This window comes from Nycticebus coucang, chromosome 3 (genome assembly GCF_027406575.1).
Source record: "Nycticebus coucang isolate mNycCou1 chromosome 3, mNycCou1.pri, whole genome shotgun sequence".
Taxonomy (NCBI): domain Eukaryota; kingdom Metazoa; phylum Chordata; class Mammalia; order Primates; family Lorisidae; genus Nycticebus; species Nycticebus coucang.
Window position 1 is genome coordinate 71368588 of NC_069782.1, and position 141553 is coordinate 71510140.

Here is a 141553-nt window from a genome sequence, read left to right on the forward strand (position 1 = left end):
AGTAAGAATCCATTCCTGCTCCTTGGTGGGATGAGGACTCAAAACAGAAATGAAATTCAGCTTTTGGAAAATGAAGTTTTGTTCCTTGCACATCTGAGTTTATGACATGAAGTGCTCATCTGCTACATTTAAAACAGACAAAAATGGGGGTGTTAGCTGAATTAGGGGAACATGTCCCAGGCATTTGTATCCTAACTTACTTAGTTAAGAGCAACAGGCTCAGGTCTGTAATCCTAGGACTCTGGGAGGTCGAGCCAGGTGGATTGCCTGAGTTCAGAAGTTTAGCAGCCTGAGCAAGACCCCCATCTCTACCAAAAACAGAAAAACTAGCCAGGTGTAGTGGTTGGTACCTGTAGTCTTAGAGATTCAGGAGGCTGAGGCAAGAGGATTGCTTGAGCTCAAGAGTTTGAGATTCCTGTGAGCTATGATGATGACACCATAGCACTTAACCCAGTGTACAGAGACTGTCTCAGAAAAAAAAAAAAAGCAACAGCTTCCCAATATTCTGGATTCAAATCCCAGCTTCACCCCTTCCTGGCTGTGTGATCTTGGCAAGATCTTGCCTGTCTGTGCCTCAGTTTCTTTCTCTGTAAAATGGGTACAATGCTGTAGATGAGTTGCATTCATTGGTGAGACCCATGTTCTATGGTGTCTATGTGTAGTCTACATGCTGAATATGAGTTGTTTTCCATTATGGGAACGCAAGAAGAGCACCACATGTCCAAGGCTGTGTGTGCTTTCCCTTTTTTAATGTCTGCTGTTAATAAAATATTTTTACAGAGACCAAAAAGTCAGAATAGTGCAAAACATCTCAACACCATGCATTCATGACCACTTCTCGTTTGTTTTAAACATTTGTTCCAAGTCACATATTTACAGAGAAATGAGGGCATCTGTGCAGATGCTGGACCAACGGGGTGTAATTAAAAAACAAAACAAAAAAACAAACAACGTTTTGATTTCACATTTGCAATCACATGCTAAGAGAAGGTGCGTGGAGGGGGTGGCCTCTGAGATTGCTTGGCCAGTTTGGGGAGCTGGGGACAGGAGTGGGGTTCAAGGGCCCTGGCTATGTGGCCCTTGAGAGGTGCATGAGAGACCCTCTGCTTGTGACCTGTGTCTCCAGAGAGCCAGTATGGCTGGGCGGGGCCTGGGGGATCTTACTTGACACCGTCTACTTGATTTCTCTCTAAAACAATAAAGGCAAAGAGAAAAGCAACATGTGTCAGCAAAGACAACTTTGGTCCTTAACGATTCTTAGGAAAGGGTGCTCAGGGAGCAGATGGGGGCCGTGATTTGGGACTGAGTCCCACCACCCCCAGGGCAGCAGAGTTCTGGGAAGCTCCAGGCTGTCCCCACTCTGTCCCGCCCATCAGTGTCCCCACCTGCAAAATGGACAGCACAGGGGGTAATGGTGGGGGACAGAAAGGCTCTGAGATCCCAGCCGAGAGAGGTCCCAAGGATTTCTAGTTGGGTGTTAAGTTTTTTGCATCTCTGATGGGAAGGGGGATGTGGCGAGATTTCAGGCTCTGGGGTCTGAGAGGGGAATTGGGGATGTAGATGGGCACCTCCTCATTTTATGTAAATCCTTCATGGACAGACAAGTGAGAGTGAGAACAGCTCCCTCTTCCTTCCCAACTCTTTTGTGCTGTTCTCCCTTGTCTCTGCATCTCTCCCCCTCAAAAATCTCCGTTTTACTGGGGCATGTTCTCACCTGTCTATGTGTTTTTACTCTGTCTCTATTCCTCAGCAGTGGGGTTTGGCTCCATCCAAGGTATCCCTTGATGTCACACCCCACATCTGCCCTGTCACAGGCCTATGTGCCCTTAAGCTTTCCCTGATCTGTTGAAATCTGGCGTCAGCCCCTTGCATGAAGAAGATCCAAGACCCCACCAGGGCTCAGAACCCCAGATGCCCTAGATGAGGTGGCAAAAGTTCAGAAGTGTCATCCAAGGCTAGACTCTGTATCCACTTGCTGGGTGGCTCTGGGCAAAGCCTTGCTCCTCTCTGGGCCCTGTGGTGCCAATAAAGGTACTTTCTGGTTTCAAAATTATTCCAACCCCCTGGATTCCTCTTTGTCCCTTCTCTCTGCATTTTGTGTCCTGCAGCTTAGCCTCAATCTAGCTCAAACACTTTGTACGTACCCAGGTCTGTGTGGAGTGAAAGGTTTGCATGGACAGACACAGACAGACACACATGTGGATATGTAGTCACACACTGACCCTGCCTCCAACACATAAGTCAACTAGGCCCATCCTCCCTGCCATTCTCCTGTGCCCAGACGGTGCTGGGTAAAGTTGGAGCCCCTGAGAGGCCTCCTAGTCTGGGAGAAAGAGAGTTGGACGCTGACACCCCCAGTCCCATGGCATCAGGGCTAGGCCAGAGGGGCAAAAGCTGGGGAAGGTCCTGAGGAGGAAGAGGGGGGAAGGTTTTCTGGAAGAAATGATTTTTATAATGGATTTTGAAGAATGAATAGTTCTCTTGGGAAAGAAAAGAGGGAGGATATGTCAAAAACAGTTCTAGCCTGGGAGTGAGAAAAATTAATTCCGCAGATATTCTCTGAAGCTCCTTCCACATGCCTAGGCCAGTGTTGGATAATCCTACAAACACACACATGTGACCAGAAAAACTCCTAAGGAATCATTTTGGAAATAGCTCTCTCAGGCAGCTCGGCTCCTTCTTTTCCTTCCAGCCATCGAAAAAATTTTCAGAGCTCACCCCAGGTCATAGATTACCTTCCCTTTGGCATTACTGGTATTCTCAACCCTGAGTCATCCATTCACCCTACCCACACCCCCAGACCTGGCATGGTCTGCATTTCAAATCTATCCCTCAGTCCGTGTCCCTCACTCTATGCTCCCACAGGGCCCCTGGCTAGAATCCTTCAATCCTGTATGAGAACTTGCATCATAACCTTTAGTTTAGAACCTGTTACCCACACCTGCCTAAATTTAGGGGACACACAGGGCCTTCAAACAAATTAGAAAGTGGCTCCACTACTGCCAGACCTTTGCCATTCACCTGTGGGGAAACCGTCATCGTAAACATACAACACCCAATGTCTAAGATTTGCATCTCTAAGGGCTCCTTAGTTATGCCAAACCCTTGGGCAGTGCACAACTGGATAACTCTACTCAGCTGAGCAGGGGCTCATCTAAGAGCCAAGGGTTTGTCTTTTCTTTTTAATATATAGCCTCCAACATCTTTCCAAGAATCAATTTCAGTACCCAAAAGCACCCCCCACCCACCTCTTCACTGGTTTCATTCTTCATAAGGCAGCTTTTGAAACCTGAAATCCAATCTCTCTCCAACTTTAAAACTCTCCCAGAGCTCCCCAATCGTCTTAGAATAAAAGTGAAAGTCTTCAGGGCAGCATACAAGTCCCTGTGTGGTCTGATACTTCTGCAGATCTCTCCAGCCACGACTCCCCACTGTCCCTGGTGGTTCCATCTCATTGTTCAACTTGGAAAGCCTTCCCATCTGATGTGATGCCTGTCCCTCCAGGAGCCCAGTTACTCATCTCCCCCCATTTTCATTTTGTCCTAGCTCAGCACAATCCTGTACGTCCCAATCTGACAGAAGAAACCATGTCACATATGCATGCGTGCAATGTGGAAAAATCAGATCCTGGGGCAAAGATAGGCCCTGCTGAACTTTCAATCAGATCCTGGGGCAAAGATAGGCCCTGGAAGGCCCGCCTTCATAAGCTAACTCTCTTGCTAAGTTACCCTGGAGCTCCACTTGGGGTAATCCTGTGGCCTGGGCATTTGAATGAATGAGATTTTGGAGACTAAGCTCCAAGCATGTTTATGTATTCTCTCTCTCTGACACACACATACTCTAGAATTTCTGGTCTCCTATTCTGTTCTTTCCTGCCTGGAGAATTCCGGGAAAGAAAGAAGGAATGGGGGAACCTGGGACTAGGGGATCCCAAATCCTTGGGCTTTTCTGGTGGGAGGTCAAGAGTTCTCAGGGCATCTCCCATGGGGCTCCAGAAGAGGCTGAGGGCAGGGGTTCTGCTTGCTAACAAGAAAAGGAGGGTGTAATAGGGGCTTTGGCCCAGGACCCCCACCCCTTGGGGAAGGACCACTGAGGTGGGGGTTAGCAGCAACAGGGAGCTGTGTCAGGTCATCTGATCTCAGCCCACCCTTCCATGGGGCACCCAGGCCTAAGGGGTTGGGGAGAGGATATGGCACTAGGAACCTTGGCCAAGTCTCAAGCAGCTCTTTGGGCCTCAGTTTCACCATCTGTCAAACGGGTGTGTTGAACTCTAAGATATGAGGGCTGGGTATGTTGGGGGAGAGGGGAAGGCAACCCTCCAAAGGGAAATAGGGGCTGCCTTGGTGCCCAGAGCAGTCCCCTCGGCCTTCAGGGTTTGGGCGCCCGAGGGCGCATGTGCTTTTGAAATCCCATCTTCCCTCTTCCCCCCATTTATTTTTTGCACAAACATCAAAGAGGACTCCGGTAATCCGGGGCCCTCCAACCAGCATCCTGGTCCGTCCAGCTCCCAAACCACCTAAGAGGGAGCTCCAGGAAGCCCTACCCCTTGCCTAAGGCCTGCCCTTCAAGGAGCTAAGAGTTACATACTTAGCAACTGGTCTTGGGCCCGGGGATTGGAACCCATCTTATGGCTTTTCCAGGGGTCAGGAGGCGCGGCCTTCCAGTACCAGAGCCCCAGGAAGTGGTCTCCTCCAGAGGGATGGGGTTTCCCCCAACCCCGCCCGAAGCGCCCACTAGACAATGGGGGCGTGGCCTCAAATAGGGGATGTGGCTTCTTCCTCCCTCGCGCCCCCGGGGATGTCCTCCGGAAGGGGCGGAATGTCAACCAAGCACATTTCGCCAGATAGGCAACCTAAATTAAGAGCGCAGGCGCAGCCCGCCCCCTGCGCAGAGCCCGGAGTGTCCCCCCTGGGGAGGTCTGGCCCAGGCACAAGCCCCGCCCCACCCGCGCTCCGCGCAGGTTCAGTGCCTCCCGCCTGCGAGCGCCGCGCTAAGGCGCAGGCGCCGCACCGCCCTCCTCAGCAGAGCGCGTGTCAGACTTGAGCTTGACGAACTCCTTGGCCACCTCGTCGTTGCTTCGCTGCGAGAGGATGCGCAGCACCGTGAGACCCGTGTCGTCCATGTGGATGCGGCGGCCGAGCGGCAACCAGCAGGCGACACTCCCGCGCTGGACCAGCTCGCGCAGCTGCAGCACGGCCAACCCCACCGTGCGGTCCTCACGCGCGAAGCAGTAGTCCTTGACGCACACCTGCAGCTCATAGCACTCGGGGCCCGCGTCAGCGCTCAACGTGCTGCGGAAGGGTGGGGCGGGACGTAAAGTACAGGTCACTCCCCCGACCAAACGCCACTCCCAAAGTGGCTCCACGCGGGGCCACGTTCACACCAGGTTCCCAGGTGCCCAACATCTGCCAGGTTAGGCTAGCCCCGCCCCTGACCCTGGTGACACGCCCTACAACCCTGTGATGAGCCACGCCCACACCTGGGTAATGTTCCTGTCAAGTCTTTGAATTCTCCCCACCCACCCAGACTTACACCTGCCTCTGCCCCTCCCCCCAAGTGATCCTTCCCTCGGATCCCCGACCCTGTCTCCTGCCTGACCAAGCCCCCCACCCAGATACCCCCGTGCTTATGTCCTCTGCCTGCCTCAGGCATCTGACCCAGAAGCCTCGTTACCAGGTTCCCCCTAAGTTCTCCCCCTGACCTAAGTTCTTCCCCAGCTCACCTTCCCCTAAGTTCTTCCCCAGCTCACTCCTCTAACCCCTAGACCTTTGCCTTCAGACATGACTCCACCCTAGTGCCTTATCACTAGTGACACTGGTTCCTGCATGCCCCTCACCCACTCGGGGGTGACACTGTGCTACCCCTAAGCACTCTCAGATGGACCTCTGCCTCTGGCTGTGCAAGAGCCCCTCCCTAAGGTCAGGCCCACACTGGTGCCTCGAATCCTCCTTCTAGGTTGCACTTCTATCCCTGAAGTACTCTGTTACACTCTGAGGGTGAAATCTGTCCCTCCCCCTCCCCAATTAGCCCATGCTTTTCCTCAGAAGCATTCCCTAAGGTGGCCTATCATTCCACAACCCTCTAACCAGGAGCCCTGTCCTGATGTGACCTCTCCCTGTCCAGGGTCTTGACCTGTAGAAGCTCCAACCTCCCCCTAGAGGATGCCAGGTCTTACTAAGCCCAGTCCTGACTCCAAGAGCCCACACTGGATGTGATGCCATCTCCATCCCATGTGGCGCCCACTCCCATGTCCTGAGCGATACTCAATTCCTATTTCCCAGAGCCAACTCCCCCAGGTGACCTGCTCCAACAGTCCTGACAAGACTCACTGCTGACTCCAGGAGTCCCCATCTCCAAGTGACCTCAGTCCTTCCCCCCCCCCATGTTCTCCAGACCCTCAGTGACAAGCCTCATAACAACCCCCACATCCCTTACCTGGACCAGTCTCCAGACCCAGAAATAGCACTACCCACTATGCCCTTTCTGCCCAGATTTCTCCCCTTCACAAGCATTCATCACTATGTTACCCCCCCCATCTGCACTCACCCCATGCCTCTTATCACACTCACTTTCTCTCCTATGACCTGCTTGCCCCAGATGACCTTCATCATGGTGTTGTCCCCTTACTCCTGCACACTAAGGTGCTTCCTTTTCCAGCTTTCCCCACCTCTCCCATTCCTGCACCCAGGTACCATTAGCTCATCAGACATCCCTCCTGCCTAGTTGGCCCTGAGGTTCACCTGGCAGATGCCCCTCCCTTCCCCCAGGCTCCTCAAAAGCATCCCAGACTCACAACTGGAAGCTCTCGTTGTACTTGGGAGCCCAGCTGTTGTTCTTGGATTTGGTTGCAAACTTGCGTTTCTTGTCACTAAGGTGGGGCCCAATAATGTTGACCTCGATGAATGGCCGGAAGATGCCAGAAGTCTGCCACTTGAGGTCATTGGCAGCCACCACTGTTGGGGGGAAGTAAAAAGTAAAAATTCCCTAGTGGTCTGTCTATCTGAAATAAAAACTACATTTCCTAGCATGCCCCGTTGGCTAACTATGGCCATATGACCAAGTTCTGGCCAATGAAATGTGAGAAAAAGTACATGCATAAAACTCTGTTGTGCATTGGAAAATGGAAAGTGAGGCCTTAACTTTCTCCTTCCCCTAGCTTCAGGCTGCAGTGTTAGTGGGGGCTGAGCACTTTGTGACTCTATAGAAGAGGAAAAACACATTAGGGATGAAAATGCAAGAAAAGATGTCAGGGGCATCTCTATAGAGTCCTATAACATTCTTTGCACTCCTGGATCTAGCCATGCCTGAAGACGGTTATCTCTGGACTTCTCAGTTTTAAGAACCATTAGACAAAAAAAAATTTTTTTCTTGTTTAAAACAGTTTTTTTTTTTTTTTCCTTTTGGTTGCAGTTTGGCCGGGGCCAGATTTGAATCCACCACCTTTGGTATATGGGGCCGGCACCCAACTCACGGAGCCACAGACACTGCCTGTTTAAAACAGTTTTGAGTTTGGTTTCTGTCTTGGCTAAGGCGTACTCCCTCCCATCTCGGACCACTCACCTTTCACTGTGACCTTGTGTTCCCCAGTTCCCGGATGAGTGAAGAGCTCAACGTGGACGGAGACTTCACCCACAGGATCTTCCACACCTGAGCCTGGGCAAGGCAGGGGAGAATGTTTGGTGTGAGCTCCATTCTTTCCTACCCACTAGGAAGACCTTGACTACCTCCCATGTGCTGGCGGCACCAGGTCATCGGCCTTGATAGGAATGCACTGAGGGTGACCAAGATGGTAGGTCCTCTTGGGAAGCCAGGAATCCTGGGCTCTGGCCCTTAACTGCCTTGCTGTGTGATGTCAGGTAGATCTTTTAACCTCCTTGAGTCCAATGCAGTTGTTTTCCTTTTTCTCCTTCCACTAATCACTATGTTGTCAAAATTCAGTCTTCATGTTATACTACCACTTGGCAGCATCTGACACCCTGGCCTCCCATTCCTTTTTTTCCTCTTTTTTTTTTTTTTTGTAGAGACAGAGTCTCACTTTATTGCCCTCGGTAGAGTGCCGGGGCATCACACAGCTCACAGCAACCTCCAATTCCTGGGCTTAGGCAATTCTCTTGCCTCAGCTTCCCAAGTAGCTGGGATGACAGGCGCCTGCCACAATGCCCAGATACTTTTTACTTGCAGTTTGGCTGGGACCGGGTTTGAACCCACCACCCTTGGTATATGGGGCTGGCACCCTATCCACTGAGCCACAGGTGCCGCCCCCTTTTTTCCTCTTGAGTGCAACAATGCCATACATTCCTGATTCTCATCCTTCAGACTAGCCACTTGTACATACATTCCTGATTCTCATCCTGCAGACTAGCCACTTGTACATACATTCCTGATTCTCATCCTGCAGACTAGCCACTTGTACTCCACCTTCAAAATACATCCAGAATTGGACTCAACGTCTTTTACCTCTATCCAGGTCCTGCCTCCATCACTGTATGTCTGAACTATTGCAGTAGCCTTCTCACTGGTCCCCCTGCTGCCACCCTCCCAGCTACTTTCAACATACCAGCCAGGAAAAAAATCCTATTAAGTAAGATCCTGTCCCTCCTGTGCTCAAAACTTTCTTCCATATCTCCCACTCACTCTGAAATAATCAAGTCTTTTTTTGTGATCCGCAATGTTCCTCCTTATTACCTCTCAGTTCCCCCTACTCTGCCCTTGTTATCTTTGATCCAGTCCCATAGGCCATCTCACTGCATCATCAGACCTGGAATTCTCATCTCCACTGAAGTGACAGCTTGTAGGGAAATCTTTTATTTTCTCTGCCAATATTCCCCTTCTGGTACAGCGTCTATTTTTTTGTTGAAAAATACTCCCACACTCACTCAGAGCTTGTGGCTCAAGTAGGGTAGGCTCCATCCCATACCTCAGAAATGATTAAATGAACCATAGCTGTCCAATCAGAGCATTCCCTGTTTCCCAGAGCATTCCCACAGCTGCAGTGATTGGATTAGGAATGGCTATGTGACCCAGGCTGGCCCAACAGGAGTTTGGCTTGGTACTTTGGCTATGACTGTTAGGAAAGAGTCTCCCTCTGCCCAATGAGGGGAGAATAGGTCCTACAGCAGAGACTAATGACCAATGGTATTGATGGAAACTCTAGATCCAGCTACTCCCAATGCCAATAAACCCTTAATATTTCAGTTCTGGAGCCAACAAATTCCCTTTTCTGCTTGAGTCATGGTGAGGTGCTCTTCTGTTCTGGGTCACCATAAGTGTTGTGAATGTTTAGTTTTGATGAGGATTGTTGAAGAGGCAACATAAAAGCTTCTGTCCTAATTTCCCATCTGTGACTATGAAGGGCATTCTGCTGGGCCTGTGGACCTGTAACCGCCAACACCCCTCCAAGTCCCTTCCATCCTCCCAGGCAGCTCCCACTCCTGGATCACCCCATGCACAGGAAGAACAAGGGAAAAGTTGGAGGTGGGGGTGGGTGAGAGACTGGGTCAGTCAAAGGTTGATCCGGGTTACCTTGCACTGGACAGGAAGTGACTGAGGGCTGGGGAGCAGAGGGGGGAGAGATCCCATCACCCCAAGACTGGGACATAAGCCCCTGGTCTTCACTGCCCACCCCAGGCCAAATTCCTGGTCATTTCAGGCTCCCATTTCCCCACCACCAGTCACATGCTCAGCCTCACCACCCCCCTCAGGCTGATGCTTTAGAGCAAGCTCAATCCGGGCCAGACTGGGGTGCCAGGGGGTGTCGGACAGTGGTGGGTTGGGTGAGGGGTCAGACCAAGGCCAAAGCTAGTAAGAAGCGGGGAGGAGGGCAGTGCTGGGCGCCCCCATCCTGTGGTTTGCTGGCTCCATGGGGAAGGGTCTTTCCTGGGCCAATGTTTGATTCCCTTAACCCCACTCCCCACTCCCCAAGTCCTAGGCCCAACTGCAGGGGAAGGTTCCTTGGGCAAGTGGTTCAATCTCCTTCAGCACTCAGTCTTCTCATCTATGGAGTGATGGATGCCTCATGGGGCAGTTGAAGAAGTCTTTCTGAGATTCCCCAAGAAATGCTTGGCACGGGAGTCTGGCTCAGAGTTAGAGCCTGATAAATGCTTCCCTTCCCTCCCCTTCTCTTCCCTTCCCTTCCTTTTCCCTCCCTCCCTTCCTTCCCTTTTTTTTTCCTTCTGTGATGGTGTCTTATTGTATTGCCCAAGCTGGAGTACAGTGGTGTGATCATAGATCACTGCAACCTTCAACTTCTGGGCTTGAGTGATCCTCCCACCTCAGCCTCCTGAAAATTTGGGACTATAGATGTGCCAACAAGCCCAGCTAGTTTACTTTTATTTTTTTAGAGATAGGGTCTTGCTATGTTGCCCAAGCTGAACTTGATAAATGTTAATTTTTTTCTACTCTGGGAAATGTGACATCCAGTACAATTATAACAACAATAACAACAGCTAACAATTGCTGTGAGTTCATTATGTGCCAGGATTTGAGCTAAAATTTTAGGACTAAGAGAGTCCTTAAAAATAATCCTATGAAGTAGGGTCCTTGACTGTTCACACTTTACAGATGAGAAAATTGAGGCTCAGGAAGGCAGATTCTTGCCTGAGGCGCCCAGCAACAGAGTGGCTGACCTGTGCCCAGCTCTTAACCTCGCAGATGCTTGTCCCGCAGACCCAGGATCTCGCTTAAAAGATGCATCATGGGAGAAACGGTTTCTAGGATTCTGACTGGAATGGCTTCCCTTTCCCCATGTGGAACCAGCAAGCCGTCCTTCTCCCTCCCCGCAGGTCAGGCCTGGGTGGGGCCCCGCAGGCCAGGGAGGCGGAGGGACAGGCCTTTTACTAGCCGGCCAGGAGGGGCGCAGGCACTGGGCACCAGGCGCGCGGGCGAGGGGCGGGGGCAGAGGCACGTACCCTTCTCAGGATAAATGTCTTCACTAAGGGTAAACCTAGTCCCTTTTCCACCATGGACTAATCACGGGGCAGGGTGAGGAGGGAGAGAGGGAGAAAGCGCGGGGAGGGCAGAAAGACAAGTGAGTGAGAGGAGAGGATGGAGGAGTATGCGTGGCAGGGAAGGCGCGGAAGAGGGGACAGCGAGTGAGAGGGAGGAAAAACAAAGAGAGAGAGAAACGTCAGCTGCAGACAGACGGGCAGACAGACAGCCTCCTGCTCCGGTGACACCAGAGACAATAAAAGCAGCAAGGACTAGGAAGGAAGCTGAACACCGAAAACAGAAATCCAGGGAGGGCTTTGAGCTGACCAGGTTGGGGGGACCGCTAGAAGCCACAGGGCTTTGGTCCCCTAACCCTGGTCAAGGAATCGATAGCAACTTTCCCTCTCACTCCTGAGGTCAGTTGCCAACCTCCTTTCCCTTGTCTGCACCTTTAGGACCAATTTTGAAAAAGGGGGGGGGGTCTCCAGGGGGTCCTGCCCTCGATCCCGCCCCAGCTGCTATGTGTGAGCTCAGAGGACAGGAGACATAAGCAAGAGACAGAAAGAAAAAGACAGAGAATTTGAGAAGTGGGAACTCCCTTTCTGTCCACTTCTCCCACCCCTCAGTGGAGACCCTCCCCGCCCTTGGGGATGTCAATCATTCCTGGGCAGGACGTCGCGGGTTCCTTTTCAGGGCACTTCCACCACTCTCTGGGCCCATAATGTCAGAGGTCCCGCCCATTCTCAGCTGTCGATCACTCAGCTCAAAAAGGTCCCACCCCCAGAGCTATCAACCATTCCCTGGACCCAGGGCTGTCAAGGTCCCGCCCCAGCAGCTGCGGGAAATCATAGATTCCCCGGAAATCTATGGTTGGCCCTGGAAATCATAGATTCTTCCAGGAGATGACAATCGCCTTGTAGCCCTACGACGCCGTCGGTCCCACCCCTAGGAGTAGTCAAGCATTCCCTGAGGCCCTTCCCTCATAAGCTGCTGATCACTCATTAGTACCCTGACTTCTTGGCGCTCCCGTGCTCCGGTAGGTATCAATTTTGCCCCGCCCATGACGTCACAAACAGGGTGAGCCAATGGAGGCTGCGCAGACCGGGGAGGGGGTGGTGGAGTCTGTGGCGCCTTACCCTGGGCAGACTGCGTCTGCACAAAGGTTTTGATGAGCAGGTCAGTGGCCTGTGTGTAGAGGGACAGGGCGTAGCGCAAAGATTGCAGGTCTGGGCTCTTCTCCAGGAAGGTCTTCTTGAGGCCCACGCCGCCTGCATGGAAGTATTGCTGTAGGGAATGGAGTACAGACAGGTGAGGCTGGAAGAACTCACTACTTGCCCATAGAGTTTGACAGCTCCTAAGCCTCCTCTCCAACTCTGCTGGCCCCCACTCAAGCAGGATCTTGCTACTTCTGCACCTCCACCTCTGCCCCAAACCCGTCAGTGGTTCCCAAACACCTTGGGAATAACATCCATGCCTCACCTCCCCCCAGACCCACAAACGTCTTCCCAAATATCTTCCTAGATCTTTCCTGCCTCAGGGCCTTTGTACTTACTGTGTCCCCTAGTGGGAACACCCCCCCTGCACCTTGCTTCTGTTTGTTTTGCCTAGCGAACTCCTGTGCATTCCTCAGAAGCCACTTCCCACATGCCCTCTTCTAGAAAGCCCTTGCTCCTCCCTCCCTAGGTTCTCCTGGACCCCATCTTTCCCTACACTGCAGGGCTGAACCCCAAAAGCTGAGGATGTCTGTATTCAGCTGTCTCCACTGGCTTGGGACTCCTCAAGGACCTAGCATCACCCAGCTAGCTGTGGTACAGAGGAATCAGAGTATTTATAAACTGATTAATGTGGGTTGGAGGTAAGCCTAAATCTACACCAGCCACGCCCTCTACCTGCCCCTTTTGGAATAGGCAGGGGTAGGGCCTCTCACCTTGATGGTGTCCAGGGCCAGCTCAACAACTGCACACTGCTTCGGTGTCAAACTCTTGGCTTCTTCTCGTACCATGTGGTCCTGGATGGATGTGGAGAGGGGCCAGCTGGGCAGAGCAGGCCCCACCTTGGGATCTGCGTATCTATGGGTCTCATCCTTGTTCAACTTCTAGGAGTGGACTGAGGGTCTAGCCTTTTCATCATCCAAGGACCCAGCATGTGATTGGCACACAGCAGGCACTCAATAAATATTTGTTGAATAAATGACTTGCACTCTTGATCAAGCTGTACCTGAAGCTGAACCATGGGCATCTTTCCAACACATTGGAGTAAATAAATTATGTTTAAGCTAGTGAGTAGGATTTCTATCTCTTGAGCTTGCAATGTATGTCATCCTGGGATCTGCCCACCATCCCTAGGGAGCCCCCCCTCATAATCTGTTCCTCCCGCCCCACCCCTCACCTTGAGTTTGGACAGCTGCCCCAGCTCCTTGGCTGCATTGAAGATCATCTGGGTTCCCTGCAGGTAACAACAGACACAACTGGGTGAGGGCAGGGGTCCTCCAGCTCACTTCCCAAGCACCCAGCTGACACCCCAGCCCTGGACATAATCCTGGTTCTTGTCCAAAGGCTCTGAGCAAGGCAATTGGTCGTGTCCTGTGGATGGAGGTCTGGAGTCCCCCAGGAAGTGCTGAGGAGAACATGAAGACCTTCTCCCTGGAAATCCCATTCTCATTGGGTTATTACTCACCCTCTTGTCCCCACCACCAAAACCCCAGACTTGTGAGACAAAGAAGAGGAACAGGCAGGATCAGGCTGTGAGGAGCAGTGAGCGAGGGGGCCCCAGGCAGTGTTTGTGGGTTTGGGTAGAGCTCTCTAGCCCCCAGTTAGGAAGCCTTGAGCCAGGAACTGGCTCTGGTGAACCCCCTCCCCCACCCCAAGTGTCCATTCCTTCTGTGAGGAAGTTTTCCTTGTAATACCAGGGGTGGGGGTGAGTCTAACCATCTAAAGAAAAAAATCCTTCCCTCCCCAAACATATGCCTCCATATCTCCCCACCTCCCCCCACCAAACAAGATATTGTCAAGATGGTGATATGGTTAAAGCTCTGACAGCCAGTAGGCCTGAGTTCAAATCCTAGCCCTGCTGTGTAGACCTGGGCAAATCACTTAACCTCTCTGAACCTGTTTTCCTATTTAGATGCAGGAAATTACATCCACTTTGTGGCTTAGTTGGGACTAAACATGTCTTTGCTCAGCATTTAGTGTAATCACCAATAATAAGGGAGACAGGGGCCCAGTTTAGATGGCACTTGTCTGGACTTCTACATCATTGTACTGGGTGACCTCAGGCACGTCCCTGACCTCTAGACCTAGTTTCTTCCTCTGGCTAATGGGGGTACCCATACTAGCATGGGGGATGAGGTGGAGATGAGTATTTATGAAGTAGTGAGTCTTGCATTACAGAATCCTGAGGTGATCTGGGGGTCCTGGGTGGGGATAGGTGGGAGGAACCCCTTTCCTGCTGAGATATTTGGAATTATGATAGCAGTCCTACTAGTATTATTATCATCCTGGCTGATGCTGTTGTGAGGCACAGTTACTCAGGCACCCAGTTATCTGGACCTCAGTTTCCCCTGCTGCACCCACCTGTAGTCCAGTGGGGATCAGGGACCCTCCTGGGCACTCTCTGCCCCACCCACCAACCCCACCTTCCAACCCCCACAAGCAAGCCAGACAGACAAAGGAAGAAGAGACCAACACAGGTTCACAGTACGCCCCCCGACGGCATGGACCACAGACGTGGAAGGGGGCACAGGGGTGGGGTGGGAGCCAGACAGACAGTGAGAGGCCGGTCTTACGTCTGAGTGGCTTGGCAATTTCACCCTGCCCTGTGGAGAGAATCAGGTGGAGGTCAGAGTTCTGGTGGTTCCTGGGAAGATACTTAGTGGGAATTCCCTGCCCCCTCAAAGCACAGTCCCACTTTCCAGCTCATGACTCCCTCCCAGATCCTGGGTCTAATTGTGGGTCCCCTCCCCAGTTAGTACTTTTCCTTGTCCCCCAGTGGGGGGCTTGGGGCCAGATTCCTTGCCTGCCAAAACATTTAGGGGTTCCCGGGAGGCTGGAACCAGCCCCATCCCACAGTCAGCCTGCCCCAGGATAGGGCCCTGGGGGAGGCAGGAACAAGAGAGGAGGCTCAGAGTGCCTCCTTCCCTTGGCCCCAAAGACCTTATCCTGGCAGGCCTGACTCCACCAAAAACATACTAACATATACTGCAAGTTCACTCAACATGGAGAAATTCACACACTAAAATACACATGTGCATTTCTACACACTTGCACACATGTGCACAATCGCACACATAAACCAACACATCCTTGCCCCCACATGGATGCACATACATGTGTTTGGTACATCAAATGTGCTTCCCCCAAAGAGCTGGCTGAGTGAGTAGGTATGCCCTGTGATCCACATTCACAAAGCTGGGATCCAATTGATACACATACAGGCACATCTCTGCACAGTATTACAGCAAGACACTGCTGTGTGTTGCTGCAGCTCCCATCTCTTTAATGACAAATACCCATTAGGACAAAAAATCTACCTCAAAAACCCAAGACACACCCCAGTCCAGGAAAGTGATCTAGCATCTGAGCTGTTTAAGAAGCTACAGGATTTCAGCTGAACTCAGGGATATGATGAATTGGATGTGGGTATTGCTATGAGAGGATGGGAGCTGTTTGTGCACACACTTTAATTCAAACATGCACACATACTCCATGTCCTGTCCCTGAACAATCACCTCGTCTCTGACTTCTGGTTTTCAGGGACTTTGTTAGGACATCTACCTCCTACCCATGACCCCCAGCTGACCTTCCTGCCCATGCACACAGACACACATATGTACACACATGCCCAGACACCAGAGCTTTGGACCTCAGTGAGACGAGGCTCTCATTACCTTTTCTAATCCCTTGCCATGTTTTCTCAAGAGGTTGCCCTGCAGAGACAACGTCACAGGGTGATCAACCTGATAAACCGTGCAGGGTGGAAACCCAGGATACTCACAGGTATACTCATGGGGTTGGGGGGATCTACACTGCATAGGGGGCTGGTGACTGGGTTCCATGGGGATTGTGTGTATGTATGCTTTAACTACTGAGTCTTAAATGGTGTGAGAGAGAGATAGGAAAGGAGAGAGGGGGAGAGAAATATAGAGAGCTAGAAAGAAAAGAGAAAAGTCACTGCCAAAATATAATCCATTCACATTTACTGTACATATGATGCTTTAGATTCTTGGGTTAACAGAACACAAATGGGCTAGACAGATTTGAATTTGAATCCTGACTCTGGCATATATTTACTACATAACCTTGAGCAAGCAACTCCTTCTCTCTGAATCTCAGCTTTTCCTCATGTGAAAAATGGAAACAATAATATCCACTTCACTTAAAGAGTTGTCATGAGGGTGAGCTGAAATAGCAGCTATGAGAAGTTATGGCATACAGAAAGCACTATTAAATTCAAATTATTTCCCTGCCTTCCAGAGCCTATGGTTGAGTATGCTGCTACCAGGTGGTTGCTGCCAAAGACACAGGCTGCAGCCCCTGAGGAGTAAGATCAACTTGTCAACTCTTCACAAAATGAGATTTGTAACGACCTTGTCTTGCCAGATAGGGGGAATCTAAAATGGTTTTGTCTCTGCTCTAGTACATGTACTACCAGCACCACCAAAAACATTAACTCTGATTTAGCAATCACTGCCTCTGAGCCAGTCACTAAGATGAGCACTTTAATGTACCACCCCATTTACTTCTTACAACAATCCTCAAAAAAATTGCTGCAGTGAACCCTATTTTTCAGAGGAAACAGAGATTTGAAGGTGAAGTGACTTCTAAAGGTCACAGAGAGAGAGAGGCTGGGCTAGGAATTGAGCCCAAGTCTGCCTGGTACCCAAAGCCATGACACTGTCTCCCACTTGAGCATTTGGGTGTGTTGCTGTGTGTTATGTCAGGAGTGGAGTAGGCAGGGTGGTCAGGACAGAGGAACAGCACCTGGAGCTTGGAATTTTGGGCAAGTTAGAGTGGGGTCCTATGTTGAGCAGCAGAGAAGGGGCCCGCAGGTGTGGACCTGCATTCTGGAAGGCCCCTAACAATTCAGAACCCAAAGGGGAGGTCAGAGAGGTAGAATCTTTTTCTAGCTACAGGGAGAGACCCAGATATCTGGCAGAGTCTGAGCACGGGTGCAAGGGTGGATGCCAATTAAAGGGCGGGGGCAGAATTGAGGGGAGGTGGTGGGTTTGGGAGTAGATAGGGGACTCCTCTAGATTTCCGACGGGTATGGGCTGGTGGGTGTGGCCTCCCTCCCTCCCAGCCCCGTCCCCTCCCCATGCCCCGCCCAAGACAGACACAGGCACATCTAGGCGGGAAGGTAGGATGATGGGTGAGGGCTGGTGGGACAGGAGGGGGCGCGGGGTTGGGGAGAGGGTGCAGCCACGCGGTGGGCCGAGTCCAGACACAGAGCGGACGGACAGACAGACGGACAGACGGGTCTCTACTTACGATCATCTGTCAGCCGTGACGAGGGTGGGGTGGTAGGGGAGGGGGGAATAAGTTACCATGAGTCTCCAGGGAAGGCCAGGGAAGGGACTGAGACAGCAGGTACCAAGGAGAAGACCCCTGCCCTAGCCCAGCCCAATGCAGGGGGAAGGCTGGAAAGTCCGAGCCTCCCTCACCATCTTCGCCTCTCTGCTGCCCCTGCCCACCCTCCCCAAGTCTCCCAGGTGCACCTAGGCACGTCCTTCTGCTCTCCATTCTGTGCCCACAGCCTGTGTGCTGTGCTGTCCTCAGGCTCCTGACCCTTCCTGAAGGGACCCACGCTCACTCACAGATGTCTGCGTTCCCTCTTCCCCACTGAGCAGCCTGATCCTGGGGATTGTGGTCTCTGATCTATTCCCAGAAGGGTCCCAGATACACAGGTCTGGTCTGGAGATGATCGTTGACTTCTGTTTGACCCCTTTGAACTTTGATGCTTTCCACCACCTCTGGCTGAGCTCCAGGAGCCCTTTGGTCTATTGGGGTCTGATTTTTGAAGTCCATAGTGTCTTTCCTTCTTGTCTCCCGATTGGCCCCTAAAGCCCTTTCATGAATCCACTAACCCCTATGACTTATCCTCAAGCAGACCTGTTTTCTGGATGGCCTCTAACCTTTGAATGATCCCTTGACCTATGTGTGACCTCTCTGTCCCTTAGACTTCTCTGAACTATTTGATATTTTAGACCTTGGAACAACCCCAGCTGATCCTTGAATGTCCTCTTTGAGCCTTTGATGATCCTTGACCTATGTGTGACCTTCTCTGATCTCTGAATGGCCCCACTATCCTCTGGTGGTTTCTATGACCTTGGATGGCCCTTGCACCTGGACAACCTGTCTGAGCCCCAGTGCCTTTGTTCTCACTCCACCTAGCCTCTAGGCACCAAGCTCTCTGGGCTCCCACTGGGGAGTTGGTGCCAGTTATCCCTCTGGTCCCCTTCGGGCCTCACCGTCTGGTCAGTGAGGGGTGGCAGGACGATGGTCTTCTCCATGGTGTTCATAACCAGCTTCCACAGCTCCTTGAGCACTCGCTTCAGCACCGTCTTCTCACAGATTTTGGCAAAGAGAGTCAGGCTAGAGGCAAGGGGCAGGTCTGAGAGAGGGCCCAGCTAGCCCCAACCTGCACAGTCCTTTCCCTCAACAGGTGGGCAAAGTGGGAAGGCATTTCCTGGACACGCAAGAGGGCACACTGCTTGCTCAGTAATTCCTGGATGATCTGATGGAGTTATGATATATGATACACATGGAGAAGAGCCAGTGGTGGCTGGACAGGTCAGCAGAGGCCCTATTGGAAGGGCCTCAACATCTGGAAGGAAGGCTTGGGCCTCATGATGAGGATGGGGACAGTTTGAAAGAACAGTGTGGAGGATGAACTGGAATAGGAAGCCAGGAGATCAGGGACTATGAGGAGGCTAAGACCACATGCCCAGGAGGAAGAGGAGGGGAATGGTCAGAGGAGGGCAGACTTGAGAGGAAAGACAGCAAAGTATTTGTGATTGGATGTAAAGAAAGTATTCCACCATGATCCATCCACCAAATTATCCTTTCTCCAACTTTCTTTAATTCTCTCCCCATCTCTTTTTCTATCTATCCATCCACCCATCCATCCGTTCATTTATCTATCCTCCCATGCATCCTTCAGTCCACTCATCCTTCCATCTACCTTTCATTCCATCCATCCCCCACCCATCCACCCACCCCTTCATCCACCATCCATCCAAGCATTAAAACATTTATTCATTCATCCAAATAGTTCCCTATATATCCATCTACCTACCCACTCACCCAGCAATCCATCTATCTCAGTGGTTCTCAACCTTCCTAATGCTGCGACCATTTAATACAGTTCCTCATGTTGTGGTGCTCCCAACTGTAGGAACTGTATTACTTTGCTACTGTTATGAATCGTAATGTAAATATCTGATATGCAGGATGTATTTAGGTAACCCCTGTGAAAGGGTCGTTCGATCCCCAAAGTGGTCATGACCCACAGGTTGAGAACTGCTGATCTATCTACCTCTCATTCTAATTATCCATCCATTAAAATACTTAACTTATCATCCAAATATTTACCCAATTATCTATATAGCTATCCATCTTCCATTCAGACTTCTAAGCATTTATCTTTTAATCCATGTATCCACTCACCTGCCCATCCCTCATCCACTTACCTATCTATCCAACTGCCATTCATTCATCCACACAAATATTTACCCACAAATCCTTTCAAATATTTACACACGCATATTTCCATCCTTTCACATTGCCACCTACTTATTGGTTGAAACTATTCAACCACCACCTAGCAAATATGCCCTGAATACCCTCTCCAGGCCAGCCTTTGGATCTCTTTGGCCCCACCCCTAGCCACTCCCAGTCCGCCTGGCCCAGCTCACTTGCTGTCCAGCAGGTCCATGATGGGCTGCAACACATTGTCAGCATCCTGGGCCACGCTGCTGCAGGCACTGGCTGGCACATTTCCTGTGCCCTTAACTTGGCTAAGGATGTCACCCATCTGTTTGACACACTCTTCGATGTGTGGCTGGAAGCTGGGAGCACAGAGGAGAGGGGCTCAGACAAGACTCTCCTTGTCTCCCAGAGGATGGGGCCACAAATGCTGATTAGTGGACCTTGAGCTTTTATCACCAGAATCAGACAGCAATGGTACATAATTGAGCAAGGGTGAGGAATAATAACAGCACTGGGCTAAGACATTTATCTGGGCTAAGACTTATCCTCACAGTTCTGCTCTGGTACTATTATCATCATCATCCCCACTTTTCAGATGAATAGATTAAGCCTCAGAGAGGTTAAAGGACTCACCTAAGGTCACACACACACTAGTTAGCAGTGAAGCCAGGATTTGCCCTCAGCTTTGTTTAACCTGGGGCCTGAGTCTTTACCTCTACATATGCTGGGTCTTCAGATGCACCAGGGATCTGGGGGCTATTCCCTCCCTGCTGCCCCCAGCCCTAGAGATGCCCCCCACCTGGTAGCAAACACTCGGCTGAGCTCGTCCAAGACGTTATTGAGTTTCACCTGAAGTTCCTTCAAGATGTCACTGGCCTCAGCATCCAGCTAAGGGAGGGGAAGGGACATCAGGCTGGATTAATTAAGTATCCGCGTGTACTAGGTATTTTTTTATCTGACCCAGGGAAAGGGATCCCAAAGGGCTAGAGAGGAAACTGAGGCACTAACAGTTAAGCCTCGAGCTTGGGTTTGGAGGAGTGGCTGAGTTGGAATTTGTCCTCAGGCCTGTTGGTATTTGAGTGCTAGGGTCTTTAGGGACACAGGATTGGGGTGACGCTGCCCCTTCTCCAGCCCCATCTGGGCACTGCCTCACCTCCTTCCCTCCCATGGCCTCGAACATCTTTTCTAGCTGAACTCGCAGTTGTTGAGTGTTGTTCATGAGGATGCAAGGCTGGGGGTGAAAAGAAAGGGGGAGTCAGGCCTCAGGATCCTTCCCTGGAACTTCCCCTACCCACCGCCAGGGACCTCAAGATAGTTTCAGGGTCCAGGGTCCCACAGGGCCACCAGAGAATGGAAGACGGCAAATTTGGGCTCAGATTCCTGGAAGTGTTGTGTATGGGGGGTATCTCTGGGGATCAAGGTGGGGGAAGGGGGAGAAAGTCCCAAATGATTTCCCACATGGGCCTGGTGGGTCCAGGAGAGGAACTGGAAACTCTGGAAGTATCAGGAAGGGTAGTCTTTGTCATAGTTCCACATTCTCCTACATGGCCCAAAGCTTTGCACACTCACATACACCCTGAAAATTTCATTTGCAACAATCAATGACCCAGTGGAGGTGTATGACCTCACTCCCAGATGTATACACACAATGAGATCCTCTCATAGACACATAAACTTAGACATACACAGTCAGACATATGGACACACGCATATATACAAACACTATACCCACTCAACACAGCTAGACAAAACATGGTGTGAAACACACATCCAGAAGTGCATAACTGGATACACACACACGGTATACAAGTCAACACAACTAGATAGACAATGCACAAACACATACACTCAGATCCCATATACTCAGACACATACAGTTGGACACACGCACTCAAACAAGCACATCTAAACACACACACCACACAATACTATACTATCAACACAGTCAGACCAAGCACGGTTGGACACATAGGTGTCAGAGCCCTGGGAATGCTGAGTGGGGCTGGGGGTGGGAGGTGGGGTTGAACAGCACATGGGCCCCTGCAGGTCACCACTTTCTCCTTCTCCTTGGAGCAGTAGGAGGCGAAGTCCTTGGAGATGATGTCTGCATACTGGAGGAGCACATTACTGATGGTCTGGGGAAGACACAGAGGGTGGGTGAGAGGAGGTTACTGGGGCCAGGAGGGGCACTGGTCACCAGGTCCCATCCAGAGCTGCTAGTGAGATCAGGGATGAACCTGAAACCTATTAGTACCTAGGATAGATCAATGGGCTGTGAAAATTCTACATGCAGAATAACCATCAAGACATGGGACAGACACCACCAGATAAAAATTATGTAGAATCAGCTCATTCTCAGCACAACCAACCATATATTAATCCAGTTTCAACCACAAGTATGACTTGGTCTCAAATCAAATCCCAATGCCTACTTATAATTCCAAGGTCTACATGGCCTAATATCAATACAATTAGATTTCAACCCCAGTACCAAACTCACACTGAGGCCCATTTAAATTCTATACAAATCCTAGCATTCACTCCAATTTTAATCCAAAATCAAAACCTAACCCTAATAGTAACTTTAGACCCAACCCCAACCTCAGCCTCAAACTCCAACCTCAACTCTAGCCAAATGGCATTGTCAAACTCACTTACGACCTCAACCCTGATCTCAATCTCAATGTTAACTTCAATCCCAGCCAAAATCTCAACCCCAACCCCAACCCAAACTTCAATCTAAGCTCCAACCTCAACCAACCAACCTCAATATCACCAAATGACATTGCTAACTTCACTAATGACCTCAATCACCAATCTCCTTAACCCCAACTCAACTCCAACTTCAGTGACATCACCAACCCAGCTCTGATGTCAACTCTAACTCCAACCTCAAACCAATTCACATCAAAGCCCAATATAAACACTAACCCAAACCCAACTCTAACTGCAACGACATCACCAATACCAACTCTGACTTCAAACCCAATCTCAGCCTTATCCCAACCTAACATATCTCCAACAGTGACCTCAACTACCCAACCCTAATTCCATCCCCAGCCCTGACCCCAGCTCCCAGCCCAACACTACCCACACTCCTGCACCTTGGCAAAGCGCCTCATGTAGTGCCCCACGATCTGGGGGTCAGGGCACTCAAGTTTCTTGATGATTTCAAAGCTTTGGTTGAGTTGGGAGAAGACGTCCACCACAGAACAGGAGAACAGGGCATGCTCTGAGGTCTGCTGGAACTGTAGTGGGAAGGAGGCCAGGAGACAGGAGAAGGTCAACCCTGGAGAAGCCCTGGAGCCCACCCCTCCCATTCACCACAGGGAGAGCCAGAGACCAACTGCCCTTGGGGGGAGGAGCTAAACAGAAGGTGAAGTTGACTTACAGCCAACCTCTAGAGGCCATGAGGTAGGTGAAAGGGTTGGGCTTGATGAACTCACACTCCATGGTTGTTGAATGAACAAAAGACTTTAAAAACCGAGAGCAAGACAAAGATGGCGGACATCTAGTAGAGACTGGCTTCATCTCAAAGGCATATTTTGCCCCCAGATTGGATCCCAGATGACCCCAGAGGGAGTGAGGTCACTATGGCAAGACTGGGGATGTGGCTGTGGGTCAGCCTTCTCACCCCATCCTTTTTGTCTCGCTCCAGGGCACCATGCAGGAAATCCCGGGACACTTCTTCATTCTCATCCAACCATTGGATGACAAATGGTTCAAACCACCTAGAATGAGAAGCCAGGGTGATTCTCTGCTGCCTTGTATCCCCCTCAGCCATTGTGCTGCCTGGTTCTAATTCACTCCTGGCTGGTGCTGGGATAGGCCTCATTATACCTCAAACTCACCCTGTGACCTTGAGTGGTTCACCTACCCACCAGGCCTCAGTTTACTTCATCTGTGAAATGGATTGCGTGGCCACTGACTAAGTAGGGCCCAGACTCGCTAGAATCCTGGTTCAGATTAATGGTCCATGGGCAAATGGGTTTACTCTTTGAGCTCTTGTTACTTATACAATAGAAGACTATCTATTCCACAGTGCTGCTGGGAGCAGTTAATTATATAGCTCATAGTAGGCCCTCAGTAATTGATGAACACCATACCATTCTCCAACACATAGCCTGGGAGTTAGACATCCCTACTTCAAATCCCAGCTCCATAACTTAACCAATGTTGTCTAGGTCAGGCCATTTGGCATCTTTAACTCTCCGTTTCCTTTTGTTGTTGCTAGCTTTTGTTTTTTATTTTTTATTATTTTTTTTTTGTAGAGACAGAGTCTCACTCTATGGCCCTGGGTAGAGTGCCGTGGCATCACACAGCTCACAGCAACCTCCAACTCCTGGGCTTAAGTGATTCTTTTTTTATTTTTAAAAGAGTGTCTCACTATGTCACCCAGACTAGAGAGCAGTGGCATCATCATACCTTACTGCAACCTCAAATTCCTGGGCTTAAGCTATCCTCCTGTCTCAGCCTCCCAAGTAGCTGGGACTATACGCATCCACCACCATACCAGGCTAATTTTTGTAACTTTTTTCATCATTCACATACATTTATTGTAGAACAAAGCACATAATAATTTTTGTACTTTTTATAGAGATGGAGACTCACTATGTTGCCCAGGCTGGTCTCAAACTCCTGGCCTCAAGCAATCCTCTCACTTTGGCCTTCTTAAGTGCTAGGATTAAAGGCTTGAGACACTGCACCTAGCCAACTCTCCATTTTCTCTCCCACAAAATGGGAATTATAATGATCTCACCTCATCTCACAGAACTGTCAAAAGGATTAAATGAGAAAAAGCCCATGGGAGAGCTCTGCATGGTTCCTGTTGCTGTTTATGAATTTTGGGGGCTCTGGGTCCACAGTTCAATGGCTAAGAATTGAGAACACTGGACTTGAGCACCACCTGTGACCCTGATGCCCAGGTAACCCCGAGTAGGTCAGCCCTCCTCTCTGGATTTCTTCCTAGCTTTCAGCGCTACAGTCCTCAATCAGGATTGGGCTTGTGCCTGGGGACTTACGCCGGGTACTCAGGCACACGGTCCTTGAAGGCAGGAAGTTCTGCCACATACTCATTGTAGAGCCATTTGACTTTGAAGTGGAGGTTCATGTAGTCAGCACTCTTGCATAGGCGATGCTTGTCATGCTCTAGTAGGGAGAGAGGGAGTGGGTCAGCAAAGAGTCAGGAGTTGAATTTGTTCAAAGATGGCCTGCTCTGGCCATCACTGGTGTCTGAATTAGGCATGAGGGTCCAGGACACTTGCAGCCTTGAAGGGGGACACTGAGGCACTGCTACCTGCTACAGCCAGGCTGGGGGACACAGATGGGGGTAGGGGACTCACCCTCCATGGCATACTTCATGTCTTGGGCAAACAGATTCCACATTACTTCAGCACTGATTTTACCCACATTCAGCTCCTGGGGAAACCTGGCAAAGGTCATGGAAGTATGAAACTTTTGCGGATGGAATCCAGATGGCAAAGGCTACTGTGTCCCTCCCTGTCCCAGAGGGAAATGTAGGGCAGGCAGAAGGATCTGTGTTCAAGTTCTCTCATAGCGACTGACTTGCTGAGTAATTCTGCCCTAAGATCTTGTTTCTCTCTGAGCTCCCAATCACCCAACCACCCATCCTTCCCTCTATTCATTCATTCACCCACTCATCAACTATCTGCTCATTCATTCACTCAACTATCACCTGTCAATCATCCATCCATCCATTCATCCACCATTCATCAACTTATCCACGTATTCATTTACTCATCCATCTGTTTCTTTATCCACACACTCATCCCTCCACTAATCTATCCATGCATCCACCTGTCCATCCATCCATCCATCCATCCTCATCCACTTGTTTATCCATCCATTCATTTACCATGGATCTACCATCTACCATCCCCCTTTAACCCATCTAATCCCTGATCTTAATTCCATATCTAAGTAATCAGGAGATGGCAGTACTGCAAAGTTAGAGACCTTGCTAGTGCTCATGTCCAGAAGGAATAAAACACAATAGCTCATTAAGTTAAATGCAAATGAAATTCTACAGACACATAAATCCACAAACAAAAACTGCACACCTTCACACACAATTACATAACATACAATATTATATATTGAGCAACATTGTATATTGAAGTTCACTCAACAATTAGACACATATACACAAATCAATTGACCACGACTGTATACAAAATGACATCCACACATGTAAGATATAATGCAATTTAAATGTACAACAGAAGAGTAGCCCAGAGTAAATTCTTGAACACTATCTATTGTTATTTATGAACCTATACTCACACACATACAAAATTATATACACGTGCACACAATGTTATTCACACAAATCAACATGTACATGTCCGATGACACCAGTGATTGTGCGCATGCACACAATTTTGTTTATGTTTGCAAATTATACTTATATCTGAATTTTACAGGCACAATTGGACCCCAAATTTCTCCCACATACATATTTTATGTATAGATGTGATCACTTTTACACACAAAACACAAAATTGTATACACACACACACGCATACACATGATGACCCCCAGATAATTAACCAAACAGACACACAACTCACTGGTTGAGGCAGGGAGTGTAGGAATTCTTGTCTTCCTCAATGATCGACACTATAAGTGTAATAAGCTTGGACCAGAAGTCAAGATTCTTAATGCTGGGGCCCTGTTCTTCTGGGGGAACTTCCCCCTTTTTGGCCTGTAAAGGGAAGTGACCCTTTTGGTTATAAAGGGTCCAGAGGTTGGTGGTGACTTAGTTCATTAGTGAGAGGCAGGAAGTTGATGAGAAATGGGCCCCATTTAAAATGCATATGGTTCAGGTAGGAAGTCTGTACAGAAATTAACTGAACTCATATGAACTGGCCCAAACAGAGCTCATTTCAACAAACCTTGACAAAATGTAAGACTTTTAGTCTTAGTTCATAAGACTAAGTGGAAATAAATGGAACTAAATTTCCTTGAACAAACCCAACTCCACTAAGGCAAATAAAATGAAAATGAATGCAAATCAGACTTGCTTGGCTTAACAGAAGTCAGTTCTCCTCAGAGTTAATTCAGTGGAACTGAACTTGGGCCAATTACACTGAATGGAGTGAAATTAAACTTGATTGAATCAAACTCAAATGGACTCAATTGGATTCAACCTAATCAACTTGTCCAAGATTTACATCAATCCAAGTCAAAATAATGGAAATAAATTGATTTGAATTCAGCCCAAGCCAATTCAGGACAACTCAATTTAATCTAACTCAGTGCAAGTCAACCCAACCTGACTCTACCTATCTAAAACAAGCCTAAGATACTCAGGTCAATTTATCCTAATTTTAGTTAATCCATGGAAATTAGTGCATTCAATGAAAATCAGCCAAATTTAACCTCAGTTGAAATCAGCGGCACCTAATCCAACAATCCAGGTCATCCTAACTCAAGCTAATTTAACCCCATCAAGAACAACTGGACTGAATAGAACTGAATGAATTTGTACTCGGTTAAACTCAACTTAATGCAGCTCAGTTCTGCTCACTAACTATTCAAGAACAATTTTAAGTTAAGTTAACCAAATAGAAATAAATTAAACAAATTCTAGTTGAACTAAACTCAACCTAATTTGATACAGTTCGCCTAAACCCAATTCAGATAAGAGTGACTAATTTCAAGTCAAGTCAATTGAATGTAAAGGAACAGGATAAAATATTAATAAAATTGAACGGATCCAGGCTTAGGAGAAGCTGTGGTAGGGATGCACTCAAGCTCTCAAGTCATCTCGAGATCCCCCTATCTCTGTACAAATCACCCTTGGTTGTAAATTTCTAATTTTTACATCTTTTTCTCGTAATGGACTAATAAGCTCCTTGAAACTTTATCCACAAACCCTGGACACTATATGTGTAGAGAAGCACTTGTTGGAGGATCTGAAATTGAAGTGAAGTGACCCAAGAAATTTAATTCAACTCAACATTTACTGAACAGTGATTCTAGGCCAGGCACACTGTTTTATGCCAGCCTCAACTAAGCAACCGAATGTACTGTGCGTCTACTCTGTTTTATCTAAAACTTGTGTCTCATTGATTTTCTTCCCAGTCCCAAGATGAGGATTTATGACTCCAGTTTACAGAAGAAGTTACTGAGATGCAGAACAGCTAAAATCCCCCAGGAAGGGGCAGAGCTGGGCCCATGTTTGGTTGATGTCCCCTGTTCTATTTTGCCCTATCTTGGCTCCTCACCGGGTCTGTCTGGTACTCCCGGCTATAGAGTTCATGACAGTTGTTGAAAATGTACTCATAAGTAGAGTTGAGGCAGGCTTTCACACAATCCTTTACCACTTGGCTGGCTCGGGGAGGACTCTGGAGTTCTTGTACCTACAGAGAGGAGAACAGGCATGGTGAACACAGCTGGGAGAGGAGGTACTCAGGAAGTGGCTACAAGTCATTGTGTGGTTAAGAAAAAGTAGTATGAAGGCAGGATGTTACTGAGAAAGGATGCTACTTTCCAGGAAAAATGTTACTTATTCTATGAACTGGGAGTCTTAGGGAATCCTTAGAGGGAGATAATGAAACAGAGTCCTTTTCTACCTTCATCCGAAAGAAGGTGATGCTGGTGAGAAGGTCCACAGTGGATTTGAGGTCCTGGAGCCTCTCCGGGCTGCTGGCTGGGAAGTTATTCTGTTGGGAGCAGAAAGAGAGGTGGGTTTATGGAAGAAGGCTCGGGAGGGATGGGAGACAGTATTTTAGAGGGGATACAAAGTCTCTCAAGTTTCAAGAGGTGGGCTTGAGGGTGGTAATTCAAGCATCTTGATGCAACTGGGGTTCTGCTTGGATGCACCAAGCATGTTTAGGTAGGTACTGCTCATATATGTGTATATGGTTCAGAGGAACACATCCTATGTGTTAAGATGGGTCCTCCCATGTACACACCTTCTGGGAACTGTCCCCTCCAGGCACACACAAGTGCACAGGGGGCAGCAAATCCTCATGTATGCATTTCCTACCCGGTACATGGAGAGGTCAATCCTCAGGGAATTATGCAACTGGTCCAGGAGTTTCACAAAGCGCTCTTTCTGAGGAGGCAGGGCAGGAGAGAGAATGAATGAGGGCGGGACATGTTGCTCACGTAAAGTAGCTAATGTTGGTGGCTGCCATACTTGACCGAGTGCCCATTATACTCTAAGCACACCCCATCCACCATCGCACTGAACCCTCATAACATTTGTTTTCATTCTACAGAGGGGTAAACTGAGGCTTAGAGAGGGGAATGACTGGTATAAATTGGGTCCAGACTAGGGACCCAGGAGTCACACTAGGTCTGACTAGCACAGGATTGGGCTCTCCCTAATCTTCCAGTCCCAGCCCCTAGGACTGACCCCGAAGTTGGAGGCAGCGAAGCGGTCGGAGGCAGACACGTTGGTGGAGGCGGTGGTGTGCGCATAGTAGGCATTGATGTTGGCAAGCAGAGTGCTCATGACGGCAGGCACCCCAGGGCACATGTACTTGGAGGAGAGGCAGGCAAAGTGGCTGGCAAGAGGGAGCGGGAGGCATTGGGCCTGGGGTCTAGCCAGGACAGGCTGAGTTCCCTACTCTAATGCCTCCCTTGCCCCACCCCGCAAGCCATTCTTATGCCTGATTCTGCATCTCTTGTCTGTGTCTGCCTTTCCATCCATCTGAGCTGCCTTATCTCAGATTCTAACTGTGGCTCTTTGGTCCCTGTCACTCCAGCTGTCAACACTGGCACTTTTTTGATCTCCAGGGGAATCATGTAACCCCACCACACTCACTTCCTCTCTGGCTCCTTCTCCTCCTAAGAACCCCTTCCACTCCGGATCTGCCAGTGTCCATTTGCTGACCTCCCCGCCTCCTGTGTTTTGCACCTTGCCCTATGTCTGCCCCAGCCTGTGGCCTCACGTCATGGCTTGGTAGATGGACTCAACACCGTAGCGCATGGCAAACTCATCCACAATCTCCTGAGCTGTCTCATCGTAGTAAACCTTCCATGCATCATCACCCTTGGCATCTGGGATCTTCACGACCCCATTGTTCTGCACATCCGTTACAAAGTGGAACAAATTCTGCCACCAAAGGGGAGAACATGTGGTCATTTATCCATCCATTCAACCATCTCTCCTTTTTATCTACTCTTCAGAGGTCCCAAGGTCTGAGACCTTACATTATTCATCTGTCTGTTTTTTCATTAATTTGTTCATCTTCTCTTCATCCATCCATCCACTTACCCACTGACCCATCCAACCGCCCAAAATTTCACCCATCCACTCATCCATCCTTTCAGTAATTCAACCACACATGCATATATGCATATGGCTGTCTACCCACTACTCTATACACCCATCCATCTGTATGTATGTCTATCCATTTATCCACTTATCCATCCATTCACACACTCACCCAGCTATTCATCTTTCTACCATCTATTCCCTCATTGAACATCTGTCCCCATCCAACTACTCAAAATTTCATCCCTACACTCATCCATCCTTTTAATAATTCAACCACACATCCATCCATCGATCGCATCGATCTACTCACAACTTAATATGCCCAAGAATTCATCTATCCACACATTCAACCACCTATCTACCAATCTGTTTATCAACCCATCGGTTTATCCAAGTATACTAAAATTTACCCATCCACTCATCTATGCTTCTAATCATTGAAGAATACAGACATCCATCATTCATCTGTTTATGCATCTACTTACCAACTTATCTACCAATCCATGCAATTACCCATCTCTCCATCTATCCTTTTATCTACTCTTCACTCATTTGTCCATTCACACATTCTTTCATTTATCAGCATTCATTGAACACACTAAATCCTGGGGATAAAGTTCTCTTCAGGAACCCCTAGGGAGCTGGAAGAGACAGACCCAGATGCAAACAGCCCAGACATGACTGTTTAAGGCTAGGACAGAAAGAAAAACCTGGAGATGAGTAGCTGGTGATTGGAGGGAGTGTGGATTGGGCCTCACCTCATGCAGACAGGTGTACTGAACGTGGTAGGGGGCCACCTTTTCCTCGCCTTTGATCTCTACACTAATGTGTAGCCGGATGGCACCTGACACAGCAGATTTGTCAGTTCGCTTATCTGCAGGGCAGAAAGAGAGGGCAACTTCAGAACTTCCCACTGTAGCCCTGGGCTATTTTAATGTATGTATAAATTTTTAACTCTCTTAGATTCCCTGAAATTAAGGCCTGGGTGTCTCTTTTTAGATTGGCTTCCTGGGCTTGTGTCTCCACTGTTAGACTAGAATTCCTGAGGCCTTGCTTATCCCTTCAAACTAGGAACCCAGCCCTTGCTTCTTCACTCGGATTAGGTTTCTGTCTCCCTCCTTACACTAGTAGCTCTTCCTGCTGCCTCCCCATCATATCACACTCTCCAGAGTCTACTAATCTTAGGGGCTGTGCCTTCCTCCTCAGACTAGGACCCCTGGGATTCCTGCATTCCCAATCACAATGTGATATCTAGAGTCCCCCAACCTGGGCTCTGCTCACCCTTCTCAGACTGGATTCTTCCTAGCTCCTCAGATTGGGCTCACAACCCTCCACCCCCATCAGATTGTGCTCTCCAGATTCTACTCATTACATAGTGTTCTTGGATCTGTAGCAGCCCTCTCATGTTAGTATTCCCAAACAACACTTCATTCCTTAGACTAGATTCTCAAAGGTTAATCTTCTTTCTTAGATTGAGTTCCACAGTCTGTGCCTCTCTCCTCAGACTAGGTCTTGCTTCCTGCCTCCCTCTTGGGTCTGAGGTATGGAGATTCTGATCCCCTCACCCCCTCATAAACAGATTTAAGTGCTTCCTGGGTGCTTCCGGCCCCCATCGATTTGCGGTCAGAGACCCTGCCTCTCCCATCAGATTAGGCTCCTTGACCAAACTCCTGAAAATATGTTTCTCTCCTCTGGATGGGCTCCCTGCTCTGGCTGGATCATTGGTCCCCCACCCCTCACCAGCAGGCTCAGCCCCCCAGGACGCCCTCATCTCACCCAGGTTATACCACACGTCCATCTCGCCACTGAGCGTCCGCACCTCGATGATCGTCTGGCCCAGGAAGTCATCAGATTCCCTCTTGAACCTCTGTTTCACACGGGATTTGATGTCATCATCCTCATCCCAGACACGCACCTTGATGCGGTCAGAGGAGTTGTGACATTCACTGTGGGCGGAGGGGAGGAGGAATCAGGGACAGGGGTAGGGAGGCCTGCGTAGGGCCAGTCTTGAGAGACCCTCATGGGACTGGGGAGCTAGCCAGACACTTACAAGTGGAAATTCTCCTCCCACACGGGGTTGAGGTTCCCATAGATGGTTTTTGTTCGTTTCTTGGTCTTCCCAACCTGGACTGTGACGTAAGGGTCACTGGATCCTGTCTTGTCCTTTGCCTGCAAGCCCTGGGCACAAACCACTGAAAGACACAAACAGGACAAACACAAACGTGCATTCAAGGAATGAGGCATGCCAAGAACAGTCATGACCACATGCTTCAGGCTGCTTACTAATGGGGACACCTGTGATGTGGCCTAAGAACAATGAACCACTGGGCACACCAGGCTCGCAGAGAGTTAATATGGAGGGAGCCAATAAACATTGAGAAGGCGCCCCTGCTCCTTAGCTCATGGGGAGGTAGCTAGGGGAACTGAGCCCCACGTGCCCACGATGTCACCAGCTCATTAGCGCCACCTGCAGGGACCCTTCCCTCCCTGACTCCTCATGAACTTCCTGGGGTTACTTCCCATATAGCCTATGTACCCTGAAATCTTCATTCTCTATCTGCTTATGGGGAAATCTAAATAAGATTGGGCGTGAATAAGCACTCCAGGGCCCTAGCACCTGTGTGGGACCACTCTGAACTGCATGTTCAACCTTGTCCCAGGCACCCACGTCATTGCCTGCTTGTTGGTGCCCCCTGTTCTCCCTTTGCCTAACTTCTCAACCCCTAGCTAGGGCTTTCTGGGGTCACCTCTCAGATAAACAATGTGCCCTCAACTTCTCTTCTTGGGGCTTCCTTCTGGAGGGCACCAAACAAGGAGCACCCAGATGGACTGTCAAGTGCAAGCTTTTGGAGAAGTACGTGCCCGCCTCCATGAGCATGAACACAGACACGGGATAGACACAAGCACGCTCAAGTTCACTCAGTAAAGAGGAGAGACAGAGCCACGAGACCCAGCACAGGGGGATGAGAAGGACTGGGCCTCCTCACCCGTGATGCTGATCTTGGCCGACCACTTGGACGTGCCGTCCAGCACACTCTGCTTCACTGCCTTCATCTGCTGCGTGTGCGCGGTCTTGGAGACAGCGAAGATCTCTTGGATGAGTTCAAAGATCTCGGGCTTGTTGCGCTCCCGGATCTTCATGCGGTCCTTGAGCACCATGATGATATTCTGTGTGCGGTCCTCAGCCCCGTGCTTGGAGCTCTTCTCCGCAGCACCTGCGAATGCCCGGCGGCCGTCACTGTCCCAAGGGCACCCTGCCCTGTGTGTCCTCTCCAGAGCGAGAGCCCTGCCCTCCACTCGACAGCGTCCTGGGCTGTGGCACTATAAGCCGCGGGGGCTCAGGGGAGTCCCCGCCAGAAGCTAGGTTCCTACCTGCTTTCTGAATCCCCACACCCATACCTTTCACCCTCCACTCCCCGCTCCTTCTCAGAGCCTCGCTCCTACCTTGAGCCCTGCCCCCTTGAGTCTTCACCTCTTTCTGGGCCCTACCCCGTTTGAGTCCTAGCCGCTCTCTGATCTGGCTCCTCGACAGTCCTCCAATCTGAGTCCCCACCTCCTTCCAAACTGCTTCCACAGTATCCTTCCGGTGTGAGGATCTTCCCTCTCTGAGACCCACTCCCTCTTCTGAGCTAACCCATTGTTCTCCTGGGGAACCACCTCTTCTCATTAAGCTCTCCCTTTGCACAGTCTTGATAGTCCCTGAGATTCGCCCTACCCTTCTCCCCTCGAACCTCTAACCCTTCCCCACGGGGTCCTGCCTCACTGGCTCTGCTTCCACCCTCCAGCAGTACCCCGGCCCCTCGGGATGCCCCATTTCAGTCCTTTGCTCCCCACCCGGTCCCCGTGACGTCCCACCCGTAGCCCCGCCCCCTCCAGTCTGGAGGGTCTCCAAGACATCCGCGCCCTTGGTCTGACCCACCCCCGCCCTTTCCCCACCTCTTGGTTCCCTGCTCATCAGCCCTTCCTTTCAGTCCAGTCCGCCTCCCCTGAGATGCCCCTCCCGCTTCGGTCTGGGCCAGTGTAGAGGCTCCCAGGGTCCCTACTCTAACCCCTCTTCCCGCACTCAGGCCCCGCGCTCACGCTGCAAGCAGTCGGCATTGAGCAGGTCCTGGCATTTCTCGTGGCACTTGACGCCGCACTCGGTGCAGCGCATGCCTTGCCGCGCGATGCCCCACAATAGCCCCTCGCACTCATAGCAGTAGGTGGGCGTGGTGGCCGTCCACACTTCGAAGTTGTGTGGCGTCGTGCACGAAATGGGGTAGATTAAGGCTTGCAGGGTCTTTTTGTAAACGTGGTTTTTCTGAAGAGGAGAGAGTAGACATGGGGCGCAGCAGTGGCCCTAACCTGAAAGGGGCCGCTGTCTTTGTCCTGCCCCGCTCGGTCCCAGCGCTGGTCACAGTAAACTCCCACCCCCTCCCAGACTCCCAAGCTGTCAGAATCCCCTATGGGTTATGCCAATGTCTGCCACGAGACCCTTCTCTTCCTGGGAATCCTCGGGGGCTTGGGGGCTTGGATATCAGCGGAGCTCCCACACCAATCCCTCCCACCCCATGAGAAGGAGGCTTCCCACACACCAGCTCCTCGTTGTTCAAAGTGCTGGAGGCCAAGGCTGAGGTGATGCCTGCTTTCCTGGACTGGACCAAGGACTGGAGAGGGAAGGTCACAGAGGTGGGAGTCACCAGGGTTGACACGCAAGGGATCATCGCCAGGGGAAGAATTCACAGCCACAGGTGGGAAAGGCCAGCCATGGATTCCGGCCACCAGCCACAGATTGGAGCAAATTGGAAATAGGTCATGATGGCAGCCGGTGCAAACTCAGCAAAGAAATTAGGAAATTACAGAGGTTCTGTTTTAGGAGGGACCCTGGCGGTGAACAGCCCCACATCCCGGACTCACACCGCCCCCAGACAGGACTTGGGAGCCATGCTTGGCCATGGTCACCAATCACAGAGCTAAACCATCAGCCTCACCATGAACCAAGGTAGCTCAGAGGTGAGGAGTCATATGTTCTTCTCTCTACCCATAAATGGTGGTATGTGGCAATGTTCCCTGGGAACCCATAAATTAGGGGCTGGTTTGGAAAATCCCAGTGAGGGAATTGGGAGAGAACAACCAAGGGGTCAAGGTCTCCATCACTCACCATAGCCTGAAGTGTCCATGCAGCACGTGGAGTAGAAATCAGACTACATTAGACCCAAGGAATGCCTAGTCAGCCCCCAGCCCCAGGTCCACCATGAGCAGTTGCACAGGTGGCACACTGCTTACAGCAGGCCTGCTCTGCTGTGGGAGTGAAGGGTGAAGTACTTACCAGGTCGCTCACGAGTGGGATAGGCTTCCTCTTGCGGATGTCTGGCATGCTGTCAATGATGATGAGACCACCCCCTGGGCTGCAAGACACACAGAGATTTCGAGGGTCCAGGCCACCCAGTTCCTCACACAGGCGTTATCAGAGGCCTGGGCAGGACACTCGACCTCCCCAGGTGTTAAGAGTGGAATTGTGTTGTGCAAATAGATATGTTGAAGCCCTAACCTCTTCTATGTCAGAAGATGACCTTATTTGGAAATAGGGTCATTGCAGATGTGATTAGTTAAGATGAGGTTGTATTGGTGTCCTTGTAAGAAGACACACATTCAGGGAAAACAACCATGTGATGATGGAGGCAGAGATTGGAATGAAGCAGAATTTCAAGCAAACACCAGAAGCTAGAAGATGCAAGGAAGGCTTCTCTCTTACATATTTCAGGGGGAAGGTGGCCCTGCTGACACTTTGGAATTTATGGCTTCCAGAATTGAGAGAGAATACATTTAGGTAGTTTTAAGCCACCCTTTCGTGGTACTTTGTTGCAGCATCCCCAAGGAAATGAAGGCACCCAGCCTCAACTTCCTCATCTAGAAAATGGGAAGATGATTGCCCACTTTGAATGAAAATTTGAATTAAGGCAAATCTAAATACTATACTTATGGCTCGGTGCCCTTAGCTCAGTGGTTAGGGCACCAGCCACATACACCAGGGCTGGTGGGTTTGAACCTGGCCCCGGCTCTGCTAAACACCAATGCAACTACAACAAAAAAATAGCCAGGTGTTGTGGTGGTGCCTGTAGTCCCAGCTACTGGAGAGGCTGAGGCAACAGAATCGCTTAAGCCCAAAAGTTGGAGGTTGCTGTAAACTGTGATGCCACGGCACTCTACCGAGGGGAACATAGTAAAACTCTGTCTCAAAAAAAAAAAAAAAAGATAAAATAAAAATAAATAAATAAATACTATACTAAAATAGGAGCAAAACCTTTCTTTATGATCAAAATTGGGAATATATGTACATGTTTAGAATCTGTTTAGGAAAGAGTGATTTCAAAGCTGATGGAAAAGAGAACTGGCAATTGTGTTTGTGTTGTTGTCTCTTGGTGGTTTTGCCTCAGCTGGTGAATTGTAAATGGCCACTGTAGCGGATGCTGTAGTGACCTGTCCCAATCCCCTTTATTGAGAGGTACAGCTGTCCCACAGAGGTTTCAAATGTTGCTCTTCTCCAAAAGGTTCTCATTGGCCACTGAGAGAGGTGCCTGGTAGCCAAAGACCCCGGACAAGCCCTGAATGCTACTCATGTTGTAGAGCTTTCTGCAGGGTCATGTTAAATGACCTTAGAGATCCTGAATGACATCTTTCCTCAGCTGCTTCCCCTGGTCTGATGCTGCCTGCCTTACAGGTTTCTCCTGAGGGCAGTTCCTTCATAAATCATGAGCACAAGAATCCCCATTTCAGGCCCTGCATGCAGGGATCTCCAACCAGGGCATCTGCTCATATATTTGGGATTCCCAGCTGCTCTCTCCCTTCCTGTTTGCAAAGGATGTACAAAGGAAAGAGGTCACTATCTTGCTGCTATTTTAAAACATGGGCATGATTTTAAAATATCTTGTGCATGCACTAACCTCATCATCCAACACCCCTGAGAAGTCAGTAACTTAGGAGGTTTGATATGACAACATGCTTCACTGAAGACTAAACAATCATCATTAATTAAAGAGTCAGCAACTGTAGCAGTAATCTGAGTCATTTAAAAATAGAATCAGAGCAAAAATTTCGCTCCAAGGTTCCATGTATAGTGCAGGAAATAATTTCTACTTTATCTTACATAGATTTATTTCTATGGAGAAATGGTCATGACTTATGTAAGTGGCTTGAGCAAGCACAAACCTCTCTGGAGTCAATTTCTCCATCTGTAACATAGGGATAGAAGCTCCCTCTCCACCCTGCCTGGGTTTGCTGTGAGAATGCAATGTCTCTGTGTCAATTCAAAGATGATTATCTTTGGCATCTGTCTGTGGTTGTGTGTCTTTTTTTTTTTTTTTTTGCAGTGTTTGGCCGGGGCTGGGTTTGAACCCACCACCTCCGGCATATAAGGCCGGCATCCTACTCCTTTGAGCCACAGGCACCGCCCTGGTTATCTGTCTTATGAGAGTGGCCATGTTATTTTTTCTGTGATCAATCTGTCCCTTGTCTAAATAGAACCCCTCCTGGCCCTCAGTAGGCTGAGGCTTAGGTATAAACCCAGTCTTGGGCTCTGGGTTCAAAACTTCTTCCCACAGCTCAGTTTTATTACTTACCCGCCTTTGAACCACAGGGATTTGGACATCTCCCCTTCTCCCCGGGCCTGCAGGACAGACAGATAGACATGGTCAGTGTGGTCCCTTCCTCTCTTCCTAAGGAAGGCATCATACCCACTTCTGACTCCCTTTAGGCTGGGAGTCAGGAGGCCTGGATCCTTGTCCTGGCTGTGTATCCTTAGGGAGCTTCCTGGCCTTAGTTTGTCCATTTGTAAAATGGGCTGGAGGAGAGAGGAGGTCCTCTCTGTCACCCACCTCAGTAGACTTTGGTCTCCCCATTGATCAAACCTGGGTATCTGTCAGCATCATCTTAAATAATAGCTCATGCTCTATAGTTGTGGGATCCTCAGGAGCTAAAATTTCTCAAACATAAGATCTTGTCATCCCCTAAACTCCCTTCAGCCTCATTTATTCATCTGCTGCATGCCTCAGGACCTTTGCCTGAGCTGTGCGGCTAGCTGGCATGCTCTCTCATCTTCCAGACCCAACCAGCCTCTGTTTATCACTCAGGTCTCAGCATAGGTACAGGGTCTACACCCCTACCTGCCCTCCATCTTGCAAATAAAGGGTTAACACATAAATTATGGGAGTGGGCAGCACTCTTCTGAAACATCATTGAAATATTTTGGATATCCCTTCTCCTTAAGTATCATCTCCAGGGAGTTTTCCTGATTACCTTGGATTAGTTTTATGCCTTTTCTACGAAACCCAGAGAACTTGTCCATGTTTATTTTTCTTGTGAGAACTTGTCCATGTTTATTTTTCTTGTTACATCACTAGTTCTATAGTTTATTTTTCTTTTTATGTCACATGTTCCAGTGGTAGCTGGTGTTTTTTATTTAAACTGCTGACAGCAAAAATTACTATTCAATAGCCTTTTTACCATATACTTTTTGGTACCTTTTGAATTTAGAACCATGTGAAAATATTATTTGGTAAAAAAAAAAAGGGGGGGGCGGAGCCTGTGGCTTAAAGAAGAGGGCGCCCGCCCCATATACCAGAGGTGACAGGTTCAAACCCAGCCCCAGCCAAAAAAAAAAAAAAAAAAAAAACACTGCAAAAATAAAAACAAAAACAAAAGCAAAATAACCTGCCAGGTACAGTGGCTCATGCCTGGAATTCCAGCAACTTGGGAGGCTGAGCTGGGAGGATGGCTTGAGCCCAGGAGTTTAAGGTCAGTTAGGGCAACATAGCAAGATCCTGCCTCTAAAAAAGTGAAAGAAAATTAGCCAGGCATGGCAGAGAGCATCTGTAATCCCAGCTACTTGGGAGGCTAAGGCAGGAACCCAGGAATTCAAAGCTGCAGTGAACTATGATTGTGCCTCTGCATTCCAGCCTGGGCAACAGACCAAGATCTTGTCTCTAAAATAAAAATAAAATAAAATTCTATTTTAAAACAGATAAGAAATTTGGTTTGAACTTTCTGCCTCTGGAGTTTATTTAGAATTTCTTCCTGCTAGCACCACCTCCTTTTGGTGGACCACCCTGGATAGCAACACTGCTCTCAGGCTGGGTGTCTGAGTTGGGGTACTGGGTGTGGCCAAGCCTTGTATGGAAGGAGCACTGGGCAGGGCCAGGCAGAGCGTGGTTGGGGAATGAGCCACCTGTTCACTCACCTCTTGCAGCTGCATCCGCACCTTGTTGAAGGCTCGCAGCCAGTTGGCCCTGGCCCTGGACATGGAGTCCTGACCCTCCTGGCCTTCTTCATCCTCTCGTGGCCTGAAACTGAGGCAGGGAAAGCTGGGAGGCCTCAAGGCCAGCCCTCCATGACCCTGACCTTCCCTTGTACCCTACCCTCCGACCCAGGGGCATCTCTGGCCCCTCGAAGACACTAGGACCCACATGTGTCCGCACCTCAATGCCCCTCACTCCTTCCCTGATACCGTCATGGTCCCTTTTCACTACTCTCAGCCCCTGTGATCCTTTGTAATCCTATTTGCACAGGATCCTTCTTCAGCCCTATGACTTCTTCAACCCCAGCATCCTCTAAGGTCACAACCCCTTATACCCATTCATGACTCCAGTGAACTCCTTTGACCTCCCCAATTCACTGGCACTTATGATCTCTTCAATAAACCCATGGCCCTGTGACAACTTCCAGTCCTGGCAACTGCCTAGGCCCACACTAGCCCCCATCGCAGCTCCACTGGCTTTATGACTTGTGACAGCCCTTTCAACCCCTCAGCCACCTCTCATTACCTCTCCTCGGCCTTGGAGGGTTCAGGCTCAGGTGCTCGATCAGTGACAGTCACCTCCTCGGGAGTGGGTGGCTTGGGGGCTGCCTTGGCCATGTCTCCATCAGCAGGCAAGACTGGGGCCTTGTCCTCCTTCCCAGGGGCAGCTGGTGGGAGGCTGATGCGCTTGAAGTCTTTGGGCTCAGCCACGATGGCATCCTCATGCTGGGCATAGCTGCCCACGTCGTCAGGCACCTCCTCCTCCTCCTCTTCCAGCTCCTCCTCATCCTCAGGCAGCTCCTCTTCCTCCAGGAAGTCCTCCAGGTCCTCATCCAGCTCCTCTTCATCCAGTTCCTCCTCATCCTGGTCCCAGCGGGGTGAGTCTTTGTGGTAGCTGACCGAGCTATGGCATGAGTGATAGGAGTCCCCGTCCCGCTCGTCCTCCAACTCAGAGCCCTGCAGGCTCTGCTCATCCGGGTCGAAGTCCTCACTCAGCTGTGAGCTTCCCTGGCTCAGCTCCCCTGAGGAGGCATAACGGCTACTGCCTGTGGGGCTGCAGGAACAGGCTGGGGTTCAGGGGCTGGAGCCCCAAGCTGCTACCTGCCCAAGCCCTGCCACACAGATTCTATCACCTCGGCATTCACTCAACACTGGCTGAGCACTTACTGTGTGCTAGGCCCTTCTCTGGATGCCAGAATACACGGCCATGGACAAGAGAGATATGAATCCCTGCTCTTTGGCATTTACAGTCTGGTGGAGGGTCAGGGGGAGAGATAAGCAATACACTGAGCTGGGGTCCTGGATCAGCGTCTTTGCAACGGGCCTCTAGGACACCTAGCACTCCTGAAACTAGAATATGGACATACCGATCTTTTGATGGCCCCGACCTGAACCTGGGTTTCTCATGGTCCTCTCGGGGAACTGGGGCCTTCCTGCCTCCACTACCTGCTTCAGTGTCCATCACAACTGTTTCTGCGCTGGATCCCCACACCTCTACATTGAAAATGTATGGGAAATGCATCTACTTCCCCATACCCCAGGCCCCCCCGGTCCAGCCTCTACCGTTTCTGCTTCGCGTTCCTTGAAAGTCCTTGCTTCCCTTGGAAGCCACAGGGGGGCTTTTTAGTATCCTAACTCTAATCACATCCCTTCCCTGTTCCAAATCTTGTGATGGCTCCCTAATGCCTTGGAATAAAACCCATGCTAGCCCCATGTGGTTCATACCCTCAAATATTCCCCCCACCCCCTATTTCTCTCCACTCCAGCCACACCAGCCTCCCACTGCTTCTCCAACATCCTAACCTTGTGCCCACCTTCACGCCTTCACACCTGCTCTCTTCTTTGCTTGCTTTACCTGGTAAACTTCTATTCATCCTTTGGTACCCATTAAAATGTTCCCTATCCTCTGGCCAGGTCAGGCTCCCATTAAATGCTCCTTATATGCACCCTGAATCATACTGAATGTGACCGGGAAGAAATATTTCTCTCTGCCCAATGGCAGGCAGGAGAACACAGGAGTCACCACTCAGCTCTCTTGGAACCATTCATTCAGTCACTCAACAGACATTATCGTTCCCTGATTAAATGCCATCTGTGCTCTCAGTGCCAGGGACCCCTTTCCCCTTCCCTAGCCAGCCCCAGGGATTCTATAGGAATTTAAAATGAGGGTTTCCCCCTCTGGCCCTTGCTTGTTAGCTCATGTGTTTAGCTGGTTGCTTTTTAGTGCCTGTCCCTGTAGACAGAGGAAGTTGAGACATGGGAGGCCAGTAAGCATTTGTCTGTAAAGGACTCCAACCTTCCTCTGCTGGGAATACTCCCAAAGTCCACTCTAGCACATCCTGGGGTCCCTTGGGAGGGACCTAGCCTAGAACTAGGGTCCAAAACACAGGCCCGGATAGGCCTATCTGCCACCTCAGGTGTCATATAAACTCCCCAAGCTTTGCTTTGCTTTGCTTCCTCTTCTCAAACTGGAGGGTGAGACCTGGAGATTGCCAAGACTTCCTCCACTCCAGCTCTGACATTTGGGCTCTTGACACAGCTCTAATCCCATTCAGGTGCCTCCCCTGGCTCCCATGAGCTTGAGCTTGCTATCCAAGGGCCTCTCTGCATACTCTAGCCCCATGCACCCCTCCAGCCTTTAGCCAAACCGTTGTCTCTGCCTAGAAATCCTTTCCCTTTCTCTGATACCTTGTTTATCCTTCAAGATGGGCTCCTAGGCACCCTCTTTGAGGAACTCCTCCCTTCGCTCTCCTATCACCAGTATGTCCAGTCCTGGCCCTTCCTCCAAGGCTCTGCTACAAGATGGAAATGTTTTCTATCTGCACTGTTCCAACACGGTAGCTAACAGCTACACGTGGCTCTTGTGCACTCAACAGGTGTCTAGTACAACAGAGAGTCTAAAATTTTATTTTAATTAATTTAAATTTCACTTTTAAAATCCCCATGCGCTACCATGTTGGACATGAGTTCTGAAAGCTCAGCTTATTTCAATGGCACAAAGATGGACCATTAACAATTTGTTTTTTTCACTGCACTAGAAATAAAATCATTCTGAGAATTTCTTCAAATCTCAGCCACAATACAAACACTCGTTTGTATAATTAATCTCCTCGTCAAGGCTCAGAAAAGGTCTGACATTCAGGAGCCTGCGTAATTTTATTTAATAATTGTGTGTTGCCCCTGAAGTTTTGGACCTAGATAACGCCAGGTAGTTCTGAGGGACTGACTGCCGGACATGCTGGTGGGAGCATAGAGAACAGGACAATGCCCTTGGTCAATGCTGCTGGTGCAGGATGCAGAAGGAACAGCACCCTTTTCCAGCTGCAGGCCCTGGGAGGCTAGCTGTGGATTACTGGTGACTTCTTTAGTCCTGAGAGGTAATGTGGTATTTTGGCTGTGGAAATGGACTCTGAAGCCTGCTTGACTAGGTTCAAATCCTGGCTCAGCCACTTACTAGCACTGTGACCTTGAGATATGCACTTAACCTCTCTGACCAAGAAGATGGTCATTTCCTGTGCCCCTCATTTCCTTGTCTTCAAAGCCAAGGGGAGATGAAGTAAATCCTACCTCACAGAATTATATAAGGAATATATAAATTATTGCAACTCATTAGAATGTCTAGCACAACTAATCATTCTTTTTCTTGCTTAAAAACTAGAAATTGTATGAGATGGGTGAGGCTGAATCCTATGAGTGCAGGGTCAGATCCTGTCATGACCTAAAATTCTGATATTTTGTTCATCATGGATCTTTTTTTCTTTTGAGACAAACTCTCACTCTGTTGCCCTGGGTAGAATACTCTGGTGTCATAGCTCACAGCAGCCTTAAACTCTTGAACTTGAGCAATCCTGTTGCCTCAGCCTCCCAAGTAGCTGGGACTACAGGTGCCTGCCATGATCCCAGGCTAGTTTTTCTATTTATAGTAGAGACAAGGTCTCACTCTTTTTCAGGCTGGTCTCAAACTTGTGAGCTCAAACAATCCACCCGCCTCAGCCTCCCAGAGAGCTAGGATTATAGGCATGAGCCACTTGACCCAGCCCATCATATATTTTTAAACTTTTTATTGAAATATAATTTACATGCACTCTTTTTTTTTTTTTTGAGACAGAGTCTGATTATGTCACCCTTTGTAGAGTGCCATGGCATCACAGCTCACAGCAACCTCAAGCTCTTGGGCTCAAGTGATTCTCTTGCCTCAGCCTCCCAAGTAGCTGGGACTACAGGTGTCTGCCACAATGCCTGGCTATTTTTTGTTGCAGTTGTCATCGTTGTTTTAGCTAGCCCAGGCTGGGTTTGAACCTGCCACCCTCTGTGTATGTGGCTGGTGCCGCAACCACTGTGCTACAGGCACCGAGCCTACATGCACTCATAAAAGTACATTTTGATGAATTTTTTTCTCATAGAGTTTTACATTCATTGTGATTTTTTTTTTTTTTTTTTTTTTTTAGAGACAGAGTCTCACTTTGTTGCCCTCAGTAGAGTGTCGTGGCGTCACACAGCTCACAGCAACCGCCAACTCCTGGGCTTAGGCGATTCTCTTGCCTCAGCCTCCTGAGTAGCTGGGACCACAGGTGCCCACCACAATGCCCGGCTATTTTTTTGTTGCAGTTTGGCCGGGGCCGGGTTTGAACCCGCCACCCTCAGTATATGGGACCAGCACCCTACTCACTGAGCCACAGGTGCTGCCCTTCATTGTGATTTATTAAAATATTGAACTAAAATACTATTTGCCTTGATAACTGAGTTTCTTTGGCAACTTCTTCAAATTTTACACCTGATGTGAATACCTCACTTTTGGACCTAAGATATAGGCTAACTTCCCACTCCCAAATATCATAATCTTGCAGTAAGTGGCGTTCCTGCTGCGTATGTGTGAACTGAACCTAATAGCTTCCATTTCTTTCTTTCTTTCTTTCTTTTTTTTAAGATGATATCTCACTATGTTTCTCAGGCTGGTCTTAAACTCCTGGGCTCAAGCAATCCTCCTGCCTTAGCCTTCTGAATAGTTGGGACTACAGGTGCACATCACATACCCAGCTTGAGCTATCTTAATTCTTTGTCAGGGCAGCTCCTGTGGCTCAAGGGAGTAGGGTACTGGCCCCATATGCCGGAGGTGGTGGGTTCAACCCAGCCCCGGCCAAAACTGAAAAAAAAAATTCTTTGTCATAATAATACAAGTATAGGCTCACTACCAAGGGAGTATACAGTACTCATGCTCATCCTTTAAATTTAATGGAGGAAATGTATTTCTTCATTAGGGGAGGGGAGAAAACATTTTGACCATGACCAGAAATGACACCAGGCCAATGACTTGGCATCTGGTACGTCCTTTATAAATGCTAGTCTTTACAATGATTTCCAACTGTGTGACCTCGTGCACGTTACCTAACCTCTGCACCACCATGCCTGGCTAATTTTTCTTTTTTGTTGTTGAGACAAGGTCTAACTATGTTGCCCAAGCTGGTCTTAAACTCCTGAGGTCAATTATGGTCTGTGCCATAATTCTCTGTCAAGTGGGACCAATAATATTCCAGATAAAAAGAATGAAATGAGATGAAGCAGGGAAGGTGCTGAACTGGCACTGGGCACATAGCGAGCTCCAGAGACCATTATTCGTGTTATCTTTTTACCTAGCAGTCAACATATAACCCTTTCAGCCATCACTGTAAGTGCTTTACAAATATTTAACCTGTTTAGTATCATGTTTGTCATTGTTCTGTTTAGAAACCAGAGAGGGGTGATCATGTCAGTGATGAGCAGTGGCAGTGATGGGCTTCAGCCTCCCAGACTTAGGGACCAACCCATATCTCCAGGCAGAGGTCAGGGGACCCACCAAGCCAGCATTTCTAGGGATAGCCTTGTTTCAAGGCAGTATTGAGGGGGCTGTACATGGCCACTGTGCCCATGTCAGCCACACTGGAACACAGGGTCAGGAGATACCATAGAGGGCTGGGCAGAGCTGCCCCTGAGACCACCAGCCAGCTACTGGATGTCTTTCCAGTGTCACTGTTCCTCACCACCTCCCATTAATACTCATATTTTTCTCCACCCATTCCCTCTCTCACCCTGTTGGAGAGAACATGAGGACCAATGGCTTTTAAGGGGAGAAACAAGAAACTCTCATAGTTAAGGAGAACTTCTCAGGCACCTGGACTTCCTTTTTTCTTCAACCAAAGCAGATCCCCTTTTATCAAACTCATAGAATTTTTTCTTTGCTAGAGACAAAGTCTTGCTGTCACCCAGGCTGGAGTGCAGAGGCCTGATCATATCTCACCACAGCCTTGAATTCCTTGGCTCAAATAATCCTCTCACTTTAACTTCCCAAGCAGCTCGAGCTACAGGTGTGCACCACCATGCCTGGCTAATTTTTCTTTTTTGTTGTTGAGACAAGGTCTAACTGTGTTGCCCAAGCTGGTCTTAAACTCCTGAGGTCAAGTGATCCTCCCACCTTAGCCTCCCAAAGTGCTCAGATTACAGCCGTGAGCCACTGGCCAAGTTCATAGAATTTTCTTGGAAGGTTTTGAATAAAGAAAGAGATCTACTGCCCACAAGAAAGTCTGGATTCTGCTCTCCTAGATGCTCATATCTCCACCTCCAGGTCCCAGTCCCTATGGCCCACCCCTTCTCTCTATTGCAGGGGATAGAGCAGGACCCTCATACATATGCATGCACACAAACCCACTCCACTCCATAGCAGCTACCTGAGTGCCCGAGTCTCAGAGAACTCCTCATAACTGTGCATGGAGTCACTGTAGGATTCCCGGGAACCTAGGGGTGGTGGGCGGACAGAGTACTGGTGGACTGAGGCATTGGGTTGCGATGTAGTGTAATAGGGTGGAGGGATGCTGTTGCTCGTTTCACTGCGGTAGTCGCTGTCACGATCGTCCACTGCACTGTCAGGATCATCATCTGGAAAAGAGATGAGGTGAGGGGAGAAGGTGAGAAGATAGAGAGCACAGAATGGGGATCAATGCAGTCTCTCACCCTTAGGGTATGACTAACCCAAGAAGAGAAAAATTTCACCAGAATGGATAAAGGATTGTGGGTCATCTTAATAGAGGTATAGACTTTCAAACAAGGAAGGTGAAAACCCTGCTTTGCTTTATGTGGTCAAGCTGGACCTAGAGTTTAGGGTATGGGTAGGCTCTACAATGCAAAGAAAACAGGAACAAATTAGAGGGCATCCTTCAGCTCACATGTGATGAAGAACTTTGCTGAAATTCAGGATCTCTAAAAATGAGATGACATTTTCCATCAGGCAGTTAGTTTCTCATGACAGGAGTCACATAAACAATCAGGGAGAGTTGGAGGGAGATAAGGAGGACAAGGTGAAGTAAATGCATTTAACCCTTAAAGATCTGCTGATATCCGAGGGGAAGGCCCCCAGACCTGAACTTACATGTCCAAGACCAAAGCCAGCACTAAGACAGGGTTTTGCTTCCCTCAGAAATGGAGGTTAGATTCTTAGGTTGGCAAGACCACCACACACCCAGAATCTACTGCTGAATGGAAGCGAGTGGAGCTGCCAAACATCAAGTGTTCATTAATAATTAAAAGGTATTTTGGCTTGCTTTGGTTTCCTTAGTGCATATGTATGTATTCTGAATCATAAAAAAACTCAAACATTTGGGCAGTGCCTATGGCTCAGTGAGTAGGGCGCCAGCCCCATATACTGAAGGTGGCAGGTTCAAACCTGGTTTTGGTCAAACTGCAACAAAAAAATAGCCGGGGGCGGCGCCTGTGGCTCAGTCGGTAGGGCGCCGGCCCCATATACCGAGGGTGGCGGGTTCAAACCCGGCCCCAGCTGAACTGCAAACTAAAAAATAGCTGGGCGTTGTGGCGGGCGCCTGTAGTTCCAGCTACTCGGAAGGCTGAGGCAAGAGAATCGCTTAAGCCCAGGAGTTGGAGGTTGCTGTGAGCTGTGTGATGCCATGGCACTCTATCGAGGGTGATAAAGTGAGACTCTATCTCTACAAAAAAAAAAAAAAAATAGCCAGGTGTTGTGGTGGGCACCTATAGTCCCAGCTACTTGGGAGGCTGAGGCAAGAGAATCGCCTAAGCCCAGGAACTGGAGGTTGCAGTGAGCTGTGACGCCACGGCACTCTACCGAGGGCGATAAAGTGAGACTCTGTCTCTACAAAAAAACAAACAACAATAACAAAAAACCCTCAAACATTGTAATTCTAAAAGCAACATGTCTGGGTAGTGGGATAATTGGGGATTGTACATGTTCTTTATTCCTTTCTGTACCTTCTAGAGAAAAATGATTTCAATAACATACATGTTATTAATACTTTTAGAATTAAAACGAATGATAAAGTTATCTTTATTTTAAAAGCAAAGCAAAACACAGCCCATGTAGAAAGCATAAAAGGAACAGGAAAGGGGAAGAGAGGAAAAAGCAGAGACCTTACATCTCAGACCAGGGAATGGGAACTTCTGAGGGCTGTGAGTGTTGCTGGCAGCATCAGGTAGGTTAGATTTTGTGGTACAGGAGAAAATTTATTTAGAAAGCAACACTTGGGTTGAAAATAAAGAGTCTAGGGTGGCGCCTGTGGCTCAAGGAGTAGGGCGCTGGTCCCATATGCCGGAGGTGGTGGGTTCAAACCTAGCCCCGGCCAAAAAAAAAAAAAAGAAAAGAAAAGAAAGCATCTAGAAAAATGTTAAAACTCTGATTGGGTGGCTCATGGTAACCTCCATGATGGTGTTTGTTTACTGATGATTTTATGTACCAAGAAGTGGTTTGTACCTTTTTAAAAAGATTTCACTTAATTTTTTTTTTTAGAGAGATGGTCTCACTGTGTTGCCCAGGCTGGTCTTGAACGTCTGGCTTTATGTGACCCTCCAACCTCAGCCTCCAAAATACCTGGGATGGCAGGTGCAAGCCACTGTACCTGGCTTGATTTGTACCTTTTTATGACTTTAACTATTTTTGCTCATTTGCCAGATGTTTGCATATTTTTCTTACCTATTAAAATTACCTTTCTAATTTTTTTACAGCGAATCACATACATCTTTACATGTTAAAAAAAAGGTCTAAATTCCCTTTACTGTGGTATAGAAAAATTAATTTCATACTTAGAGAGTTATTTTGACTTGTTCCCTAACTTATTTTGCTTTTAGAAAAATCCTAAATTCATTTTCACTTAGTGAAGATGACCTTAGCAAGGTAACCCTGGCTTCCTGGGCTGTCATGTGATTTGGGCCACTCTGACCTGCAAGCTTTTTATCCAGACCTTGCTATACAGGAGCACCATCTGAAGCTGTCAACTCTGACACTACAGGCAAAAGGAGAAGCAAATTTACCTCCAGTTCCCATGACTTAGTGGTATGTATCTGACATGACACCGTGCAGGCCTGGGGATGGAAATCTAAAAGCTGGACAATCCTCTGTGCAATTCTTGGACAATTTGTTGAAGTCACCAAAATATCCCTCTGATCAATTTTCCACCCAATTATCTGGATTTTTAGTCTTTGCACAAATCAGCATTCTTTCTACCAAATTGTCCTTACAAGGCTGAGATGTTTCCATCTCACGAAGCTGAGTACATGTTCACCAGATCTTTTTTTCTGGCAAATTGTCTGTGAGTGGCAAATTGTTTTTAGTTGGATTCTTTTTGCTTTTGCTGATTCCGCTTTTTACCAAATAGTTTTTGACCAAATTGCCGCCTTCTGACTATTTTCAGCCACTTTTGTTTTGACCAAATGTTCTGCTTTTAGCTCAATTGTCTTTCCTTTTTGACTCAATTATCAGCTTTAGCCAAGTTGGTTTTACCTAAAAATGTCTTTGCTTTTGACCATATTGTTTGTTTCTGGCAAATTGGTTGTTGTGAAGCCTGCCCTGTTGTGAATGCCTATTTTGGCTGAATCGATTTTTAACCAACGTGTGTTTTGATAAATTGTAGTGGACCAAAGTGTTTGTGAACAGTTTTCCAGGTCTTGGAGTTAGGTTTTTCCACCAGGATATGGAGAAGGAGTGAAGGAATCTCCTCCAGCTGGTGGAGGAGAGAGCAGAGAGACGATTCATGCTCAGACTAGAGGACTGTATTTCTCTAGAAGGGGAAGGATATGAGAGAAAGGGAGAAATTCCTTAAGGAGAAAAATGGACATTTAATTTGGCTGGGTGTAAGGGCTCACTCCCATAATCCTAGCACTTTGGGAAGCCAAAGCAGGAGGATCGCTTGAGGCCAGGAGTTTGAGACAAGGCTGGGCAACACAGTAAGACCCATCTCTAAAAAAAATTTTTTTTTATTAGCCAGGCATGGTAGCACATGACTATAGTCCCAGCTACTTGAGAGGCTAAAGAGAGAGGATAACTTAAGGCCAGGAGTTCAGGACCAGCCTGGGCCATAAAAATAAAAAAATAAATTGGTGGTGGTGGTGGGGGGGTGTATGTGTGTGTGTGTAGCTTGCCTCCTTTCCGGGGGGGGGGTAGGGGGTATGTGGTGGTGGTGGAAAATAAAGGAAGGTGTGACTATGGTTGGAGGCCTTTAAGTGCTGAAGTCCCTGGAGTGATAGCTCCCTGAGGGGCCCTGCCCTGCTACTCGGTTGGAGACTCTCCCCTTTCATCCACACCATCCCAGCCTGTTCCTATGGAGGCAGGAGATGTGAAAACAAAAAGCAGGGAGGGGTCACAGGAGAGGAAATGAGGTTATACATGGGGAGTGTGTTGGGGGGATCACAGTGCTCACCTAGAGACAAGCAGGTCTCCATCTAAATGCTCATCCCTCCCAGACAGAGCAGAACTCCCAAGACAGGTGTTAATGAACAGGGGCGGGTAGGCATGGGAGGGGTCTTTCTGGCTCTTTGGCCCAACATGCTAGCCACAGGCTCCTCACTTCCCTGTGCAGTGGGGTGAGGGTCTCAGGGATCCCCCATGGGCCTCCCTGAACATCAGGCTGAGTACTTACTCTGCTGCTCACCCCAGCCAAAATAATTCCAGTTGCCTACAAAGAGAAGGATCAGAGATAATAAAAGGGAGTGGACAAAGGGGTAGGCATGGGGAGAGGGGGCTCCCCCACCCTCCTCACTCTCCCTTTCTCCTCCCTCTACCCCAGAATCCGGAGCCCCTCTTGCCCTGAGCATCTTCCCCAAATATCGATTTCATTGATGATGTTTGCTGTGCCTCTGTTCACCACCTTGGCAGGAAGGCGGGTATGTCCATTTTCAATCAGGCCACAGGCTCAGCCGGGAAGAAACAAAGCAGTTATTTGAGTTCAGGTTTTTCTGACTCTGAAGGCTGAGATCAGTCCTCCCCACTCCTCCCCTTAGCTCACGGATAAGGAAAGACACACCAAACTGGAAACCCTAAGCTTCAAAACCTACCCTATTGGGTAGTTTTTATAATTTTACAGGTGAAGAAATACAGCTCAGAGAGGTGTAGTGAGTAGCCCAAAGTCACACAGCCGATGAGTATTAGGACCAGGGAGAGAGAAGCACCTTCACCCATCATTCACAGAACCTGGAATCTCAGAAAAATGCCCTGGACCAGAATCTTGGCTCATCTGACCCTTGGCTGCCTCTCGTGTGAAATAGGGGAGACAAAACACTCCTGGGAGGACCTGGAGGTAAATGCTGAGTGGTGGCCTCCATTTTCCAAATTGAACCTCTCCTGACATCAGTCCACCTTCCCAGGCGCTCTTTGCCACTGAACTCCTGCCTCCACCTTCCCTGTCCCTGTCCCTACCTCAGCCCTTCAGTGACCCCATTCCCTGCGAAAGGGTCTTGTAATACTTCCCAGGCAGAGATGGCCCCTACCCAGCCAGGGAGGTCAAGGGACCTTCTCAATATCACGTCCCACGTCAGTGTGGAAACAGCGTCCCCAACTCAGTCCCCCAGCCCTGTGCCCTCCTCCCCCAGGTGCCATCACCACCCTTCTGGGCACATAGGCAGGGAGACAAAGATACAAGGAAGACTGTGAGGGAGGCAGGAAAGGAGGATGGGGACGCAGATGGAAAAGGAGAAGAAGGGAGACAGTCAAGTGGGATCACGGTGTTGGCACGTGGGAGCTCTGCCCTGGGGCTGTATGATTTGCTGCTTTCTCTCCACTCCAGAGGACTTGGAGGGCCCTTGAAGGAGGGTGACAGCTCCTTGGTCCATGGAGACTTGGAGGGGAAATATCAGATGTCCACAGGGACAAGGAAGATAAATAATCTTGACCAACCAAGCCTTGATAGAGAAATGTGATCACTATAATTAATAGATGGTGTAGTGGAAAAAGAAGCAAATATGGAGTCCTCAGACCTGGGCTCAAATCCTGGCTCTGCCACTTGCTGGGTGTATGGCCTTGATCAAGTCACTTCTCTTGGGGCCTCAGTTTCTTCATCTAAAAAATGGGTGGATGATACAGCCCTCATCTGTTGTTGGTGTGTGCATTGTACACGTGTTGGCGGGATCATCTGTCAGTGTCCATCTGTTCCACCTGACTGTGGGCTGCTTGGGGTCTGTGTTGGCCCCATGAATACTTTGTTGAGTGAATTGCAGGCCTGCATCCAGGATCTGATGAATGGAAGCAAAGCATGAATATGGTTTTGGGGGGGCCTCTGGATGTCCTGGGTCTTTCCAACAGCTCGCAGAGTAAGAGAGCTGTCAGATGTGCCATTTCAAAAAGAGGGGCCCTAAAGATCAGAGAGGGACACTGGCACACCTGTGGCCACATAGCAAGGCAGGACTCAAACCTGAGTCTCAGCTCTCTTCTTTCCACTATGCTGTAAGTGACCCTGCACTCTTAGGACTTGCATCTCTGGAGGGAAGTGACCAGTTAGACAGAACAGTCATGGGATAGGGGTGGGATGAGGGTTTCAGCCGATGCCCAGGGAGGAATCGAGAGTTACTTACAACACTGGTTGCTGGGGACAGGCAGAGGCTTGTCTTGTTCATCTTGGAATGTGTACTGAAGTGGAGAGAAGGAGAGAGGGCTCATCTCAGCGGGGCCATAAGTTAGGGGACCAGAATGGTCCTCTGTTTTATCTTCTTGTGATTTCCCCTTAACTCCCAAATCCTCTCCTTCTTGATGAGAAGGACACAGGTGTTTACAGAGGAGACAGAAAGAGGGAAGGAGAAAGAAAGACAGAGAGACAGCGAGAAACAGAGACAGAAAAGAAGACACGGATGAGGGCGGCGCCTGTGGCTCAAGGAGTAGGGCACTGGCCCCATATACCAGGGGTGGCGGGTTTGAACCCCGCTCTGGCCAAAACTGCAAAAAAAGAAACCCAAAAAGACACAAATGAAAGAAAGAAATGGGGGGTTGAAGCAGGTAGCTGAAGAAAGAGGATGATGAGGAGGTTGAATAAAAATTATTAACATGGGGTGGCGCCTGTGGCTCAGTGGGTAGGGCGCCGGTTCCACACACCAAGGGTGGCAGGTTTGAACCCAGCCCCAGCCAAACTGCAACAAAAATATAGTTGGGCGTTATGGTGGGCGCCTGTAAGTCCCAGCTGCTTGGGAGGCTGAGGCAAGAGAATTGCTTAAGCCCAGGAGTTGGAGGTTGCTGTGAGCTGTGACGCCACAGCACTCTACTGAGGGAGACAAAGTGAGACTCTGTCTCTAAAAAAAAAAATTATTGACGTGTGAATGCTGCCTTTTTCCTTGTGCCTTCCACTAAAGAATGGTCTAGTCTTGCCTGCTATTTCTTCCCTGACCTTAACCTTCTGAAGACTGTCTTTGGGGGCCACATTGGGTCTTTGCACTGTAATGACACAAATTCAGGGAGAAGGGGAATGGCATGGAACAACAGAGGCACAGGTGGTAGGGCTGGTGGAGAAGGGAGCACTTTTAGGAAATTTGAAAGTGTCTCTGGAGATGCTAAGGGTCCCAGGGCATGAAGGGATATAAGAACCACTGCCAGGGCCAATGCATTTTTTGTAGGGTTTTTGGCAAGTAGAGAACTTGAATGGATTTAAATTATTATATTGTTGGTATGCTGCATGCTCCTTGATTCCATAATTGCTCTGAGACTGGACCACAGGAGACAACAATATAGTTGGGTTACAAAGAGTTAAAAACATGGACACAAGACACGCTCAGAGAGAAATAGACATGGTGAGTAAAGGATGTGGGGAGACAAAGAGAGACAGATACCAGGAAGAAAACAGCCCCAGCCCCAACACTCACCTCATCCTGGTCCCTCAGGGCATTCAGCTGCTCCAGTTTCTTGGCCCAGTAGCGTGCCTCTTCCTCAGGAATGTCTAGAAGTGGAGCCCTGGCTGTGAGCCTGGATGCCCCTCCCTGCCCCTCAGCCTCCATCCTGCAGACCTACTGAGCACTAGCCCTCCCTGACTTCTGGGGTCTTTGGCAAAGCCTAGGAGGTCAAGATGGGCTGGACTCTGGCCTCAGGAAGATAGGCGTTGCTGACGAGGAGACAGAGTGGCAACCCCCATCCCCCCAACCCCTCACGGAGCTGCCTTGGAAAGGAACAGAAGATGGGAAGAGATGGGTCCCAGCATTAAAAGGGTAGGGAAGCCATGAGTTTCTAGATAGGAGACATTGAGGCCTCTCTGCTCTCGGCCTCTGTCTCTACATGTCTATCTGTGTGTGTCTCTCTCTGCTTCTCTGTCTCTTTCTATCCCCAGCTCACCCCTATAGCCTGAGGCATTACCATGAACAAGCCAGGACAGCTCAGACCTGAACCCCAGAGGCTGAGAAGCATTTGCTACTCCTCGGTAACCTAGAGGGGCTGGGACATGCCCTGCATGGGGCAGGTTTGTCTCCCTGTTGACTTGCTGCAATCCAGGAAACCCTCTACAGAAGTGGGGCTGGGCTGGGTGAGGGTCCTGAACCCCCGGCACTCACCTAAGGGCAGCTCGAAGCGTGTGTCAAGGAGAATGCGGTGGAAGGTGGGGTCCTTGGTGCCACAGATCTCATTGTCTGCCATGATGACCTGAGAGTCCAGAGTCAACCACTCTCCAGGGCCCTCCTGGGGGTCAGAGAAGGTGTGTGGATCAGGTATCTGCAGCACGCTGGCTGCCGGGCCCCCTATTCTCAGGAGATGGCCCCTTTACCCCTACCCTGAGAATAAGGGGCATGTCCCTGCTTTACACATGAGGAAACCCAGAACCAAGGACAGAGAGACAACACTGCAGGGTTAGGCAGGAAGAGCCACAGCCTTGTATGGCCACTCTCTACCCTGGGTGAGGGCTTGTGGGACTCCTGCTTCCAAAGAAAGCCTTGACCCTCTCATCATCCAGGGAGGAAACCCCCTAAGAGAATAAGCCTATCCCCTTGGTTGGAGGTGTGAGACTTTAAGCAAGTGGGGTTCTCTCGGAACCTTAGCTTCTTCATCTCTCAAATGGGAATGATCTGCTGTGGAATCTACTTTCTGCTGCCCTAGGTAACCAAACTTTCCTTACACTTGGAGGGCTATATAGGAAATTTTAGGTACTCCCACAAGGGTTCTTTCAGGACTCACTTGCCTGGACTATTGCACTAAATTCCTTCCTCTTCATTCATTCATTCATTTGAAAAAAAATGCTCCTTTGTGCCTCCTCTATGCCTGGTTCATACTGGGTGATACTAGGGTCCCCAAGAGGTGCCAGCCACCAGCCTGGGCCCTGAGGAAACTGTATTCTCAAGAAACAGAGCTGGACACTGGCTCCCCCAGCCCTGTAAGATCAAGGCTAGGCCAGAGGGAGGGAGGAAAGCTAAGAGATCCAGGAGAGCGTTAGAGAGAACTTCTTGGAGGAGGGGGCGTAGAGCTGGGCTTAGAGGGTGATGGAAGAGAAGACAACTGAAGCTCAGGGAACAGCCCGTGAAAAAGTTGAGAGACTAGAATCTGTGAGGGGTGAAGGTTGGGAGAAGGGACAGGAAGGAAGTGAACAATCGTGATCACTGCCCGCTGGCTATGATGTGAGGTCTGAGGGGCTAGGGTTCTTGTCTAACTTCTTCCTCTGGGCTGGTGTAACCTTCTACCTGCCGTCCATCTGAGGCACAAAATTCTAGTTGACCTTTTCTTCTTCCACCATAGTAATACAAGATCCATAAAGTTTGTATGCAATTTTAAACAGTTGGCTATTTTTTTTTTAAGACAGTCTTACTTTGTCATACTCAGTAGAGTACTGTAGCATCACAGCTCACAGCAACTTCAAACTCTTGGGTTTAAGCAATTCTCTTACCTCAGCTTCCCAAGTAGCTACAAGCACCCACTATGTTTAAATGCTTGGTTTATCATTTTTTTTTTAAAGATGAGGTCTTACTCTGGTTCATGTTGGTCTCAAACTCATGAGCTCAGGCAATCTACCCAACTTGGCCTCCCAGAGTGCTAAGATTAGTTGGTTCTTTTAAATTGCACATGAACTTTATGGACATCCTGTACATTTTTAGCTGGGCCTAGAGCTACACAACGTAGGACTATATTTCCCAGAATCCCTTGGAGCCAGGACTATATGACTAAGTGCTGGCCAGTGGGATGTGACTGAAGCGAACTAAGCAGCTTCCAGGTTGGGCCTCTTCCTCTGCCACCTTTCCTTGGCTGGAATGTAGATGAAAAGGTGAGCCTCAAGCAGCTATTTTGGGCCACAGGATTGACGCTACATCAGAAGAAAGGCAAAGCAACAAGATGGAAGGAGCTTAGGCTCTGGTGACTTCAGAACTATTTTGGCAACTTTGCATGTCTACATGTATGTTGTCTGAGATGGCAAATAAATGTCTTTCTTGTTTAGGCCACTGGCATCTGGTTCTTGTGGAGGACAAAGTGGAGGAAACCACTCCTCCTTCCTCACTCTCAGCCTGCACACCACTCACCTCATTGGACTGACGGATAGTCCGCAGTGGGATCCACACAGTGCCCACCATTGTGTCCCAGATAAGACCCTTGTTCCACACTTCCACAGTCAACCCTAAATCCAGGCGGTTAATCTCACTGTGGAAAGAGGAGCGGGGATATGAAGGGAACAGGAGGGAGGGAATGGAAATTCAGAGAGGTTAGTTCATTTGCCTGAGGACACACAGCACACAGCAATTCAAAAGTAGGCCCTCGTGAGTCCTTAGCTGGGATGGTAACAACAGAGGGAAACTGAGGCAATAGGGGGAAGTTACTAGCTCAAGGTATCACAGAAGAACCAGGATTCCAAGCTGAGAGAGAAGAAATGGGGACAGATGTTACACATCTCCTGCATCATCATTTTGCTAAACCCTTCCTTGAGCCTCATGCCCTGACAATGTTGGGTAAGTGAAGAAGAGGTTCCAACACCCTCCATGGCTTCCTTTACCCCTAGGTTTAAGGGTAAAGGAAGCACCTCTGACTTTCCTGGTGTCATTTTCATCTAATCAGGCAAGGATACCCCTGAATACATACTTGATCCCAGCTCAAGCACTTTTCCTGTGGGCCTCATCTTAGAAATATACCACTTTCAGAGCTTGGGGAAACTTGATGAATATCAAATTCACCGAATTTACCAGTTTAACAAAGATTTGTCTCAAGGAATCTACTTCTTGAATGTATCTGTTGACTATGATCTGGTCACTTAGTAATTAACTTTTAGTGAGTTGGGGCAGCGCCTGTGGCTCAAGGAGTAGGGCGCCGGACCCATATGCCAGAGGTGGCGGGTTCAAACCCAGCCCCGGGCAAAAAAAAAAACTTTTAGTGAGTTGAGGTCAGTCCCTTCCCATTCACATGTTCCTAGAATTTGTAGGCTCCTCTCCCTTTGCCCTAAATGTCCCTCTGCTCTAGGATCCTCAATGCTAGGGCCTCTCATGCCCCTCACTGATGGTCCTCAGCCAGGCTGTGCTCCAGACATAGCATGGGGGTTGAGGGCTGCCTGGGTCCAAATCCCACCCGTGACACATATATGCTGTGTGACTCTGGGCAGGTGTCTTTACCTCTCTGGGCTTCTGTTTTATCATCTGTAAAATGGGGATTACAATAGCAGCCAGGGCTGTGGGCATAGTTGATTTAATCGAAGCATTTAAAGACTTAGAACAGGGCATGGCACGTGTTGCTGGCATCATCAGAGTAGAGGTTCGTAAGTGGGGATATATGAGGCCTTGTGTGGCTCCAGTTTGAGGGGCAGGTCCAGGTCATTAATTCATTCAATTATTAGACAAATATTTCGTGAGCCCCTACTGTATGCCATCTAGGCCTTGTGGCATGGGGGTCACAATGAGGACAGAGACCAACCTGGCCCCACCCTCCTGAGCTCACAGTCTGGCAGATGTGGCCAGAAATGTGAAAAAAAATCATAGAAATAACTAAAAATTGGTGGCTAGGCCTGAGAAGGACATGATGCTCTGAAACTGTAGCTTGGAGGAGCTGGTCAGGGAGGGCATCATTGAGGAGGTGACACAAGCTGAGACCCAAAAGACAAAAAGCCAGTAGAGGAGAAGGGGCAGGAGAGCAAGTGCAAAGGCCCTGGGGCAGGAAAAAGCTGGATGTGTTGGAGGAGCATGCAGAGGAGGTGGGTGTGGCTGGGGCAGGTAAGCAAGGGGGAGATAGAGGGAGATGCTGGCTAGGGGCTGTGGGGGAGGAGTGAGTTTTATTCTGAGGTCGATGAACCACGGACAACTTTGGAACATGGGAGCAAAAGGATGTGATTTGCAGTTTTAAAAATATCCCCCTCATTAGCCGGGTGCTGTGGCGGGCGCCTGTAGTCCCAGCTACTGGGGAGGCTGAGGCAAGAGAATCGCTTAAGCCCAGGAGCTGGAGGTTGCTGTGAGCTGTGTGATGCCACGGCACTCTACCGAGGGCTATAAAGTGAGACTCTGTCTCTACAAAAAAAAAAAAAAAAAAAAAATCCCCCTCACTGCCTGGAGGAGAACAGATTGTCGGAGGCGGATGGCACAGGAGGCCAGGGTGGAGACTGGCGGGCAGCAGGGACTTGGCTGATGGCCACGGATACAAAGGGAAATGCCTGGATTGGGATACTCTTCAGAGGTGAAGGTGATGGGCTGGACATGGGGTGGGGGAAGAGGAAGGGGAGTCCCAAGCGACTCTGGGGTGTCCAGGTCTGCTCCCAGGGGCCAGCAAGGAGCCAAGCTGTGCCGGGGGCAAGGCCACATCAGATGCTGCAGACTCACAACATGAAATCCTGCTCCCAGCTGGGCTGGCTGCCTCGAACAGCAATGGTCGTGCTCTTGACATTCTGCACTTTCAGGGTCACGTACGTGTTGAATTTCTCTGCGGCAATGACAGCAGGGGTCAGTGCTGGGGCTCAGTAACTCTCCAATGCCCCTTCCCTACCTCTCTAAGTGATAATTCCGTTCGCTGGGGGGCACTTCTTTGCCTCCTACCTCCACCTTCAGAGTACAAGGGAGTGATGCCTCACCTAGCTGCTTAGAAATGACTATGTCCAGTAGCCTTGTCTTTTAGCTGGGAAGACAGAAGCTTCCCAGAAAAGGGAGCAAAACTGACTATTAGAAACATCCTTCATCTTTCCAGATCTCACTTTTCCCAACTGTAGCCCAACCCCAGAGTTTCCTGTCCTTAGGATCCTGAGAAGGGCCTTTGGCTCAGGGTGAGCCTTACCCCTTCTAGGGTCTCCTTGGTTGGCTGGGAACTCCCACACAGACTTCTGGGATCCAAGGCCAAAGGCTGCCCTTTCCCATGTTTAATCCTCTGACACCCCCCTCCTTGTGCTCAGCAAACATAAAGCCCAAGTCTGAATCTGGGCTCAGACCTCCTCCCTGATCTCTGGTCTCTCCAAGAGACAGACAACACTGGATAGGACAGGACAGGACAGGAAGAGAGTCCACTTACCTTGAGCACCATCAAACTTGGCTTTTTTGACTGTGGAGAAAGACAGAGATAGGGAAGGGAGCCGGGGAGAGAGGTGGGGAGGAGACAGAGACAGAGATACACAGAGATACACCAAGTAGAGATATATAGTAAGAGAAACAGAGAAAAGAGGGACACAGAGAGAGAGGAGAGAGGCAAAGGCAGAAAGCAAGAGAGACAGAAGAAGACAGCAAACAGGAAACAAAAAAGAAATAGAGAAGCAGTATCGGTGACAAAGACAAAGAGATAAGGAGAGGAGGAGAGACAAAAGGGAGAAAGAGGCAGGGATGAGAGGGAGAGAGAGAAGCCATCAGAGAGATGAGTTTAGGAAGCCCTAGGGTAGCAGAAAATCGGGACCCTGGGAGCAGTCCCTGCTGCTCTCCCGCCCTCCAGCCCATGTTCCCATCTAATTTACCGAAGTTCCCCAACTTGTAATGCCTTTACCCACAACCCAACAAGATTCAAAAGAGAGCTGGACCACGGCAGGAGAGGCCTCCAACAGGAAGGCCCCCAGGATTGCCCCCAAGGAACAAGGAGAGTGAAGAGGCGGAGAGGGGGAGGGGGAAGACAATCTCTGATGAGTCCATACTCCATGCAAGGCCGGTAAGACCTCTCCTTCAATTATTGAGGTCAGTCTGTCCTTCTAAATGCTCCCAGGGTTTAGGGTCTATGACTCACTCAATGGGGCCATGGGACAGAACAAGACAGAGAGCTGGCTTCCAAAGTGCACCTGGAGACATTTCAGTCCTGGCTGGAAGCTTGTTAGAGATTGCCCAACCCAGTTTGCTTGTGTGAGGTTCAACCTGAATACTTGCCAGGGACCCCAGCCCCCACTAAGTCCACCTCTTCAGGTTTCACAACCCGCCCCCCACAACCAGCCCCAAGGGATTTAAAGCCCTTCCATTCTGTACTGGCTTTTCTCACAGGATATTCAACTTTCATTGTCTATGCCTCTCAGCCTATTTTTTCTTTCTTTTTCTTTCTTTCTTCCTTTTTTCCTTTCTTTCTTTTTTTTTATGAGACAGGGTCTGGCTTTATAGCCTAAGCTGGAGTGCAGTGGCACGTTTATAGCTCACTGCAGCCTTCATCCCCTGGGCTCAAGAGATCCTCCAGTGTTTGTCAGCCTCCTGAGTAGCTGGAACTAAAGCACACCACCACATCCAGCGAATATTTTAAAATTTTTTGTAGAGATAGGATCTTGCTATATTGCCCTGGCTGGTCTTAACCTCCTAGTTTAGACCTCTCAGCCTCCCAAAGAGCTAGAATTACAGGCACAAGCCATCATACCCAGTATCACACCCCACTTTAGCCTCGACATTTTTCTTCTCCATTAACTCTTTTTTCTTTTTTTTCTAAGACAGAGTCTCACTTGGTCACCCTCAGTAGAGTGCTGTAGCCTCATAGCTCACAGCAACCTCAACCTCTTGGGCTCAAGCGATTCTCTTACCTCAGCCTCCCAAGTAGCTGGGACTATAGGCACCTACAACAACACCCGACTATATTTAGAGATGATGTCTCGCTCTAGCTCGGGCTGGCCTTGAACCTGTGAGCCAAGGCAATCCTCCGGCTCCAATCCAGAGTGCTAGGATTACAGGTGTGAGCCACCGTGCCTGGTGTCCTCCATTCACTCTTTACCTCATTCCCCAAAAACCCGCTCCCATACTGAACCTTTTCCTTTCTTTCTTCCTTTTCCTCTCTCCTTTTCTTTCTTTTTTGCAGTTTTTGGCCGGGGCTGGGTTTGAACCCACCACCTCCGGCATATGGGGCCGGCGCCCTACCCCTTTGAGCCACAGGCACCACCCCCTCTCTCCTTTTCTTTTTCAAATTTTTAATTTTTTAAAATTTCAGATTAATATGAGGGTACAAATAATTACGTTACCTTGTTTGTATCTGTTAGGTAAAGTTCAAGTTGTAGTTTTTCTTTTCCGAATTAATCCCTCAAAACATGCAGCACATTTTATAAAATCCAGAGCAACCACAAGACTACACAATGGGAATAAGGCCTTTTCTACTCCTGCCCTTACCCTCCCTCCCCCATGCCATCAAGTTTACAGCTTCCTTGCTAGACTGCTGCTTGGAGATAGTCCATGCATCAACAATCACGCGCGTTATTTTGTTTCCTGCACAAATGGAAGTATTCTATACCCACTGTGCTAAATCTTCATGTTTTTCTGTGTGTGCAAGTTAAAGGATAAATTCCTAGAAGAAACAGAACTGGGTTTCTATAGGCAAATGCTGCAGCTTCCCATCTCAGGTTTGTGTCTCTGTCCCCTTCACTTGAATTTCCTGTCTCACTAAGGCAGCTGAATGGAAAGAGTAAAGAGAGAATTAGGAGAAAGTGAGGTGGCTCCAAACACATGTCAGTAAATACTGTTTGTTCCCATCACAGACAGACGGAAGAACCATTGGGAAAAGGAGTGAGTGCCTTCCTATGCCAAACTACCTCCCCATCCAAATGACACAGATTTTTTTTTTTTTTTTAGTTTCCAATTATTTTTATTTTTATTTTTAAGACAGCATCTATGGAAAGTGAAATTATTGATTTTTACAAAGTTTTTCTGGAAAATGTCTTTTTTAAAGCTACAAAACATTTGTTTGCATTTATTCATAAAATTATATATGTAGTATAACCTTTGTCCTACACTACAACTAAGAAGTAGATCTGGCTTGGCGCCTGTGGCTCAAGCGGCTAAGGCACCAGCCAGGTACACCTGAGCTGGCGGGTTCAAATCCAGCCTGGGCCCGCCAAACAACAATGACGGCTGCAACCAAAAAATAGCCGGGCGTTGTGGTGGGTGCCTGTGGTCCCAGCTACTTGGGAGGTGGAGACAGGAGACTCGCTTGAGCCCAGGAGTTTGAGGTTGCTGTGAGCTGTGATGCCACAGCACTCTACCCAGGGCAACAGCTTGAGGCTCTGTCTCAAAAAAAAAAAAAAGAAGTAGATCTAAGTCTCCCATCTTTTCAGAAGCTTGTGGGCATTAACAGTTATGCTCAACATTGTGTCTTTGGGTTATTTTTAATAAGACCCAGATTTTAAATGCTAATGAACAAGTACCACGCCTGCCACAGGTGGGATTGGATTTGGAAGGAAAGCAAGAAGAGAGCCTTTGGCTGGGCATTGGGAGAGGTGAGCACTGGTTGAGCTGGTTTTTTTTTTTTTTTTTTATTTTTGGCCGGGGCTGGGCTTGAACCCGCCACCTCCGGCATATGGGACCGGCGCCCTACCCGTTGAGCCACAGGCGCCACCCATGAGCTGGGTTTTGATTCCCGGGCCGTGTGACCCTGGGCAAGTGAATCCTTTCTCTGGGCTTCCATCTCTGTCTTATTTTCTCTCTCTTTTTCTCTCTGTTTTTCTAGACCTGGGTTTAGACCCTCAGCCCCACCCAGCATCCAGGGAACACACACGAGCCAGAGAGAGGCTCGGGGACACTCCAGTGTGGGACCAACAGGAGTTCCAGGCCCTCCCCCAACACACAACAGATCCAGCCTGTAAACCTGGGGACTCTCTGGGAAGGGTGGGTGAGAGTGGGGTGGGAGGGGCAGTAACAGAGGCCGAGAAAGGTGCACAAAGAAACCAACACAGGGAGAGAAAGGGAAAGGAGAGAGAAGTGGTAGGGATGGAGAGACCAAAACATGAGATCCAGAGACAGAGAAACAGAGACCCAGGAGACAGAGAGAGATTTCCACTAGGGAGGGCAGGCGGGTAGGTAGGGGAGATGATGTGCAGAGAAGAGGCAGAGGTCAAGCAGAGGAGTGGAGGGCGGATTTCAGGGGGTGGTAGGTGCCAGGCTCTGGTGGGGGGTATGAAGGGAAGACTGGGGTCTAATTTGGGAGGGGTCCCACTCCTCCCAGGTTAGACCTCCGGGACTGGGTCCCACTTTAGAGACCATGGAGCTCTCTCTGTCTCTAACTCTCTCTCCTCTTTCTCCCACTCTCTCTCCCTCTCTCCTCCCTCTTTCTCTCTCTTTCTCTCTCCTCTTTCTCTTCTCTTTTTTTCTCTTCTCCTTCTCTCTCTCTCTCCCCTTACTCCTTTCTCTTTCTTTACTCTCTCCCTTTCTCTTTCCATCCCTCTCTTTCTCTCTCTCTATTTCTCTCTTACCGGTTATATTTCTTCCCAATACTGTCAGCTCCTCTCAGCTGCCCGGCTGGGCTGAGGGGAAGGGGCTGGGTTAGGGTCCTCAGCAGTGTGGGGTTGGGGGCTGAAGGGGGGTCTGCGCCCTGACAGCTGCAGCCAGGCTCTAGCCCTTAGCCCTTTTCGGAGGTGGAGGGTGAGGACATCCGTGTTTGTCTCCGGAGGGACTCTGGGTTAGAGAGGGGTCTCAGAGGCCCAAGATGAAAGGGAAGAGGACCCAGAGCAGGGAGGGGCTTCTCGGCATGGAAGGGGGTCTCGGAGGAAGAAGAGGCCTCAGAGAAAAAAACCAAATCTCTCCCTATCTCTCCCAGTAAGTAAATAGTCCCCGAGTCTCCGTCTTCGTCGTCACATCCCGCCACCTTTTTCTACACCCACGCCGGGTGGCGGTATCAGGGTCAACCGGGCGGAAGCGCCATCCCTCCCTGGCTGGCTTCAGGTCACAAGCGAGTGGCTATTTATAACGTGGGCGCGGAGGGCTTGGGCGACGTGCCAGCGGGAAGGGGGGCGGGGAGTCGCCTAGACTGAGAAAGGTGGGGGTGCCCCCTGCTGTCCCCTTGTGACAGGCAGGTAGAAACACTGCGTCACGCGCGGTCAGTGGCGGGTGTGGCCTCTGGGTCCCCCAACAGCCCTGACTGGTGAATGTGACTGCAGAGGCAGGTGCTGGCGAAGGCCAGACAGAATCCGGGGAGGCAGGAATTCAGTCTGCGGGACCCCCACAGGTTCTTCCTGGCTCTGGGCCTCAGTTTCTGCATCTGGGGAGCGCTGGCTGAACTAGCTTTCCTCCCTTTCCCTTCCTCCTCCTCCTCTCCCCCTTCTGTATCGTTATTATAGTATCATCATTATTATTATTATTACTAGTGTCTTTACTGTTTTTATTATTTGGTTGGGTTCTAAGTAATCCCCGGGTCTGGATTCTAGAATTCTCTCACAGGGGATTCTAACTGAGGGAGACTTCGGTCTTGAGGCACGTGATCCATGACCTGCCAGGTGGAGGTGTGGGTGGGCTGAGGGGAAGGGTTGGGGGTGGGTGGGGATGCAGCCATCAAGGGAAGCATCTGAAAGGTCACCTGCCCAAGGCCACCACAATCAAACCAGCATGGCCTTAGAATGGAGGAGAGAGAGCAACCCAGCCAGGGCCCACGCAGGCACTATCCACGGTGCTGAACTCTCAGTCCCGGCTCATTTACTCCCAAGGAATTTGATTCCCTTCTGTCTGTGAGCCTGGGGACCCCTGTTCTAGCCCTGCTCAGGCTTGGGAATGCAATGGGTTCTCAGGAAATGACCTACACTCATGGACTTCCTTCCAAAAAGCTTTTAGTCTCCATTAATGAAAACACCATCATTGATTTCTCATGTCTGTGGCTCATGCTCATTGAGTCTTTCCATAGGCCAAATTGTGCTCAGGGCACTTATGTGCCTCATCTCATTGGAGACTTCCTGATAGCACCCACTATCTCATCTCAATCCTAGATGGTGGGTGCTATCAGGAAGCCCAATCTATAGATGTGCACACTGAGGAATGAAGAGGGCATGGGACTTGCCAAGAAGTGGTGGATTTAGGGATTCAAACCCAGGTCTTCTAGACCTGGGATGCCTTCATTGGCTCCTCAGAGAGGAAGCCCATTGTATGTGGAAGCAAAGTGAGCCCAGCTTAGGGGAAAAGCTAGGTTGCAGCCCTGATGATGAATCAGAGCCAACTCTGTGGGACCTCAGAGGCAGATCCTCCTAGCTGGATGGTATCAGAGACTGAATAGCTGGGGACAGAGGGATTTGTGAAGGCTTCCTGGAAAAGGGACATGAAATCAGATGTGAGCAATAGTGAGATTATGAGGTCTGTTCACTGAATGTATGGAAAATAAGGCAATCCCAGTATAGATTCTTGCCCCACAGAACAGATTTGGCTGTCTCCTAGGTCCTGGAGACTAGGAGGAGCCTCATCCTTCTCCCCCTACACCCCAATGAGGCTATGAAATCAGTCAACTTCACCTCTGCCTCTGTGACACCAGGCAAGTTGTTAAACTTCCCTGAGCCTTGGTTTTCCTCATCTGTAAAATGGGTTGCTGTGAGGATTAAAGACTTTTTACAGGCATAAAAGTCCTCTGTATCATGTTTGTTAAATGCTACACAAATGGACTTTAGTGTTGATGTTATCATTAGTTGTGAAACAAATTAACCCTCATACACATTTACTGATTGGTTCACTTTATTTATTCATCAAATAATGAATTTATGAAGGCTTTAAAACATCAAGTGGCCTGAGACACATAGAAAAGTCTGGAACTAACTGATTCCCACCACCATATTTGGCCTGTGTTGTTTCCTCCACTGAGGGCACCATCCATCTTTCTTCAGAGATTCAAGCAAATTGGTGGGGGGAATCAGGGCAGGCTTCCCAGAGGAAGAGAGTCTTGGATACCCTGCTCCCTGGTTCCCTTAACCCTTACATATCTTTCTCACCCAAACGGCATGGTGGGTGGGGAAGGGGCAGTGGCTAGGAGTAGGACCAGGTATCCAGAGCCTGACAATGCCTGGCATATAATAGGTGCTCAGCGAATGGGTTTTGAGTAAATACTTAAGTGATTTCATTGAGGGATCAGGTAGCATTTGCCATTCACAGACTTTGGATCCTGCCAAGACCTAGAAAGTGGATTAAGGTGGGACGATGGGGTGGTAGGCAGCAGGGCCTCATGTAAAGAAAGTGGGGCAGAGAAAATCTGACAGAATGATCTGCCATGTGTTGGTGCTGGGTGTGCATTTGCCTGTGCTTGCTTGAATATTTGCAGAGAGGAGTTTGCTCATGTTACCAGGTATTGCACATGGATATGTGTGTGCAAGAATAGAAGGACATGTGCTTGTGTGCACCATTTAAGTGCAGGTGGGGATCTTCACATGTGGGCCTGGTAGAGGGGTATGACTGCATCTGGGACATGCTGACATGCATGAGCTGCGGATGATGTGTTAGGTGGAACACATCTGTTGCTATTTGTCTGTGTGCACATTATACAGTTCTATGGCAGCTGGACTTGTTTCCTTGCACATGTGTACCCACTTGTCTACAACTATATACATTAAGTGTGTTTGCTTCAATATCCATTTGTTTTAAGGGGCTGCTTTGGCTGTCCCTGGTATGTGCTTATGTGTACACGGATGTGTTTCCTGGGCTTGGAGACCTTAATGGGTATGTATGAGTACTTGTCTGAGTATTACAGCATGAGGGGATCTTTAGGTAACACATGTATTGTGAACATGCATCAGACACATGTGGGTGCATCCATATATGTGCCTGCAGACACGCATGCCTGTAGTGCAGGGCTCCTGTGTGTGGGACAGACTGTGTCCCATTATGTGTGTATGCCCATGTTCACTCCGTGTGTGAGCATGCACGTGTGTCCATGCGTGTGTAGTTCCAGGCAGATGGTCTGTGTGGAGGCTTAGTGGATCCTGAGCATTTCTGTTTACACAGGGATGGGTCTGGGTGTGAATGTGTGTACAAACTGATGTGGGTGGGCCCCTTCTTGCGGAAAGGGGGAACAGGTATTTTTGTTCAATTCCATGGATGAACATTGAACCCCCACTGAGTTTAGCTTCACTCATTTCCAGCCCAGCCCCACCTCACCACTCCCATCCTCTCCTTCCCCCTAACTCCTGCTCAGCCATCATAGCCTCTCCCTTCCCAGGCTCGCTTCTCCCAGAATTTCCCCTTCACCCCACTCTTTCTTGCCTCCTAGTCATCCCTACACCAGCCTCACTTCGCTCCCCTTATACCTCAGGGCTTTACCATCCCAGGCCCACCTTACACACACAGCCTTGCCACCCCCCAATGACCCCTCCACACCGCAGGTGACTCTTTCCTGTAAATCCACAAAATCCAATACAATCCTTCCCTCAGGCGTCCGTTTCTGGAAGCCTCATCCCTCTGGTGGCCCCTCCCTTATGCCACCCCCGCAGCCGAGCCTCCAGTTTGCGTCACAGTTAAGTGTGAGATTCCCCCCACCTTCCACTAGGCAAACCTTCCAGAGACGCCCACCTTGAAGGTTGTGAGGGTGGGCGAGGTGAGGGCGTGGAAAAGAGAGAGGATAGAGTCAGCCAAGAACACCCACTTCCGGGGCCCCCTCCTACCGTATCACCCCCAAGTGTTAGGCAACTTGAAGTGGAGAGCTCAGTAGGGGGTCTGAACATTCACCTTCCCCCTACTCAGGCTTAGTCTGTGGAGGTTTCATGGGGGTTCCCTTTATTCCCCCACTCCGGTAGTTTCAGAGGCCTGGGGGCCACTGGCTAGATGAATTGACCTTCGATTTTCAGGACCCTTTTTCCATCACTCCCAGCCCCGTCCAACAGAAATGGGTTCGGAGAAAGGAGGCCCATGTCACTTTAAGAACACCAGCGTCCACGCCGGCGCAGCCCGGCCCGATTTGCACTCTGGAAGCCGGGAAGCCGCCGCGGCGGGGAGCGGGCGGGCGGGGCTGGGTTTGTGAATGAAGCGGCCGAGGGGGAAGGGAGGGAAGAGGAGGGGTGGCTGGGAGGCGGGAGAGGTTCCCAGCTCCCAGTCCTGCCCACCCTGGGTCCAGGCAGCCTCAGTTCAGCGCTCACACATTCCCCAATTCCCCATCGCCCAAAGTGTCCAGAAGCCTGACATCTCAAGCTTAGCTGACACACCCTTTCCCCCACCCCAGCCTTCTCGAGGGTAGGAGTGAGGGGGGCGGACCCTAGTCCATAAGACTCCGGGTTCAGAGCTCTGTAGGCCTTGAACCCGGGTCCATCACCAACCCTGCAGCCCAAGGACTCCCAGAGCCTGAGTTCTCAACATAAGTGCCCCAGGCGCGTTGGTCGAAGGGCTTCTTCCCCATCCTAGCCAGAAAGGTGTAGGGGGTCATGCCCCTCCCGCGTCTCTCTCCCTCCCTCCACCCCAACGCAGAGCGTGGGCCTCGGCGTGGGCCTCCGTGCAGATGGCGTTCTGGTCCCAAAATAGCTCCCCCCTACGTCTCCCTTCCTCACTCCCTCCAGTACAAAGTGGGTGAGGTGAGGATGGGCGGGAGGGGGGGCCAGGGGACACCGTTCTTCCTAGGCGTCGGCTCCTTGCCAAAAAGGCCAGAAACATGTTTGGGAAAACCAGTGGGGGAGGGAAGAGGAGAAGGTTCTCAGGCCAGAGTTAGCTTGAGAAGCGCCCTCAGACCCCTAATTGTAGCTTTCTCTGGACGTTGGGAGGGGATCTTCAGTCTCCCTCCACACCCCAGTCGCCTCTACACCAGCGCTTGGGGATTCCTAGAACTCGTGGAAGTCCTGATGGCCAAGTCCCCTATCCAAATTTTACATCCCCAGGGGTTGGAGAACCCTTCCGTTGCCCTCCCCCTTCGAATTCCAAGCCACAACTGCTGTGTCCAGGAGGACCAGCAGTTCAACCCACAACATAGGACTCCTTCCAAGTACCACGCAGGATTCACTCGAAGTACCCCAGCCCAGCCCCTTCCACAAGAACCCCTTAATAACACGGTCTACACAGACGCCCCAGCCTAGATTGTGTCCGGATAAAGCACCAGATCCCTGCCCGCGTCCACACGGGCCGCGCGTTCTGCCGGTCCACATGACCCCCCAGCAGTGGTCACCAGGACCCCCTCAGAGCCCAGCTACATCTACCTCCTCAGGTGCCTTGCCGCGTGGACAAAGGCTACACCCTCAAAAGTCTGGCCGTGCGTACTCGGGTTACCCCCTCTGGAGCCCAGCTGCATCCACGCGGACCCGAGCCCAGCCCGCGTCCACACAGGTTTCCCGACCCTCAACCTCCCTTCCTACCTCCAACGCAAAGCAGAGACATGTCTCCGGAGTCGCCGGCGGGCCGGAGGCGGCCCGGCCGGCTTGGCGGATCGGGCTCAGTGGCCACTGGGCCAGGGTATCTTCCGGCTGCAGCCCGCGCTCGGCTCACGCCGGGGCCCGACCGCCGCCGCCAGCCATCTTGGTTCAGCACAGGGGGCGCGGACAGCTCCTGACGTGGCGCTGATGCAGGGCAGGCAGGCGGGGCCCAGGGACGCCTGATGGGGCGGGGGTGCTGCAGGCTGGGGGGGCTGTTAAAGGGCCTGGCCCCGGGTAGGTGCTTCCCGCCCCCAGATCGCCCCACATATGGTGACAGAGGGCGGTATCTAGGCAGGTTTCCCTCCGGTTCTGCTCCCCAAGTATCTCTATTCCTCTGTCTCTGGGTCTCTGTCTCCTAACTCTGTTTATCTCTTTCTCTCCTGGGTCTCTGTTCCTCTAACTCTGTCTCCCCATCTCTTCCAGTCATGTGCCTGTCTCTGAGCCGTTCTCTGTGTTTCTGCTTCCTTCTGTCTAGGTCATTATGTCTGTGTTCACTCTCTCTAAGCCCGTACCCGATCCTTCACTCCATCAGGTAACCGGAAAACTCTTACTCATCCATCAATGCCCAGTGAACATCACTTCCTCCAGTAAGCCTTCCCTGCCTACCTCAAATTGAGCCTTTATTCCACCACTCTGGACTCCCAAATCCCCATTCCTTCCTCTGATTGGACCATGACACCTCTGCAACTCTGCTCACAACTCTTCCCCACATATCCAGCTGGGCAGTTCTATGTGGGCTCTTGTCCTGCAAACCTATTTACTATATGTCACCAGTGCCTGGAATAGCACCGGAGGCTGAGCACTGCAGAGTCTTCTGCCTTTAGCAAACACGAAGGAACTTCCTAAATGTAGAGTGTGCATGGAGTCTGTTGTAGTAAGACCTTTGTTCAGAACCCAACACTCATCATCAGCACAACCTTAGAAAAGTCATGTGACCTCTCCATGCCTCAGTTTCTCCACCTGTTGAATGGGAATGATAAGAAGACCCTCCTCACATAGTTGCAGGAAGTATTATGAGTTAACACCTGAAAACAATTGGAATCGTTATGGCTAATAGTAACCATTTTTGTATCTCTCACTGCTTTAAAAATATTTATTAATCAGTTAGATATAGGTAAGGAATAAGAAGTAGCATTGCCAGGCTTGGATAAAAAGCATTATCATCATAATGCAAGATCCCCTGTGTTCCCCTTCTCCAATCTCATCATCCTTCCCTTCAGATGGAAAAACTACCACAAATTTTTGTTTTCATTCACCTCCTTTCTTTTCTTTCTTTCTTTTTTTTTTTTTTTTGAGACAGAGTCTCACTCTGTCACTCTGGGTAGAGCACCATGGGCGCATCACAACTCATAGCAACCTCGAACTCTTGGGCTCAAGCGATCCTCTTGCCTCCCAAGTGGGAGGCAAGTGGGAGACAGAGTCTCACTTCATTGCCTTTGATAGAGTGGGTAGAGCACCATGGGATTGTCATAACTCACAGCAACCTCGAACTCTTGGGCTCAGTCAATTCTCTTGCCTCAGCCTCCTGAGTATCTGGAACTAGAGGTGCCTGATAAAACACCCAGCTATTTTTAGAGGCAGGGTCTCACTCTTGCTCAGGCTGGTCTCAAACCTGTGAGCTCAAGCAATCCACCCACCTCAGCCCTCCAGAGTGCTAGGATTACAGGCGTGAGCCACTGTGCTTGGCTTCAGGTATTTTTTTCTATTTGTAGTAGAGACAAGTGTCTTGCTCATGTTAGTCTTGAATTCCTGGCCTTAAGCATTCCTCCCACCTCAGCCTCCCAGAGTGCTAGGATTATAGGCATATATATATATAATTTTTTTGAGACAGAGTCTCACTCAGTTGCCCTGGGCTTGAGTGCCATGACATAGTTCACAAAACCCTCAAAGTCTCGGACTCAAGAGATCCTCTTGCCTCAGCCCCCACGAGGTAGCTGGAAGTACAGGAGTCTGCCACAACACCCAGCTATGTTTAGAGATGGGGTCTTGCTCTTGCTCAGGCTGGTGTCAGACTGAACATGTGTTTTATGACCCAGCCATAAAGTCCGAAGTCTGAGAATGGTCATAAAACCTTTTTTACAATAAACCCAAACTTGAAATAACCCAAAAGTCCACCCATCCACAAGCAATCCACCCACCTTGGCCTCCCAGAGTGCTAGGATTACAGGCATGAACCACCATGCCTGGCCTTCCCCCTCCTTTTTTTAAAAAAAAGTTTTATCACAAGCTTGTCAGAAAACCATACATGGTGAAGTTTTGCATGCTTCTGATCTTTATGCAACTAAAACCAAATGTTCACATTCTTTGCTAACTCTTTGTTTATTCAATATGATTCTGCTGATAGTCACCCTTATTGCTGTGAATGGCTGGACAGCATGCATTTTCACTACTGTATCATATTCCTTTGTGTGTAGTGTTCAAGGGCTTTCATCTGAAGGTTCAGTGAAAAACCACTGACAAGGGGCAGATTAATAGAAGAAAGAGCATGCGACTTTATTTAATATGTATACACAGAAGCCTTTAGAAGGAAGACCCAAAGATATAGAGGACAGTGTTCATTTTTATGCTTCAGTTCAATAAAGTATTGATAGCCATGTAGAACTATAATTGGACAAAAAAATGTGTGATATAATGCTAACAGACTTGAGTGGGGTTGCCCAGAACACAGCAAGGGCAGTCTATCAAGATTCTTCCTGGCCTCTCAGAGCATTCATTTATTTCTTCTGCCTGTGAAGTAGGGCTCTCTCTGGAATGGGGGTCTCATGACAAACAGGGTAGGTCAGAACATTTCTTTAAGGCCAGTCTTTTATACACAGAATATTTTTAGATTTTATGGCTAGCTATGGGGGGGAAGGGTACTGGTTTCTATGACCTGCCTTGGGGAACAGGGATTCTAGTTTCTATGACTAGCCGTGGGGAAGAATAAGACCAAGAAGCAAAGGAGGGGAGGAGAAGGCCAGAGAAAAACTTGCTTCTAAGTCTGCTTCTGAGGCCTTCATTTTAATACATACAGACCCCGAGTTACAAACCTCTGACTGATGTATGACTGACACTTATAGTTGGAGGCTATTACAAATAATAGGTAAATGTACCTGTTCCAACTTACATACAAATTCAACTGAAGAACAAGCCTACAGAGCCTATCTTGTTTATAACCCAAGGGCTGCCTGTACTGTTTTCTGAACCCCAACATATGCATCTTAAGAGAAAAGGTGGCCGAGCACAGTAGCTCACGCTTGTGATCCTAGCACTCTGGGAGGCCAAGGTGGGTGGACCTTTGGGTTATTTCAAGTTTGGGTTTATTGTAAAAAAGCTTTTATGACCATTCTCAGACTTCTGACTTTAAGGCTGGGTCATAAAACACACACATGTTCAGCTTTACCAGATAACATCACATTTTTTCATTGTGACTCCAGCAATTTGCATCATACCAGCACAGTATTAACATCAGTTGTCCCATGTTCTCACCAACACTATGAATTGTCCAAGTGTTTTAATTGTGCAGATGTGGAGGGAATGAAGTGCTGCCTCATTTTGGTTTTGATTTCCTCTCAGATTGCTCATGAGATTGAATTTTTATGGCAGTACTGGTTCCTTCAACTGGCAAAATGTCTGTTCAAGTCTTTTATCTAAAAAAAATTGGGGGGGTGTGGCACCTGTAGCTCAATGGGTAGGGCCACATACACCAAGGCTGACAGGTTCGAACCCCACCCAGGCCTGCTAAACAACAATGACAACTGCAGCGGGGGGAAAAAAAAAAATAGCTGAGTGTTGTGGCCAGCACGTGTAGTCCCAGCTACTTGGGAGGCTGAGGCAAGAGAATCACTTAAACCCAAGAGTTGGAGGTTGGTGTGAGCTGTGATGCCATGGCACGCTGCCGAGGGTGACATAGTGAAACTCTATCTCAAAAAAAATAATAAATAGGCTCGACGTCCATAGCACAGTGGTTACAGCACCAGTCACATACACGTAGGCTGGAGGGTTTGAGGCTGGCCTGGGCCAGCTAAAACAACAATGACAGCTGTAACAAAAAATAGCTGGGCATTGTGGCGGCACCTGTAGTTCCAGCTACTTGGGAGGCTGAGGCAAGAGAATTGCTTAAGCCCAAGAGTTGGCGGTTGCCATGAGCTGTGATGCCACAGCACTCTACCATGAGGGTGACATAGTGAGAATCTGTCTCATAAACAAAAAAATAAATAAATAAATTTTTTGGACCATCTTTTCCTATTGATTTGTACGATTTCTTTTCTTTTCTTTTTTCTTGAGAGTCTCCCTCAGTCACTCTGGGTACAGTGATGTAGCATCATTGTAGCTCATAGCAACCTCAAATTCTTGGGCTCAAGAGATCCTCTTGCCTCAGCCTCCTGAGTAGCTGGAACTAAAGGCATCTGTCACAATGCCTGGCTAGGTTTCACTTTGCTCAAGCTGGTCAATTTGTAGGATTTCTTATGCACGTTAGGTATAAATCCTTTGTCAGTTTCATGTGTTGTAAAAATTTCCAATTTTGTAGCTTGTCTTCACTCTACTTATTGGGTGTTTTCTGAAACGAAGTTCTTAGTTTTCTAATAAACTTTTTGTTTGGGAACAATTTTAGATATACAGGATAGTGGCTGAGGTATACAGCCACAAAAAGAACAGAGTATACCCAGCTTCTGCTAATGTTAACATCTTACATATGGTTATAGGGTATTTGTTAAAACCAAACCAGTAATGTTGGCACTTATTATTAATTAAATTGCAGACTTTATGCCTGTAATGCATCCTGATATTCACCCACGTTGCTTTGACTGGATGGAGAGCATGTGTTTTCCACTGCTGTTTAGTATTCCTTTGTATGTGTAGGAGCAAAGGGCTTGGCCCTCCGAAAGTTTGCTGAAAAATCCCGGACAGGATTTATTCATTGCATTTCACTGGTCTTCCCACTAATGTTCTCTTTCTGTCCAAGGGTCAAATTCAGAATCCCCCATTGTATGTAGCCATCTTATCTCCTTGGTCTCCTCCATCCGTTTCTTAGTCTTTCCTTATTTCTCATGACCTTGACACTTCTGAAGAGTATTTTCCAAGTTATTTTGTGGACAGTACCTCAGTTTGGTTTTGTCTGATGTTTTCTCATGATTAGGCAGGGGTCATAGGGTTTGGGGGGAAGACCACAAAAATGGGTGCCCTCCTCGTTACTGTACCACGTGGCATCACTCATGATGTTAATTTTGAGCACTTGGTTACAGTGGTGTCTTCTAGGTTATCCACTGTCAAGTTGTTATTTTTCCCTTTGTCTATTCTATTATTTAGAAACAAATCACTAAGTTTCTCAAGGTGAGGGGATTACCCTCCATTTCCAAGAGGAGGAGTAGTTATAACCCACTTAATTTTAAATTCTATTTTTTTTTTGAGACAGAATTTTACTTTGTCACCCTCAGTAGAGTGCTATGGTGTCACAGCTCACAGCAACCTCAAACTCTTTGAGTTTAAGCGATTCTCCTGCCTCAGCCTCTCAAGTAGCTGGGACTTCAGGTGCCCACCACAATGCCTGGCTATTTTTTTGTTGTTGTTGTAGTTGTCATTATTGCTCAGCAGGCCCGGTCTGAGCCCGAATCTGCCAACCTTGGCATATGTGGCTGGCGCCCTACTCACTGAGCTACGGTTCCAAGCCTAAATTCTATTTTTATTTCCTGCAAAATACATATAACAAAATTTACCATTTTAAATTGTACAATGCACTGGCATTTAGCACATTCGTGATGTTGTCATACAGCCACCACCTCTGTCTAGTTCCAGAACATTTCCATAACCCCAAAAGGAAACCTTGTCCCCATTGGCAGTCACTCCATTTTCTCTCCCTCCCAGCCCATGGGAATCACCAGTCCACTTTCTGTCTCTATGGAATTCATTTTAAATTCTTCAACTTGATTAATCTTTTCCTTTGCAGTATAGGACACTATGTCCAAGTCATAGCACACTATGTCTTGTGTAAGAGATCCTTTTCCGCCCCAGAATCATAAAGATTTTCTTATAGTGTCTTCTACCTTTTTAGAGTTTTATCATTTACAGTCATGTCTTGACGTCTATACTGATTTCTGAGTGAGGAGTGGAATGAAGTCCAGTTGCGTATTTTGTCCATGGGGATAATCAATTGTTTCAATTGATGGAACTGTCAGAGTGCAAGTTTTCATACATGTGTGCACTTATGCTAGTGGGCACAGACCAGCCAGAAGACATGCCGTGCTACTGGATGTCCACCCACCTAGGGTTTACTCCGGACTCACTCTGTTTTTCTAAGCTTCACACTAATCACTCATATCTGGTGATACCAGTTGCTTACCTTGTTCTCTTTCCTCAGGAGGATCCGAGTTAGTTTTTGCCTTCTCAGCTTTTGGGGAAGAAGAAGCATGGAGAAGCCCAGTTGGAACTTTGGGATTGAATTGAATCTATCAACCAAATCAGGAGAATCAACATCTTTTGTGATGGTGAATCTTCTGAAGTGCAAATACATGAATCTTTCCATTTATCTATCTTTCAATAAAGCTTAGAACTTTAGGATTTATTTCTAGATGCTTTGAATATTTGATGCCATAGACAAATGCCATCATTTTGTTTTTGTACCTGTTAAAGAAGTGTAGAATGCAATTGGCTCTAGCATCTATCAAGTTTTCTCAACTTTCTGTAAATCCGATAATTGTATTTCCACATTCTTTGGGGGTTCATTGTATCCAAGGATGTCATCTGCAAATGGAGACACTTCCCTTTCTTCTTCGGTCCTTGGACCTTTCATTTCTTTTTCCTTTAGTAAAATGCAAGCACTGTGGTAACAGTCATCCTTGCTTTGTTCACGATCTTAAAGAGAATGTTTCAATGTTTACCATTGATCACTAAGATCCAATTAATTTTTAAGCCTGGGTGCCCCATTGTATTCCCACCAACAGCTCAGCTAATTCCAAAGCTATTGATTTGAGCCATCTCCTCTTTCTTCTTAATTACGCCGTGCCTCCTCCATCTTCTCTCGTCCTCCCTTCTCTGTGGCTCTCTCTTTCCCTGTTCTCCTCACTGTGCATCTGCATTTGTGTCTTTTGCGAGCTCTCTCTCTTTCTCTGGCTTTCTCTCTCTGTTCTCTCTTGGCTTCTGATGTCATGCTCTCTCTCCATCACCCATGGAAACCCACAAAGAAAAATCATTGAAAGGGAAGTGATGGGAGACAGTGCATAAACTGGCGAAAAGTACGAATTCCTCCCATGCGTGGAGAGATGCCACACCACATCCACACAAATCCCTTCTACCCTGCGGATGTCCAGGCCATCCTCAGGGGCTATGCTCGTACCCAAAATTGCCCATCTCCTGTGCCAAGAGCAGTGACGGTGACATCTGGACTTGGGATGAGAAAGGTTCCCCTTCACACATCTGGAGAGTTCAGCTTTTAAATGGGGAAGGAGCAGCATTTTTCTAGAAGCCCCAGCCCAGAGCCACCACACTTGGTCTTCAAATAACCTTGCAATCCTTACTGGGCACATTTGATGTAACTGGCACTGTGCAAAACTCCACAGAGTGGAGAGACGTGGATGAGGTGTCAATCAATTCATTCAGCAAACATTTGTTGGCACCATCTGGATGCTCGGAACTATGTTTGTCACCAGGTTCTGCAAAGTGACATGATTTCTAGCATAAGGTAGAAATGAATAAGCATGCATAAAGAAAGTCAAGGAATCTTATGAGGAAATGAAGAGGGCCCCATAACAGAGAGGAATGGTGGGGGAGGAAGCAATGCCTGAGCTGAGATGCAAAGGTGGAGAGGCCAGGCTTAGGGAAAGATGAGGAGGGGCATTCACAGAGTAGGTGCAATGGCCCTGGACTGGGACCATGCTCCTGGAGGAACCAAGGAGGCTGATGTGTCTAGATATGAACAAGTGGTAGGGGGGAGAGAGTAAGAGAGAGGGAGAAGTAAGCAGGAGTTGTTTAGGGCCTGGAGGGCATGGGGATGGGGATGGAATTTACTCTGAGCTGGACAGCAGAACAGACACAGAAAGAGAGACAGAGAGAGAGAGAGAGACTGTGAGGAGGAGGGAGAAATGGGGCCATCCTCTCCACAGCATCTGCTGAGCTCAGCCTTTTTGTTGTTTTTGTTTTTAGAGACAGGGTCACACTCTGTTGCCCAGGCTGGAGTGCAGTAGCATGATCATAGCTCACTGCAACCTTGAACTCCTGGGCTGAAATGATCCTCCTGCTTCAGCCTCCTGAATACCTGGGACTCCAGGACAAGGCAGGAAATGATCCCAGCAGGCCCTGTGGCTCCAGCCCAAGGCCACTGAAGGCTTGTTCTTACCCACACACCCCCACCTCCAGACCCTTCTCTGATGCCCGCCAAGCTACACTGGCAGGAGGTGATCACTGGGTACTGAGGACAAAATCAGCACACAGTAAGAGCTCCATAAATGTGAATGAGTTAGTAGTACATGCTACTGAGAGAGAGGGAGGAATGGAGGGGAAGAATGGTGGGCAGATTGGCAGGGGTGCAGATTGTTCAAGGTCTCCTGGCTAAAGGAAGATTGTGGGTTATACTCTGAGAGTAATGGGGACCCATGGGAGGGCTTTGTGCATAGGAGGGATTTTAAGAATCCTTTGGGACTGCTGAGAGGGGAAGGGGGAGCCGGGACAGGAGTGTAGGTGGTAGGAGGCCTGGGCAATATCCAACAGGGATACAGCAGGGCCCATGGGCATGCTGGGAGGCTCAGATTCATTACGGGGACTGAGCCCACAGGACCTGCTGATGAATGGAACTTGGGGGGTAAGGAAAGAAAAGTAATAAGAGTGAGTCCAGGATCAGGACACTGTATGACCATGGAGCCACCAACAGGATGGAGAAGCAGCAGATCTCAGGAATAGAACGTGAGAGTTGTGTTTTGGTTTTTTAAGTTGAGACACCTAGAACACACCCTGTGAGAATATCCAATGGATGCTTGCAGGGGTCCTCAAACCTTTTAAACAGGGGGCCAGTTCACTGTCCCTCAGACCGTTAGAGGGCTGGACCACAGTTTAAAAAAAAAACAAACTATGAACAAATTCCTATGCACACTGCACATATCTTATTTTGAAGTAAAAAAACAAAACAGGAACAAATGCAATCACACTGCCTTATGTGGCCCACGGGCTGCAGTTTGAGGACCCCTGGCTAGAGCTTGAGGGAGACAGACACAGGGCTGGAGATACCAATAGGATAATCATCAACATGAGATAGGGTGTGGCCACTTGGGGTGAGAGTGTAGGGAGAGAGTAAAGACCACCTTGGCTTCCAGGAACAATCAAACCCAGGGTCCACCCTCCACACCAAACACTGTTATCAGGTCAGCAGCCATGTTACGTGCAGGAAACAAGGAATGAAGGGCCTTTGCTCCTCTGCTTCCATGTGCACATTTTATAGGTGGGGAGACTGACTCCCTGAGAAGTAGAGTGGGGGCAAGGCATGGATGTGAAGGGAGGCTGGACCAACTCTCAGAACAGACCATTTCTGCAGTGTTCATGTCTGTGTAATCACTCATTATTCCACAAACACAGCTGGGATCCCTATCCACTCCCACAAGCCATGCCAAAAGTTGAGGGGTCTTGGCCTGGGTGAGTGACAAGAGAATGGAACTTCTAAGGTCAAGGCTGGGACAGAGGAAGGGCGACAGACTAGGGAGGAAGGAGAGTCTGATTGAGAGAGGCTTCCTGGGAAGGGAGGAGGATCTCACTCAGCCCTCAGGAATTGGAAAAAGGGTGTTCCTGGAAGAAGGCAGGACGTGTGCAGATTCTGTAAGGCTGGATCTCCTACTGGATCTGTTATGGCTATCAGGCCGCTGACAAAGAGAAATAGATGGTTTGATGCCCATAAAATCTATAGTTTGATCCTTGATTATTTTCCAGAGAACTAAATAGGATAAGGGTAACATCGACCCTTGACAATTCCAGGCTCTGCCCCGCAGGGCTGTGGGGTGGAACTAACACGAGGCAGCAAAGGGACTGGGACTGGGAGGGTATAGAGGATCAATAATAAAAAAGATTGGATTGGCCAAGAGGATGAGATGGGGCGGATATGTAAGAAGGCAAAAGAGCTGGATAGGTCCAAATCTAGTGAGGGCGGGGTTCCGGACTCAAAAAGGAGAGGGCTCAGCACAAAGTCCTCAGAGTGACCAGCAGGGGGCAGCGCTAGGCCAATGCTTGATCCCTGGCCTGAGGGTGGGCGGGAGCCAAGGAGCCTATGAGGGGAGTCAATTTATTCAATTGCAGTGTGCCAGGCGCTAAGCAGAACTCTACAAATGTTCGCTCGGTTAATCTCTATAGTAAAGTTTACAGATGGGGAGACAACAGAAACGTTAAGTCACTGGTGCAAGATCACACAGCAGATGAGTGGCAGAGCTGGAATTTGGGTTTAGAGAGCCCAACTAAGGCCCTTAAGTCTGAACTTCATAGGTTCTCCTTCCTCTAAATGTCCTAAAATGACAATTAAAAAAAAAATCTACTCATCTCTTCTTCCTGTTACCTCATTTATGTTAGGTCTCCAGAGGTGAGTATGATCATTTCCATTTTACAGATGAGGAACCTCAGTTACAAAGGATTGATGCTGGGAGCCAGGGTGGTGCTATATCCAATGCAATCATCCTGGGAGTGTTGTTGGACCCAGAAGTCCGACCGTCTGTCACCCAAGCCAATCAATAGAGAGGGGGATGAGAGATTAACAGTTTCACTTTAATTTACAGAAAAGGCACAATTCCAAAAAACAGTGAGGATATCTCCTCAAAGAGCCGTTCTAATCTCCTGTTTCTTTTTGTTACTTTTATACCGTCACGGTAAGAGTAAGCACAGTAAGAGTAAGAGTACTGTTATCATCATAGTACACATTAAACAGATTCATCCTCATAGGTTTTACAAAGGTACACAATATCTTCCTATCTTAAAGTGATTATATCTTCAAAGCATTTTTACTCTAGACTAAATTTATAGTTAGTCAACACTTCAGTGGGTGCACAGAGTACCCTGAGTCCTTGACTGGTACCATGGAGTCCAGTCTCTCAGCTTATCTATGACAACAGGCCTTGGAACTGAATAAACAATCTCCAGATGTCAGCATTTAGGCTCATTTGGCCTCACCAGAGCCTGTCCAGCAGTGCCCTCTACTTACAGGGTAATGGTATTTAGGTAAGCAGGGGCTGGCATTAGGAGCATGTGAGACTAATCCACAGCTGGGTCTGGAATCAGCTCAAGGGAGAGGATTGCACTAACCTTGGCCTCTGCAGCCTCCAGTACACTCTCCCACACTATATGCCACTGACCAGCCAAGTCCTTAGACACGCCCCAGCTCAGTCTGCACCCCCATTTATACCTCCCCTCCAAGTCCTGCTTCCCCACCCCGACCTGACTGGATACCAGACTGGGGGCGAGGGGAGAGAGGGTTGAAGACCCTCAATACCAGGCTTCTTCCTCCTTTGACAAGTGGGAAAACCAGGGATTAGAGACACCAAGGCATTTGCCTAAACCACCCAGGCAGGAGGCACAGCCAGACCCCAAGCCAAGGCTTTGGCCTCTCGTGCCTATAGGCCCGCCATAAGGCACTGTCAGGCTGGGCTGTTTTAGCATCTTGGTGCCAGCGGCTGACGTTTGATGAGCACCCAAAGAAACTGTTTGAGACCCAAATGCATGCACAATTTAGCTCCAAAATGCAAAAAGGGAACTGCAAAGTTCAAATGAATGGATGTTAACTTTATTAAGGGTTAAATTCAGTGCATCTGGAAACAGGCCTGGTGTTGGATATGCTCCCCTTAAAAAGACCGCAACCAATCACTGCCAGCTGTCTACTCAAAGAGCTACCCGTAGCCAGTTGATTTCCAAGCAAAATGAGAAATCCCCAAAGTATCTAACACCAGATGAGTGTTTAGCACTAGCTGGCTTGTGCCCTTGGCTGGTTTTTTTTTTTTTTTTTTTTTGCAGTTTTTGGCCAGGGCTGGGTTTGAACCAGCCACCTCCGGCATATGGGGCTGGTGCTCTACTCGTTTGAGCCACAGGCGCCGCCTTTTTTTTTCTTTCTTTTTTTGTAGAGACAGAGTCTCACTTTATCGCCCTCGGTAGAGTGCCATGGCATCACACAGCTCACAGCAACCTCCAACTCCTGGGCTTAGGCGATTCTCTTGCCTCAGCCTCTCCAGTAGCTGGGACTACAAATGCCTGCCACAACGCCCGGCTAATTTATGGTTGCAGTTTGGCCGGGCCGGGTTTGAACCCGCCGCCCTCCCCTTAGTCTGTTTTAACTCCCCACAAAGACCCTACTTGTTCAAGCGACTGGGAACAAAAGGCACAGGGAGGGGAGCGATACAGCCAGGATTTGAACTCTACCAGGCTTGGTGTCTGCATCCTTGACCCCTGGCTGTCCTCAACCTTAACGTTTTACGACGGGGTCAATAATGCGAAGGGCGATGAGAGTACCTTGGTGATTGTTTGATATAGCGCACGTGTGGTCACAGTTCTGTTTGGAGGCCCAGACCTAGGCGGGGATGGGAAACTGGGTCTGGACCCAGATCGGTACGGTCCACCCAGCTAAGACGGAGGAGCCTCTGGGGCGGGTCGCCTTGGGCTCTGGATCTGGACAGAATGGACAGAATGCAGCACCGCCCTGACCGAGCATCTGTGGCCGCTGCTGGTTGGACCAGAGCATAGCATGCTGACAACCAATAAGAGGGCGTACTTCGAAAGCTCCACCTTAAGGCCCTACCCGCGCGGTGATTGGCCCTTTCGACCTCCCATCACCTCTAGCAGCCTCTAGGCTGCAGCCTCCCTGGAAGTCTTTAATTCCTCTGAACCTACACATCTCCCTCTGCAAGCTTTTGCACCCGCCGTTCTTAGTTCCGGGAACATACTTTCCCTTCTTTTCTTCTCTAAGACAAGTTGTTTCCTCACCCTCTCTCAGCTGAAATGCCCCTTCCTCCGTGAAGCTTTCCCTGATTCCCAAGAGTAGGTAGAAGTCACCTTTTTTCGCCATGCCAGTTTTCTTGTCTGTTTTCCAAACAGGCGACAAGCTGCTGCTTCTTTTTTTTTTTATTATCGTTTGGGATACATTGAAGGTACAAAGAATTGGGTTTCACTGATTGCATTTGTTAAAGTCCCTCTTGTGTCCCGCCCCCAAGAGGTGTGCCACGCACCGTTACAACCTGCTACCTCATTCCTCTACCCCCGTCCCCACCACCTCCTCCCCAGGCGGCAAGCTTCTTAAAAAGCAGGACCGGGTCTCAGAAAGCCTTGTCTCTCCATTGTCTGGCACATGGCAACTACTCAAAAAAATGTCAAATGTTATAATCAATGAATCAATTTGATCTCAAAGATTGGGAAAACACTGAGTTAGGAGCTCCGGAGAACCGGACTAGGACTTGGCCTTTTGCTGGACCAGGGTAGTCGGTGAACACACAATATAATCGGTGAGGAGGGTAAAAACATGTATGTCATCTCTGAGGTTGGCTCACGGTATGTGCTCAATGGCGGCTCACCGCACTACTTTAGAGTCCCAGAGACCTAAATCACTTTGATCCCAGTTCTAGGCCGTCCAGCCGGGTATTTCCGTCCCTAAGTCCAGGGTCGTCGGGGGGTGGGGGTGGGAGGTGGCGTGGCCCGATGGTAAGGAAGAGAGAAGTGGTCTCGCGTCCTGAGCCGCTATTGGATGTTTTTAGCTCTGTCTCCTCCAATCCCGCCGTGGGTGGAGCTTTGGTGAGAGCCGGAGCTGAGGTGGCTGGGCTGGGTTTCCATTTTTGGGAGCATTTCATATGCTCTAACCAGCGGATTATGGGAGCGGCCAAGGACCCCTGAAGAGGAATGGATTATAAACAAAATGTAGTTCTCCTAGCCCCTGCACCGCATGCTGGAGATTAAAAAAAATAATAATCGAAAGTGGTAGCCCACCCCAGCCAGGTCGCTCCCAGGTCCTCCTTCCCCTTTTGAGACTATAGTTTGTTTAAGAGCCCAGCCTCTAAAACTAAGGGCCCATGGGGTCAACTTCTGGGTTTGCCACGTGCTGCTTGTAGGATCCTGGCCCCACATAACTTTTCTGGTCTCCAGTTTCCCCACCCGGAGATCTTTCAGCGTCTCTGTGAGGATTACACGTGTTAATCTAGTGAAATGCTTGGAACTGATTCGTAGTCGTTTATACAGTTCTCTCTTTTTTTTTTTTTTTTTTATTGTTGGGGATTCATTGAGGGTACAATAAGCCAGGTTACACTGATTGCAATTGTTAGGTAAAGTCCCTCTTGCAATCATGTCTTGCCCCCATAAAGTGTGACACACACCAAGGCCCCACCCACCTCCCTCCTTCCCTCTTTCTGTCCCCCCCATAACCATAATTGTCATTAATTGTCCTCATATCAAAATTGAGTACATAGGATTCATGCTTCACCATTCTTGTGATGCTTTACTAAGAATAATGTCTTCCACGTCCATCCAGGTTAATACGAAGGATGTAAAGTCTCCATTTTTTTTAATGGCTGAATAGTATTCCATGGTATACATATACCACAGCTTGTTAATCCATTCCTGGGTTGGTGGGCATTTAGGCTGTTTCCACATTTTGGCAATTGTAAATTGAGCTGCAATAAACAGTCTAGTACAAGTGTCCTTATGATAAAAGGATTTCTTTCCTTCTGGGTAGATGCCCAGTAATGGGATTGCAGGATCAAATGGGAGGTCTAGCTTGAGTGCTTTGAGGTTTCTCCATACTTCCTTCCAGAAAGGCTGTACTAGTTTGCAGTCCCACCAGCAGTGTAAAAGTGTTCCCTTCTCTCCACATCCACGCCAGCATCTGCAGTTTTGAGATCTTGTGATGTGGGCCATTCTCACTGGGGTTAGATGATATCTCAGGGTTGTTTTGATTTGCATTTCTCTAATATACAGAGATGAAGAACATTTTTTCATGTGTTTGTTAGCCATTCGTCTGTCATCTTTAGAGAAAGTTCTATTCAGGTCTCTTGCCCATTGATATAAGGGATTATTGGCTTTTTTCATGTGGATTAATTTGAGTTCTCTATAGATCCTAGTTATTAAGCTTTTGTCTGATTGAAAATATGCAAATATCCTTTCCCATTGTGTAGGTTGTCTCTTTGCTTTGGTTATTGTCTCCTTAGCTGTACAGAAGCTTTTCAGTTTAATGAAGTCCCATTTGTTTATTTTTGTTGTTGTTGCAATTGCCATGGCAGTCTTCTTCATGAAGTCTTTCCCCAGGCCAATATCTTCCAGTGTTTTTCCTATGCTTTCTTGGAGGATTTTTATTGTTTCATGCCTTAAGTTTAAGTCCTTTATCCATCTTGAATCAATTTTTGTGAGTGGGGAAAGGTGTGGGTCCAGTTTCAGTCTTTTACATGTAGACATCCAGTTCTCCCAACACCATTTATTGAATAGGGAGTCTTTCCCCCAAGGTATGTTCTTGTTTGGTTTATCAAAGATTAGGTGGTTGTAAGATGTTAGTTTCATTTCTTGGTTTTCAATTCGATTCCAAGTGTCTATGTCTCTGTGTTTGTGCCAGTACCATGCTGTCTTGAGCACTATGGCTTTGTAGTACAGACTAAAATCTGGTATGCTGATGCCCCCAGCTTTATTTTTGTTACAGAGAACTGCCTTAGCTATACGGAGTTTTTTCTGGTTCCATACAAAATGCAGAATCATTTTTTCCAAATCTTGAAAGTACGGTGTTGGTATTTTGATAGGAATGGCATTGAATAGGTAGATTGCTTTGGAAGTATAGACATTTTAACAATGTTGATTCTTCCCATCCATGAGCATGGTATGTTCTTCCATTTGTTAATATCCTCTGCTATTTCCTTTCTGAGGATTTCATAGTTTTCTTTATAGAGGTCCTTCACCTCCTTCGTTAGGTATATTCATAGGTATTTCATTTTCTTTGAGACTATGGTGAAGGGAGTTGTGTCCTTAATTAGCTTCTCATCTTGACTGTTATTGGTGTACACAAAGGCTACTGACTTGTGGACATTGATTTTATATCCTGAAACATTACTGTATTTTCTGATGACTTCTAGGAGTCTTGTGGTTGAGTCTTTGGGGTTCTCTAAGTATAAGATCATGTCGTCAGCAAAGAGGGAGAGTTTGACCTCCTCTGCTCCCATTTGGATTCCCTTTATTTCCTTGTCTTGCCTAATTGTATTGGCTAGAACTTCCAGCACTACGTTGAATAGTAAAGGTGACAGAGGACAACCTTGTCTGGTTCCAGTTCTAAGAGGAAAAGCTTTCAGTTTTACTCCATTCAGTAAAATATTGGCTGTGGGTTTGTCATAGATAGCTTCAATCAGTTTTAGAAATGTGCCACCTATGCCTATACTCTTCAGTGTTCTAATTAGAAAAGGATGCTGGATTTTATCAAATGCTTTTTCTGCATCTATTGAGAGGATCATGTGATCTTTATTTTTGCCTCTGTTAATATGGTGGATAACGTTTATAGACTTGCGTATGTTAAATCAGCCTTGCATTCCTGGGATGAAGCCTACTTGATCATGATGAATGACTTTTTTGATGATAAGCTGTAATCTATTGGCTAGGATTTTGTTGAGAATTTTCGCATCTATGTTCATGAGTGAGATTGGTCTGAAATTCTCCTTTTTGTTTGGGTCTTTTCCTGGTTTTGGTATCAGGGTGATGTTTGCTTCATAGAATGTGTTGGGGAAGATTCCTTCTTCCTGAATTTTTTGGAATAATTTCTGCAGTACAGGAATAAGCTCTTCCTTGAAGGTTTGATAGAATTCTGGAGTGAAGCCATCTGGACCAGGGCATTTTTTGGTTGGAAGCTTTTTTATTGTTTCTTTGATCTCATTGCTTGAAATTGGTCTGTTCAGGAGCTCTATTTCTTCCTGGCTGAGTCTAGGGAGAGGGTGTGATTCCAAATATTGATCCATTTCTTTCACATTGTCAAATTTCTGGGCATAGAGTTTCTGGTAGTATTCAGAGATGATCTCTTGTATCTCTGTGGGATCAGTTGTTATTTCCCCTTTATCATTTCTGATTGAGGTTACTAGAGATTTTACTTTTCTATTCCTCGTTAGTCTGGCCAATGCTTTATCTATTTTATTTATTTTTTCAAAAAACCAACTCCTTGTTTCATTAATTTTCTGAATGATTCTTTTGTTTTCAATTTCATTGATCTCTGATTTGATTTTGGATATTTCTTTTCTTCTACTGAGTTTAGGCTTAGATTGTTCTTCTTTTTCCAATTCCATAAGATCTCTTGTGAGATTGTTGATGTGCTCTCTTTCTGTTTTTCGAATGTAGGCATCTAAAGCGATGAATTTTCCTCTCAAAACTGCTTTTGCAGTATCCCACAGGTTTTGGTAGCTTGTGTCTTCATTGTTGTTATGCTCAAGGAAGTTAATGATTTCCTGTTTTATTTCTTCCTTCACCCATCTGTTATTCAACAGAAGATTGTTTAGTTTCCATGCCTTTGGGTGGAGTCGAGCATTTTTGTTAGAGTTGAGTTCCACCTTTAGTGCCTTATGGTCTGAGAAGATACAAGGTAAAATTTCAATTCTTTTGATTCTGTTGATAATTGTTTTGTGTCCCAGGATATGATCAATTTTGGAGAATGTTCCATGGGGTGATGAGAAGAATGTATATTCTTTATCTTTGGGATGGAGTGTTCTATATGCGTCTATCAAGCACAGTTGTTCTAGGGTCTCATTTAAGTCTCTTATATCCTTGTTTAATTTCTGTTTAGAGGATCTGTCCAGCTCTGTAAGAGGAGTGTTAAGGTCCCCTGTTATTATGGTATTATCAGATATCATATTGCTCAGACTGAGTAAGGTCTGTTTCAAGAATCTGGGAGCATTTAAATTGGGTGCATAGATATTGAGAATCGAAATGTCTTCTTGTTGTATTTTTCCCTTGACCAATATAAAGTGACCATCTTTGTCTTTTTTGACTTTAGTTGCTTTAAATCCACATGTATCTGAAAATAAGATTGCAACTCCTCTTTTCTTCTGAATTCCATTTGCCTGAAAAATTGTCTTCCAACCCTTGACTCGGAGCTTTAATTTGTCTTTTGAAGCCAGGTGTGTTTCTTGCAGACAGCAAATGGATGGCTTGTGTTTTTTAATCCAGTCAACCAATCTATGTCTCTTCAGTGGGGAATTCAAGCCATTAACATTTATTGAGATAATTGATAAGTGTGGTAGTATTCTATTCATCTTATTTGGTGAGAGTCCATTGTTTAGTTTTATCTTTTGCATCAGTGTGGAGGTTTGGTTCTGTCCTTTAATTTCTGAGTTCTTACTTTGCTGCTGATCCATTGTGGTGGTCAGTGTGCAGAACAGGTTGAAGTATTTCCTGTAGAGCTGGTCTTGTTGTGGCGAATTTCCTCAATGTTTGTATATCCGTAAATGATTTGATTTCTCCGTCAATTTTGAAACTTAGCTTAGCAGGGTACAGAATTCTGGGCTGGAAATTGTTCTGTTTAAGTAGATTAAAGGTAGGTGACCATTGTCTTCTTGCTTGGAAAGTTTCATTAGAGAAGTCTGCGGTCACTCTGATGGATTTGCCCCTGTAGGTCAACTGGCGCTTACTCCTGGCAGCTTGCACAATCTTTTCTTTTGTCTTGACTTTGGACAGGTTCATCACAATGTGTCTTGGAGAAGCTCGGTTAGAGTTGAGGCTACCTGGGGTCTGATAGCCCTCTGAAAGCAGTGTGTCAGAATCTTTGGTGATATTTGGGAAATTTTCTTTTATAATATTCTCTAGTATGGCTTCCATTCCTCTGGGGCATTCTTCTTCCCCTTCTGGAATTCCTATAACTCGTATGTTGGAACGCTTCATAAAGTCCCATAATTCTGACAGTGAACGTTCTGCTTTCTCTCTCTTCTTTTCTGCCTCTTTTACTATCTGAGTTATCTCAAAAACTTTGTCTTCTACCTCTGAAATTCTTTCTTCTGCATGGTCTAACCTGTTGCTGATACTTTCCATTGCATCTTTAAGTTCCCTGATTGACTGTTTCATTTCCTTCAGCTCTGCTATATCCTTTTTATATTCTTCATATCGTTCATCTCTTATTTGATTCTGTTTTTGGATTTCCTTTTGGTTATTTTCCACTTTATTAGCAGTTTCCTTCATTGTTTCCATCATTTCTTTCATTGTTTTCAACATGTGTATTCTAAATTCCCTTTCTGTCATTCCTAACATTTCTGTATAGGTGGAATCCTCTGCAGTAGCTACCTCATGGTCCCTTGGCGGGGTTGTTCTGGACTGGTTCTTCATGTTGCCTGGAGTTTTCTGCTGATTCTTCCTCATGGGTGATTTCTTTTATCTGTTTCCTTGCCCTAATTTTCCTTTCACTTCCTCTTGCTCTTTAAGTTCTCGTGCCTGTGGAAGTTGTGGGCGGGGTTTAGACGGATTGAACACACGCGACCACTTGCCGGTTTTCCACTGTTTTAGTCCTCCTCTTGGGGTCCAGAAGTCTCTCGCTGACTCCCTGTATCCTCTCAGGGGTGATGGTAGGCAGATCCCACCAGCCAGAGATGCCTGGAGTCCTATATCCCCAGGCTCACGGTGCCCAGATGCAAGGAAGCTGTTACTCGGCTGCCATCTTGCTCCGCCTCCGTGTGTATCATTTTTCTATACAGTTCTCTTTTTATGTTCTCTCTGTTCCCACACCCTCCAGGCTCCCACCATGGCCTTCAAAATAAAACCCACATCCATTCTGGTGGCTCAGGAGGCCCTGCATGGCCTGCTGCTTGTAGGACCTCCTGCCCTCGTCTAGTAGCATCCCTCTGTTACTCTGCAGTCACCTTGCAGCCTTCAAATACACCAGGCCTGTTTTGAACTCAGATCCTTTGCACATGCTGTTCTGTCCACGGGAGATGTTCTTTCTTTTCCAGGTGCTCCTCTTCCACTGTCCCATACCTGTGCTCAAGTTTTCCACATCCTTTAGATCCTGGTTTGAGCACTACTTCCCCCAGAGAAGTCTTCTTAGAACTTTCCAGGTCTGGTTGGAATGTCCCTGTTCTGTTCCCAGGTCCCTGCTCATCTGGAATGCATGGACCTCCATTCCCAGACAAAAATTAAAATCCCCTTCCACCACCACCACGCTGCCACCAGACCCATGCAGTAGGAGCTATGCCTGTTTTTCCTTTCATATATCCCACTTGGGGAAACTGAGTTACCACTGCTTGGAGGTGGTTTGGAGCAGGTCCAAGCATCTCTCTGAGACAGAACCAGGTTATCTTGGCCTAATTTAACCCATGCAATATATTTCAAAACAAAAACATTCAACACCATTTCCTTCTGCTCTGGGGAAATCACAGAGCACATTCCTCCCAAGAACCCCCCATTGTTCCTTTTAGAGCCCCCATGTTCCTCTACCCAGGGTACCTCTTCTCTCCATCTCTCTTTGCAACTCATTTGTGATCCCCTGGAGGAGCCTGTATCTTGTTCTGTCTCCGGGAGGTTGGAGGATCTTGGAGCCAGGCTGGAGTGAGGGAAGCACAGTGGGGTTGGCTGGTGGTGATGGGGTGTTTGTTGAATAAATGAATGTGTATCATCTGCCTGGTGGTGATCCCAGTCCTCTCTGGGGCAGAGGATCCTCAGATGCTCCCTATGCACTCTTCAAAAACCCAGTTTCGATGTCACTTTTTTCAGGATACCTTTCCTGTAACTCCAGCAATAGTACCCCTCCCTTCCCCAGTTTATGGCTTTACCCTCTAGCCCAGCCCTCACTTCATAGATCAGGGGAACATCTGTGTCCAGCTCATCTTCCTCCAGACTAATGTTTCCTTGAGGGCCCAGGACCGAGACCACTTGCATACTCCAGCAGCACCCAGCACAGGAAAGTTGGCCTGCAATATTTATTCAATAAATGAATAAATGAACCTGCGGCAGGACCTGGAGTCAGATGCCCAGGTGAATCTGGTAAAATTGCAGCTGACACACCAGTCATTCAATCTGTCCTCTGCCCTCTCTGAAACTCATTTTCCCATGTGCTGAAAGTGTTAACTCAAAGTCTGTGCCCCAGGTAGCTGCAAAGATGAAATTAACTAACACACAGATCTTGTGACCTCAGGCTCCCTTGAAGCCCAGACCAGGAGTGATTCACACCCAGGACCAGCAAGCAGCTTTGTTCCCCTCCTCACCACCCAGGACAGGAGTGTTGCTTAAGGAATGTTAATAAACAAGGTTGATAGGAGGGGGAAAGGAGGCAAGAAAAGCAAATGTTAAAATTTTGACAACCCGAGTATTGAGGATGTGAGGTGATACGGCCTCTCTCATGAGCCTCTTGAGAAACAGCCTGGCTATTTCTTACCCAGCCATTCCATCCCTGGGCATTCACTGGGGGAAAAGAGGTACATTCCCCAAAAGACATGTACGAAAAGGCTCAAAACTGCTTAATCCATGATAGTTAAAAGCTGGAAACAGGCTGGGCCAGTGGCTTATGTCTGTAATCTTAGCACTCTAGAAGAATCAGGTGGGAGGATCACTTGGAGACAGGAGTTCAATACCAGCCTGAGCAAAAAGCAAGACCCTATCTCCTACCAAAAACAGAAAAAATTAGCTGGGCATAGTGAGTGGTACCTGTAGTCCCTACTACTCTGGAAGCTGAGGTAGGAGGATTGCTTGAGCCCAGGAGTCTGAGGTTGCAGTGAGCTATGACAATGTCACTGCACTCTACCTGGAACAATAGAGTGTGAATCTGTCTCAAAACAAAAACAAAACAAAATGCCTAAAAATAACCCAAATGTACACTAACAGGCGAATGGATAGTGAATAGTTGGTACCCAACAGTGACAATTCTTTTTTTTTTTTTTTTTTTTGCAGTTTTTGGCTAGGGCTGGGTTTGAACCCACCACCTCTGGCATATGGGGCTGGCGCCCTACCCCTTTGAGCTACAGGCGCCGCCCTACAATTCTTTTTTATAGACAAAGAACCCACCTAAGTGGTGGTGAGAATGTAGGGATATTGAAACTCTCATATGCTGCTGGTGGGAGGGTAAAATGGTGCAAATGCTTAGAAAAACAGTCTGGCAGCTCCTCAAAAAGTTAAACACAGGGCAGCACCTGTAGCTCAGTGGCTAGGGTGACAGCCACATACACCCAGGCTGGCAGGTTCAAACATGGCCCAGGTCAGCTAAACAACAATGACAACAAAATAGCTGGGCATTGTGATGGGTGCCTATAGTCCCAGCTACTTGGGAGGCTGAGGCAAGAGGATCGCTTAAGCCCAAGAGTTTGAGGTTGCTGTGAGCTGTGATGCCATGGCACTCTACCAAAGGTGACAAAGTGAGATTCTGTCTCAAAAAAAAAAAGCTAAACATAGAATTACCATGTGGCCTAGCAATTCTAGGTATAAACCAAGATAATTGAAAATGGTGTTCAAACAAAAGAAAAATATATTTTTGGAGGGAGAGTTTCACTGTGCCATTCAGGGTGGAGTGGAGTGGTGTCATCACAGCTCCATGCAACCTCAAACTCCTGGCCTCAAGTGATCCTACTGCCTCAGCCTATCAAAGTGCTAGGATTACAGGAGTGAGCCAAAGCCGGGGGCTACAGCTCACGCCTAAAATCTTACCACTCAGGAAGGGTGAGGCGAGTGGATGGCTTGAGCTCAGAAGTTTGAGACCAACCTGAGCAAAAGTGAGACTCCATCTCTAAAAATAGCTAGGTGTTGTGGCAAGTTCCTATAATCCCAGCTACTTGGGAGGCTGAGGTAAGAGAATCACTTGAGCTCAAGAGTTTGAGGTTCCTGTGAGCTATGATGCCACAGCACTCTACGAAGGGTGACAAAGTGAAACTCTGTCTCAAACATAAATAAAATAAAATAAAATTATAGGAGTGAACCAGTGAAACTGGCCCCCCAAAGTATTTGTATACAAATGATAGCAAAAAATAACCAAAGGTAGAATCACAGTAGCAAACAATCACAATAGCCAGAAGGTGGAAACAACCCCAGTTGTTGAACATATTAATTCCATACAATGGAATATTATTCAGCCCTAAAAGGAATGAAGTACTGACCCATGTTATAGCATGAACTAAACTTGAAAACATTCTGCTGTGTGGAAGAAGCCAGACACAGAATGCCCAGAATGGGCAAATCCTTAGGGATTAAAAAGTATGTTAGTGGTTGTCAGGGGCTAGAGGAAAGGCTAAATGGGGAGTGAGGGCTGATGGGCATGGAGGGGTGTCTCTTTAAAAGGATAAAAGCATTATGGAACTAGATATTAGTGAGGGTGGCACATCATGAATGCACTAAATGTGACTGAATTGTATACTTTAATGTGGCTAAAATGGTAAGTTTTATGTTACATGTATTTTACCATAATAAAAAAGAACAACAAAAACAAAAAAATTGGCACCCAGGAATACTACACAGTCATGAAAAGGAATAAACACCTACTCTTCATCACAACGTGAGAAGCAAGAAGCCAGATCCAAATACTGTCTGTGTGAAGTTCAAAACCATGTATAACTCCCCTGCAATGATGGGGGTCAGGGCAGTGGTCACCTTGGGGGAGCAGAAAATCAACCAGAGGGTCCTAGGAAACACTAAGGCCTGACAATGTAGTAGATCTTGACCTGAAAGCCGCCACTCTCATTAAGGTCTGCTCTTGACAGTCATGAACTATGTCTATGTCAAACCTCAGCAAAGATACTAAAAAGAGGAATGAATTGTTAGTGGAAGAAGATGAGAGCCTCTGACAGTCCTGATGGCCCTTCCACTGTCTGTACAAATGCCATCACCTGATCCCTCTGAAAACTGGGGACCTGGAAACAAGCATGAAGATGAACATAAACAAAAACCAGGCTAGGCTTTGTGGCTCATGCCTGTAATCCTAGCATTCTGGGAGCCTGAGGTGGATAGATCCTTGAGCTCAGGAGTTCTAGACCAGCCTGAGCAAGAGGGAGACCCCTGTCTCTAAAAATAGCTGGGCATTGTGTCAGGTGCCTATAATCCCAGCTACTTGGGAGGCTGAGGCAAGGAAATCACTTGAGCCCAGAAGTTTGAGGTTGCAGTGAGCTACAATGATGCCATGGCACTGTACAAAGGTTGACAAAGTGAAACTCTGTCTCAAAAACAACAACAAAAAAACAAAGACCAGAGGGCAGTGATCTGAGTCCCATGCCTTGGATTTCAGAGATGTTTCCCACAGACTCCACGCCAGGGTCCTCAGCCTGAGGGACACTTTAGAACACAAAGACCTCAAGGCTCCAGAATGTGCAGGACATTAGCCCCCAAAGCCTAAGGGGGGAACTTCATCCCGAGTAGACCCCATGGTGGAGGCACATCTCAGCCCCTCCGGCTCTATATGACCAATTAGAATTAATAGCAACAACTATAACTCACTGCCTTGTACAGAAGAAGAAGGATGGACTTCAGTCAGAAGCTCCTGGGTTCAAATCCTGAGCCAAGAAATAAACACACATGGAAGGAATAAATGAATGAATGCATGGTAGACATTTGAATAGGACTTTTGTGCCCATTTCAAAAGCCTTTATCATGCCCTTCTTAGATGTCCAGCCTTGTCCTGGGTCTGGCCTCCAAAGAGTCCCCAGCTTGGAAAGATATATAGAGCCTGACACAAACCCTCTCAACCTCATTATTGCTCAGAGCAACAATAGAGGAAATCACAGGATGTCAAGATTCAGGGAAGGGAGCCAAGGGAGAGGGACCAGGATAGAGGAAGGATATCAGGGCCAAAAAGAGAGAGAGGAAGTGGAGTGCAAGAATGGTAGACAGCACGTGGCTAGTGGCTGTTACACACTGACCAGAGAGGAAGTTGGGCTGAACAACCCAGATAATGAATGGTAGTGGAAGGCTGATTCTGCTTCCCAGACCTTTCCTAGTCTGTCCTGATTTGCTTTGCACACTTCCGAGACCCAGAGCTAACTCCCGAGGAAAACAGTTCACTCTTCCCAGGTATGGGCAACAGTCCAAAAGTTCCATGGAGATGATGTGGCTGCTATAGGCAAAAGCTGAAAAAGACTGGGGAGAAAGGTGGTACCCACGTGAGAGCCACACAGGCAGCTTCTGCCACAGGCTGGATATGGAGTCAGACCCACTTTGGATCAAATCTGCTGTATCAATTACCAGCCTGGTGACTTCATCCCTCCAAATCTGTTTCCTCTCCTGTCCTCTGAAATGTCCATATTAACAGGGCCTACCACATAGCTTTGTGTAGGCATTTGTATTCAATCAGCTAATGGAGTAAAATGTCTTGCTCATGGTAAGTGCAGAATAAGGGTATGGCCCTGCTCTGGGAGGAGTGCTTTGGATGTGTCCCAAACACCCTCTCACCTCTAAAACTGCACGTGTAACTTCTCCCTCGCATGCTCTAGCCTGACCACCCACATCCAGCAAACTCCTACACATCCTTCAAAGCCCTACAGTCAAGATACATTTCTTTTCTCTGTTCGAGCCCTGACCTGGAGAGTTGGGACCATCCAGACCAACTGTGCGTTGAAGGGAGTTCCCTGAGAGCAGAGATTCTTACTAACACGTGGTAGGCACGCAAAGGTTGTTGAATGAATGATTGAATGGTCATTTGGGAGGGGCGGGCGAAAGCAGAGACCCAAAAGTTCAAGCCAACCAATTTGGCGCCCCCACTCCTTGCTCTCCACGACCTCAAAGGGCTTGGCCCAGACCAGACAAAGGGGCGAAAAGGGGCCTCTGGGCAGGGTCTTCAGCCCTTCCGGTGTGTCCCCCCACTTTAAGAGGCGGGACCTGAGGGGGCGGTCCTTGAGAGCTACAGGGCGGTGCAAAGATGGCGGCGGCGGAGGTTGATCCCGGGGCGGCTGGGACGCCGAGCTCGCTGCTGATGGTTGTGGGCAGCGAGTGCGGATGTCCCGGGCTCCTAACTTATGTCCTGGAGGAGTTCGAACGAGGTCGGGCCGGCTCTGGGGCGCGGGAGCCCGGGAGGCGGGCGCGGCCGCACATCTCCGCCCAGGGTTGGGGGGGTGGGGCGGAAGGCCCCGAGGATCCCGGGCTTGGAGCTTCTGGATCCGTAGGGGTTGGCGGGCCGAAGGCTCAGCCTCTTTCACCGTTAGGCTCTCGGCTCTAGCAAAGGTGGGATGGCCGTGGGCGCCCGCGGCGGAAGCGGTATCCACGCCCGGGATACCCCGCCCAACTCTAGGTGCAGACCAAGAGGGGTCCCGGGACTTGGCTTTGGAGGCCTCGCAGTTGTGCAGAGGCGCCGCTTGCTGCTAGACTGGCCCGCCTTGGGGGAGGGGCGGGTCGCCTTGGATCCCTAGGTCTTGGAAGCCTGGACACGGTCTGGGGAGAGGAGCAGATAAGGGGGAGGTTAGGCCCGGAGGCCCACTTTTTATTGTTGCACGAGAAGCTGCTAATTGGGGCGTGGGCTGGTGCGGCCTGCCCGGGGGGATTTGGCACCTGGGGAGGTGAGTCATAGGTGCACCTGTAAGGTTCACCTGCAGCCACTTGACGGGATAGGCCGCTAGGCAGTGGGAAAAGCAGATGCTAAGGCGATGCGTGGAAATGTGTCTTGCAGGGCATAGGAGATGTTCTGAGTCTTGTCTGTAAAGTACTGACGTGTGCTGTGGGTCCCTTGACCCGGCTGTGGAGAGACCTGTGGGTGTTGGGTAGTTCTGAGTCGCCAGGATGCATCCCGTGAAAACAAGTCGAGGAGAGGGGCTGGGGTGGCCCCCACTAATGTGGTACTAGTTTTTGAAATATTTTGGGATCTGGGGGGCCTGGCTGAACTCCGTTTTCAATGCCCCTTCCCACCAGGCGTCCGGTCCTGGGACGTTGATCCTGGCATCTGCAGATTTGATGCAGAGCTCAAGGTCTTTGTGTCCCGGCATTCGGCCACCTTCTCCAGCATCGTGAAAGGTGAGGCTGGAATCCACATATGTACTGTCTGCCTCCATTCTGCATGTTCACTGGGCAAGTGCCTGCTGTGTTCGACTACAATAATAATACAGCCCTGACCCAGTGATAACTCTTCAGTCCTCAGCAACCCCAGACAGGAACTAGTGTCTTTGTCCCCAGTTTACAGGTGAGGAAACCTTGTTGTCAAAGGGGCAGGAACTCCTCTGAGAAGGTAGCTATTTGGATGAGAAACTGCTAGGACTGGCATGTCAGGTGGAGGGAAGGGCCCCAGCGTGAGACAGAACATTTGAAAGGTGGAGGGGGGGTGGGTGGGTCACTGAGCCAATCTGGAGGATGGAGTGTGGGCCCCTTGTAGGAAGGGACTCAATTTGTTTCACAGCTGTGACCCCTGCACCAGATGAGTACACAGTAGGCACTCAGTAGATGGGAAACTGAAAAGGAGTGAAATCAAGGAGGGCCCTGCTCTGTACGAGGTGCCCTGGGAATTCTGGGGTGACCCAGAATGAATAGGGCAACTAGTGAGCATGCCTTGGGTGTTGATTGCAACTTTCCCTGCTTTGGTTGCCTGTTGAGTCACCTAGCTGCTGCTGAAGGAGAGGGGAAGGAAGTGCCCAACATCTCATTGTCCCAGAAAATCCTGGTGGCTTCCTGATCCCTCATGGGGTGGGGAGGGGGACTGGAAATCCTGTCTGCTCTATGGCAACTTCCCCTCTGTCTTCCTTGGTTTCACCACCTGAATGGGGCAATATCCATGTGATAAGAAGCATGATAAACATGACAAAAGTTGATGAACATCATTGCCTCATTAGCCACAGGGCCTGGGGCTCTGTGTTTAAAACCCATCTGGGCTCTGGGAGACAGACCAGGGTTAGGATCCCAAAAGCACCCCACTCACACTTCTCCACCCTATCCTGCCTCAGAGTCTTTGCCCAGATTGTATTTTCTTCCTGGGTGCACCCTCATTGACACCCCTACCCATTCTACCCCCTTCCCCCAGGCTTCTTATCTATAAAATGGGGGTGATGATGGGATCTACCATAGGGCTGACAGCTGCCACTTGAGCCCAGATCACAGTGGGGGCCTTTTTGTTACTGCCATTTCCAGTGTGAGGCCTCCCAGGTCAGGTTTGAGTTTCCTGTCCTTGCCTCATGCTGACTTACAGCTCTACTGTGTGCCTGTTAATTCCCATACAAATTATTATTAATTATTATTCTCCTGGTGGGGGGGAGGGGGTAGGGATTTCTCAGAGGGCTTTGTGTTACCTGAGGGTCATTAAGGGAGGAAAGACTTGACTCCAGGGCAGTCTGACCCCTAGTGGGTGTCCTGGTCTGATTCCGCCACAGGCCAGCGGAGCCTGCATCACCGTGGAGACACCCTGGAGACCCTGGTCCTCCTGAATCCATCAGACAAATCCTTATGTGATGAGGTAGGGAACAACTGATGTTCTAGAGGGAGCAGGGTGCTGGGACCAGTGTCATCCCTGTTCTCATGTCCCCATATTCATGCTACCTCTCCTTGAGACACTCAACACCAAACCCAGGGGGAGAAAACGCTGGAGTTTGGGAGCAGGTGGGGTAAGCACTCAGCACAGGACCCAGGATAGTGCAGTTGAGGAGGTGGGAAGGTAGGACCTGATTGATGTTTGTGTCCTGTGAGTTTCCTTCAGCTAGGCCACATTACTTGTTTGAATTGAGAATCTGTATCCTCCCAATTATATATAAAAAAGATGAACAAGGGTGGATGCAGCAGCTCACACATGGACTCCCAGCACTTTGGGAGGCCAAGGCAGGAGGATCGCTTGAGTCCAGGAGTTTGAGAACAGCCTGGGCAACAAAGCAAGACCTTGTCTCTAGGAAAAAAAAATTAGCCAGATGTGGTGGTATACCTGTAGTCAGTCCTAACTACTTGGAAGGCTGAGGCAAGAGGATCATTTGAACTAGGAGTTTGAGGTTGCAGTAAGCTATGATGATACCACACACTCTAGCCTGGGCAACAGAGTGAGCCCCTATCTCAAAAAAAAAAAAAAAAAAAAGCCCTGGGACACCCTCTAGAGACCTCACAGGTTGACTGGTTGATTCCTTTGATCAAAAATGTTCCCTTTTGCTCCATCAAAGAGTTCTCAGTCTGTGGGGGAGAGCACCAGACACAGATACCCCCAGCCCTGTGGTATCAAGGCTGGGCTAGAGGGAGAGGAGGGCTTAAGAGCCCAGAAAGGGCATGAAGGGCTTTCAGGAGGAGTGGGTATCAGAGCTGGGCATGAGCTTCTGGTGATGCCACAGGAATCTGTGTGTGTGTATGTGTGTGTGAGGGTGGGGGTAGGGCATAAGGGTGCCCAGCAGAGGCTGCCTACCTAGCTAGATGAGCAATGGCCTGGCCATGGGGTAAGGACAGGAGGGGGGTGGTTATGTGTAGCTTGGGGCTGAAGGTACTCCTAAGGGGACTGCTGCTTATATCATGGCACTGAATGGGGCCTTTAATACTTCTTCCCAGCTCAGGAATCTTCTGTTAGACCCTGCCCCTCACAAGCTGCTGGTGCTGGCCGGGCCCTGCCTAGAAGAGACAGGGGAGCTGCTGCTCCAGACAGGGGGATTCTCACCCCACCACTTCCTCCAGGTCCTGGGTGACAAAGAGGTAAGCCATCCCCATGCCCTTCCTGGGCCTTTCCCCTTCCTGGGCTCTGAATCCTGGCTTGTCCCCCTCAGGCTATGTGGCCTCAGTGCCCTGCTGTCCTCGCTGATCCTGTCTTCCCCTCCTTTGTAGGATGGCAGTACATGTGCCTCCTAGCTGTCAGGAATCAGCCGTATAATCCATGACAAGGCATGGAACTGGGCCTGTAGGTCAGCCAATGTCCCAGAGGCCTGATGTGCCTAAGATGGTAGGTCCCAGCTGGGATGGAGCCAGATAGGTCCTTTCTGGAGCCCTCAGTCTGGGTGAGGCAAATGGGCAAAAGTACCTGGCAAATCACATTTTCATGTTTCAGTGAGTGATGAGAAAAAAGGTGGAGGTGTAGGTCTCCTTGGAGGCAGCTATACTCAAAAAGAAGGAAAGAACAGCAAGTGCAAAGGTGCTGGGGCAGGCAGGTATTTGAAGGAGAGGGAAAGAATCAGGAAATGAGGCCAGATCATGGGGCATCATGGCCCTGGGGAGGGCTGGGTTTTGTTGGAGGATGGTAAGGATCCTCCCAGCCCTAGGAGGTAGGATGGGAGAAACTCTCACCCGGTTTTCCCAATGGACTGGGTATTGCCTGGCTCTAGGTTGCCCCTCACCACTCCCTCCCACTTGCAGATTCGGGACATCCTAGTCTCCACACCTCCACCTGCACACCAGCCCACACTTACCATCGCCTGTCCGACTTTTGGAGACTGGGCCCAGCTGTTGCCCCACGTGCCTGGCCTACAGGAAGCACTCTGGCTACAACTGCGGCTGAATCCACCAGTGCAGTTGCCGGCCTCTGAGGGCTTGCGCGAGTTCCTGGAGTGCCTGGCTGAGTCCCTGGAGCCACCGTCCCCCTTTGAGTTGCTGGAGCCTCCATCCTCTGGGGGCTTCCTCAGGCTCGCCCGGCCCTGCTGCTACATCTTCCCTGGAGGCCTCGGGGACGCCGCCTTCTTTGCCGTCAATGGCTTCACTGTGTTGGTCAATGGTGGCTCGAACCCCAAGTCCACCTTCTGGAAGCTGGTGCGGCACCTGGATCGGGTGGATGCTGTTTTGGTGACTCACGCTGGTGCTGACAGTCTTCCGGGTCTCAACAGCTTACTGCGTCGCAAATTGGCAGAGCGCCAGGAGATGGCAGCCAGTGGGGGCTCCTGGGACGACCGGTTGCGCAGGCTCATCTCTCCCAACCTGGGGGTTGTGTTCCTCAATGCCCAGGAAGCCGCGTTGCGGCTGGTGGACGGGGAGGATGAGGTAGAGCTAGCGCTGAGCCTCCTGACCCAGCTGGGCATCACGCCCCTGTCCCTGAGCCGAGGGCCTCTGCCGGCCCAGCCCACCGTGCTCTTCTATAAGATAGGTGTGGGCCGCCTGGACATGTATGTACTGCATCCGCCCTCGGCCGCTGCCGAGCGCCCACTGGCCTCGGCCTCCGTGTGCACCCTGCTGGTGTGGCACCCTGCTGGTCCCACTGAGAAAGTGGTGCGTGTCCTGTTTCCAGGTTGCACGAAGCCAGCCCGCCTGCTGGAAGGCTTCATTCCCCTGCAGCATTTGGGATTCTTGCGCGAGCCAGTGGTGACGCCCCAAGACCTAGAGGGGCCTCAGAGAGCAGAGAGCAAAGAGAGCGTGGGCTCACGGGACAGCTTGAGGAAAGAGGGCCGGGCCACTGCTTCTGCCAGGCCTGGCCAGGACCGCCCTGGGGTGGCCCGCAAGGAGTCAGTACGGGCTGAGGCCCCATGCAGGACTGAGAAAGAAACTCGGTCGTCCAGGGTGGTGAAGAAGGACCCCAAGCCCAGTGCTTCCCGGACTCAGGCCCAGCCCCAGCCCCGGGAGGTTCGCCGAATGGCCTCTACTGCACCCACCCTCAAGAAGGCGGGCGCCCAGGCAGCCACCAAGCCCCGCAGAGCAGTGAACTCGGGCATCCTACCTGTGGAGAACGGTCCCCACAGTCCCCCTGGTGTCAGATGTGGACAGGCCAGCCCTGTGACTGCAGCCTGCAGCTCCCTGGCCCCCAAGCTGGAGGCCACACCCAGCCTGGAGCAGGGGCTGACCCCAGCTGGGGAGAAAATGCTGGAGCTCCCATTGGCTACTAGCACCGCTCAACCGCGCACTGCCTCCCCTGTTCCTCGGCGGAGCCCCGTGGAGGGCAGTGGGCAGCTGTCACTCAGCCCACTGCGTGGCGGGGAGGCTGGGCCTGACGCTTCCCCCACAGTGACCACTCCCACACTGACTACGCCTTCACTTCCTGCCGAGGTGGGCTCTCCACACTCCACAGAGGTAGATGAGTCCTTGTCTGTGTCCTTTGAGCAAGTGCTGCCCCCACCTGCCCCCACAGGCGAGGTTGGGCTGAGTCTTCCACTGCGTGGCTCCCGGGCACGTCGCTCAGCCTCCCCCCATGATGTGGACCTGTGCCTGGTGTCACCCTGTGAGTTTGAGCACCGCAAGGCTATGCCTATGGCGCTGGCAGCTGCATCCCCTGGTAGCTCCAACGACAGCAGTGCCCGGTCTCAGGAGCGGGCAGGTGGGCCAGGGGCTGAGGAGACTCCACCCACATCGGTCAGCGAGTCCCTGCCTACTCTGTCTGACTCAGATCCCCTGCCTGCTACCTCTGGTGCCGCAGATTCAGATGACAACACAGAGGGCTTTGGAGTTCAAGGCCGTGACCCTCTGCCCGACCCCCTGAAAGTACCCCCACCACTGCCTGACTCACCCAACATCTGCATGGTAGACCCTGAGATGTTGCCCCCCAAGTCTGCCCGGCAAACAGAGAACCTTGGCTGCACCCGGAAGCCCCTGGCCCGGCCCAGCTCAGGCATTACCCACCCCAAAGCTGTTCCAGTGGTTGCTGCCAAAACAAAGGGGCTTGCTGGTGGGGACCGGGTCACCCGTCCACTGAGTGCTCGGAGTGAGCCTAGAGATAAGGGAGGCCAGGCACTTCTATCTAGAAAGTCCTCGGCCCCCAAGACTGCCACTGGAGGCTTGTCAGGTGAGTACTGGGAGCTGGATTACCAGCCATCAAGGCTGGAGAGAGCATGGCTCCAGTGCACCAGTTCCTTCTCAGCCACACATGCCACCCTTTCTGAGGCTCAGTTTCTCCTGTAAAACAAAATTCCAGCCTCCTTGTTGAAGGACTTGCCATCCTGAAGCATATGAGCAACACCATCATCAAATCACATGAGCACGTCTGGCACTGTGGGTTTTTTAGAAGCTACAATTAAGTAAAACAAAACAAAAACAGGTGAAATGTTAAATGGTATATTTTGTTTAACCCATTGGCTTGGAGGCCCCTGCACATGGTTGTGCTCAGCTAGGATATATCACAGCAGAGCAAGATCAGGAAAGGGGAAAGACACAGTGTAAAGTCCAGAGGAAATCAAGCAGAATCTTCCAGAATCCTCTCAGTGGAGAGGAAATACCACGCATATTTGTTAGCAAGTCCCTGCCCACCCTGTCTGATTCGAACCTCCTGGTGGGGCTCCAGTGAAACATGGAGGGATTCACAGTCCCATTCCTTGAGTGGGCCACCCACCATATCCTTAATTCCCCCAGCAATGAGTTGTGACAACTCACATGCAATGTGTCATTGGTGGAAACTCACTAGACTTGGCACCCAGATTTTTATTGAGCAGGTCATGTAGGCATCCCTCTGCTTAGCATATAAAGAGACTCAAGACTAACCTGGGTAACATGGTCTCTTTCCTGTGGAAAGAGGAAAGCCAAGTGATCAGCATAAACCACTCTGCTGTACAAACAGTCTAGGTATGGCATGTCCCTCTTACCAGGTGAGGAATAGTGGGAACCCTCCTGAGATCCAAGTTCTTGGATGCTAGCCAAGGGCCAAACTTGTAAGCAGGCCCTGCAGATGTGTCTGCTGTGCTTTTATTTGTTTTAGTTATTAAAAATTATAACAATTTACCATCTTAACCATTTTAAAGTATGCGGTTCAGTATAATTAAGTACCTTCATATTGTACAACTATCACCACCATCCATCTCCAGAATTAATGTAAAACTGAAACTGCGTCCCCATTAAAATACTCCTCATCCCCTCTCCCCAGTCCCTGGCGACCAATGTTCTAGTTTGTCTCTGAATTGAGTACTTTATATAACTCATGTAAGTGGAATCCTATAGTATCTATCTGTGTGTGACAGGTTTATTTCGTGTAGCACCATGTGCTCAGGGTTCATCTATGTTTGTAGCATGTTCATAGACTTCATTCTTCTTTATGGTTGAATAATATTCCATTGTGAGGATAGACCTGTATTTTGTTCATCCATTGGTGGGCACATCTTAGCTATTTTGAATAATGCTGCTATGAACATGGGTGTACACATATCTCTTCTAAACTCCACTTTAATTCTTTTGGGTATATTCCCTGAAGTGGAGTTGCTGGATTGATGGTAATTCAATGTTTACTTTTTTAATTAACTGCCATACTGTTTTCCACATCACTGCGCCATTTTACATTCTCACCAGCAATACACAGGGATTCCAGTTTTTCCTCATCCTTGCCAATGTTTGTTATTTTCCTTTTGTTATTGATAGTAGTCATCCTAATGGGTGTAAGGTGATATCTCATTTTGTTTTTGATTTGCATTTCCTAATGATTAGTGATGTCAAGTGGCCATTTGTATATCTTTCTGTTTGTTTTTTGCAGTTTCTGGCCGGCATTTGTATATCTTTCTTTAGAGAAATGTTTATTTTATTCTGTTGCCCATTTTTAAATTGGCTTTTTTTTTTTTTTGAGACAGTCTCACTTTGTCACCCTTGGCAGAGTGCCGTGGTGTCATAGCTTGCAGCAACTTCAAACTCTTGAGCACAAGTGATTCTCTTGCCTCAGCCTCCCAAGTAGCTGGGACTATAGGCACCCACCACAACACCTGGCTATTTTTTAGAGATGAGGTCTCACTCTTGCTCAGGCTGGTCTTGAACTCCTGAGCTCAGGCAGTCCACCCCCCTCAGCCTCCTGAGAGTTCTGGGATTATAGGTGTGAGCCACCACCCAACCTAAAATTGGCTTTTATTGTTGAGTTTTAGAAGTTTTTAAAAAATATATGTTCTGGATATTAATCCCTTATTAGAGATATGATTTATAAATATTGCCTCCCATTCTGTGGGTTGCTTTTTACTCTGTTGATGCATGCAGGATTTTTGTTTTTCGGAGACAGAATCTCTCCCTTTTGCCCAGGCTGCAGTGCAATGGCATCATAACTCACAGCAAACTCAAACTCCTGAATTCAAGCAATCCTCTTGTCTTAGCCTCCACAAGGCCTGGCTAATTATTTATGTTTTTCTTTCTTTTTTTTATTTTTTTTTGTAGGGATAGAGTCTTGCTGTGTTACCCAGGTTAGTCTTGAACTTCTGGGCTTGGGCAGTCCACCAGCCTCAGTGCCCCAAAGTGTCCAGATTACAGTGTGAGTCACTGTGCCTGGCCTGATTGTGTTCTTTGAAGCACTAAAGGAATTTTTACCTAAGTCAGGTGGCGCCTGTGGCTCAAAGGCGTAGGGCGCCAGTTCCATATGCTGGAGGTGGCAGGTTCAAACCCAGCCCTGGCCAAAAAAAAAAAAAATTACCTAAGTCCATTTTGTCTTTTCGTTTTTGGGGAAAAATTTTACCCTACATTTTCTTCTAATAGTTTTATAGTTTTAGCTTTTACCTGTAGGTCTCTTGATTGGGAGGTAGGTTTTGTATATGTGAGTGTAGGGGTCCAACTTCATTCTTTTGCATGTAGAAATACAGTTTTTTCCAGGCAGTGCCTGTGGCTCAGTGAGTGGAGCGCCGGCCCCATATATCAAGGGTGGTGGGTTCAGACCCAGCCCTGGCCAAACTGCAACAACAACAAAAAAATAGCCAGGCGTTGTGGCAGGCGCCTGTAGTCCCAGACTCGGGAGGCTGAGGCAAGAGAATCCACTAAACCCAGGAGTTGGAGGTTGCTGTGAGCTGTGATGCAATGGCACTCTACCGAGGGTGATAAAGTGAGACTCTGTCTCTAAAAAGAAAAGAAAGATACAGTTTTTCCAACACCATTTGTTCAAAAGACCTTTCTTCATTGAATAGTTTTGGCACTCTTATTGAAGATCATTTGACTATTTATGCAAACATTTATTTCTGGGCTGTCTATTCTATTACATTGGTCCACATGTCTGTTTTATGCTAGTACCATGCTGTCTTGATTACTATAGCTATGTAATAAGTTTTGAAATCAGGGCATCTGAATCCTCCAACTTTCTTCTTACATTTCACAATTGTTTTGGCTATTCAGGAACCTTTAAGATTCTACTTTTCCTTTTGTTTTTTGAAGTCAAAGTCTCACTTTGTTGCCCTGGATAGAGTGCTGTGGTATCTTAGTTCACAGCAATCTCAAACTCTTGGGCTCAAGCAATCCTGTTGTCTCAGCCTCCCAACTAGCTACGACTATAGGCACCTGATACAACATCTGGCTATTTTAGAGATGGGGTCTTGCTCTTGCTCAGGCTAGTCTCAAACTCATGAGCTCAAGCGATCCGCCCACGTTGGCCTCCCAAAGTGCTAGGATTACAGGCATGAGCCACTGCACCTGGCTCCATATGAATTTTAGAATGGTTATTTTCTATTTTTGCAAAAAAAAAAATTGTGATTTTTATTGGGATTGCATTGAATTTGTAGATCATTTTGAGGGCTGTTGACATCTTAATAGATCTTCTAATTGACAAACTTAGCAATATTTTGTCATTTTCATTGTAAAAATGTTTCACTTTTTTGGTTAACTCCTAATTGTTTAGACTTTTGTAAATGGAATTATTTTCTTAATTTCCTTTTCAGATTGTTCTTTGTCAATGTATAGAAATTCAACTGCATTTAGAAATATAGAAATGCAACTTGCTACTTTGCTAAATTTCCTTATTATTTCTAACAGTATTTGTGGTATCTTTAGGGTTTTCTGTATATGAGATCATATCATCTATAAACAGAATTTTACTTTTTCCTTTCCAACTTGGATACCTTTTCTTTATTTTTGCTTAGTTGCTCTGGGTAGAATTCCAGTACTATGTTGAATAGAATAATGAAGGTAGGCATCCTTGTCTTGTTTCTTCCTGATCTTGGAAAGCCTTCGATCTGTCACATTGAGTATGAAATGATCTGTGCGTTTTTCATATATGATTTTTATTATGTTCAGGTAGTTATTTTTCTATTCTTAGTTTGAATGTTTTTACCATGAAAGAATGTTGGATTTTGTCAAATGCTCTTTCTGCATCAATGGAGATGATCAGGTGGTCTTTTTCTCTTTATTCTGTTAATGAGGTATATTGATTTTTTTCGTAGGTTGAGCTATTCTTGCATTCCATGAATAAATCTCACTTGGTCATGGTATATAAACATTTTAATATGCTGCTGAATTTGGTTTGTTAATAGTTTTTTTTTTTTTTAGAGACAGAGTCTCACCTTGTTGCCCTCAGTAGAGAGCTGTGGCGTCATAGCTCACAGTAACCTCCAGCTCTTGGGCATAGGCGATTCTCTTGCCTCAGCCTCCCAAGTAGCTGGGACTACAGGTGCTCACCACAATACCTGCCTATTTTTTTGTTGCAATTTGGCTGGGGCCAGGTTTGAACCCACCACCCTCTGTATATGGGGCCGGCGTCCTACTCACTGAGCCACAGGAGCCGCCCAGTTTGTTAATAGTTTATTGACATTATTGTTCATAGAGGATATTGACCTGCCAAATTCTTACAGTGTCTTTGTCTGGCTTTGGTATCAGGATAATGCTGGTCACATAAAATAAGTTAGAAAGTATTCTTTCCTCTTTAGTGTTTTGGAAAAGTTTGAGCAAGTTCAATTCTAGTTCTTAAATGTTTGGTAGAATTCACCAGTGAGGTCATTAGGTCTAGGTCTGTTCTTTGTCTAGAGAAGGTGAATGCTTAAATTACTTAAGCATTCATTCTCCTTGCTAATTGTAGGAGTATTCAGGTTTTCTATTTCTTCATGATTCAATCTTGGTAGTTTTTGTGTTTGTAGGAATTTACCTATTTGCTGGTCCTCAGACATTTATAGTATTCTTATCACCCCCAAGCTGCCCATGGTCTGTGCCAGCACTCAGCCATGCTCTTTTAGTCAGTTGATTATTAGCTCACCCAGGGCTAGTAGCCTCAGCCCCTTTGGCCCTGAGGTTGGGGCTTTGAGAAGGCCCCAAGAGTAGCTGCCTCATCTCTATCTAGCCTGCCACATCCTAGGTCTCCCTCTTAAGACTTTTCTGTCATACCTGCTCTGGGTCCTTATGGTTCCCCAAGGCCCAGGAGAGCTTGATAAACACCCCTTGATTAATTGAACAGACAGATGCTGCTGAAGCAGCAGTGTCCCAAGGACTGGCTGCTTTAAGGGTTCAAACTCAAATCCCCTCTTCCAAGAAGCTCTCCTGATTGCCCCTCCTCTTTTCTGATTCCAGGGTTGTCTATCTAGGCAGCGGCTGGCTGGGATGACTCATCTTAAGCCCACTCAGACTCCTAGTACAGAGGGGCAGCTAGTAGTGTTTGTAGTGTGTAAAGAGTCACTGGAGTAATGAGCCCACCAGGGAGGGTTTGGCAACCATAAGATCAGGCCTCCTACTAAAAAGGGTGCAGGTTGATCCAGGAGCCTCAGTCTGGGCCCTGGGACTTAGCTTGTCCCTATTCCCAGGACCTCATCATTGACTCTCTTTCCTCCCTGCAGGGTCAGCTGGCAGACGGCCAGGTGGGTCAACCAGCCTGTCTGGCTCCCCTGTCTACCTGGACCTGGCCTATCTGCCCAGCGGGAGTAGTGCCCGCCTGGTGGATAAGGAGTTCTTCTGGAGGGTGCGTGCACTCTGCTATGTCATCAGTGGCCAGGACCGGCACAAGGAAGAGGGCATGCGGGCTGTCCTGGATGCACTGCTGGCCAGCAAGCAGCAATGGGACCGTGACCTCCAGGTACATGCCACCCTGTGGGGCCTAACACTGTAAACCCAGCCTGCCCAGGTGGGTTAAACAACACTTGATCCATATGGTCCTGCAATGCGATGCTGGCAGGGCTCAGAGACTAAGCTGCATCCCTGATGCCATACAAGGATGAGGGCAAACACAGGAGTCCCTAGGTGACCCTTCAACTCTGTTTCTATTGGGTCACCTTCCTCATTGGCTGTGCAGGAAACCTGGGAGAGGACACAGGGCCAGGATCATTTTATAATGGTGCATTGTCCACACAGCTGAGAACTGACCCCTAAAGACTAGGGTCACCCTAAAGGCCTCATGAAGCCATGACATCGAAACCAGGCCTTGGAAGGTAAGGCTAGTTTAGATAGAGGAAGGACACTCTCACACTGTCTGGGTGTGCAGTCCCTGTACTCACACAGCTGCTGGTCCAGCCCAAAGGAGCATCCCAGGAACAGGGCACAGCCTGGGCAAAGGCCCAGAGGTGGGAGCAAGAGAGAGGCGAAGAGGGGCTTGTCTTGGGAAGGGATTTGCAGAAAAATGGCCTGGTCTCTTCTGCACTGAAGGGACTTCAGGGATGGGCTGACCACCAGCTGCAAGAATCCAGGCAGAGCAAACAAGTTTAGAGAAGAGACGGGAGGGCCCTTCAGTGCTGGGGAAGGAAGGAGAGTTGGGCTGGGCCAGGAGGGCAGAAGGCATTGTCTTCACTGGTGGTCTGTCTGTCCTCCCTGCAGGTGACCCTGATTCCCACTTTTGACTCTGTGGCCATGCACAAGTGGTATGAGGAGACGCATACCCAGTGTCAGGCGCTGGGCATCACAGTGCTGGGCAGCAACAGCATGGTGTCCATGCAAGATGAGGCCTTCCCAGCCTGCAAGGTGGAGTTCTAGCTCTGCTGCTTGACACGCCATCCCCACTCATCCCAGACTACCTCTGTCCTGAGATTCACCCAACACACCACCCCCACTTGTCCCAGACTACCTCTGTCCTGAGATTCACCCAACACACCACCCCCACTTGTCCCAGACTACCTCTGTCCTGAGATTCACCAACATCACAAATAAACCATGTAATCTGCCTGGCTGTGGCCTCTATTCTTTTTTTTTTTTTTTTTTTTTTTGCAGTTTTTGGCCAGGGCTGGGTTTGAACCCGCCACCTCCGGCATATGGGGCCAGTGCCCTACTCCTTTGAGCCACAGGCACCGCCAATGTGGCCTCTATTCTTTTGGCCAAGAGAAGGCTTTGACAAGTGGCCTACCATCCTGGGATGTGGGCAGCTTACCTTCTGAGGAATCCTCAGTGACCCCGTAGGTTAGGCTTGCCCTGGCTTCCATGTGGTGGTGGGGAAGGAGATGCTTCTTCAGAGTTAATGGCCATGGCCTCCACCCCAATGCAGCAACCATAAGTAGCCCAAGTTACTTAAGGGAAGTAGCTGCCTGACCCCCCTGCCCCATCACACAAACCAGTTGGTGGTCAGAATGGGATTTGAATACTGGTCTCTGTGCACCAAAGCCATGAAACAAAATTATCCTTCTGTCTGCCGAGATGATCAGTGCCCATTTCAACAAAGTCACACTGTTACAAGGAGTGATTTTTTTTGAGCCAGAGTCCTGCTCTGTTACCTGGAGTGCAAGGATATTGTCATAATGGCCTAAAAAACTTGACATTTATTTCTCAAGAGTTCTAGGGGCTAGAAAAGCCAAGACCAAGCTGCTGGCTGACTTGTGTTCAGGTGAGGAATCTCCTGGTTTGCAGATGTCCACCTTCTTGCCATGTCTTCCTATGACAAAGAGGAGAGAGAGAGGGAAAGACAGTGCACAAGCTCTGCTGAATCCCATCACTGCCCCCACCTTCACGACCTCATCTAGCTCTAACTACCTCCCAAAGCCCCAGTCTACAAATACCCTGTTTCCCGAAAGGTGTGCTCTCAAAGATGCGCTAGGTCTTATTTTCAGGGGATATCTTTTCTTTCCTGTAAATAGGTCTTATTTTCGGGGAAACAGGGTACTATCTCATTGGGGGTTAGGTCTTCACCACAGGATTTGAGGGGACATGAGCATTCAGTGCACAACAATTGGGGTTCAGAGTCATAAGGCCACTGGTCAATGTGAAAACCTCTACAAAGGATTAGTTACAGGGACTCTGGGAGCAAGAAAGCTGGTCTCTGACCATCTTTGTGGGAGGTTGGGGCTTTTTATTTGAGATAGAGTCTCACTCTGTTGCCCAGGCTAGAGTGCCATGGTGTCAGCCTAACTCACAGCAACCTCAAACTCTTGCACTCAAGTGATCCTCCTGCCTCAGCTTCCCAAATACTGGGACTATAGGCGCCCACCACATCACCTGGCTAATTTTTTCTATTTTTAGTAAAGGTAGAGTATAACTCTTGCTCATGTTGGTCTTGAACTCCTGAGCCCAAGCAATCCTCCCTCCTTGGCCTCCCAGAGTGCTACATTACAGGAGTGAGCCACTATGCCCAGCCCCAGGATAGGCAGTGAGGAAAATAGATGGAACACAGGCGCTATACCCACACCTGCCACCTCCTGCCTGGATGTCTGCTGATGATGCCAAAGAAGCTCAACTCATCACTGAGCTCAACCAGCTACCACCCACCCTCCACGCCTCCCCATCAAAAATTTATGGGGACAGGACAGGGCTCTGCCTAGAGGAGTTGACACATGGAACAAAGCCTGTGCTGTTCCGTCTCCTGTTGCCTAGCACGCAGGTTATAACCCTTTCTTAGTTGGTGCCAGGTAAGAATGGACTTCTGGGGACACTATTTATGTGTGAGGCCAAATCATCTCCATTTTTCATTTGGCTAAACTATCAAGTGACAGCTGCCTTTTTTTTTTAAAGATACAGTGTCTCGCTCTGTTGTCCAGGCTGGAGTGCAGTGGTATCCTCATCACTGTAACCTACAATTCCTGAGCGCAAGCAATCTTGCTCAAGCCTTCTTAGTAGCTGGGACTACAGGCATGTGCCACTACACTTGGCAAATTTTTTTTTTTTTACTTTTTGCAGATACGGGGTCCTGCTGTATTGCTTCAGGCTGGTCTTTTACCCGCTAACCTCAAGCAGTCCTTCAGTCTTGGCTTCCCAAAGTGCTGGGACTATGCCTGGCTTATTATTCACATTTCATTTCTTCTATTACCAAGGAGCTTTCTCTCTATGGGCCTTTTTTCTAACTAGTTGGTTCAATTTATTTCCCATTGAGTATTTGTCTTTTCCTACATAATTCTCTTTTAAATTAGGGATAATAACTTACCTGAATCAAGAAAAAAGATAATAAACTAGGGATAATAAACTTTTACGGGGTAAATTCTTTCCAAATGTACCTTTTAATTTTGTTTAGGGACAGCTTTGCTGTAAACACTTTTTATGTTTTTCAAACTGCAATCTTTACATGTCTCTTGTGCTTTGGGAGCCCTTCCTGCCATTGACACAAATTCTCCCATTTTTTTTGGTGTATAATTTTAATTTTTATCCATCTAGGACTTATTTAGGGGTGAAGAGAGGGGTGGAGGTTGTCTCATCCCAAAGAACTCCCAATTGTCCTATGCCATTGTACAGATTTGAAATGCTCCATCCTCTTTGAATAAGATCCACTGTGCACTGTGTCTATTTCCAAAGTTGCTCTAATTCATTGCTGACTTTTCTGGCTAATTCTGCCTGTTTTAATTGGCTTAGCTTTGTGTGCTTCAATATCTTGTCAGAGAGGTCTCTGTTTCCAGCTCTTTCCATATGCATCTGATTCCTCTTTGACAGAGCAATCCGAAACATTTAGATAGGAAATACAGTAAACTTCGACTTCTGACCTCATAGTGGACTAGATTTCCAAGCTGATCGCTCAAAAACAACTAAAAATGCGGGTAAAAATAAATTAGATCTGTTTCTTAATGTATCAGCAGGCCAACTAGAAAATAAGAAACAGGCAAAAATGTCATTGTAGGCAGGAGCCCCTGCTTAAGTGTTGGTAAGTCAAGACCTCGAAGGGTAACTGCGCAACATAAAGGTAGGTTAGAAATTAGAATAATTTCCTTAGATGTACACCCCAGGAATGAAAAGAGAATGAGTCTTAGACCTTGCTTTTAGGAGGAAGGGGTAAAATCTCATCCACTGGTTCATAATCTCACGAGTTTGCAACTCCAACTGCACTATCTGGGTGTCTGACAGTCTCAAGTAGATGACATGCTTTAGAGCAATTAAGGGTGGTAGTGACTCTGTCCTAGAAGAACCTTCAATTCTAGTCTCAAAGAATTCCCCCCAATCACATCCCAGCCTTATTGAAAAGTTCAATGTGGATGGGAGGCAGCAGAAATGACAGCAGTGAAGACTTCCACTGTTGGCATCATAAGACCCAAAATCCATGTGTTTAATCCTGAAATGGAAACAAAGAGCAAGACAGTAACATTTGTAGAAGAGCCAAATAGAACTAGATAAATTTTAAAAAGCTAATAATTGAGATTTAAAACACTGGATAGGTTTAGCAGTGGGTTTGAGAGAGCCGAAAAGAAGACTAATGTACTGGAAGATGGAGCTGGTTAAATTTCCCAAACACAGGAAGAGAAAAAGAAGGTTAAAAGACAGAGGAGTGAATGGAGGGAATATCTTTAAAGATAATGGTTGAGAATTTTCCATAACTGATGAGTGACATCAATTTATGTATCCAAAAAGCCAAACAAATCCCAAGCAGGATATATAAAAAGACACATGAGGCCTGTAGTCCCAGCTATTTGGGAGGCTGAGGCAAGAGAATTGCTTAAGCCCAGGAGTTGGAGGTTGCTGTGAGCTGTGTGAGGCCACAGCACTCTACCGAGGGCCAGAAAGTGAGACTCTGTCTCTACAAAAAAAAAAAAAAAAAAAGATACATGAGGGAAAGTGGGGAAAACCAAAGCCAACCAGAAAAGTGAGAATAACAAACTGAGAGCCAATTCCTCAGCCCCACAGCCTGGAAGTCAGAACACTCTAGAGTAACACTTTCAAGGTGCTGAGAGAAAATAACTAGTGAGCCAGAAATGTTCATCTGACAAAAAAAATACCTTTGGAGGATGAGGATGAAAAGACAGTAGCTGAGGATTTACCACCTGTAGATCCTCATCAAAGGAAATTGAGGGAGTTTTTTCAGGCAGAAAGTGATCATTCAGGGAGAAGGGCTGATATGCAGGAGGAAACAATGAACGAAAAAGTAGGAAATATGTGGTTGAATCTTAAGAAACATGACCATTAACAATAACTTATAATGTCCAATGTGTAAGACATTCACTAAGTTTAGAAAACAATGACAAATAGCTGAGTACAAGAAGGTCTTAGAATCTTTGCATCATTTATGGAGAGGGTAATATTTGAGGGAGCATTGGAGAAATTTAAGATTTTATGGTAAATACTAGGAGAATAGGATTAGTCTATAACTTGTACATAGTAGAGGGGGAAGGAAATTAGAATGAAAAATAATCCAAAATAAGGTTCACAGGGAACATGGTACAAATAGAAAGCCCAAAATAAAATAATGAAAACATGTGAAACTTGCCTATGATTACAAGAAATGTAAATGGACAAAAAGCTTCAGTTAAAAGACAAAAGATTGTCAGGGTGTATATTTTTTCCCCTTAGTTCAAGTTTTATGCTATTTACAAGAAATGCTGATGCAAAAAAATGCTAAATATTTGAAAGTAAACGATGGAAAAAAGCCTGGAAAATATTAAAAACATAACAAAACTGTACCCATATTAATAAAGTTATTGCTGGACTGAATTGTGTCTCCCTGAAATTCCTATGTTAATACTCTAACCCCTAGTGTGAAGGAATTTTGACATAGGGCTTTTAGGAGATGACTAAGGTTAATTGAGGGTATAAGGGTGAGATGTTAACCCAGTATGATTGGTGGCCTGAGGTAAAGGCCATGTGAAGACACAGGGAGAAGGCAGATGTCTGCAAACCAGAAAAAGGGCCCTCGCCAGAACCCAACCACACTGGCATCCTGATCTCAAACTTCTAGACTCCAAAATTATGAGAAAATAGATTTCTCTTGTTCAAGCTACCTACTCTCTAATATTTTGTGGCAGCAGAGCCAACTAATAGTTATATTTTTGGTATATTATTAGAAATAAGGGCTATCAGCTCAGCGCCTGTGGCTCAGGCGGCTAAGGCGCCAGCCACATACACCTGAGCTGGCAGGTTCAAATCCACCCTGGGCCCGCCAAACAACAATGATGGCTGCAACCAAAAAATAGCCGGGTGTTGTGGCAGGCGCCTGTTATCCCAGCTACTTGGGAGGCAGAGGCAGGAGTTGAGTCCAGGAGTTGAAGGTTGCTGTGAGCTATAATGCCATGGCACTCTACCCAGGGTGACAGCTTGAGGCTCTGTCTCAAAAAAAAAAAAAAAAAGAAAGAAAGAAAGAAGGGCTATCAAATCAGAGCTTTCAATTCACGGAGAAGATAAAACAGTCCCAAACTTGTATGCACCTAATAACAGAACCTCAAAGTACATAAAGTTAAGAACCACTGAAGGGGATCAATAAGTTTATCTTTGTTTTAAATCTGTTGATGGATTTTTCTAACAATTATGTAGATGTATATTCTAAGAAAGAACTCTACTTTGATTGTGCTTTGATCTTACTAAGCTGTGATGTCTTGGCTTTATTCTTCCATATTTAGTGACTATTATCCTACCCCTTAGGTTTCAGATGTTGTGTTCTTCATCACTCTCATTCTACAACCCAACATCACAACTTCCCCTATCACAGGTCTCAAAAGAGGGCAAAGAGACACTAGAGTCAGGCACCAGCTCCTAAGTACTTCCTGGGGAAAATGACACATTTTTTGCTCTCATTTTATTGGCCAAAGCAGGTCACATGACCCTAATTTCATGAGTGGAACTACTCCTTGTACCTGAAAGGAGAACCAGAAATAGTGGTGAAAATCACCAATGACCATTGACAACTGTCTCCCAAAGAGATCATTTTGTTCTAGGCAAGAGTTGGCAAACTTTTTCTGTAAAGAACCAGAGGGCAAATGTTCTTGGCATCACAGGCCATATAATCTTCCCCAAGACCACTGAACTATGTTATAGCTGAACAGAAGGGTATTGTGTAACAGCAGAATCAGTCCAATACCATGTAACTTTCATATATCAGAACCTCCAGGTTGCAAGTCACATAATCTAAGCATGGCAGAGTCATAACCCCAGAGAAAAAGTCAACCACAGGTGGAACCCAAGTACCCTGTTCCAAGAAAGAGGAAAAGGGACCAGATTAAGAAGTAAGGGGTGCCCTGTTTTGTTGCATTACAGATTTAAGAGCCAAGGACTCATCACCACTCCTTTGCATGACCCAATCAGATCACCCCTTGCTCCAATTTCCTATCTCACCCCTAGTTATCCTCTGTGTATGAGGATACAGATTGGAGAGACAGACTTGAGCATCACCTTCTGTCTTCTCACTTCTCAACTCGAAATAAAGCTTTTTCTTTCTTTCTTTTTTTTTTTTTTCAGTTTTTGACCAGGGCCAGGTTTGAACCCACCACCTCTGGTATATGGGGCCGCCACCCTACTCCTTTGAGCCACAGGCGCCACCTGAAATAAAGCTTTTTCATTTCTCAAAAGCTGTTGTCATAGTCTTGGCTTCTATGTTACTCATTGCTGGGTAACTGGCTACATTCCAATAAAACTTTATTTACAAAAAGAGGCAGTGGGCTCAGTTTGGCTTGTGGACTGTTGTTTGCCAACCCCAGATCTAGGGCAGTAGCCTCTACCTCCTTCCCATCTTATAATGTCCAATGTGTAAGACATTCACTAAGTTTAGAAAACAATGACAAATAGCTGAGTACAAGAAGGTCTTAGAATCTTTGCATCATTTATGGAGAGGGTAAACTGCTAGAAGAGTTGGGCAGCTGCAGGGTGTGTTTCTCCCTGTCTCTCTGTTTCTTCCCTCCTCTTCCTCTTTTCTCTCTCTTTCTTCCTCGCTTTCTCTCTCCTCCCCTCCCCCTCTCCCTTCATTACTTCCTCCCTCTCCATCACCCCCCAAATCCCTCCTGGCAGCTGTCTGGCAGACTCTGCTCTCTCGGCTGGAGTATGTACTAAAAATATTCTGGCTGCTGTCAAAGCACCTGGGGACCCTGGAGCAGGTGGCAGAAGCCGCATGTGCGACCTTGGCCGTGGCTCGTCCGCAGCCGCCTCTCCCTGATCCTAACCTTGAGCCACAACCACCGATTTCTCGGTGTTACTTCAACGCCCAAGTCCCGATCCCGGGCGTTTGCGGTGGTGTCCTCTCCCTGCAATGCCCCATCCATTCATTCAGCAATCCACAACTACTGGATGATACCCTCGCTGGTAAACAGTGTAAAAAGGAGAGCTAGATACGCACACAAGGAAGCAACAACCCAAGGTGCGGGGCGTGGTGACATGGCGGTGGTATCGCGGGGACTCAGGAAATCCCTGGCGCTGCAGTCAGGGGAGCCTTCCTGAGGGTGCGCAGGAGTAAGACCCTTGGGGAAGAGGAAGGGCGCTCCTGGAGGAGGGACCGGCAGAGGCAAACGCTCGGTCTGCTGCTGACACAGGGGGAGGCGGTGGGGCGGCCTCTGCATCTGCCTGGAAGCCCCACTGAGCAGTTGGGAGTTACCCCCCAAACGTGGGCAGGTGGGATTTGCACGTGGACTTGGGGGAAGGGTGAGGAAGGGGAGTGGGTTGGCTGTGGGGGTCTGGGACGTGATGGGGCGTGGCCAGGGCGAGTCTGTAAGGATGTCAGGTCTTGGGAGGCTCTGACCATGATGGGGCCGGCTACGGCCCCTCCTCCCGAAAGTCTTCCTTGCTTTCTCTTGGTCCACAGCCTGGGCCCTTCTGACCCTTTCTGGCGCGCTCCCTTTATTTTATTTTATTTTATTTTTTTGTAGAGACACAGTCTCACTTTATGGCCCTCGGTAGAGTGCCGTGGCCTCACACAACTCACAGCAACCTCCAACTCCTGGGTTTAAGCGATTCTCTTGCCTCAGCCTCCCGAGTAGCTGGGACTACAGGCGCCCGCCACAACGCCCAGCTATTTTTTGGTTGCAGTTTGGCCGGGGCCGGGGCCGGGTTTGAACCCGCCACCCTCGGTATATGGGGCCGGCGCCTTACCGCCGCCCCGGCGCACTCTCTTTAAAATGTCGCCTGTCCACCAGCACGTCAAGACTCTCTTATTTGTGTTATATCTATTCTCCACATACACACTGTGAACTGGGGAGAGCTGCGCCCTTCTGTTTTGGTTGTTGCTGGGTGCCCAATGCCCAAGACTTGATCTGGCACCTACCTGCACACAGCAAATACTCAGGAAATGGTGCTTGGGTTCCAGCTTCTCAGCACTGCTGGGTGACCTTGGGAATGTTACTTAACCTCTCTGGGCTTCCCTTTTCTCTAATCTCAGAAATAAGAAACCTGGCCTGAACCTCTGGGAAGGGGTGTGTGTGTGTGCTATATTGATGGCAACTGGATCCCCTAAGTTTAAGTACCTGGCCTGCTCAGCCCCTGCCCTCCCCACCCCCCCACAGCATCTTTTGGGATCTGAAGCCAGGGCGGGTGAAAGCTTTGACACCAACACACCTGGCTTAAGTCCTGACTCAGATTTGTCTTTGGTGTAAGGACCCAGAGAGTAGATCCCTGTCTCTGAGCCTTAGTTTCCACAGCTTTAAAAAGGGAATCATTCCCCCTTTCCACCTTGCACCTGACACAGGCTTGAGAGAGGAGTGTATGGGGGAGCGTGACTGCAGTGTGGACCTCACCTGACAGGTTGTGGCAGTGCCCAGGGACCTCAAGGAGTTCCCATGCTGGGAGGAGGCAGAGGCCAACCTAACATCCCAATTTGGAGGGATGAACACTGGACTAGAAGGAAGACTAGATAGGTTCTCAGGGGCCTGGGGAGTTAGATGGAGGGCTTCCCGGAGAAGGAGACCACATAGGAGATAAGAGCTAAAGGTGAGGAAGTTACTATTCAGATGTGGTGCCTGGAAGAGAGTGCTCCAGGTGGTGATAACAGCAAGGGCTAAGGCCCTGAAGTACAGAGAGATGAGAACAGGGGCAGAGCACATAGGCAGGTGCTGGGAGGGAGCTGGGGTTTTTACCATGGGTGTCTGGGAGTCAGGGGAGGGTTTGGAGCCAGCAAATCAAGGTGATCAGTTTATTTTGATGCAGCACCCCCTCCCTCCTGACACCATGAGTCTGGGTTAACATTCTGAAACTGCTATGCATGTATTGTGGAATGAACTATTAAGCAGTTGGAGGGCAGATGGTAGGAGCCAGGTTTCTCACTGTTGAAGTGGAAGGTCACAAAGAGGGAGGTGAGGAGGCTGTTCAGCCTAATATACAGTTACATTGAAATATTTACAGATAAGTGTACATATGTGGGACACAGGTTAGTTATTATGCACACATATATTTCCTGCTCTGTCTGCTGTGAGAGCCTAGATTAGAAGCAATGTCACTCCAGTAACAGCAAGCACCCCTACTGCCCAGATCTTGTTTCTAATATCCTCCTATAAAAGGCTCCTTGGATAAAAGGCTAATTCTAGGACTAGGGCAGGAAATACACAAGATGAACCTGGAGCATCTTATTGTGCCAGAAAGTAAGGATGTGCTAAAAGAAGAAAACAACACAGAGGCATGTCAAAGGGTTGTGACAACCAATTGAAAGAGATTCCAGTGACCAAAACTAGAGCAATCTGAGTGACAATATCAATACAGTGGTATTGGATTGTAACACAAAATGCAAAATAAATATCCATGGCATACTGATATATCATTCATTCCGATACGAATGATTGAATAAATAAATAGATGGGAGTGGGGTTATGTTCCCTGTGCAGAGGAATTCCAAATATTATAATTTATGTAGCTATTTAGTCCTCAAGGAAGGGGAATACAATTCCCTACTCTTTAGGTTTGGGCTGCATATAGCAACCTCTTTCCAAAAGATATAATATAAAAAGAAGAGAATAAGGCGGTGCCTGTGGCTCAGTGAGTAGGGCGCTGGCCCCATATACCAAGGGTGGCGGGTTCAAACCCAGCCCTGGCCAAACTGCAACAAAAAAAAAATAGCCGGGTGTTGTGGCGGGCGCCTGTAGTCCCAGCTACTCGGGAGGCTGAGGCAGGAGAATCGCCTAAGAGTTGGAGGTTGCTGTGAGCTGTATGATGCCACGGCACTCTACCGAGGGCAATAAAGTGAAACTCTGTCTCTACAAAAAAAAAAAAAAAAAGAGAATAGAGTAGTTTACTGTGGAAAAACCTGACAGATACCACCTCAGCCAGGGGATCACAGTCAACACCAGCTGTGATAAGTCACATGAACAAGTGTGTACTGTTTCTATGTGACCAGAAGGGCACTTCACCAGTGTGGTCTTCCTCCCCCAAATCCAATACCCTTGTCAAAACATGAGAAAAACATCAGGCAAATCCCAATGGAGAGACATGATACAGAATACCTAATACACCTCAAAACTGTCAAGGTCATCCAACATAAGAAAGCTTGATTAACTTTCACAGCCCAGAGGAGCCTAAGGAGATATGTTGGATCCTGGCCAGGCATGGTGGCTCATGCCTGTAATCCCTCCCTTTGAGAGGCCAAAGTGGGGAGTTTGAGACCAACCTGGCAATGAGTGAGACCCAGTCTCTATAAACAATTACAAAAATTTAGCCAGGCATGGTGGTGCCTGCCTGTAGTCCCAGCTACTCAGGGGACAGAGGTAGTAGTGTTACTTGAACCCAGAGTTCAAGGTTGCAGTGAGCTATGATCACACCAGTGCAGTCCAGTTTATCAACAGACTGAGACCCTGTCTCTGAAAAACCAACAAAATTTAAGAAAATGTCATGTGGGATCTTGAAACAGAAAAAGAGACATTAGGGAAAAACTGAGAAAATATGATTGTAGACTTTAGTTAATAATGTTTCAGTATTGGGCTGTGCTTGTAGCTCAGTGAGTAGGGCGCCAGCCCCATATACTGAGGGTGGTGGGTTCGAACCCAGCCCCAGCCAAACTGCAACAACAAAAATAAATAAATAAAATAATGTCTCAGTATTGGTTCACTGTGACAAGTGCAGCAGTTAGTTTCCCCTATTATTGACATCAGATGGATGGATATGGGGGACATACAGGAATAATACTGTAAATCTAAAACTGCTCTAAAACAAAAAGTTTAAAAAAAAAAAAACAGCTATAACTGTCTTGGAGAATAGGGATTGTCTGGAGCAGGGGTGGAGGAAACAAAAGGCCCAAGTAGAAAACCAAGGCAGTGGGCGGCGCCTGTGGCTCAGTGAGTAGGGCGCCGGCCCCATATACCAAGGGTGGTGGGTTCAAACCCAGCCCTGGCCAAACTGCAACAAAAAAATAGCTGGGCGTTGTGGCAGGTGCCTGTAGTCCCAGCTGCTCGGGAGGCTGAGGCAAGAGAATCACATAAGCCCAAGAGCTGGAAGTTGCTGTGAGCCGTGTGATGTAACGGCACTCTACCGAGGGCAGTAAAGTGAGACTCTGTCTCTACAAAAAAGAAAGAAAGAAAGAAAGAAAACCAAGGCAGCATCCAGGCTGAGCCTCGACCCATTGTGGGGTGCAGGAAAATGGGAAATTTGGGATTGTTTCAGACATACAGGATCCACAGGATGATGTGTCGATGAAGGGAAGATTCTTGAGGACTCCCAAGGAAGATTCCTGAGCTGCCCTTACTGAACTGGGGAGGCTGGTGAAGGAACAAGCCTGAGGATAGATCAGACAGGTAGATCTGTCCTCTAAGTGGGGGGTTAAGGAGGGGACCAGCAGCGTTATTTAGCAGCAGTGCCATTTTAGGAGGGCACAGGCAAGGGGGACAGAAGCCTCTCAAAATTGTCATATGGCACAATGGTATATGTGGGGATCATACTCCCCAGTCTGAGGAGCTGAATCCCAAACGTACTCTATGGCCTCTAAGCAAGCCCTTGACCTCTCTTAGCTTCAGTTTTCACATCTGCAAGATAAGGATCGGTTTTCACATATGTAAAATAAGGATAAATAATGTCCCACTCACAGGCCTGTAAGCGGCCATCAAATGAACCCAGCTCAGAACCTGAAACAAAGTAGGTGCTCAATAAACACTGCTCACCCCTTTCCTCTTCCTACTAGGTCTCAGGTGGAGAGAGCGCCGCCTGTCTCTTTAAATAATGCAAATAAATTGAGGGAGGTGTAATGGAGAAAATAAAAAGGAGCCGCGTCTCCAGCTCAGCCAATCAGCGCGCTGGGCTTGCGGAGCTGGCCGCCTAAATGACCCAATGGTGGGCCGCGCGGACTCAGAGACCGCCTCTGCCTCCCAGCACCGTCGTGGGGGTGGGGACGTTACCGGCCACGCCCCGGGGGCGGAGCCAGTCGGGGGCCGCGCCACAGCCGCGGAGGGAGGGGCGGGGCGCCTCGGGTGTCAGTGACCCAGCCGCAGGTGGCGGCAAGCGCTGGGCTCCGACCGTGCTGAGGAGGTGAGTGCTGGTCCCAGGAACCCCCCAGGAGGCGCCCAGTCAGCGCCTCCTCCCAAGTGCAACGAGCCCAGCAACCTCGGCGGCTGCGGCGGGCAAAGGCGCAGCGGAGCGCGAGGGATGGCGAGAAGGGAGTGGGGGGCTGCGCGCCGGGCGCCCCGGCTTCTCCCCTGTGGTAATAGAGGGTCCATAGGAGGAGATGAGAATTCCTCCTTAAATCCCCAGTCTCCTAGCCTGGAACCGGAGCGTGTAGCGGGGCGGCTACAATGCCGGACCCCTCCCCAAATCCTTTATTCTAATCCTGGATCCGGTTCTGGGTTCTAGGACTGCAAAGATAGGGGCGTCGCACCCCTTATAGAGCCTGGGATTTGGGCGGCCAAATAGGAGACCACCCCCAATCTCTCTCTTCCTAGCTCTGGCCTGCAGACCCTCAGGGACGGAGATGAAGGACCCATTTCTTTTTTCCTCCTACTGTGAATCCCTAGCCAGGCCTGACTACTGTTGAAACTGGGGATTTCCTGGTGACTCTCCTAGACTGCCCCATCCTAGCCCCCACCTGAAGGATGGGATGGGGGTATTTCATTGGCATTCTCTATAGGGACCCCAAGGTTGGAATTCTGGGGAAGAGGTCAGTGTGGGGTTGCCTGCCTTGGCAGCGACTGGTCAAGCAGGGCCTGGAAGGGCCCGGGGCTTGGACCTGGGGGGGGGGGTCCCTCTTTCAGTGGGGGGCGGGGTTGGGAGACAGTGAGCATCTGTTCTTGGGGATTAAAATAAATCGAGGTAAATTAGGATCTTGCCAGAGGCTGGCTGTGAGTGGGGTGCGCAGGAGGAGCTGGGGGTGGGCAAACCCTCCATCTGCCTCAAATCCCCCGAGTCACCTGCTCCAGTTGCACTGGGGACCAAGAGGCAGCATCAAATGGACCTGCTTCACTGGTGACCTTGGGCAGGTGACAACATCTCTCTGAGCCTTGGTTTCCTATTGAGCATTGAGCTTGGAAGCTGGGGACCTTACATTCTACAGATTCTGAACCCACGGTTGCCACCTTTTGTCAGATTGTGATTCTACTCTTTTGCTTAAGATGTGGGTGGTTTGAGGTTGAGAAAGCATTAGACTTGGAGATGCCATCTCCAATGTACCTTGCTGGTCTCTGAGCCTCAGTTTACTGTACTGCAAAATGGGTCGATGGTCACTCTCTGGCATTGGGACTGGGGGTAGGGAGGGGGCTGATCTGCAGACAGTAAAACATTGGACCAAGCTGCAGTGGTTAGAACAGGGCTCAAGCCACCCTGGTCTCACCGGTGGGACTGCCTGGGGCACACCCTGACCCACATACCATCACCCACGCTAGGGGTGAGCGTGTACCTGGGTGGGGTCGAAGACAGAAGGAGGTGGGAGGTACCATCCCAGCCCATCCAGTCCCTAGGAATTCCATCCCAGCAGTGAGCACAGGAGTGAGCATTGGGCTATGTGTTCAATACTCCCAGGTTTCAATCTGCTTCTACCTATGTGTGGTTTTGTCTTTCTGTGCCTTGGTTTGTTCTTTTGTGAAATGGGCTGAATCCCTCTGGGCTGAAAATCAGAGAACATTGGGGGTGGAAGGGAGAGCTGTAAATGCAAACATGATCATTATAATATTAATTACAATACTAATGCTCATTAAATGGGGTCCCCTGACTGGGAGGAGAGAGGAAAGTCTGCAGAGGGTGTTGCCTGCTAAGACTCTAGCACAGGCGTCCTCAAACTTTTTAAACAGGGGGCCAATTCACTGTCCCTCAGACCGTTGGAGGGCCGGACTATAGTTTAAAAAAAAAACAACTATGAACAAATTCCTATGCACACTGCACATATCTTATTTTGAAGTAAAAAACAAAACGGGAACAAATACAATTCACACGGCTTCATGTGGCCCAAGGGCTGCAGTTTGAGGACGCCTGCTCTAGCATCTGGCAAAGCCAGGTACACAGTGCTCAGTCCATGTTTGCCAAATGAAGTGACAAAAAGGGAAGTGACCAGTGTCAGGAGGGCTGGAAAATTCCTGAACATGAGCTCAGATGCCCAATTGATGGTGGCTGAGTTGGTGTGTGACCTGAGGCATATGCCTCAGTTTCCCCATAGGGATGTGCACTCCCTTTAGGCACTGTTGTGAGAATCAAGCCAGATTGTGTAAGTGATCACAGTCTTCCTGGCAGGAGACATGAGAGAGTTGGCCATTGAAATGCATTAGTATCCACTCAGGCCAACAAGCTGGTCTCTGGGAAGGAAAAGAAAACCCTCAGACTGGCCCTACTGTGTGGAAATCAAAGTTCAGGATGGAGAAAAATGTCAGATCCTGTTTTACAGGATCTTGGAGGCCCAGAGAGTTCAGGAGCAGCTCAAGGTCATGCAGCAAGAGGTCAAGGATGCTGGACAACTGGCAGGCCTCACACCGTTCCCAGGGTTAGGATTTTAAGGGCTGTCATCTTTGCTGACTCTGTTCCTGTTCTGTTCTATCTGCTCCCAGGCTGCTCACATGCCTGCCAGGATTTCCAGAATTGGTGCTAGGGAGGCAGGGTGGGGGTCTCTTGTTCAGCTGGCAAACTGCTGTGTGACCTTGGAGAAGTCTGTGTCTTTGAGCATTGCCCTAACAATAAACAAGCTGAGAGATGTGGTTCCAACAGGGCCAGCTTCTCCATCACATCCAGTAAGTTCAGTTATGTGAACTTACTCCATCATACCCAGTAAGCACAATGTTTTGGGCTTACAGTACTTTTAGGGCCCATGGCGATGTTTTAATTTCTTTTGAAGTCAGAAGGGAAGGAAAAAATGAACTTTTGGGTAGAAGAAAATATTTTTGTATATGACATTAATATATTTGCCTTTATGCCAATGCAGTTGTAAAATATGATTTTAATTTTTTTTAATGGAGGCAGGGGCCCATGAAAGTAAATGTACCTTCCCCTTTGCCCTCCCTGAGCCTCAGTTTCTCCCTCTGTGAAGTATGTGTCATTAGCTTACCATGGATTGTGAGATGTCTCTGAATTCTTAGGTCAGGGTTGGTTCTTAGTTGTGGGTGCTGTTATTTCTCAACGATTGTCATGATTATTATTGTTTCGGTAATAATAGCCCAGGCTGGGGGCCCCAGGTTTGAGCACCTCAGATTACCCAGCCATGGCCTGTGTGGGGTTCCAGGGAGGTCCTAGAGGTGATGATCAGGTGGGGGAGGGGAGATGGCGGTTGGGAGGTGGGTGGGGCGGAGCAAGCTTCCTGTCCCTACCATGCACACAGGCCTCTGTTTGGTGCTGACGGAAGTGACAGGGGCCTTGTGGCATCTCCTGGCGCCTGCTGGGTCAGACAGGGCCCCAGACACACTTGCTGCCCTATCAGGTGAGTTTGAACCCTGTGCTAGGAGGCATCTATGTACCCTCCTTTCTCCTACTTTCCCCTCTCAGGAACAGAAGGGAGGCAGGCCTCTCTGCCTGTCCTTGACTCTGGTTTTAGAAGAAATAGCAGGTGTCACTTCCTGGACTGGGCAAGGGCCTGCTTGGGGCCACACTTTGCTCTGCTTATTGGCCCCCCATTACAGCTTTGAGTGGTGAAGCAGGTTGAGGAGTAGTAGAGGGAACTTGAAAACTAAGAACCACACATTATGGTTCCAAATAGGAATTCATTGGCAGACAGGCTAGGGGCAAAATCACAGTCACCCGGGGGATGAATGATTGACTTTTCTGTGCCTCAGTTTCCTCACCTTGAAATTGGGGCTGTGTTTCATGGTGTAGTGTGAGGGTTGAATGGTCTGGTACATGTTAAGGGTTGGGCCCAGGACCATACACATAATGGTGCTTCGTGTGCATCTGTGTGTGGATGATGGGGCGGGGTGAGGCAATCTCATTAGAAGTGTAAAAACAGTACTGAGATTCTTGGGTTTCTGGGGAACTTGGGAGTGCGGTGGCTCCTGGGATCCTAACGTTGGCAGAACTTTTGTCTTTCTGTGCTGTCCAATACAGCAACCACGAGCTAGCTCCATGTGGCAACTGAACCCTGGAAAAGAGGTTGGTATATTTTTCCCCAGTCAATGCTCTTTAAAAAAAAAAAGGTGGTGCCTGTGGCTCAGTGAATAGGGCACTGGCCCCATATACCAGAGGTGGTGGACCCCGGCCAAAAAAATAAAACAACTGCAAAAACAAAACAAAACAGGCTGATACAACTGAGAAGTTGGGTATAATTTTATTGTATTTTTCTTAGTTTAAAATTAAGTTGCTATGTGGGGCTGTTAGTTTACACATCAGTCAGCACAAGAAGCTCAGGGACCAGGTTATAGTCAGAGTTGAGAAATGATATGAGAATTTAGGGCTTTTCCCCCTAAGGAATGTCAGCCAGGTTACCCCCATCTCTAGCCCCATCTCACCAGACTAAGCTTCCTCAGGGGCTGCTCTTGGGGCCAAAGTTGTCAGTGGCCCCAGCATCGCCCAGCACAGAGTAGTGGTTGAGAACATTTGTTGAAATAAATAATTTTTTACCTGGTGAACTTCTATTCATGCTTTAAAACCCCAACTCCCATGAACCCTCCTTTATAGTCCAGCCCTTCTCCTTCCACCTGGCCCAGCCCTGACTGCATGGAAACATGGATGTCTGTCTCTCTAGATTGGGGGCTTCTCTGGGGCCAGGCCCAAGGCTGAATCATCTCAGGGAGTGAGATAGTTCTGGTACTGAATGACTCACAGAGTCCATGGACTGGTGTCTGAATAACAATGGGTCACGTTAAACAAACTTTCTAGATTAGGTAAACTGAGGCTCAGAGAGCAGCCCCCTTGCCCAAGGTTCTGCTTGGTCCTTTCCCAGTGAGTCCCAGGAAGCTTCCCTATACTGTGGTCACCAATCCTTGTCCCTGCTGCCATGGTGCCTCCTAGGCTCCCAGCTGCTGCTGGGCTGCTTGCAGGGTCATGAATTATGGATGAGGCCTGCAGGCTCCAGTGACAAGCCTGGCCTCAAGAACATGCCAAGGACACTGTATGTCCCTCCCCTCCCAGGAGGCCTGGCCTAACCCCCTGTGAAGAGAGAGCTGGGGTCCCTCACAAGACCCTTCTAAACATTCCTTGTTGTTTTGCAGATGGGGAGACTGAGGCGCAGAGCTGGACAGTGACTCAGACACCAGGTGAACATTAACTTTATAGGGCAGGGTTGGGATTCATGGGGACACCAGTGGCAGCTGGGTCACTGTAGTGATGGGGGACCTCTATATTCCAGGGGTGTGTGTGAGATGGGGACTGCTGTAGAGGGTTTCAGAAGACCCTAGTGGACCCTTAGGGATGCTGCCGGGACCCTGATACACATGCGGCTATCACAGCCCCAGAATCCATCTCTCCACCAAACACATTCCCTGCACGAACCACCTGGAGTGGAACTGAGAACTCAGGCCTGGGCTCAGCCGGTTCAGGGTGCAAATCTTCTCTCACTTCCTGGCTGTGTGACCTTGGCAAGTGACTTCCCTTCTTGAGGGAACAGGGGCTTATTTTCCCCAGTCTGTGCAACCCACTCTGGCTGATTCGACAACCAGATTGGGGCTGTCCCCAGCACCTGAATTGGGGCTGACCCCAGCACTGGGGGCTTACCCAGAGTGGGAGGCAGGACACAGAGCCTTGTTTGCTATGGACAGCTTGGGAAAAAGCCCAGAGGTGTGACATCTGTGAAATGGCTCAAAGCTTCACTACCTAGGCTGAGGCTTACCTAGTACTGATCTCCCCCCCCTCCCATGAACTCTTTTACATAAAAACCCTACCTTCCATGCCCCTTCCTCTAATCTAGACTTCCTTAGCCCTTGTTCCTCTTCTATTCCAACCTTGACCCAATGGGACTGGGAGCATCTGTGTCCAGTTCTGTCCCCCTAGATAGAATTATCTCAAGGACCCTGGCATACTCAGTTCCTCCTTCATCCTTCCTCCCCTTCCTCCACAGAGGGGGAATTCCTCTCCTCAGGCCCACACTGGCAATGACCCTATGGCTCAAACTTGCCTCTCTCTTCAGGCAGGCACTGGACACTGGAGTTGTGGGGGTTTCCACAAAAGCCATCAGGATGTCGTATTTTGGGGAGCACTTTTGGGTAAGGCCTATACTTATATTGGGGGGGCTTCTGGCAGGGCAGTAGGAACTTTGATGGAGATGGAGGGGACTGGGCATGTTGTGTGCAGAGTTTTGGGCAGGTCTACAGGGCATAGTGGCTCAAAGGAGTAGGACACTGGCCCCCAAACCCAGCCCTGGCCAAAAACTGCAAAAAACAAAAAAATGTGAAAGAGAATCAGGCTGAGTTTGACTCCATACACCCTAGAACTCACAGGCCTTGTGATCTTGGCATAGCCATAGGTTGTACCACAGGGAAACCATGGCCCAGAGTAGGAATCTCTGATCTGACCTAAAGAAGCCCAGTGAAAAGATGCAGAGTCAGAGCTCAAACCCAGGGCCAGACCAAACTTCCAGGATCCAGGGTCATTCCAGCCAGGGAATTTCCACATCCTTCTCATCCTGGAGAGTTTGGGGGTTTTCTTGGCTTGACATGACTCTTGCATCCTTCTGTGGTCCAGGCTGGGGACCACCTACTGTGGCCCAATGTGGGGTTGAGTGAGACAGACTTGTTTTTATTCATTCATTTCCTCCCTCCCTCCCTGCCACCCCTACCTCAGCCAAATCTGGGAGATGCTGGGGCCTCAGAGAGGCTCCATCCCAGCCCTGGTCCCCAGGGAGAAGCCCCCAGTCTGTGCGACCCAGTCTGGCCATCCAGACACCCCCAGCCCTGCAGGATCAGGGCTGAGCCCAGCACTGGGGGGCATGTCCAAAGTGGGAGCCAGAACACAGAGCCATGTTTGCTGTGGAACAGGCTGGGCAAAAACCCAAAGGTGTGACATTAGACAGCCTGGGCAAGATTAGGAAACAGGGACTCCTCTTGCAGGGCTAGAGTAATGGGAAGCCACAGAGGATGTGTGAAGAGGAGAGGGCCTGGGAGTCAGAGAAGAAAGACCCTTCCCTAGTTGCAGGCTCTGAGCTTGCAGAGGAAGCCCGTTGCTAGGTGACTGGTTGCCCCTGGCAACAAGCCCCATTCCCTCCCATTCTCCCTCCCCAGCTGGGGCTCCTCTTACTGGCATTTGCCTTCTTAAAGGGGCTGCACCCCCTTTCCACCTGCAGAGAGAGGTCTGACCTCTGCCCTTTCTCCAAGGGTCAGACTCCCCAGATTATCTTCTGAAAGGCTGTGTGACCCCAAGAAGGAGCTATGCTTCTCTGATCCCCTGTTAGCTCCTCTGTGTGAGGGGAGTTGACCATTTCAGGATCAAAGTTGCCCACATTTTGGAACCCTGACAGTGGCACCTACATATATTTTAAATTTCTTTTTAATTGCATGAGGCTTGCAAGCTCCCTGCAGAAAATTCAGATCAGCAAAGAGAAAATAGAAACCACCCCCGACTCCCCCACCTCACCCAAAGATAGCCCGGTGCAGAGTGGTTAAGAGCTTTGAATTCTGGGTTCCATTGGGCTCTGCTGAGATCCCTTAGACATGTGGACTTGGGCTTTCTGAGCATTAGTTTCCTCATTTGGGAATAGGGAATTAAATTCCTGCCTCATCCCTGGACTCAGGAGGACTCCCACGACATGTCACTAGCTAGGTGTCTTTTAATCAGTTGTTTGTACTGGAGCTACTACATATGCCTGGCTCTTTGCTGAATGATACCGGAGCCCCAGATGCCCTGAAAGAGGTTCCCATCATAGGACATCAAGCCAGACCGGGATGCCCCAGTTTTGTTGGGCCAGGGCAGATCCAGAGGCATAGAGGACACTAAGGAGCCATTAGGGAAGCGTGAGCAGGTGAGGGATATGATCAAGCTCTGTTGGAAAGATTCTACTTGGGCTGGCACATAGGCAAAATTTGAGTCTAGAGGTTTTGGTAGGAGACACAGGCCCAACACAGCCCCCTCCTAGGACCCTTAGCTGCCAGCCCAGTCCAAGGAAGGCAGACACCACTGGGGACTTGCCAGGTCTGGGAAACAGGCCAGTGGTTGGCTCTGAGTCAGTCCCAGATGCTGGCCTGGACAGCGGTGCCTGGTGCAGCTTCACCCGAGGATCCCCTGGGTCCAGCACTGTGCCAGCCTCATCTCACCAAGGCCCTTGGGAGTTGGGTGCTGTCATTGTCCCAACTTGTCAGACCAGGAAGGTAATTGAGGCCTTAGGAATGAAGCCACCAACCTAAAGTGACCCAGAACATATAAGGGGGATTTGACACATGAACCCTGAAAGTACAACTCAAAACCTGAGAGAAGAGAAAATATACTTCTGATGAGCTGATGGGAACAAGTTAGAGAAGCTTCCCAGAGAAGGTAGACCTGACGATGATCCCTGAGAAGTAGAAGGATTTGGGTGAGTGGGAGGAGATACAGGCTGGTGAGCTGGTAGCAGGAATGGCCTGGGCAGTGGTGGAAAGGCAGTGTCTGTCTTTTTGTTTGTTTGTTTGTTTTGCTGTAGAGGTTAGGAAAAAGCTAGGAGACAAGCTGGAAAGAAAATTCCAGATTAAGAACTTGGACTTCAGACTCTGGTGGGCAGTAGTGAGCCACTGATGATTCTAGAATGAGGAGTGACCATTGAGAGATTCAGGCTTGAGGCTGATCTAGGTCTGTTCTAGTCTTTGCTTCAATTTTTCCATTTATACAGCAAGAGGGATTATCTAGCAGCAACTTCTGGCTTTAGCTTTCAAAACTTCTGGGTACTGGGAGGGTGAACCCAGCAGGATGGAGGAGAATGGAGAAAACCACCATTTATGGGGAGCCTGCCAAGTGGTACCAAGGGATCACTTCAGTGATTTGTGTTGGGACATAAATAACATCAGATCGCTCTGCAAGCCTCCTCTTTCAGTCCCAATTACAAGGCCTCATTTGGTGGGGAAATGTCTCTAATCCCCTCAGAACCCAGCTGGTTGCCCTTTTAATGGACAATTTAAGGTTCAGGCTTGATACCCTTCACAGGCGACAGGATCTGGCCAGCATTAAAATATAATTGTTGCCTCATTTTTTTCCTATTTTCATCATATGGCAAGAGGTCCTGATTTCCCATTTAGAATAGCAGTAAAGGTTTTCCTTTTTCATGAATACATTTGGAACAGAAACACCAGCAAACTTAAAGTGTTAACTAACAATATGATGAATTAAAACTAGAGTTCCCTTGAGGCTTTGGGAGATGCTGATGTGGATCATCCTGGTTCTTACTTCATCCCCATATAAGAGGTGATTGACTCCTTGCTCCATCTTACTGAAGAGCTACTAAAAGTTCAGAGAACAGTGAGTTGCCCAGTTCACACAGCACAGCCCTGGCTTTTTCTGCTGTGATGTTCCCAGAACTTGGAGGAAAGAGGTTGTGTGTAAAGCATTAGTATGCTCCAGGGCAGAGGCCCAGTTCACATCAGTACTAACAGGTAACAGTGGAATAACGCATTCATTCATTTATTCAACAAACTCAAAGCCTCACTCTGTGCTGTGCTTTGCTGGGTCCAGAGAGAGAACTCAGACCTGGATTGTTCTCTGGGTTCTCAAAGGAGTTTCCATGTTGATGAGAACAGAAAACACAACTACAGGCCAGCACAGTGGCTCATGCCTGTATTCCTAGCACTTTGGGAGGTAGAGAGAGGAGAATCCCTTTAGCTCAGGAGTTGGAGACCAGACTGAGCCAAGAATGAGACCCCGTCTCTACTAAAAATAGAAAAATTAGCAGGGCATCGTGGTGTGCACCTATAGTTCCAGCTACTTGGGAGGCTGAGGCTGGATTGTTTGAACACTGGAGTTTGAAGTTGCTAGGCTGAGGCCATGTCACTCTAACCTGTGACATGGTTAGAGTGACAGTGAGACTTTGTCTCAAAAATTAAAAATTGGGGGCGGCACCTGTGGCTCAGTCGGTAAGGTGCCAGCCCCATATACCGAGGGTGGTGGGTTCAAACCTGGCCCCGGCCGAACTGCAACAAAAAAATAGCGGGGTGTTGTGGCGGGCACCTGTAGTCCCAGCTACTTGGGAGGCTGAGGCAAGAGAATCGCTTAAGCCCAAGAGTTGGAGGTTGCTGTGAGCTATGTGATGCCATGGCACTCTACCTAGGGCCATAAAATGAAACTCTGTCTCTACAAAAAAAAAAAAAAAAAAAATTAAAAATTGAAGAAAAGAAAAGGAAGCACAACTACCATATACAGGGTTGTTTTGGTTTACAAAACTGAACAATTGTAGGGTAATTTGGGTTCAAGATGGGTTTGTTCCAGAAGCTAGAACCAACACACGTTTTTCTGTACGGACGCTCCCTAGTTCAGCTTCTTTCCAAGATTCATGGTTTCTACTTGACTTCCTATTATCTCCTGTGAGCACATAATTCTTTATTTATGGAAAGACACAATGAGCAGAGGGGAAGAAACAGAAACAGAGGCAGAGAGACAGAGAACAAAAGGAGACACAAAGAAAGACAAAGAGACTAGGAACAAATAAGATTGGCCTACCTCAACTATGGGACAAAAAAAAAGGAAGAAAGAAAGGAGGAGAGAAAGAAGGAAGGAAAGGAAGGAAAGGAAGGAAAGAAAGAAAAGAAAGATCCCGGGTTTCTCTCTGATTGGACCAACTCCAGGCCCTTTTACCAATCCCTGTGGCCAGGGAGAAATGCAGCATGATGATTGGTTCAGGGCTGAACCAATCCCAACAGCCAAGGGAGATGGACTTCTACCAGTTTACTCTTTGGCCCATGCCCCTGTTGCTAGGCAAGTTAACGTTTTCTCCAGATTCTTTCTAAATCTCTATCCCCATCCCCTGCAGGGTGAGAAAAACCATGGCTTTGAGGTTCTATACCACAGTGTGAAGCAGGGTCCCATCTCCACCAAGGAACTGGCGGACTTCATCAGGGAGAGGTGAGGTCCCTCCAGTCCCACCCACCAGTGGCCATGCCCATAGCATATGATGGCACACCCACTTCATGGCCATGCCACACCCTGCTCAATTTGGGCCTACATCCCTGGGGGTTCCAAGAACCAAAGTACCTTGAAGACCCTAGAAACCAGCCATCCTCAACCCTATCAACCACAAATCCCCTTATAAACAAAAATTACAAGGTTTGTAATGCCTTCTTGGTGAAGAAGAGATAATATAACCTACTTACGGTGGGGGGTGGGTGAGTGGGGGATTTAAAACTTCATCTCATGCCTTGAGATGATAAATGAAAACATGTATGAGATAATTTACATTTCAGCTTGTCAATGCTCAGACATTCACCTTCTAGGGAAACATAACGATTTTGAGTTGCAAGGCAAACTCTGGTCCCATGCATTATTTGTTTTAACATGCTATTTTTAACAAAATTAAGGTTCTGTTAAGATGAAGATATGAGTGGATCCCAGGTAGGCATTTAACAGTGTCTCTCTAGAGGGCAAAAGGAACGGCATGCTTCTGTCCTACAGTTAAATGAGAGAAACCATGAACCTTTAGCAGTGTCTGCCTTATAGCATGTGATCAAGAAAAAATTTTTCTGGTGCTGCTATGATAACTGTTGTTACTAAAATCTATAACTTTCTTCTATAATATTCATCTTACCAAAAATGTATTACTGAAGCAACAAGCCTATGAATTTCCAAAATGTCCCCCTCCTGGGCTTTTGTATCACCCCCTCCATTGGAGAGCTATTGCTCAGATGTCTGAGATGGGAAACTGAGGCCTAAGGTGGTGGTCCCTCTTCTAATAGTGTCCAGAGCTTCCTTATCTTTATTCTATCCTCCTGCCCAGAGCCACCATTGAAGAGACCTACTCGAAAGCCATGGCAAAGCTTTCCAAGCTGGCTAGCAACGGGACCCCTGTGGGGTGAGTTGGTCTCTGGAGAGCCTGGTGGCTGGGACCCTGCAGACATTGGGAACCTCCAGTGGGATGTACGTCTCTTCACACTCATGATATGTAGAAGAGGGTGTTGTTTGCCACACTATGGGGCTAATTGGATAGAGGAATTTATATCATATATTTACTCACTAGCTCATTCATTCAGTTCACAAATATTTACTGGCCACCTTTTGTGTGCCAGGCACCAGCAGCAACACAGATTAAAAACCCCAGTCTCAGCTGGGTGTGGTAGCTCACTCCTGTAATCGCAGCACTCTGGGAGGCCAAGGCAGGTGGATTGCTTGAGCTCAGGAGTTCAAGACCATCTGAGCAAGAATGAAACCCCATCTCTACTACAAATAGAAAAAAAAGAGGCAAGAGGCTCTGGATCCCAAGAGCCTGAGGTTGCTGTGAGCTATGATGCCACAGCACCCTAACAAGGGCAACAAAGTGTGACTTTTGTCTCACAAAAACAAAACAAAACAGTCTCCATGCCAGGTACATCTGGGGTGAATGATGAGATAGGTGTTAAACACGCACATTTTCTCCTGGTGTGCAAAGTGCTGGGAAGGGAATGAAATAGAAGCATGAGAGATTGGGTATGTCTTCCGGAGTGGACCCGGCTTTTGTGGGCTGAGCCTTTAATAAAGAGAAGAAACTGACTGTGAGGGTTGTCTGAGAGACAGAGACTCAGGCAGGTAGCTCAGGCAATGCAAAGAGCCTGAGGCAGCAACATGCTTGGCACATTCAAGAGAGAGTGGCTGGTGTGGGTGCAGGGCCTGAGTGAGGTGGACAAGAAGGAAGAGGTGAGATGGGGGCAAGGCCACAGGAGCTTGACACACATGTGACTTTTAAATAAGACATAATGTGGTCCCATTGGCATTTGCAAAGTTCCCTGTGGCTGCTGAAAGGCAAAATTTTTGTCAGGAGGGCAAGAGTTTAAATTCCAGCTCTGATGTTTGCAGAGGGGTCTTGGGTGAGTTATGGAGCCTCCCATGCCTCGGTCTCCCTGTCTGTCCAGGCCTACCTCTTAACATCATAGTGGGGATTAAATGAATTAATGTGTTAATGCTTAGCAGGGCCCAGTGCATAGCAGATGCCCAAGTCAATGCAGTCATGTTGTCTGAGGGGGACCCCACAGTGGATGGACCCTGTGGGCCCTGGGTGTGACTTCATCTGCCCCCAGGACCTTCGCCCCACTCTGGGAGGTCTTCCGCGTCTCATCAGATAAGCTGGCGCTGTGCCACCTGGAGTTGACACGGAAGCTGCAGGATCTCATCAAAGATGTGCTCCGCTATGGTGATGAGCAGCTGAAGACCCACAAAAAGGTGTGTGTAGGTGTGTTGCCTATTTTGGTGGGCAGGGGGCACCAACAGCTCACAAGATTCCAGAACTTCTCAGAGCCTTTGAACCTCCAGCCATTGGTGTGTGCCTCTGGGAAGTCTGATAATTCTACAACATAGAACCCAGAACCTTGCAGACCTGAACATTGTCAGACTGTCAAAATTCTCCACCAAGTGTCTTGCAAATTGTGGCCCTTGGGCCAAATCCAGTCTGCCACTTGTGTTTGTAAAGCTAAGAAGAGTTTCTACATTTCTAAGTGCTTAGAAAAAAATATCAAAAGAATAAAATGTTGAGGGAGAGGGGTGGGGCCTTGGTGTGTGCCACACCTTCTGGGGGCAAGACATGATTGCAAGAGGGATTTTACCTAACAAATGCAATCAGTGTAACCTGGCTTATTGTGCCCTCAATGAATCCCCAACAATAAAAATAATAATAATAATAAAATGTCGTGGCATATGAAATTTTATATGACACTCAAATTTCAGTGGTGACAAAGTTTTATTGGCGCACAGCCATGCCTATTCATGTGCACAACATCTGTGGCTGTTTTTGCAATACAGTGGTAGAGTTGAGTGTTTGCATCAAGACAAACACTTTTACTATCTGTTTCTTTTTCTTTTTTTTTTGGGACAGAGCCTCGAGCTGTCGCCCTGGGTAGAGTGCCATGGCATCACAGCTCATAGCAACTTCCAACTCCTGGGCTCAAGCGATTCTCCTGCCTCCACCTCCCAAGTAGCTGGGACTACAGGCACCCACCACAATGCCCGGCTATTTTTTGGTTGCAGCTATCATTGTTGTTTGGTGGGCCCGGGTTGGATTCGAACCCGCCAGCTCAGGTGTATGTGGCTGGCGCCTTAGCCACTTGAGCCACAGGCGCCAAGCCTACTATCTGTTTCTTTACAGAAAATATTTGCCAACCTCTGTTCTAAAGTATTGGAAACTATATATCTTCATATTTAACATTTCTAGACTCTTATCAAGAACCAAGACTCTTGGAAAATTCAAGCAGTAGACTCTTAGGAACCCACAATGTCTGAAGCTTATTGTTGTAGAATCATAGATGCTTTGCATGTACAGAGTTCTAGAATCTGCATATTTTTAACTCTCATTAAAACAGGGAGTTTGTAGTATGTAATATCACTAAATATACACTTAAAAATGGTTAAGGTATTAAATTTTAGGTTGTGCGTAATTGGCCAGTATTTTTTTAAAAGGGGAATTTACACTGGGCATGGTGGCTTATTATAATCCTAACACTTTGGGAGCCAAGGCAGAAGGATTGCTTAAGGTCAGGAGTTTGAGACCAGCCTGGGCAACATAGTGAGAACCCCATCTCTACAAAAACTAACAAAAGTAGCCAGGTGTGCACATGTAGTCCCAGCTACTTGAGAGGCTGAGGCAGAAGGATTGCTGAGCCCAGCAGTTTGAGGTTGCAACAAGCTATGATGATGCCATTGCATTCTAGCCCAGGCAACAGAGCAAGACCCTGTCTCACAAAAAGAAAAAGTACCTATTTTAAATGTTTTGGGCTGGGCATGATGGCTCATGCCTGTAATCCTAACAGTCTGGGAGGCTGAGGCAGGAAGATCAATTGAAGTCAAGAGTTTGAAACCAGCTTGAGCAAGAGCAAGACCCTATCTCTACTAAAAATAGAAAAAAAAAATAGCTGAGTATGTAGAAGGTATCTTTACTCCCTGTTATTCTGACAACTTAGGAGGATCACTTGAGCCCAGGAGTTTGAGGTTGCTGTGAGCTAGGCTGAGGCCATAGCACTCTAACCTGGGCAACAGAGTGAGACTCTGTCTATGAATGAATGAATGAATTTTAAATGTTTTGGAATTAGCCAAATACTTAGAAAAGACCTGGAATCACATGAAGTGTTTGGGAAGCCAGGAATTTCACAGTCCACTCATCTGTTCTCCTCCTCTCCCCTCCCCATCCCTGCAGTGCAAGGAGGAAGTGATGGGTACCGTGGATGCCGTGCAGGTACTTGCTGGAGTCAGCCAGCTCCTGCCCAAATCTCGAGAGAACTACCTGAACCGTTGCATGGATCAGGAGCGGCTGCGGAGAGAAAGCACCAGCCAGAAGGAGATGGACAAGGTGCGTTTAGAACCACCACTTTTTGGGGCTATCCGATCAGAGAGGGAAAATACATCCCAGAGTGATGGTCATTGTACCTGTGTGTGATCACACCCTGGGTACCCAGAGGAGTCTACCTGCCAGGTGATGGAAGCAGGAGAAAAGCTCCCGAGTGTCTCCATTTAAACCCCATCCCTTCCCTATGCCTCCTAGGCAGAGACCAAAACCAAGAAGGCAGCAGAGAACCTCCGGCGCTCAGTGGAAAAGTACAATTCAGCCCGGGCTGACTTCGAACAGAAGATGCTGGACTCAGCCCTGGTAAGAACTAACATCTGTACCTTTGAAACATACACATCCCTTGGCCAAAGATGCTACGGGCCTCAAAAGTCTAGAGCCTCTAAAACCCTCTGCTCCCAGGGTCCTTTGAATCGTAGGTTAAAAGCTTACTGTTATCATTGTTAAGATTATGATTTAAAAAGAAAAAAAAAAATTATTTTGTGCCTCAGTTTCCCCATCTGTAAAATGAAGAATAATACTTGCTTCATAGAGTTGTTGAAGATTAAATGAGTCATTTTATGTGATGTTTTGAGACCAGATGCATAGAAACCATTCCATGAGCTATTATTTCTGTTATTCCTGATAAGGTTTTTGAATAAGACAGGGCAGAGTTTAGAAGCCAAGAGTATCCTGACATTTCTTGGTGGCTGAAAGGCCTAGGTTCTCTGAAACAGTCACCATCTCTCACCAACTATGTAACCTTTTGCAAGATGCCGCATTTCTGTGCATTTTTGTCCACTTAAATGTAAAAAAAAAGGCAGATTAGAACCTCAGGATTAGGAATTGTTTTTCAAGTTTCAAGGGCTAGAAACCTTTTATTCCATTGAGAAGGAGATGTAATTGAAGAGATTTGGGAGGGGAGGGGAGGCTCCATTTCAGACATAGCTGGATCCAGGTGCTGAAATGGTATTGGCATTAAGTTGCGACTCTCTGCTTCTCATGTCTGTCTTTCTTGCCAGAGATTTCACTCCCAGGCAGACATGCCCACTGTGTGTGTGTGTATGCACACTTGTATGCATGCAGCAAAGTGTCCGCCAGGACCTACCACTTACAGCTATCTCTTTGGACCAGGAATAAAAGTTTCTTTCCCAGTTTTTCAGCTACAGTGGAGAGGGAGGGCTCTCATTGGCTCTTCCCTAAATCTATCACTAAGGCTGGGGTTGGGACATTCTGAGTGTAGCTTTGACCTTCCCATCTGCCCCTCTCCTCCTGCCTCAGCGCTTCCAGGCCATAGAGGAGACCCACCTAAGGCACATGAAGGCACTGCTGGGCTCCTATGCTCACTCTGTGGAGGACACCCATGTGCAGATAGGGCAGGTGAGTCAGGCTGGGTGTATGGAATGAAGCAGCGCAGGGCAAGAGGGGCCTGCCAGTCACACACCCCACCTACCTGGCCCAGGTACATGAGGAATTTAAGCAGAACATAGAGAACATCAGCGTGGAGATGCTGCTCAGGAAGTTTGCAGAGAGCAAGGGCACGGGCCAGGAGAAACCAGGTAAGTTGGAACAACTCTGGAGGGTTAGACAATGGGGTCACAGCTGTAGGTAAAGAGCAGTACTTGAGATGCAGGAAACTGAACCTTTCTGGGCCTGGATTCCTTCGTCACAAAATGAACTGATGACTAGTCCAGTTCCCCAGCCTGATCTTATGTGTAAATCTCTTAGAACCAGATCCATTGAGGCCTTGTATGCCAAGCTTAGCTGTTCAGACTTTACTCCAATGGCCTGAAGGAGCCCTTGAGTATTGTTGAGCAAAAGAATGATTTGAAAGAGCTCAGATGGGTGGTGTCTGTGGCTCAAGGAGTAGGGCTCTGGCCCCATATACTGGAGGTGGCAGGTTCAAACCCAGCCCTGGCCAAAAAAACTGATGTAGGATTAGGGAGGCGTTTAAGTGCAAAAGTTTTGAAGTCAGACCCAGGTTTGAGTCTTTCCTTCATTACTTGCTATGTGACCTTGGACCTGGGTCTTGACTTGTTTGAGCCTCAGTTTCCTCTTCTGTAAAGTGGAGAGGATAACAAGCCCTACCTAATGTAACGTTCAGTGATTTGATATAAATAAAGGGCAAAGGGTGTACCTGCCACACAGTAGGCATTCACTTAATGCTAGTACACAGTCTGTCCCCAAGTCTAGTTGACCAGTTCTTTCTCCTGTCTCTCTGGATCACCCTTGCTTGAGCTGGCTCTCCCTATGTAGATTCCCACTCTTGCCCTTTATAGGACTTAGATCTGTCATGTCCTGTTCCTGTTCACACACCGTCTATGGCTTCCTATTGTCCTTGAGAGATGACAAGTCCCTGGTCTTCATCCTGGCACTTGAAGCCCCACTGCACAGACTCGTGATCCTTCCCCTGACCCAAGCCAAGTTCTAGCCAGAAATCCTGGAAGTGCCTAGAAGTAGCTCAGATGTCATCCCCTCCAATCAGTTACAAGGCAGCATCACCCACCTGGGACTAGAACCAGCCCCGTGGCTCATCCCACTTAATGACTATCTCAGGCTGGTTCAGCATCTTGACTCCTGCCCTGGAAACTGAAGGATCTTGAGCTCAGATAGAGGTGCCTTTGTGTAGCTGAGAGTGTGTTGCTACCCTGTCCAAGCCTAACCTTCCTGCCTTTAATTGTGTCTCAATCTCCTCTGTCTCAGGACCTTTGGACTTTGAAGCATATAGTGCAGCTGCCCTGCAGGAAGGCAAGTACGTCTGGGCCTGGGTGCCCAGGCTGGACTGAGGGAATGAGGGAGGTATATCTGAATGGAAAAGGGGCATCTCCCAGGGCTCAGCTTCCCCCAATCTGTCCTCAGCAATGAAACGTTTGCGGGGAGCCAAGGCCTTTCGTCTTCCAGGACTAAGCCGGCGGGAACGGGAGCCGGAGCCACATGCAGCTGTGTGAGGAAGGGCCCCTGCCCAGCCTTGGCCCAGACTAGCCTAAGATCCTTTCCCCTGCCTAGGCTAGCCCAGAAGTGCCTCACTTTGGGTAGCCCAGGATTATTCATATTTCAGGCTAGACTAGGACTTCCTCTGTCCCAGGATAGCTCAATATTACCACTTCAAGCTGGGCAGTGGTGGCTCACATCTGTAATCCATCCCAGCATTTGAGGTGGCTGAGGCAGGAAAATCGCTTGAGGCCAGCAGTTTGAGAGCGAGCTGGGCAACACAGTGAGATCTTGTCTCTACAAAACAAAACAATTAGCTATCAAAACAATATGGTAGTGTACACCTATAGTCCCAGTTACTCGGGAGGCTGAAGCAAGAGGATTACTTGAGCCCAGGAGTTGAGGCTGCAGTGAACCATGATCACACCCCTGCAGTCCAGCCTGGGTGACAGAGCAAGACCCTGTCTCAAAAAAATAAATTAAAAAATATATATTACCACTGCCCAAACTAGTCTGGAATTTTTCCTTTTGCCAGGTTGGGCCAACAGCTGCTTTTCCCAGAGTAATCTAGCATTACCTCTGCCCAAGCTGGCCCAGGTTAGCCAAGGTTATGGGTGAGGTTAGCCTGCTGAGGTTAGCCTCCACGTTCCTTGCCTTCATAGGCCAGCCTTCCAGAATAGTTTTAGGGTTCATCCCCTCCCAAGCTGTTTGAGAAAACCTCTTGCTTAGCTAACTACAGATTCATTCCCCAACCAAGTCCTAGGGTCTCACTGGCTCTAGGACTAGCTCAGGATAATATCACAGCCTGAGAGCACCCCAAGGTCCATGTCCAGTGTTGGAGGTTGAGATGGGGTGCTACATGAAGAGCTAGATGATGTTGCTGATACCAACATCTCTTCCTCCATCCCCAGAGATTTCCTGGAGCCTAATTCAGGGGTGAGTGGCATGTGAAGAGCTGTGCCGGCCTGCAAACAAGAGGGGTTCGATTCTATCCTTGGTCTCCCAAATCCGGAGCCCAATTGGAAGCTAAAGAGCTGAGCTCAAAGGGAAGGCTGGAGGTAGCACAGCTTAGGTGCTGGGTTCACATCCCACCTCAGCTGTAAACTCCTGTGGACCATGTGGAAAGAAAGGACTGATGTCCCCACTGAGCCTTAATATGTCCTAGCAACTTGCCTACATACCGGGGAAAAATGGTTATTTCCATCAGGGTTGTTTTTAGGTCTGAGTCAGGACCTGGAGGTAAGGTTGGGGTTGGGGGATAGGGAGATAATGGGAAGCCTGATTCACCATTTGCTCCTGTACCCAGATGTGTCCAGAGGTGGATGAAGAAGGTTTCACTGTCCGGCCTGATGTGACCCAGAACAATATCCTTCTGGCACCCCTTGGGGGCAGTTACTGACACAGCAAGGACAAAACTATCCACTATAGTTAGCAACCCTCTCTGTGTACACTCTAGAAAGAGCTTCTGTTGTAGACAAAGGGGACCTAAATGCAAACACTCACCCTGTGGAGTCAAGGTTAGGCAAACTGGGGATGTGTAGGGATTGGGTTATCTCATAGGGAAATTCAGAAGGGCTTCCTGGGGGAGGGGCACCAGTGTTAGGGTTCAGCAGCTGAATAGGAGTTCAGTTACAGGAGACTATGTTTGTGCAAAGGCTTTGTGGGGTGGGGGTAGGGGGTGCAGGGAGAGGTGAGCCATAGTGTCAGGACTGAGAGTGGCAAGTGGCAAGTGATGGAATTGTGTGGGACCTCAAAGAGTTTCAGCAGGGAGATGTGTGACTGGATTTGAGGACTGACTGAAGGGAAACCCGTGTTGGGACCTTCTTGGAGCCTTGACTGTAGCCTACGCACAGCCGAGCCCTCCCGCTTCTCATCCAGTGACTCCGACTTTGATGACGAGGAGCCCCGCAAGTTCTATGTGCACATCAAGCCTGCTCCAGCCCGGGCTCCAGCCTGTAGCCCTGAGGCAGCAGCAGCACAGCTGAGGGCCACAGCTGGAAGCCTCATCCTTCCTCCTGGCCCAGGGGTGAATGTGGGAAGGTTGCCCTGGGTGGTGCTAGTGGATCTGGCTGGATGCACCTGTGCCTGATATTGCCCTTTTTGTCCATAGGGCACCATGAAACGCCATTCTTCACGTGAGTAACATAGAGGAGGGTCTGCTGGGCCTGGATTTAGGTATAGGTTTGAATCATAGCTCTGATATGTGTCTTGGGTCAGGCTGCTTAATCACTCTGACCCTCAGTTTCTTCTTCTGCAAAATGAAGTCATTATGAGAATTAAATGAGAGCTCAAAGGGGTAGCTGGGGTCAAGAAAAGAGCCAACACCTTGAAACAGTTTGGCTCAGGTTCAAATCACTCTCTACCTGATTTGCTGGTCACCTTGAGCTGGCTGGACACCTTTAACCCTTGGTCCCCTGGTCTGTGGAGCAGGAAGCATTGCAGGCACAGTGGCATGAAGGCTCAGAGAGGTACATCTCTTGTAGGGGACAATGCTGGGAAACCACCGAGGCCTCGGTCTGCCCCTAGAACCAGCAGGTGAGTTCCTATGAGTGGGCAAGTGGAGGCTTTCTCCACCTTCTCTCCCCCATTGCCATGTCTCTGCCTGGTGTTCTCTTCCACTAGCTGGGAGTTGAGGCCATGCTGCTTTTTTGGTGATCACTTATTTATTGAGTTCCTGCTGTGTACTTG

The 141553-nt window shown here is 48.5% G+C and overlaps 3 protein-coding genes across 9 annotated transcripts in view; 2 read left to right on the plus strand and 1 right to left on the minus strand.

The window, feature by feature from the left end:
- Positions 1–739: 739 nt before the first annotated feature.
- UNC13A (unc-13 homolog A) lies at positions 740–68944 on the minus strand. Its single transcript, XM_053585682.1, has 45 exons — positions 68782–68944; positions 58842–58871; positions 58163–58262; positions 55892–56009; positions 53945–54068; positions 53267–53340; positions 51992–52046; positions 50065–50100; positions 45856–46063; positions 39681–40208; positions 39098–39206; positions 37482–37528; positions 35192–35270; positions 35024–35029; positions 34458–34529; positions 33964–34183; positions 32871–33098; positions 31934–32075; positions 31660–31829; positions 30642–30757; positions 29555–29718; positions 29017–29167; positions 28645–28713; positions 28229–28318; positions 27881–28015; positions 26222–26355; positions 24974–25059; positions 24653–24779; positions 23266–23362; positions 22736–22879; positions 21683–21766; positions 20785–20862; positions 20431–20519; positions 19838–19990; positions 18392–18515; positions 17412–17417; positions 15812–15850; positions 14711–14740; positions 13315–13371; positions 12854–12934; positions 12063–12210; positions 10908–10964; positions 7561–7653; positions 6794–6953; positions 740–5291 (listed from the first exon to the last, which is right to left on the minus strand). The coding sequence occupies exons 1-45, from the start codon at positions 68801–68803 to the stop codon at positions 4991–4993; spliced, it is 5181 nt and encodes a 1726-aa protein (XP_053441657.1). The 5' UTR covers positions 68804–68944; the 3' UTR covers positions 740–4990.
- Positions 68945–94572: 25628 nt separating this feature from the next.
- Positions 94573–108245, plus strand: MAP1S (microtubule associated protein 1S). 2 transcript variants are annotated; one of them, XM_053585660.1, is made up of 7 exons: positions 94573–94700; positions 95563–95664; positions 97008–97090; positions 98155–98295; positions 98950–101296; positions 106992–107227; positions 107962–108245. In XM_053585660.1, exons 1-7 carry the CDS (start codon positions 94580–94582, stop codon positions 108115–108117), a joined length of 3186 nt encoding a protein of 1061 aa, XP_053441635.1. In that variant the 5' UTR covers positions 94573–94579; the 3' UTR covers positions 108118–108245. The 2 variants fall into 2 exon arrangements, with proteins under 2 accessions (XP_053441635.1, XP_053441636.1); XM_053585661.1 differs by lacking the exons at positions 94573–94700; positions 95563–95664 and having other exon boundaries at positions 98160–98295.
- A 12320-nt stretch (positions 108246–120565) lies between these two features.
- Positions 120566–141553, plus strand: part of FCHO1 (FCH and mu domain containing endocytic adaptor 1) — a 28016-nt gene continuing 7028 nt past the window's right edge. For 5 of the 6 annotated variants that reach the window (XM_053585663.1, XM_053585667.1, XM_053585666.1 and 2 more), the window contains exons 1-17: positions 120566–120678; positions 125763–125807; positions 126677–126752; positions 131471–131562; positions 132431–132505; positions 133704–133845; positions 135809–135961; positions 136154–136258; positions 137216–137314; positions 137397–137493; positions 138638–138682; positions 138794–138878; positions 139777–139801; positions 140172–140229; positions 140713–140891; positions 140976–141000; positions 141349–141400. In XM_053585663.1, the coding sequence (XP_053441638.1) occupies positions 126726–126752; positions 131471–131562; positions 132431–132505; positions 133704–133845; positions 135809–135961; positions 136154–136258; positions 137216–137314; positions 137397–137493; positions 138638–138682; positions 138794–138878; positions 139777–139801; positions 140172–140229; positions 140713–140891; positions 140976–141000; positions 141349–141400 (1259 nt within the window). In that variant the 5' untranslated portion in view covers positions 120566–120678; positions 125763–125807; positions 126677–126725. Of the gene's footprint in view, positions 120679–123949; positions 124040–125762; positions 125808–126676; positions 126753–131470; positions 131563–132430; positions 132506–133703; positions 133846–135808; positions 135962–136153; positions 136259–137215; positions 137315–137396; positions 137494–138637; positions 138683–138793; positions 138879–139776; positions 139802–140171; positions 140230–140712; positions 140892–140975; positions 141001–141348; positions 141401–141553 lie in introns of those variants that run through there. The other variant, XM_053585664.1, reaches the window with a different exon arrangement.

What these genes read in the sequence shown, in the direction of transcription:
- MAP1S (XM_053585660.1), top strand. Translation starts at nt 94,580, where the DNA reads ATGGCGGCGGCGGAGGTTGATCCCGGGGCGGCTGGGACGCCGAGCTCG. An exon ending in ACAAATCCTTATGTGATGAG is followed by an intron (nt 97,091 to 98,154) that starts GTAGGGAACAAC and finishes ACTTCTTCCCAG; the next exon opens with CTCAGGAATCTTCTGTTAGA. An exon ending in AGGTCCTGGGTGACAAAGAG is followed by an intron (nt 98,296 to 98,949) that starts GTAAGCCATCCC and finishes TCCCACTTGCAG; the next exon opens with ATTCGGGACATCCTAGTCTC.
- UNC13A (XM_053585682.1), bottom strand. Translation starts at nt 68,803, where the DNA reads ATGTCTCTGCTTTGCGTTGGAG. An exon ending in TCCCTGTGGTTCAAAGGCGG is followed by an intron (nt 35,271 to 37,481) that starts GTAAGTAATAAA and finishes TGTGTCTTGCAG; the next exon opens with CCCAGGGGGTGGTCTCATCA. An exon ending in AGCCGAGTGTTTGCTACCAG is followed by an intron (nt 19,991 to 20,430) that starts GTGGGGGGCATC and finishes CTGTGCTCCCAG; the next exon opens with CTTCCAGCCACACATCGAAG.